General features: G+C 42.0%; 4 protein-coding genes across 8 annotated transcripts; 2 read left to right on the top strand and 2 right to left on the bottom strand.

Annotated features, from left to right (window-relative positions):
• Positions 1–220: 220 nt before the first annotated feature.
• Positions 221–30643, bottom strand: TOR1AIP1 (torsin 1A interacting protein 1). 2 transcript variants are annotated; one of them, XM_069480281.1, is made up of 12 exons: positions 29925–30643; positions 27859–27936; positions 22775–22834; positions 21479–21523; positions 16045–16086; positions 15111–15197; positions 12616–12672; positions 10923–10964; positions 9980–10048; positions 6568–6612; positions 6140–6196; positions 221–2391 (listed from the first exon to the last, which is right to left on the bottom strand). In XM_069480281.1, exons 1-12 carry the CDS (start codon positions 30394–30396, stop codon positions 1601–1603), a joined length of 1845 nt encoding a protein of 614 aa, XP_069336382.1. In that variant the 5' UTR covers positions 30397–30643; the 3' UTR covers positions 221–1600. The 2 variants fall into 2 exon arrangements, with proteins under 2 accessions (XP_069336382.1, XP_069336383.1); XM_069480282.1 differs by lacking the exons at positions 6568–6612; positions 21479–21523.
• Positions 30644–35479: 4836 nt separating this feature from the next.
• Positions 35480–64369, top strand: TOR1AIP2 (torsin 1A interacting protein 2). 4 transcript variants are annotated; one of them, XM_069480279.1, is made up of 6 exons: positions 35480–35542; positions 51949–52031; positions 55015–55192; positions 57994–58512; positions 61372–61473; positions 62119–64369. In XM_069480279.1, the coding sequence occupies exons 3-6, from the start codon at positions 55159–55161 to the stop codon at positions 62880–62882; spliced, it is 1419 nt and encodes a 472-aa protein (XP_069336380.1). In that variant the 5' UTR covers positions 35480–35542; positions 51949–52031; positions 55015–55158; the 3' UTR covers positions 62883–64369. The 4 variants fall into 4 exon arrangements, with proteins under 4 accessions (XP_069336380.1, XP_069336379.1, XP_069336377.1 ...); XM_069480275.1 differs by lacking the exon at positions 35480–35542 and adding an exon at positions 46980–47043; XM_069480278.1 differs by lacking the exon at positions 51949–52031 and having other exon boundaries at positions 35482–35542.
• On the top strand, positions 47037–49217 carry LOC138390735 (torsin-1A-interacting protein 2). The gene has a single exon (XM_069480280.1). The coding sequence runs from the start codon at positions 47321–47323 to the stop codon at positions 47714–47716; it is 396 nt and encodes a 131-aa protein (XP_069336381.1). The 5' UTR covers positions 47037–47320; the 3' UTR covers positions 47717–49217.
• An 18043-nt stretch (positions 64370–82412) lies between the features above and the next one.
• On the bottom strand, positions 82413–83538 carry LOC138389801 (protein FAM163A). Its single transcript, XM_069478405.1, has 2 exons — positions 83446–83538; positions 82413–82826 (listed from the first exon to the last, which is right to left on the bottom strand). Exons 1-2 carry the CDS (start codon positions 83536–83538, stop codon positions 82413–82415), a joined length of 507 nt encoding a protein of 168 aa, XP_069334506.1.
• Between the last annotated feature and the right edge of the window lie 38358 nt (positions 83539–121896).

Here is a 121896-nt window from a genome sequence, read left to right as displayed (position 1 = left end):
AAAAAGGTTTATAAATCATTAAATTTATAACACAGAGTACAAACCAAGAAAGTAAATTTATTTATACTACTAAAATAGTTTTTAAAGTCATTTATAGATCAGCTGCTACAATTATTTTTCCTGAAAGATATAAGTAACATATTACTTTTAAATTACTTCGGTCAGTGAAATATTTAATAAAAATATTTGTTTCTCCATATAACAGGTATGTATAAAATAAGCCTTTTAAAAACTGCTGTTTTATAATCCTCTATAAATCAGATGATCTGACTTTTCAGAGTCAGGAACAAATTACAATAAGGGGTATAAATTTATGAGTCCTAGTGGAAGGAAATCATACCCCTCTCTATTAGCAGTTGTGGGACCCTCAAAAGGTAAATGATGAAGCCAATGACTGATTCCACAATCAATATTTTCATTTAAAGGTTTATGGAAAATAAAAAAAACAAGGTTGATCTAGAATCATAAGATTTTAAGAAAACCAAAGCAGTTGACAGATGAGAAAGCTCAGTTATAGATGCAAAGTTACAGGTAAAATACTATGGTAGTACAGAAATACATTTAACATTCTTCATATGTGATAAAGTTCACTATCTTGGCTTGAGGCACTCAATAAAATTTATCATGTGCATAGTAAATTTTTATATGGAGTGTTCTAAAAACTGCAACAAGTGGACGTGCAGAAAATTAAATCTTTCTTCAAAAACCCAGGATAGCTGGTTAAAAAAATGGTTTACCAATTCCTGAAACTGTATTTCTTAATTTAAAACAAAAGCTTCAGGATATGTCCAAAATAAACTGCTCTGAATGTTCCTACCCTTAAGAGTCAAGTAAACAAATATATTAAACCTTGTGATACACATGCTTTAAAAAAAATCCTTGGGAGGACCAAGAATTTCTTCAAGGAAAAAAAAAAGGAAATGTAAAAAATCCCAAATACCTATGTTTGACCTACATCTCAGTGCCTTATTGTAACATTTCATCTTGAAGACTTTTTTCCTCCTCTTACCTTCCCTATTACACAATTTCTCTCTTTTCCCTTGCCTGCTTCTCTCCATCCTCCAAAAACAAAAGAAAAAGAATCCAAACACACACCCAGATGACCTTTCATTACTTTTGTTCCTATAAGCAGCAGCTGACTAAGGAACTCACAACTAAATGGTGTAAAAGGGAACATACAGGGAAAATCCGTGGTTACATTTAGGGAAGCTATCTTACTAATAACTCAACAAACTTTGTGAAAATCTAAGTTAAAAAATCGGTAAGATTCACAAGAAAGGAGCTGAATCCCTCTCACTGGTTTTTACAACATAGCAATAACAATTCAGCCCAGGATCAAAACAGATTCTCTGTGGAACCGCATATAATTTACACCCCTAAGATACCCTTAACACCACTCTCAGTGAGAACAGAAATGATTCTCTCATATGATAGATAATTAGGTTGAATAAACGACTTAGATATTCCACATTTACATAAAGAACTTGACTTCCTTTAAAAAGAAACCAGTTCTTTCAAAAAGAGCTCTGAATCCTGTCTCTGGTTAGGAAGTCTGAAAAATTCTTGGAACTTGAGACATGATTTTCCCTTTTCTCACCCCTTATAAGCAGAAACCCCTTTTCAGGGCATTTTCAGGTTGCACAGGTAGGACTAAGTGAGAAATACGGCTCCAGAGCCCATTCAATTTGTCTGGGTCCATATGATTGTAGGAATTGGGTGTGTTAGAGCTGGTGAACTTGACTTTGAGGAAATCTCTCACTTTTTCTTCAATTTCCTTTAGGCCTAGACTGGTTCCAAGTGTCTCCTCCTCCAATAAGACAGTCAGTACTAAAGCTACATCTTTGAAGGCTGCATTTTCATGGTCACAGTATTTATAGAAGATCAGAGCAGAGCCTGCGGGCAGTGACTCAAAGCGGTGCACCACGGCTGCATTCTGGCCATTTTTGAATCCATTGCTCAGTTCCTGATCTACCTCGAGTTTGACAGTATCACTGTCTTGAGCAGCTTTGCTTGCCCCGTCAATCCGGATGGCGCGAACACTATGGAAGGAAGAATAAGCATCAGCAATTTGTTCACTCAGACATTTAAGTGCTTCTTCAGCATCTTGGGCAGCAGTGAGCAGCAAGATAGCAGGCTGAGGCCGAGGGCGGGAGCTATTAAGATGTTTTTCCAGGAACGTTAGGCTCCTTTTCCACAGCTTCTCATCTTGGCCTTGGTACTTATTCCTAAGTTGGTTCATCTGGTTCTGGAACTCTTGAACAGCAGCAGTGGTTTCTACTTCAGGAGTACGAAAGAACCAAAGACTCCCAAAGGCAAGAGGAGCTATTAGGAAAAATGGCCACCACCACTTGATCTTGAGAAAAGATACATTTTTGGGTTGTCTAGTCAATTCTGCTCAGAAAAAAAGAAATGACAGATATAAATACCATTTTCTTAGATTCAAGAATGAATGACTTTTAAAATCAGTATTAATCCTTATAAACATTAATTAAAAGAGGAAGGTCTTTAAAGAAGGGAACTGATAATTTTCTTTCTTAAAGAATTAAAATAATTTATCATGTTCTCAAGAAAATCTCAATACCCATAGGCTTTGAGTTATGTGTATAAATATGCATATATCTCTCCAATGTAAATATAAGTCTTCAAGGAAAAAGTAGCATTTAAACATATGAAATGGCATAAACAGGTCAGAAACAATATTTTATAAAGCAAAACTATTATTAATAATACTGCTAATAGTTGAGAGAAAAATAGAATTAAAAGACATTTTATAAAATACTTTTAAATTTAAAAATTCAGCAGTTCACATTTCACATGGCCAATTATCCCAGGTGGAATATTTCCTTTTTCTTTTTCTTTTTTTAAAGACAGGGTCTTGCTCTGTTGCCCAGGCTGGAATGCAGTGCTGCCATCAGAGCTCATTGTAACCTTGAACTACTGGGCTCGGGAGATCCTCCTGCCTTAGCCTTCTGAGTAGCTGGGACTACAGGTGTGCGCCACCATGCCTGGCTAATTTTTCTTATTTTTGTAGAGATGGAGTATTGGTATGTTGCCAAAGTTGGTCTCCAATTCCTGACCTCACAAAGTGCTGGGATTACAGGCTTGGGCCACCTGCCAAGGTGAAATATTTCTGAAGTATATAAAGGGATAAAGGAAAGGATGCAATATAAGTGAACATCTTCCAGATATTGTAATAGCTAGTTGTCCCTTTAAATTAACTGCATTGATGCCTATCTTTTTCTGGTATAGAAGGTAACACCGGTAAAATTTAGTTTGTATCCCTAATTATTATTAGCAATAACATCAATTTACATTTATTTAGTGCTTTTCAGTTTATAAAGCACTTTCTCATATTCTACTTCATTTAAAGAGTTAATATGATAGTACCTATACTTTTATGCCTTTTATTTATTTATTGACTGCTTTAGGCTAATAATTGTACTAGGGACCTTTTTAGAGCAGCAATTCTTATGGTGTGGTCTGTGGGGGTTACCTTAAGACCCTATTTTGGGGGGGGGGGGTCCATGAGGTTAAAGCTATTCTCATAACATTCAGATGTTATTTGACTTTTTCCATTGTGCTGAATTTGCACTGATGGTGCAAAAGCAATGGTGGGAAAAACTACTGATGACTTAGCATGACTCACAGGGCAGTGGCACCAAACAGTACCAGTGTAGTCATTGCATTTTTCATGGCCACGCATGCAAGGTTAAAAAAAAGGGGCCAGTTTCACTTAAGAATGTCATTCATGAAGCAGTTGAAGTTACTTATCTCATTAAATCTCAAAATTTGAGTATATATCTTTTCAATATTCCATGTGAAGAAATGGGAAGTATACATAAAGCACTTCTGCTGCACAGCACAGAACAATGGTTGTCTCAAGGAAAAGAATTTTGCGCACCTAGGTGTAAGCCGATTAGTACTTTTTTAATGGAATATCATTTTTTATGTGAAAGAACAAGTACCAAACTGTGGTTAATCAGACTTGTGTACCTGGCAGACGTTTTCTTGAAAATGAACAAAGTGAGCCCGTTCTAGGAAAACAACTGACAGTATTCATCAATTATAAAATTTAAGCTTTCAAGTGAAGATTAGGATTTTAGTAAAATTCTATCTGCTACCATAAGCTTGACAGCTCCCAATACTGTACTTAAAGACTTTTTAAAAGTCTTAAGGCCGGGCACGGTGGCTGATGCCTATCATCCTAGCATTCTGGGAGGCCAAGGTGGGAGGATCCCTTAAGCTCGGGAGTTCCAAGACCAGCCTGAGCAAGAGTGAGACCCCCTCTGGACTAAAAATAGAAAAATTAGCAGGCACAGTGGCGTGAGCTGTAGCCCCAGCTACTAGGGAGGCTGAGGCAGGAGGATTGCTTGAGCCCAGGAGTTTGAGGTTGCAGAGAGCTATGATGATTACGACACTGCACCTTAGCTCCAGCCAATGGAGCAAGACTCTGTCTCAAAAAAAAAAAAAGTCTTGAGATTGGTAGTGATGTTAACAAATCTGATCTTTCCTATTACAAATGTGTCAACATTTGGAAGATCTGCATATCTTAGTGAACGAGTATTTTCAAAATGACCAGTCTATGATACTCCATTCAAAGTATAAGAAAGACCAATTAATTTTAGTAGGGTACAAAAAGTTCATTACTATGGTTTCTATTTCGTATTTCAAATAACATGTAAGAAACTACCATTTGTTGAGTTTTGGAGAATACCAAAAAAGAATATCTGACCTCACATAATTATCTGAAAAGGCTACTAAAATTATTCATATCTTCATGAAACTAGATTTTCTACAGATACTTCAACTGAAGCAAACAACATAGGCCAGATGTTGTGGTTCACACCTGTAATTCTAGCACTTTGGGAGGCTGAGGCAGAATGATTGCTTGAAGCCAGGAGTTTGAGACCAGTCTGAGCAACACAGTGAAAAATTAGCTGGGCGTGGTGGCACACACCTATAGTCCCAACAACTTGGAAGGCTGAGGCAGGAGGATCACTTGAGCCCAGGTGTTTGAGGTTACAGTGAGCTATCATGACACCACTGTCCTCTACCCCTGGCAATAGAGCAATAGACTGAGACTGTGTCTCAAACAAACAAACAAATAAACAAGCAATATATTGTAATGACTGAATGCAGAAGCAGACGTGAAAATCCAATTCCATTTTATTAAGCCAGGCATTAAAGAGATTAGAAAAAATGCAAAACTGTCACTCTTCTTAGTAATTATCTAAAAATAAATTAATATTTTAAAAATTTCTCAACTTTAATTTCTAGGTAAGCATGAATAGGTATTAAACTTTCGCCTTTTTTTTTTTTTTTTTTTTTAAGAGACAGGGTCTCACTCTGTCACCCAGGCTGGAGTGCAATCACAGCTGGCTGCAGCCTCAAACTCTTGGCCTCAAGCAATCCTCCCGTCTCAGCCTCCCAAGTAGCTGGGAGCCACCATGCCTGGCTAATTTTTAAAATTTTTTGTAGAGATGGAGTCTTGCTCCATGAGTCATGTTACCCAGGATGGTCTCAAACTCCTGGGCTCAAATGACCCTCCTGTCTTGGCCTCCCAAAGTGCTAGGATTATAAGCATCAGCCACCATGCCTGGCCCCATATTTTTTTTTTTAAAATGCTCTTTGAAGTTCTTAATAACTTTACTAGTGTAAAGGGTTACTGAGACCAAAACGTTTGAGACTCACTGGTAGTTTATTTTTTTAGTACTCATTCAGGACAATAAACAGGCATAGAGAATTTAAGAAACCTGCTCCAAGCTACACAGGAGCTAAGTGGTCCAATCAAGTTCAAATACAGGTCTGTGAACTCCAAAACCCATAATAATTCCATTATGTCATTCTATGTGCTATCTTTCTTCTAATTCAGCAAGGTTCACTCAGTTAACAGTATCAGTAGCTTTACTTATTAACTTTTATCTTGGTTTATGGACAATAAAGTGAAGGAGAAAACCAGATGTTGTCTCATATAGTTTGTCCATAGAGAATTTCACTGCTAGTAAAAAATATTATTTCCTATGAAATGCTTAAACTATGATTCTTCAAATAGCATCAGTCATACTGCTGTCATTTTTAAACAATTATGGACCACCAATTTTAGAGACCCATTTAACAAAAACCAAATAGACAAACTTACGTTGGCTAGAGGTTGATGGAGACTGGTTTCCAAGCTCTGATTTCTGAATGCTGTCATCTAATGATAGGAATAATAAAAGAAGACGGTCATCTTATATTTTATAAATTGAGTTTTTATTTCTAATAGAGAAAGAAGATATAAATTCCACCAAGAAAAAAAGAAGGCAGAGATCAGCCAGAAGCAGAAGAAAAAGCAGATTATCCGAGTGCACATCAGAATGAAAGCTCCTTGAGACACAAGGCCTATGTCTTTCATAGTTATCATAGCATGCAGTGGTCTAGTACAAAGCAAACACTTAATATGTAGTTATCCAAGAAAGCCCTGAAGTATCTGACCCATAATTATGTAATAGGATTGGTGAAACTTCTGTAATAAAGTTAAGAGGACAAAGAAAATAGTACACCATAATAAAAGGAAATATATTATACCATCTGAAAAACTGCCATATATTGAACTCTTGCCTGGTGAAGGTGCTGTAAAGAGGGAGGAAAAGGACAAAATGTGGATTATGGATTACTGTGCTATCAGGATAAGGTGTTTTAATATAAAATTCAATCTTAATCCTAACTATTTTCTACCTCAAACTGATTCAAATATTTCCTCTGGGGCTTCTGACCATTTCAAATATTAGTCATATTTTAAAAATCACATTAAAAAACTGTTCATCATTTCTGTTAATAGACAAGTAATTCTGTTTTAGATCTGTGGTTAAACGGAGCTCAAAAATTATTTTATCACAACATCAAATCTCTACTTCCATCATTATTTTAGAAAATAAATTAAAAAGTATCCTTCTGCTTCCCTTTTCCCCTCCATCTTTTTTTAGCATGCCAGCAGATTTTAACATCTAAGAGAGGGAATAGAGGGGCATGGTTCTGAAGGTAGCCCAGCTGAGGTGTCTCAGTCATATGCCCTATATTTACCAGTATTGTCACCTATCACTTGCCTGGAGTTTTATAACTTTTATATTAATATATACAAATGATCTTCCTGGTATTTTGCCAACAGCTTTCATTTGAGAAACACTGGACTAAACTAGAGGAATAAAATTAGCACTGCTAAGATACAGAAATAGACTTTTAGGTCATATGACAAAAAACCCAAATAAGACAAAATGACATCAACTGTAATTCCGAAGCATATTGTTTTTCAATTACTAGTTTAGCTTAGAAAATTTAGTTATTTAAAACTTTCTAAGTTAGGTCATAAAAGTTACAACTAACAAAACAAAACAAAACAAAAAAACTCAACCAAATAAAAAACCCCAAACCCATCAGATAATGTTTATCCTGAATATCTCCCTCCATGGTTGCAAAGATCAAATGAGATAATATGTATGAAAATGCTGTGAAGCGCTATTCTATGATGTTAATGAAGAATAGCTAAATAATAATTATATACCATATGTAATATTTATATAATTCATAGAACACAAGCACACACTTAGCAGGGTATACACAGCTGAAGCAGGACATTGTCTAAAAGGTCATTTCTATCCCTCTTATTAAAATTATTACAGACGGTAACAAAAACTGAAAAAAATCTTTTTAAAAGATACAGCTCAAGCTTTTTCAGTTTGAAGAGTATGGTAACAATCACTCTATAGAAGTCAAGAGTAGAGGGCATGAATCCCTATTACACAGTATATTAACAATAAATAAACATTAATAATTATATGATATTTAGACTTTAAAAAATTACATTTACATATATAAGCTGATTACAATTACATAGGTATAGGCACTATGATCTCTAAAGGCAAGAAAACTGAGGTTCACAAAGGTTAAATGACTTTACCAAGATTACTCTATTTGTAACTACTAGAGATAGAACTGGAACCTAAGAGCTTTAACTCCAAACTCTGTCTTCTTTTCTCTATACCAACTTCTGAAACAGATTCCAAAGCATGTTTGTTAATGGTGTGACTTCTCCAAAAATATATATACTTCCCTATTCTCACTGTTTTATCACCTGGCAAATGGGAAAAAGTAAAGACAGTGGTTCCATCTTTCCCAAACGCGTAGGATACAGTCACAGAAACCTGAACTGGGGCCTGTCTGCCTAGGGAACTGGTGCTAACACGGGATGACAATAAGAATCTAAACCCCAGTGTCTCAAACACCCAAATCTAAAAATCACTTTTTTTCTCACCAAAGTAGGCAGAAATATTCAGTTAAGAGAATGAGATATGAAATTTAGAATGCTAAGAAAAAAATTGAAATATGATCTTGGATTGAAAAGGAATGTATGATAAGGCTATTTAAAAATCACTGGAGTCTTCTTCCATTTCACTGAAAATATTTTCTTCCTATTCATTGTTCTGTCTTAAAGTCCTCATATGGTTTAAGGTCTAAAAAATTCTGTTACACGCATATTTCTGGTACGTTACTTCTATATAACGCTCAAAGTTCAACATAGTACCTACATATGGTAGGTGGTTATCAACCAATGTACCACTATTTAAGCCTTAGTAAGTATACTAAAGACAAAGTAGAAATGCAAACAGATAAAATACTAAAAATTAGCTGTCAATTTAGCAACTAAAAAAAAAATCTATTTCTGCATTTCAATCAGATGTTCAATATAATTATTTTTCCTTCTGCATTGCAATGTCTTATAAGAGGAAATAAAAATTATACAAATATTTTCTGATAACAGTATGTATTAACTTCACTTATCTGGAAGTCATTTAGCTGATACTAATTAATTACCCAGAATATATAGTTAAGAATTAAGAAATGATATCCGAAGCCTCTGAGCTTTTCCCAATATATATACTAAAATTCATGTGTTTTTACTTCCAAGAGTATCTCTTAGGTCTTCAAATTTAATTTTAATGTTTGATTCTGGTTATAAATATAATTCTAATAAGCTGAATAATTGATATTTGGTTTCCTAACTATAATAGGTCAGGAACAGCGAATTATAAGAGGAAATGGTCTTCTGATAGTAAGCACACACTCACAGGAATAAGAAATGATAGCCAACAAAGCAAGGGCAAAAAGCTATTTCAGTTTAGACAGATAAAGAATTCACTCATATGTGGAGTAGAACTTTACTGCTGAGAAAGAAAGAATTGTGACCATTACTACTTTACTCATGGATTGCCACAGAAGTTAACCTGCCCAACTACAGAATTAATCATTCCATGAACAAGGGATAGATGATGGGGATTTGTATATTATCTAAATAAAAGTAAAGGGATACATGATGACCTTGAGACCTACTGTGGTTAGATAAGTAAAGAAGGGATAGTGTTTAAAGGTCACTTAAGGTAGAAAATATGAAAGGTTTTTTTTTTTATACAGTCAAGGTGTAATGAGGACACATTTCCACAGAAAGTATGATAGGCACCAAGTTCAAAGTATGAACATTTCATCACAAAAATTTATGGCATTTCTTGAATTCTGTGACATTTAATCCATTCTAAACCTACATATGGAAACGTAATTTGTGGATTTCAGCCTTTATTACATAAAATAATAGGTATATAAAGCTGCTCTAAGTGGTGATTTATGTAAAGACTGCTAAAAACAAAACACAGGTATTGTCAAAAGAGCAGAACGTCATTATCATATACAGACTATACTGTTGCTAGAATCGACAGCTTGTCAAGCCTAAACCCATCATTCACCGGTTTTCTCATACCACTATTTACATTCTACACCCAGTTCATCTGCTGCCAGTCCAGGCAAATGGAAATCACTAAACTAGTAACCATAGTTGTCCTTTTTAGTAAAATCACAAACAACCTAAATACTTATCTGAAGAACTAAATATTTTTATCAAGAAAAACACAGCAAATAAAATTATCTCAATAACAGAGATTTATCTACTTACTATGCCTCCTACTCCTTATTCTTGCAGTTTGTTTGGCCCATACTTGAGAGGGTGTTTGATATCCTGAGGCTGAAGCAAATACATATATCAAAATATCATTTCCCATACTTTGAAAGTTTATACCATATTTCAGTATTATACAATAAATCTATCAGAAAGGCAAAATAAACTAAGGGAGGAAAATAATAAAAGCAATAGTTAACAGAAGAAAAACATAATTTCAAAAGATCATATCAGTGAGGATGAACCACTTCCCACAGCGAAGCATGTAGCAAATAAGTATAATATCACCTAACAGACAAAACTAGGCACAAGTCCTTTGCTGTGGTGTATGAGAATGACTGAGTTCAAAAACACTTCATTAGATTTTAATGTCATTCAAGAAGAAAAGTTAGCCATTTACTACCTTTCTCTCTATATATGTATATTTATCTATTTATTTATTTAGAGATGGGGTTTCACTCTGTTACCCAGGCTGGAGTGTGTAGTGGCATGATCATAGCTTATTGTAGCCCTAAACTCTTGGGCTCAAGCAATCCTCCTGCCTCAGCCTTTCGAATAGCTGGGGCTCCAGGCACGTGCCACCACACTCAGCTAACTTTTAAAATGGCTTTACACATAAGATCTCACTGTGTTGCCCATGCTGGTCTAAAACTCCTGGCCTTAAGCGATACTCCCGCCTCAGCCTCCTGAGTATCTGGGATTATAGGCACAAGCCACTGTGCCTGACCTATTTACTCTTGCAAGTAAATTACTTGCGGTAAAATAGCCCTGAACACGTTTCCACATCACAGAGTAGTTATCACATGTAGTACTGATGAGTAGTGTTTTAAAAAGGCAAAGAGTAAAATGACTTTAAAATCCTATCAGAACTTTAAGTTGGGAGAATAAGGTAAGGTTAGATTTGATTGATCGAGTAATGAGCAGACAACCAACCACTCACTCAGCACTGAAGGTTGCTTATTGTGAACAATGAAGTCTTGACCTGAAACAGAAAACGGGGATAAGGTTATAGACTACTTGAAAATAAAAACAAAAAAGATATATAGACATTTTGCTTGTATATTGTGGATACTATTATAAAAAAACCCAGAACAACCAAAAAACACAAACCTCTCATCAGTTCAAAACATTCTCTCCATATTTTTCATTTTAAACTTAAAAATGTTCAGGACTTAGAAAAGGAGTCAGCTTTACGATCATTACTATCAAAATAATGGCTAAAAAAGTATTCAATGTTTACCAGTTATCAAGTATAATTTACTTAATTCTCAGACTTTATGTGGAAAACACTACTATCCTTATTTTAAAAATAAGGGAAAATTAAAATTAATAATTTTCCTGAAATTACATATCTAAAAGTAGTGAGGCCTAAGCAAGAATGAGACCTCATCTCTACAAAAAATAGAAAAAATTAGCTGGGCGTGGTGGCATGAACCTGTAGTTCCAGCTATGCAGGAGGCTGAGGCAGGAGGATCACTTGAGCTCAGGAGTTTGAGGTTGCTGTGAGCTATGATCATGCCACTGCACTCTACCTGGGGCGACAGAAGGAGACTCTATCTTAAAAAAAAAAAAAAAAGGTAGTAAGGCTGAGACACAAATTCAGGCAGTCTACCACTGGGCACGGTGGCTCATGTCTGTAATCCCAGCACTCTGGGAGGCCCAGGCAGGAAGATCGCTCGAGGTCAAGAGTTCGAGACCAGCCTGAGCAAGAATGAGACCCTATCTCCACTAAAAATAGAAAAATTAGCCAGACACAGTGGCATGTGCTTGTAGTCCCAGCTACGCAGGAGGCTGAGGCAGGAGGACCACTTGAGCCCAGGAGTTTGAAGTTGCTGTGAGCTAGGCTGACGCCCCGGCACTCTAGCCCGGCAACAGAGTGAGACTCTGTCTCAAGGAAAAAAAAAAAAAAAAAGCGATGTGGAAGAAAAAAAATTTTCTTGAATATTTTATGTACAAAGACATTTTCAGTTAATTAATAATTAACTAAAATTCTGAGAAATTTGATTTAAAAATGCAAAAAGGAAAAATAGTAATACAGAAAATAAAAGAAAAATGTCACCAATGATTCTAACATCCTGAGCAAATCATTCTTAGCGTTTAGTGTATTTCCAATCTTTTGTTATATTTTCACAACATTCGATCATGAAAATTTTCAACGTTGCAAGCTAAGTTGTAAGACTTTTACAACGAATACTCGTATACCCACCTCCTAGCTCACCACTGACTTTTTACTGCATGTGCTTTATCACTTATTGATTCATCTTTCCAAGCTCTTGCAACAGAGTTGAAACTATACTATATATAAAATGTTATGTCCTTATTAGAATACGTCCATATAAGTAGGTCAAACCACTATATTGGTCAATTAAACTAAAAATAATCAACCCATTTATATTGTAAGCAAGGTCATTCAACAAATCACAGAAAGCAGTAGTGGTTTGTTTTGTGTGTTTTAAATTCAAATTCAGATTTGGGTATAGAGAAGAATAACTCAAGAAGCAAATTCAAGGGTAAAAAGATATTGGTAAGTTTTTTTTCAATATTTATATTAAATTGCAAAAGAAGATCTTCAAAAATAAAGAATAGTATTTGACCAGGCCCACAGGTAGACCCGTAAACATGGCTTTACTTACTTTGTGATGATTGCCAAAATGATTCTCTATATTGACCAGATGATCTGGTAGTTTGATCTAAAAAGTAAACAAACAAACAAGCAAAAAAACTATATTATAAATCACATTTAACTTTTAAATTTACATTATATGAGAGAACAATGAGTATTTAATCGAAAGAGCAAAAATATTCAGATAAACTGCAGAGAATTCAACACTTGGGTGCATAATTTATTTAAAACACATACTTGCTAAAGAGTCCTATCGTATCTAAAAAATTAACTAATTAATTACATCTTTTCCCTAGCCGCTTTTTAAAGAAAAAAATTGTAAGACATGGAACACGGCATGAGGTAAGGAAATAATGAAATCTTTGAGTTTGGGGAAAATTTTAAAAAGCTTACAATGATGGATCTTCTTGAAATCATTAATATCCATTTTGCCTTAAATTTTTCCTGCAAGTGGGCAATTCATTATGTATTTTAGTCTGCTTTTCTTAAAAATTTTTTTCTCCATAAAAAGTAGAATTTATAACTAGATTTGTTTACAAGTGATCAAATTGCTATTTTGGAAACAGAAGCATTTGACGCATAAAGGTATAGTAGCTAAATATTTTTGATAGTATACTTCTATCACTAAAAAAATTTTGATCATCAATCCCTGAAACATTTTTTCTTTCTTACATTATATACATGCACTATCGAAATAATACATTTATTAAGACCAGGCTAGGCAATATAGCAAGACCCTGTCTCTCTAAAAAAAAAAATTAGACAAGTGTGGTCACATGTACTTGTAGTCCTAGTTAGTTGGGAGGCTGAGGTGGGAGGATTGCTTGAGCCCAGGAATTTGAGGCTACAGTGAGCTATGACCATGCCACTGCACTCCAGCCTGGGTGACAGAGTGAGATTCTGTTTCTACAGATAGAAATAAAAAATAAATGTATATAAAATTCTATTATTTTCTTCCTGCATTCCAGTGGATCTTCTTATACCTCTTTGGTGATGACTAGTCCAGAAGATAACCTAGGAAGACCCGTACTCTTAATATGTCTCAACATTTTGTTCTTTAGCTAGAGTTTTCTTCTGTATGTGGGTATGCTTCAATAAGGTCACACAAGAACTTTTAAGAATTCTGAAGGGATCACAGCACCTAGAGTTTATGTAGTTCCAAACTGCTATATGCTGGTAGCAATGGCAGCAAACTATTGGCTATAAGAATGACTTAATTAGCCTCTAATTTTTAGAGTTTTATGTATACATATGTGAACACTAATAACAACACAATTTGTCTACTATGTGCCAGGTACTTTCTAAGTGCTTTGCATATGTGAATTAATTTAATCCTCACAACAACCCAGATGAGACTGAGGAATACAGAAGTGTGAAGGACTAAAATGTGTGGATTCTGGCTCCAGAGCCCAGGTTCTTAACCATTATGCTAGACTGTTATATATCTCCTTTTAGGATTTCTATAGCAAGAAAGAATGGGGGAAAATGAGGAGGGGTGGGAAATATACAGAATACCAAATACCCATAAAGCAAGCTTATGGGCTTATTTTTAAAGTGGAATGATGAAATAAAACATAGGAATTACAAAAATTTTCAGGAGGTGGTTGGGGGAAGTGGAGAATTAGTTTTCTGCAGGACTAAAGTATAAAATTACTCATTATTTACAGAGTTTACAAATTAATTCAGTACTATCTTAAGCTTCAAATTGGTATTTTTCTCTCTTCAGTAAACTCTTTCATTGAATAAATTTAAAGATAAATTCACATAAACAATCAGAAACTGTTAATTATTAACTTGGTATGAATTTGAACAATCCAGAGATAAAAGTAGTTATCTAATTATATTAAAACTTCTCAATAGCTAAGTGACACTTCTTGATCGTATGGTAAATTCCAATGCTAACGTGATCAGTTTCTCTACAAAATTCAAGAATAACAAATAATTCTCCTTTTTAAAAAGTTAAATATTTTTCTTTTAATAGTATTAAAATTACTGATTCCACATATACATCTGATTAGTAGTATAATGTCATGTAATATCTAAACAAATAAATCACTTTTAGCCTGCTTTTTTATTTATGGAAAATAAGATGTTTTCGTGCCCAAGAGTTATTTGTGGCTGGGCACACTCACTCCTATAATCCTAGCGCTCTGGGAGGCCAAGGTGGGAGGATCACTTGAGGCCAGGAGTTTGAGACCAGCCTGAGCAAGAGAAAGACCCCATCTCTACAAAAAAATAGAAAAATGAGCTGGACATGGTAGCATGCACCTATAGTCCCAGCTACTCAGAAGGCTGAGAGAGGAGGATCATTTGAGCCCAGGAGTTTGAGGTGGCAGACCCTGTCTCAAAAATAAATAAATAAATAAATATTAATAAAAGAGTTATTTCTTTTCAATAAAAAAATTTTTAAGTACTTTTTAAAAAGCAAATTCACAGAATACCTTTGTATTTTAACTAAAAAGATAGCTCCTGTGAGAAGAGTCCTACGTATATAAGCAATCTTACCTCCAGACACATCAGAATCCCTGGATCTGACCTTAACAGCAGTGACATCACTGTCAGAGCTGTCTTGATCATCTTCTTCAGTTTCTCCTAAAGAGAAGTAAACAATATACCAGTATAGTCTTTGTTCTAATGCTCAAAAGATCTGAATTTAAAAAAAATAATTTAACATGAAATGAAAGCTTTTAAATTAAAAGATACAGAATTGCTGTTTAATTATTATGCTTACTATTTTGAATCCCAAAGTTCTAAGTGACCTAAAATTGAGCTCATTTATTTTGTGTTCTCTGAGGCACATAATTCTTTCCTAAACAAATATTCAGAGTAATATCTAAAAGACTACATTCTGAGGCTTTAATGTAGAGTCAAAAATGAAGAGATAAGCATTAAATAATGGAAAAATTTTAGTTTATGTGGTGAAAAACCATATAGAGCTAGTGTGCAGTTAAATTCAGACAAGATTAGTGTATATATTAACGTGGTTGTAGCTGTGTATCTGTGGTGGAAAGGTAGTGTACACATTTCCACACATAAACACTTTATTATGCAGACAACTAATCTCAGATTATGCTAGGCTTAAAGATGAACTAAATTTTACTCCTGTACTTTTCAAACATAGACTGGTTTTGAGAATTTGGAGAAGTGATTATTTTAATACCATAATCAGAGGCCAGCAACATGCCAGAAATAGAACATATTAGCTGTGCTTAAAATGAACTCAAATAGACAAAAGATGCTTAAAATATACATAAAGGCTCATTCATCACTCATTTCATCCTATTTTACTTGCCCACTTAACAGTTCAGATAAACATGAATTTTTTTTCCTGAAGAAAAAAAAAACCACAATTTTCTGGTCTTACCTCTTACGTACCTATCAAAATGGCTCCTAATGTAAATAAAAAGATTTAGAATATTTTGCATTACAAAGAGAATACCTCCTTCAGAGAAATTGAGCTTCTCTTGGACACTGTTGGCTTCTAGAAGAAAAAAGCATATATCAAAAATTAAATATATAATATCAAAAGTTAAAGCTTAGGAATAAATAAGAGCATCTAATTTAGGAAAATGAACAGAAAGATACACTAAATAATCTTTTTTCTGTTAAATCACTAAAAATCTATCATTTCCTTCTAGGCTAGCTCAGAAATAAGTCTGATACAAACTAGAATCAGAAATAAAGTGTTTATTTTTCCTTCAGTCATGGTCTATTTTTACTTTAAAATGTAACCTGCATGTACAGAGTACATTAAGTTCTACATTGACAAATATTTCAGTCCCTATAGGTTTACTACTATATATTTTCATTTTCCTATTTGCCAGATTCTCTACACTCCTGTGAAAAACCTACCACACTCACTGAACTGACAGACCATTTCTTTCAGTGCACTGGTGCATCCGAAGAGGAAGTATGAAAGGTAAAGAAACCCTTTTCCTAGTTAAGCAGATCCATGTATTAATACATCACTGTTTCTCAGAGCAACAGAGAATTTGAACAAAGATAAGTAAGCAAAATATATCAAACAAACTTTAAATGTAGTGTTTTTTCACATGCAGTATTTTTACATGAGCTATTCTGAAACTTTTTAAAAAATAAAGTGAGATAGACCCAAATGTGGGCATTGTACAATTGGGCCAAAATATTGTTGAATGATCCATGTACAAAAGTAGCATGATTCAGCCTTCTTCAACAAAGCTGAGAAAATGTTTCTTTTCAGTTTTCATGTGTGTTGATTTGACCTCTATTTGTTTTTTAAAATGGAAAACAGGATTGTGGAAAGCAAACACTATATGGCGAATTTGGAAATTTTTTTTTTCAAATCCATTTAATTAGATTAGTCTAATACTAGTCAAATTTTGAGTTCCACTGAAAATACTCCTTGGCAGTGGCAAGTGAAAATCAATATCTGGAATATTTTTAGAAAAAAATCCTAACCCTGAGAAAACTGCTGATAACACCACGTTACTCTTCAAAAGCTAGAATCTGGTATATTATGTGCTATTTTAATCTAAGCTCCTTAGGGAGACTAGACTGTCCCTTTCATTTTCTCTTTTTTAAAAGAGAAAAATGAAAAGTCAAACTTGTCTTAGTATTGTTCCCTTAAAAATATTTTACTAACATTTCCATTCCTACAAAAAGGTATTGTTCCCTTTTGGAAGTTTTATTTTCTAAGTGCATAACTATTATAGTACTTTGTTACTTGTAAAGCAGTTTTATACTATTCATTTATATAACTATTCACATAGCATGTAACCAAAAGACGCTTTCTTAAGAATCACTGATCATATCTTAGTTATTATCTTAATAATATAGGCCCTTAATATTTGTATGATGCTATTTAGTTTTCCAAAAAACCTTCATGACTGTTATCTGATTCCCATATCATCATAAGGGAACACTTTCATAAGTAAGGTTCATAGATATTAAGTGACTTGTCTAAAGGTGTAGAACTAACATTAATAAAACTGACTTGAACACGGGCTCTTCTGACTTCTAGTCTACTACCCTTCTACCACCATATCAGTTGTATTCATAATAGCACATAGTAAGCACTCAGTAATTTTTTGAATAAATGAATAAATGAAGAAAAGGCTGAGAGCTGAATCTTTCCTAGTATGAGAGGTTCCAACAACTCCTAGATGTAAGTCATGTAATACAGTAGGGTTTACTAAAGTTACATTTATATTAGGACATTATTGTTTTACATAGTTACTCTTTAAAAATTATTTGGTTTAGCAAAACATATTTAAGGCTGAATAGACTTTAGTATCTGTAACAATGAAAAGAAAGGAATATTGAAAATTTACATTCCTTCATTGAGCTATCAGAAAAAATGAACAGTACAATAATCCCTCCTTTTTTCATTCTGATATATTTTATTTCCATATACATTTGAAGCTCCAGGTCAATTTGTCTACAGCCAATTCACTCAATAATCAATCCTCCATTATACCAAGTTGCCTAAAATTCAATTCCATCTCCTTTTTTCTACTTATCTATGTGTTGTCTAACTTGCATGGGGGAAGAGTGTTTAAGAATTATTTTTTAGACAGTTTACATAAGGGAGCTCCCCATTTATTATTTTATTTTATTTTATAGATGGGGTCTTGCTGTATTGCCCAGGCTGGTCTTGAACTACTGTGCTCAAGCAATTCTCTGGCCTCAGTGTCCTGAGTAGCTGGGAATACAGGCACATGCCACCACACCTGGCTCTGTTTATTTATTTATTTATTTATTTATTTTTGAGACAGAGTCTCCCTCTTTTGCCCTGGCTAGAGTGCCATGGCATCACCCTAGCTCACAGCAACCTCAAACTCCTGGGCTTAAGCAATCCTTCTGCCTCAGCCTCCCGAGTATCTGGACTACAGGCATGAGCCACCATGCCTGGCTAATTTTTTCTATATATTTTTAGTTGTCCATATAATTTCTTTCTATTTTTTTAGTAGAGACGGGGTCTCGCTCTTGCTCAGGCTGGTCTCGAACTCCTGACCTCGAGCGATCCTCCCACCTTGGTCTCCCAGTGTAAAAAACAGCATGGCTCTAACATTTGAGTTAGTTGCTGACATACAGAAAGTGGTTAAAAATAAATATTTGTTTTCCTGAAACTCTGTGCTTCAAAAAAAAAAAAGTTTGTTCCACGAATGAATAGATTTTATGATCAAGACTTTTGCTAATATTTCTCATATTATGATAAATAACATTACTTAGCAACTTAAGAAAAATAGTCTGAAATTAGTACTTGATAATTAGATTTCATTCAAGGTTTGAAACATTCCACTTGTTTTCATCTTTTTAACCAAGCTGTAAAGAATGTACAGATAAATATCTAAACACATTCTGATGATGGATTAGTAGCACCTACAACTACACAAGCTTTAATTTCATTTCCCTTTTTTTTCCCCCATTTTTTCTTTTCTTTTTTTTTTTTTTTTTTGAGACAGAGTCTTGTTCTGTTGCCAGGGCTAGAGTGCCTTGGTGTCAGCCTAGCTCACAGCAACCCCAAACTCCTGGGCTCAAGCAATCCTTCTGCCTCAGCCTCCCGAGTAGCTGGGACTACAGGCATGTGCCACCATGCCTGGCTATTTTTTCTATATATTTTTTAGTTGTCCAGCTAATTTTCTTTCTATTTTTAGTAGAGACGGGGTCTTGCTCTTGCTCAGGCTGGTCTTGAACTCCTGAGCTCAAACGATCCACCTGACTTGGCCTCCCAGAGTGCTAGGATTACAGGCATGAGCCACCGCGCCTGGCCTCATTTCCCTTTTTTTTTTTTTTTTTAATATTATTCAGTTTCCTTGGTTTTAAACTTGGCTGCTACATGTAGAAGGTTAAAGCATTAAAAGGAATATATTTAAAATAAAAGTACTACTCTTCCTTATGCTCATGCACAATCTTTGACAATTAAAATCCTATTTTGAGCAAAAATATTCTTATTTTTAAAAAGTTATTTTAAGAAATTATAAAGGCTATGGCTTTAACAAATATATAGACAAATAGTATTTAATTAAATCATGCTGTTAAGAAGGTGTTACTTTTCCAACAATCTCAAATGATTAAGCAGAGCTACTTTCAGAAGTCCGAGGTGTTTATGTTTGAAGAATAGATGACTTACAATGATTTCCTCTAATGGAGACTAACCACTAACTATGCCACTTTTGTTTGCTTTCTTTCGTTTAACTACAATTTTTAAGGAAAATACAAAGTCCCAGGTAAAATTCAGCCTGTGAAGACTCATAAAATTCCCTAGATATTTTGAAAGCCCAGGTGCCAACGCACCTGGATTTATACTATAGACCTTGCTATTCAGAGACTTATGGGATGTGCTTGGTATGATGAATAAAGGCTACCCAAGAAAATATAAACTTGGCTTACTTTGTGTTTTGTCTGCGGACAAAGACATGAACATATCACAAATAGACTGCTGTGCTTTCCCAAAGGAAGACTAGTCAGAATACAGGAGTCATTGTCTCCTTTCTTCTTGGGCTGTCAGTACAACCTAGTATGGAGTGTTGCAATAAGTATATGTTCAGGCAAGTATGTAACTCCTGAATTTACTCTTAGAACAAACAAATGACAATTTGAGTGATTTGCTGTCTTTATTCCTGCCATCAGTATAAATCAGGGGTCAGCAACACTTTTTCCATAAAAGACCAAACAGTAAATATTTTAGGCTTTGTGAGCCATGTAAGGTCTCTGTCAGGTTTTTTCCCCTCAAAATGTAAAAATCCTTTCTTAGTTCATAGGCTGTACAAAAACAGATTGTGAGTCAGATTTTTTACCCAGAGGATGGAGCTTTCTGATCCCTGGTATAGATACCTTTAAGACTATTCAGTGACAATCATGCTTTTGAGAGCAGAGTCAGAGTGGGGCAGCAGGAAGGCAGCAAGGAGAGAGCAAAGAACAGTTTGGAGATAATCACTAGTATTCCAGCTTCATGAATGGCCATTTCATATACTCCAAGGTGTACTAACATTACTACAAAAGGAATCAGAGAGTGCTATTCTCTGTAGTAAACCTACAGAAAGTCACTTTAAAATGGCAAATGGTTTTTAAAAATTTAGTTTTTCTAATACAGTTCTTATAAAAATGATTTCTAAATCCAGCATACAAAGTAATAGTGTTAGATTATTTCAGCTCCAAGTTCTCTTCCAATTAAGAGTCTATGGCTTAAAAAAAATTTTTTTTAAGTTTTTAAACAGAGTACTTGAGAAATTCTGGCACATAAAAGTATTAGACATGATAAGCTGCATACTGCAAAGACCACTTTCAGTACCCAAACTGAAGTCTCCAAAGAATTAGCCTGAACTTAAGTGAAAGATGAATTTAATAGAGAAAGTTGCAACTATTTATAAAGAGAAATGAAGCTTCTCTCTTTTTGGCTCATCTTTAAATTTAGAGAAGAATTAAAACTAAGTCCAACAGCATTCAATATAGGTTCACTTAAAGCCACATACTAGTATCCATGTCCTATAATAAGGCAAACACTTGAATTAAAACCAGTTCAACAAACATGGCAAGGGATACTGAACTTATCAAAAACATCTCACATTCGCTTTCTGAATCAAGGGAAAAACCTTAATTGTTGATATCTCCTTTTTCCTTAACAGTAAGAATTAAACTAAGACTTATAAAAATGAAATAGATTTGTTAGTACATGTTCTTATATTAATTTAAACAATAATATAAGACATAATTTCAGGCAGAATAAAAATCAAGGCCATTCAAGGTAGGCCATGGTCATAAGGACAGCATCCCACAAGCTGAGATAATAAACAAAGTAATATTCTCCAGCCAGCAACCAAACGTATACTCTTTTATTCTACTGATAATCAGAACCCTCAAAGGGAACTTGTAAGAATTAGGGATAAACAAACCTAATTCACTCATTTCAGTATTTCCATTTGTTTTGTATGCCGAATCTGCAAGAGAGAGAGCAAGAGCATGATTAGAGCTGAAAAGGAAATGCATCATATGGTTCTTTACCACAGGTTCATCATCAAAACCTTAACAGATCTTTATCATTATAATACTTACAAGGACTATCAACTATATATCAAAATAAATTAACGTAATTCTTCCTTAAAGAGAATGACTGCAGAGCAATAGAAACATAATACAAAGAAAAATAAGTTTCATTTTTAGTTTCAATGATAAAGCATCCTTAAGGGCCAATAAACACTGAAAATGAAGTAGAAGTAAACTGTTTGGAATGACCTTACTAGTTTTCTTTCATAGTTATGAAATCAATTAAAGGGCAATACTTTTTTTTTTTTCCCCCCACCAACCCACCTCCCATAAAGGGCAATACTTTTTAAGGTTTTAGTCAAAAAGAAAAGCAGCGATATTTTATAGCCGTGTGCCACAAAGCCTCAGTCTAGAATTTTTTACTAGCAGTATACTGGAAGGAATAAAAAGTCTCTGACCTTGGTTTAAAATCACCATGCTAACAAAAAGAACCAGAGCAATATATAAGAAATAATCTCTTAAAAAAATTAGGAAGTCCTTTATGTACTGACATGAAAAGATCTCTCAATATATGTTAAGTAAAAATAAACAAGAAAGTGCAGAAAAGAGTATTTAGCAGGCCAAAATTTGTGTTAAAAAAGGGAGGAAAAGGGCCAGGCCCGATGGCTGATGCCTGTAATCCTTGCACTCTGGGAGGTCAAGGCAGGAGGATTGCTTGAGCTCAGGAGTTTGAGACCAGCCTGAGCAAGAGGGAGACCCCGTCTCTACTCAAAATGGAAAAATTAACCAGTGTCATGGCGTTCACCTATAGTCCCAGCTACTCGGGAGGCTGAGGCAGGAGGATCACTTGAGTCCAGGAGTTTGAGGTTGCAGAGACCTATGATGACACCACTGCACTCTACCTGGGGCAACAGAATGAGACTCTGTCTCAAAAAAAAAAGGGGAGGAAAAGATAATTTATACATGACTTTCCTTAAATTTCCAAAAAATATCTCTGGAAAAATACTTCAGAACTGACAACACTAGTTGCTTCTGATGAGGAGAATGAGTGGTTAAAGCGGGTAGGAAGACTTTTCAGTGTCTATCTATACTAAATTTTGAGTTTTGAACCATATGAATAATGTACTTCACTTTTAAAATAATAATTTTAAAAGTAAAATTGTATTTATAAAAAAGTTAAGCTAACAGACAAAACAATCTCTTACCAGATCCTGGGCTTCTCAGAGGGGGTCTACATAGGCTGTTTACAAGATCGTCTCTCACCACTAATATAGGAAGAGAAAACGTTTAAAAAAATATAAAATGTGAAACATACTAGCTTTATTATGCAATCATCCCCGTATTTATTCAACATAGGTTTACAGAGCTTTTCATTATGCTGGAGAGCTAGAGACAAGTTTCTCTAAGTGAGGTCACCTGTGAACTAGTGACAATCGTGAACTAGAGGCATGTTTCTTGTAATATAAAATTTATGGTCTTGAGGGAGAAATTCTCAATTTTTCTCAGCAGACCATATTTGTACACAAGGAAAGAAACACTAAATAAACCTCTTCGAAATAGCTCAATTAAGAACCAAAATCTGTACTATAGAACCAACTCAATTGTCTGTTCCATTTGTGATTTACCCTCACTGTGGATTATTTATGGCATATTTTACGGTTAACTTCCTGAGAGTTAATACACTCATTCCAACTATTTAACCTTGTGTGTGTTGAGGAAACACAAACTCTTAATTTTAACTAAAATGTTAATATTAGTCAGGGTTCATTTCAGACAGTCTATGGTTCAGTGGCATAGGGTTAGAGGAGAAGACCATTCTATTAACTAAAATGTTAATTTTAGCTTAGAAAACCAATTACAGAGGTATGTTTTTTCAAAGAGTCTCACACAATATATTCTAAAACCCAATACATATCTAAATTTGGGTATTATGTTTTGTTTCATGCATCTCTATAAAAAACCTTTATGTTTTGGCTCTGTATGAGTTGCAAAAACCACATTCTGAAACTTAATGATTTCCCTAACTCTTCCATATCTAAGATTCTATGTAATATCTATTTCAGTTGTTAGTATTTCACATATCAGGTATTTAGAACTTATATAAATAGCTTTAAAAATAAATTTTGTACACGTGATAATAAAGGCAAATTTTAGTTTCTGTTACTCCCAATATTACAACTACTTTCCTTTATTTCTCCTCTGTACTTCCACTCTTTTCAGATTTAATTAAAACCTAAAACACAAAATCTGGTTTTGTTTGTTTGCTTTTATTGAGCTATATTTTAAAAAACTTAATCTACAGACATGAATTACTAGTTCCCCATCTTTTCATTTAAGAAGCATTTCCTGGTCAGGCATGGTGGCTCATGCCTGTAATCCTAGCATTCTGGGAGGCTGAGGCAGGAGGATTGCTTGAGCTCAGGAGTTCAAGACCAGCCTGAGCAAGAGTGAGACCCCATGTCTACTAAAAATAGAAAAAAATTAGCCGGGTGTGGTGGCACATGCCTGTAGTCCCAGCTTCTCAGGAGGCTGAGGCAGGAGGATCGCTTGAGCCCTGGAGTTTTGGAGTCTGAGGTTGCTGTGAGCTAGGTGATGCCATGGCACTCCAGCCCCGGCAATGGAGTGAGACTCTGTACTCTGTCTCCAAAAAAAAAAAAAGGAAGCATTTCCTGTAAGCTCTACTGTATACACAGACCTACATAAGGTACTTAAAAGACACAGGCTCTCGCTTTGCTGACCAGGCTGATGTGCAGTGTCATGATAGCCCACTGCAACCTTGAACTCCTGGGCTCAAGCAATCCTTCCATCTCAGCCTCCTGAGTACCTAGGACTACAGGCGTGCACCACCATCCCAGCTAATTTTTTTTTGTAGAGACTAGGGGGCTGGGTAGAGGGTTGAACTTCACTGTGTTGCCCAGGCTGGCCTCAAACAAACTCCTGGCTTCAAGCAATCCTCCTGCCTTGGCCTCCCAAAGTGTTGCGATTACAGGCATGAGCCACTGTAGCCTTTTTCAGTTGAAATTTCCCTCACTTGTCTGCTTTTGCTCACCACTGCACCCTCAGCATCAAGCACAGAGACTGGTACAAGGTGCTCAATAAATATCTGGAGAATGAATGAATGCTCTAACTACAGCAGCTAAAGAATCAAATATTCGTGACAAAATAGTAGGCATTTAAAAATATTTATCTATGATTACTTAGCTAGAAACCACAACTGGTAGAACAAAAATACCTATTTAACCTTAGGAAATTAAATGAAATGGGTAATAATATATTTTTTAGATTATAAAATTAGTTTCATGATTTCCAGAAAGGAATGAATCTGGCCATAGAGGAATAACATTTATGTAGGTATATATTAACTGAATTGACTAAACAACCTAATGGCTATTTAAATGTGAAGACAATTCAATTCTAGAATTTCAAATGATGAGATGATTTCAGACCCTATCCCTATTCTAAAACTAATACAATTAACATTTTTCAAGTCTTCCAAAAACAGGATGACAAATCATGTAGATGTTTTTACTAGGTTGTTTTAGAAGACAGTTGCTTGGTTTAGGTCTTTATTCCTAAGTACATCTTTGCATAAATTTCTCTCAAACCACACCACTGGCCCTATATATAATAGCACAGCACCAGCCAGGTATGGTGGCTCACACCTGTAACCCTAGCACTTTGGGAGGCTGAGGCAGGAGGACTGACAGCTCGAGGCCAGGAGTTCAAGACCAGCCTTAAGCAACATAATGAGACTCTGTCTCTACAAAAAAAAAAATAGAAAAATTAGCTGGGCATGGTGGCATAGCTACTCAGGAGGCTGAGGCAGGAGGATGTGCTTGAAGCCTGGTAGTTTGAGGTTGCAGTGACACCACTGCACTCTAGCCTGGGCAACAGAATGAGACCCCGTCTCAAAAAAAAAAAAAAAAAAAAAATTACAGCACTGCTTTGAATACCAAAGTTAAACTAAAAGCCTGTCTATGAGGAGGAAGGGCCTACCCTTAAACTTATACTGAAAGCAGTACTCCAACACAGAGGGACTTCTATTTAAATAATTCTTCTTAGACAGACTTCACGAGCACTTATTTAATAATTCCAAACTCTTTCTCCTTTCATTAAGAGGCATGGGATGGGAATATGCCAACCATCAGATGTGATATGAGTTTTTAAAAGCACCTTTTAGGCCGGGCGCGGTGGCTCACGCCTGTAATCCTAGCACTCTGGGAGGCCGAGGCGGGTGGATCGCTCGAGGTCAAGAGTTCGAGACCAGCCTGAGCAAGAGCGAGACCCTGTCTCTACTAAAAATAGAAAGAAATTATCTGGCCAACTAAAAATATATAGAGAAAAAAATTAGCCGGGCATGGTGGTGCATGTCTGTAGTCCCAGCCACTCGGGAGGCTGAGGCAGTAGGATCGCTTAAGCCCAGGAGTGTGAGGTTGCTGTGAGCTAGGCTGACGCCACGGCACTCACTCTAGCCAGGGCAACAAAGTGAGACTCTGTCTCAAAAAAAAAAAAAAAAAAAAAAGCACCTTTTAGAGGAAGAGGACCCTGAGTATTTCAAATCTCCCAAAGGTAGACATACTCTTATTTCTCGTTATACTGAATGTACAGTGTGCTATCAATACATTCCAAGTAATCTATGTATGGTTTCCATTCAATATGTCATCTATATTGGGAAATGTTTTCTTTTAAATTTCCAGTTATAGTATAACCTTCTTGAGAAAAGGATATGCTTAAGCAACATTTTATGTACTTCATATCTCTTGTAAAATTCCCTGGGCAGGGGGGAACATTACCTGTATGTTCTACAGGGTATAATGTGATTTCATACATACTATCTCATTTCTCCAGTGGCCCTGTGAGTTATACAGGGCAAATAATATAGATAAAGGCCTAAGGATCAAGGTAGGTGGGAAACTTCACCAAAGCTCAGTGTTCTTTCCACAACATTATGCAGCCATGTACCTATTAGCAGTTCTTAAATATGAGCCTAATATAAATTCCAAAAAGACTGCTCAAACATTCTATAATAGTTTTATAATAAGTCTATAATCTGGTACTCAATAGCCTTTATTATACCAATTTACTTAACTCCCTAGGTAAATCTTTTATAAGTTTAGATTTTAAAATTGACATAGTTTTGGTTTTTCAGGTATAAGAGACATACAATTAAATCTATTGTAAATAAATTCAAAATTATGGTTTTTCCAAAAGGCCTGAAAAATCTGATTATAGCATCATTAGTCAAAGTATTTTTCTCAGTTAGTTTATAATCTTAACATAGTAACATAGGCTATTCAAGGAATTAAGCATTAAGGTGTGTTTATTTAAAACTGAGCTTGAACCAGATATGCTTAATTTTAAATTGTGAATAGCATAGTTCAAATTATAAAGCATAATCTTATTAAAAGCAATAGATAAATAAGTCAGGGTCTAGGTAATAAAAACCAGGGATGATCAGTTTCAATAGCTATGATCATTTATTATTGTGTGACTTTCCTAATATCAAAAAAGAAAGTTGAAAGTAAATGGAACTAAAAGCCAAAGCATTAATAACTTAACTGAATTTAATAATTTCCTCGGCTTTTCAAAATATTTTAAACAGTTTTTAAAACTTAAGTAAACTATTAAATGTAGTCTACTTCCATGTTACATTGATTCTAAGACCACTGTTGATTTTACACTTTAACATCTCTGAAATTGGGAATGCAGCATATAATCTGTGGCATATTATCATGAATCACCAAAAAACTAGCAGCTTTCCCTCTAGATGGTACATAAAACAATGATGTGTATCTTATAACTGATGGCATCTTAGATTTGATAAGACATAGTAGTAAACTCACAAGATTGATCATATTGTGTCAAGAGTTTGCTATGCAGAAAACTTAATCCATTTTAAGTAGAGGGCAGTAAGATATTCATTCATTTGACATTTAACAAACTTCACTGCATAGCTGGTTATTATATGGGAGAGTGATAGTGAGGCACTTGGAGGAAAATAAAAGGGCTTTAGAGAAGACAAATCTGGGTCTGAATTTTGGCTCAGTCACATATTTGATCTTAGAGAGGAGTCTCAGCTTCTCTGAGCTCTAGTTTTCTCATCTATGAAATGGGTATAGTATCTACTCTTGCAAGGCTACATGGATTAACAAATACAAAGTGACTGGTACTTTAAGCAGGTACTCAAATATTCACCCTGTCTTTTCTTGACACCTACCTGTACTGCCTAATTCAATGAACATAAAAAAAGTTGGCAGGTAGAGACAAAAACAAAATTAACTATTCTTACCTGGAGCCTCTTGTGTTCTCCTGACAGTTTTCTTTGAGACTGTTTGGCTTAAAACAGTTTGGGAAGATGGTTCATCCTCTAAAGAACCAATATGAAAAGAGTTAAAATTCAGAATATATAACCTGGGAGATAATGGTACAGATTATTCATATTTACAACAATATATAAGCAAAAATGCAAGGCATTCATTTCTTCAGAAACATGTAGTTATGTTTACCAAAATTTAAAAATTAAACTAGTCAGAAATCCTCTTAAGAGACAACATAACTAATTTGTCAAGATGTAAAAATAAACTATTCACCATTGTTGCTTTGCAATAAAAATACACTACTTTAGAAAATTAAAAAGATGGGGTAGAGTTTCTTTTTTTTTTTTTTTTTTTTTTTGAGACAGAGTCTCACTCTGTTGCCCGGGCTATAGTGCCGTGGCGTCAGCCTAGCTCACAGCAACCTCACACTCCTGGGCTCAAGCAATCCTCCTGCCTCAGCCTCCCGAGTAGCTGGGGCTACAGGCATGCGCCACCATGCCCGGCTAATTTTTTCTGTATATATTTTTAGCTGTCCAGATAATTTCTTTTCTATTTTTAGTAGAGACGGGGTCTCGCTCTTGCTCAGGCTGGTCTTGAATTCCTGAGCTCAAACAATCCGCTCACCTTGGCCTCCCAGAGTGCTATGATTACAGGCGTGAGCCACTGTGCCCGGCCTGAAAAATGTTTATATCCTTAAAGATTTACTAAAATAGAAGCAAATTCCTTACTCTTTAAAAAAATGCCTATATAACTGCACAGGAGCTGTGAAAATCAATACAATGTAACATGCTTATTGCCTACCCTGTGCAAAGAAAGCATTCTCCCAGGTACTCAAAGAGATACAGAATTAACACAAGTACATAAGTTATTATCAAATATACATGATAGGATCCTTGTCTTCAAAAAGTTTATAATCTTAAAAGAAACAAAACTAACATACACATGGGCTAAACTATCTTGAGTTATGACACCCAAAAGTAGCTTACATTAACATCAAGTTTCCAAAATCAAGTCTTCAAATGTGTCAGAACTTCAAGAGTCAGCAGGAAAACTTGCAGCCTATTACTGTGCTCTAAGATGAAAATCCACTCCTCTTCATATCCATCAATGGTCTACCACTATGTCATCCTATTGTGACCCAAATCCCCTTTTACCTCTTAAGTGCCTCACATAGAGCTAACATGAAACTTCATCTGTGACTTAGTGTTAGGTCCCAGGGTGGAGTCAGGGTAGGAGAGCACAGGTTAAGAAAATTGATTCACCTATGACTCACCTAAAACTATATACTCATTTTGTCAGCATCCTTTTGGCCCATTTAGATGAAAACTTACAAACTAATTGAGAGTCTTTTTTTGTCAGGTTACAGTGAGGGCCACCAGGGTGGCAAATTTTTGGTAGGGACCAACACACTGGAGAAAGAGCGATCAGCTCAAGTTTATCAGACATTGAGGCGCTTCATTCAGCTCAGGATACCTGAGTTACCCCATTTCGATGTAAGTATCTGGGTGGGGTCTCAAGTCAATTCACTAACTCCGCTATCCTTTGACACGCCCACTCACAAAAAATTTCCCCTTCCTTTCTCCCCACCTGGGTGGGGATGGAAAAAGACTGGAAGGTTAGATTAGAACCATGATCTCCAGCTAAGGACTTCTGGCCTCTGAGCTTTAGAGGAAATGGAAGTGGCTTCCGTAGAAAGAAACATCCGCAAGACGGAGGGATCCGAAATGAAACTGAACCCGGAGTAACTCGCCGTCCCCTTGTGAAAGCCTGCAGAAAGTGGCAACCCTGACCCCCCTAAATTGATGCCCAAGGTTGGGCCAAGCTCTCCGGCTCTCCCCGGGAGGCTTCGCATGACCACCTTTCTACTCTGCCACTCGGCGCCTCCTGCCCGCGTGCGGGTCTGGGTGGACCCCGCGCGAGGGCGCACGTCCAGCGGGGACTGAGGAGGACTCAATACCCAGGCGGGCATGAACTCCACGGAGGCACACGCCAGCAGCACGCGTACCCTGTCTTGCGGCTGAGACTTATCTCTGCCTACCTTCAGAGGAAGGAGAGTCCCGCAACCCTCTCCTGGTCGTAACCGGAGACGTCTGTAGCGCAGGCTGCTGTGAGTACTGCTGCTGTAGTCGGGTAGCCCTTCGAGTCTTCATCTCCTCGGCTTCCTGTGGTCGCGGCTGTCTCCGCTGCCTAGACCGAAGGTAGTAGGCGCTTTCTCTCACTTCCTCTTTCGCAGAATCGGGCCGGAACACTTCTAGCGAGGTTCGTTTTTCTCCCGGGGACCTTTCTTTGGTCACCCGGGGCTCGAAGTCGCCGTACACTTCTGGCGGCTCCTCTGAGAACCTCACTTCCCGCCGGCCCTGGCGCGACAGAGTTCCGTACGCAGGCGCGCCACTGCCGCCGCCATTTTGAGGGGCGAGCCGGGGCCTTCCCTTTCGGAGCGGGGCCCTGGGCGTGACGTACACACCCCATCCTTCCCACACCGGCTCCGCCCGCCGCCCCTCGCTCGCCATTGTTGTTGACGTAGCTTGAGTCGATCGTAAAGATGGTTTTGTGGCCCCTATACTCTCCAGATGGTGGTGACGATGGCTTCTCGGGGGTGTTGGGCGGTGGTCACCGTGGTCAGGGAGGCAGTTGAGAGTCGCCGGGGCCGCCGCCTGCGTCGTCTCTGCTGTGCACCAAACCCGCCTCTGGGCCCATGGTGTGTCTTGAGGGCTGTGGGAGAGGCCGTGCTTGCGCTGGGTCAGCTGCTGTGGGTCACTCCCGCCTCCTGGCTGGAGGCTACAAAGAGGAGGAGAAGGGGGAGGAGGACGTCTCTGCCCTCGGCCTTGAGGGAGGGAGGGAGAGGTGGGGGCGACAGAAGGGTGGCAGGGCAAATTGCCTGTCCTAAGTCCAGCCGCTTGTGACAAGTACTGCCCGCATGCTGGAGACGCCCGTCCTGGCCCCCAGTATCGAGTCTCCGGGAAAGAACGAGTGAGACCAGGGTGGAGAAGACTTGAGTTTCAATTCTCAGTCCCAGGCTCTTGCGCAGTTTTCCTGGAACCTAGCAGGAGTGATGATCAGAGAGATAATTTTTGCACATGTCATGTTTTCGTGGCAAAAATTCTAGTTTCAAGCGCCTTAGGAAGGCGATTACCCAGTTTTAAATTTTAAATCACTTGGTGAGGGTGAACAAAATTGTATCTACTGTCGCGCTCATTGGATAAATTTCCATTTGCAAAACGTACCCAGAACAAACTGAACCATATTCCTGGTCTTTCATATTTCCTGGTCCAGAACACCGTATTAATGCTGCGTTATGCACAGTGATAAAGGAAGAAATGTTTTGATTAAAGGCAGCATTGTAATTTTAAGTTGTGACCCATTATTTTTACTTGATTCTGGGCATGACTGGATATACTGCATTTAATTTAAGGTTCCTGCTCTTAGTTTACGGAATCAGAAACCATGATAAAAGCTTTTTTTTTCAACTTGGTATACTTGCGGATAATCTCCAAATGTCTAACCAAATTGAGACAAACTCAGAGAAGGCCCATTAAGTTAGTGTAAAGTCTAAATAATTACTGAAAGAAAGCTTAATGTTACCTTCAGATATACAACTTGTCTTCTTGGAGGACTTTCTTTGATTGATTTCAGTGAATAGATTTAAAGAATTGTAATTTGGATACCAAGTACAATGAATGATTCTGAAAAATTTGAAAATGTTTGTTTATTCGTCCAAATAATCACTTTAGAATGTTTTTGAGCAACTCATTTGTTGCTCAAACCTGGGATAAATTTCTTAAGTCTTAAAAGTTTTAATGTGTACTATGTTTTCACTAATAGTTCATAAATTTGGCCACAAATACAAGGAATTACAGGCTTTAGAGTCAGATTTTGGCCTATTAAGAGTTAGTTTAGTTTAGGTTTATTTACTATATACAATATAGCAAAACAAACAAAATCCAAAACCTGGAGGAGCAGTAACAAGAGATACTGCTACTGGAAGGTTTTTTTTTTTTTTTTTTCAGTCTTTTAAAAGAGAAGATGAAAAAGGATATTCTCTCTTGTCAGCCTTGGCTAGATGGTATATTTGGAAAATTTGTGGTGGGTGGGGGGACAAAAAAAAGAAAATTTGTGAAACTGACTCTTTTTTGACAAAATGCTGGAAAGTACTTGGTAAGACCTGGTTTTTCTTTATTTATGTTTTAAGTAATGCTTTCTCTGTAAGGTGGCTATTACATTACTCATTAGTAACACATAATAGTAAAAGTTTCTTAATAGGTATAATTGTTAAATATACATTTTATGGCATTTATTAATAGACTAAGTTATGTTATGAACATTAATGCATATATTAAGAACCTCTTCAACACATTTACCAGGACAGGTGATTATGTAGAAACTTGGATACTGGCTTGTAAAACTTGGATACAGGCTTGATAAAACAGGTTTGAGGGACATATTAAAAAAGAAAAAGGTGAAAGGTTCTATATATTGAATAATCAGTATATGTGTTATTTTGTTATTAAAGTGTTTATAAAGCCGTAGTTATGGCTTTTCATAGAAATAAATAATGAGACTCAAAATCAGAGGCATGGTATCTTTAATGCTAACACATATATTTGCTCAGGATTTTCCTTTTCTTGTCTAGGGCATACTACCATGACTGCCTTCCATACCTAGCAACCTTGCAAATACCAAACGTTCATCACTGACTGTGAGGCAAAGGTAAACTCTTGTCAAACCAGATATTCTGCTGTAGGTGTTTTTCAAACTATAAGGGTGGCCCAAAAGAGGTGTCATTACAGTGACAGGAGACTCATAACAGATATGAGGGATTTGCTGGATCACTTATTCCAAGAGGAAGGAATGCCTGAATTCTGGATGTTAAACAGTTACTTTGGAAATTTGAGAAATATGAAGGAATTCAGTGAATCAAAAGAGAAGACAGGTAAGAGAATAAATGATAATAATAAAGAAAACACTAATTAATTCATATATTTATTAATCATCTTTTACCAAACCATACTGGAGTCCCTCGCTCGCTGGGCACAGTAAAGCCAGGCACTGAAGACAAGAGTTGCAGGGCACCATGCCAGGAGATTGAATAGCTAATGTTTAAGACCAGGACTCCCCCGTGGTTTATAAGCCAGGGTTTTTAGAGGCAAGGGTCCATTTCAGGCAGGCAAAATTGTAAATCAATACATGGAAATTATACATTGGCCTGGCCCCAAAAGGTGGGATATTCCAAAGCAGGCGCGGGGCTTGGAAGGGGGTGGGGACTAGGTGGATTCAGAGATTCTTGGATTAGTGAGAAATTAAGATGGGTGTGACAGTGCCTCCAGGAAATTTAGAACAAAGAATGGGTGTCAGAGTTCAATCCCTCAGTTCCCTCTTATCTGCATTTTCCACCTGATAGGGGTTTCTGAAAAACAATTTGGGAACATACGGGCCTGTGGTGGCGGCTCACCCCTGTAATCCTAGCACTACGGGAGGATTGCTTGAGCTCAGGAGTTTGAGACTAGCCAGAGCTAAAGGGAGACCTGTCTTTACTAAAGATAGAAAAAATTAGCTGGACATGGTGTGTGGACCTGTAGTTCCAGCTACTTGGGAGGCTGAGGTAGGAGAGTCACTTGAGCCCAGGAGTTTGAGGTTGCTGTGAGCTAGACTGATACCACGGCACTCTAGCCAGGGCAACAGAGTGAGACTCTGACTCAAAAAAAAAAAAGTTAAGATGTCATATTTTGGTTTCCATAGGGAAACACAACACCTCATGATTTTGATGATTTTGGCTCTTTTGATGGGCCATTGTTCTTATCAGTTTGCCTGTTCACTTTTTTCCTTAAGGCTAGTCAGGTGAAAGCAGTGGGAGTAAAGAAGAAACAAAGGAATTTGTAACTGGTTGTGATTAGTTGTAAACACCACTGCACTCAGACCAGCTGCGCATTCACTTTTCAAGACTGGCCAGGTGCCAGGAACTTCCCTGCAAGATTTTCTTTTATTTCCATGTTGGGGGTGCCCAGCAAGTCCCAAGGAGGGGTCCTTCCCTTGCATCACATGTATTATATGCCAACAAAGATGAAGGATAGCTTTACTTGAGGGAACTTTCCATTTATTACGAAAGATGGATACACAAAAAGTTAGCATTCAAATTAAATGATATTTAATTTGCATACTTAGCTATTAGGGCTTGGTCTAGAAGCCTGTGCTCTTGAGACTGGGTTTCTAAATCAGCTATTTTAAATAAAACTTATTTTAAAATAATACATTTTTGTACAGGAGTTTTTTTGTTTAGGGTAAGCAGAAATCCAATTATTTAAAGAGAAAGGCTCTATCAGTTCATTGTGCATAATCACATTTCTGGTTGGATAGGGAAATAAATATCTTTGGGGTTGTGGTTTAGTAGTAGTAATAGAAAGGGGCAACATTGTTAATTTTGATAAGGAAAGGATTAAAATATTATGTAAGAGAAGTTAAAGACATAGTAGTTGGCTCCATTCTCTATTCTCACAAGATATAGAAAAAATATGTTAAAGAATTAATACAAATGAAAATGTCTTGCTGGAAATCTTATACTGAAATTAAGAAAACTTAATGAAGTGAACAGAATATAGGATTCTTCCCTTCTTTGTTGAATTAGAAATTGCAGTCAATTATTGAACAGCATCTAAGTGTTCCCAAATCCTGTGACTTCTGCCAAAAGAAGATGATTGAGAGGTAAAAGCACCAAAAATCATGTTGCATGGTTAGTTCAGTAAATATTTGAGCTACTACTATGTTGTAGGCAGTCCCTGTTCTTTATAGTCTGTGACAGGAGTCAGACAAAAATGAAAGTAGTGTGTTGGTCAGAAGTGTTACGGAAAAAAATGAGGAAAGGTGAAGGGAGATTTACATGAGTAGATTTCTTCTGTTATCTTGAATTGGTGGAGGTCAGGAACAGGAATTTTAGACTTACTTGACTTTGCCCCTAACCAGTTACATGTTTTTGGGTAAATTGCTTACCATCTCTCGATTTTCACATTTATAAAATTAATAGATCAAAACAATAGCTATTTTTATTCATTTACTGTTACTAGCAGATACGCGCTACATAGGTTATCTCATTTACTTACGTACAGCCTTATGAGGCAAGTAACCTTGTCCCCATTTGACACATGAGCAAACTGAGGTTTAGATGAAGCAACTCGTTTGAGAACCATGTTCCTAGTAATGGGAGAGGCTGGGTTCCAAGTCATGGTGTTTGCCGTTATCACTCAGTACTGCCTCTCACTGTGTTGGTCCTATAGATTCTTTCCAGTCTATGAATTTCAGGTCATTATAAGGGTTAGGGTGATTAGACGTCTTCCGGAGATGCCTGCAGTCCTGTCAGATGTCTCAATGAGAACTCCGAGACTTCCGCGTTTCGGTTGCGCTCGCCTGGGCGCGGACAGACGTCCTGGCAGCGGGGGATGAATGGTGTAGAGTTGGGGGAGAAGGGAGGAGGTGGGGCACGGGGACTACTAGTCCCAGCATTCCGCGGGCGCCTTCCGGCGGAGGTCATCGTCACGTGGGCGAGGACGGGGACGACGTTCGGCCGCGCGGCAGCAGGGGTGCAGCTTGGCGTTGTGGAGCAGAGGGAAGACCCGAAAGGTTACCCTGGTATTGACAAGCCTACAACTTAAAACTCCGCTAGAGTTTGTAAGTAAACAAAATATACAACTTTTTCCTGTTACAGTATTTGAACTGATATCTTTTTCTTTCAAAAGGTTCAGAACCGATCCCTCCCCACCCCCACCACCCTACCGCGAAAACAGTAAACGAGGTGGGTTGGGGTTATATTTTTGTTTGGAGTTAAAAACAGAGAAAGTCTTATAAATATTAAACAGATTAAGGTGTGAGTAAATTTTTGGTTTAGACTTTAATATGCAAAGCAGAATTTAAGTTTCGAAATGTGAACTGTAGATCTGCCTACACTAGGTGGCGATTACTCCGTGCCTAACATTCGTCATCTTAATCCTTTAAAAGATAGTACTTTTTTTAAAGGTGCTAAAAAGAGCAAAGTTTGAAGTTTTAGTAAGACTCCCCTACCATTTTGCTTACATATTATGTGTGTATCCTAAGTATTTTATTCTCGATGAAAAAGTTTACCTTTCTTCCGAAGTTTACAGCATTCTCCATCTGTAGTGCTTAATTGTTAAGATTTATGCTGTTACACAGATCCAGAAATGAGTTATCTTATACAGATTAAACATACTGATTTTGTTTCTTTTACCTGTCTTTAGATTTTTAAAACATTCTATTTTGGATGTATGTAAGAGATCGTTTCCTTGTGTGCTGTGGCAGCCATCCATATTTATCAGCTTTATTTTTTAATCACATGATTAGTATATAAATGGCCGGTGAAAACTCATTTAATGAGAAAAGGAGCTTCATGGTAGAGTAACTACAAATGTTCTTGGAAGTGCTTGTTTGGATTAGAACAGTTTGAAAAAATAAAATTTGCTATGAAAACTTTAAGTGAGAGCTTTTCTCCCGTAATGTTTATTATGATCAGTGCAGAGTCCACAACTTGATACCAGTTTTGCTGCAGGTTTATTGTGTAATCTTCAGTGACTCATTTAAGCGGTATTTTACCTAGTTTCCTTCCTAATGTAGGAATAGTACTAGCCTGAGACCTTTGATAATTCAGAAATTAACTTCAGGATTTAGCTAGTTATTTGAGGGTTATTGGTTATTTTTAATAATGCATTATGTCTTGTATATAACTTACTTTTGCTTAAGAAGTCATGGAAGTCCACATTTCTTTGAAGTGCCACTTGAATTTCCTGAAGAAAGTTTCCTCAGAGGAGGCTTGTCTGCTTTTTCACTTTCAGGTTGTACACTAAGCCAAATGCAAAAGCACATAAACTTGAAGGTTCAACAATCTCCAAAAAAATTTAAGGAATAAAGAAATGGTTGTTTTTGTTTTGCATTTAGAATTTTAATTGTTTCATTAATATTTCTACATCCTGTGAACTGCTTATTAAATTGTGTCCCACAAGAGATAATTAAATGTGACAATTGTACTTTAAATCATAAATTTTGCACAGAAATCGAGCAGTTGGTAATAATAAAGGGTGTTATGGAAAGTGGACATTCATAGGGTTGTTTGGAGTATTAAATGGGATAGTTTTAAGGACTCGGTAAATGGGAACTGTTATTACTTTGGGGGCTACTTTCCTCTTTACTAATATTAGAGGAGTTGACAAATTATTTTTTTGTGACTCAGATACAAACTGTACACATGATTTTGGTAGTCATAATAGAAAGGAAGAAAATTCACCTATAATTACACTACCTCAACAAACCAAATTGTTTTGATTTTTAATATTTTCCCTCAGGCCTTGACCATAGTTATACATAATGTAAATGTAATAACTTTTTTTTTTTTTGAGACAGAGTCTCACTTTGTTGCTCGGGCTAGAGTGCCGTGGCGTCAGCCTAGCTCACAGCAACCTCAGACTCCTGGGCTCAAGTGATCCTCCTGCCTCAGCCTCCCGAGTAGCTGGGACTACAGGCATGTGCCACCATGGCCAGCTAATTTTTCTATATATATTTTTAAATGTCCATGTAATTTCTTTCTATTTTTAGTAGAGATGGGGTCTCGCTCTTGCTCAGGCTGGTGTCCAACTCCTGAGCTCAAATGATCCACCTGCTTTGGCCTCCCAAAGTGCTAGGATTACAGGTGTGAGCCACCACGCCTGGCCCTGTAATAACATTTTTGCAAGAAGTCAAATTTAAAACATGGGTTTATTAACTTCTGAGGGTTTTATTTTAATTATATAAATAGAGCTGTCTGGTTCTGCATTTTTTAAAGATCTACTTGTGAAGTAGCAGCAGAACTTTCCTTTAGTGCAGTTTCCACTTGCTTTCCTCATTCCAAAAAATAAAACCTGCAGTTGTACTTTTATTTAATGTTCATATGATAATAATTAACAGTTTTTGAGGACTTCTTTTGTGCCCCCATAGTTGTAAATGTTGCACATTATCTCATTTAACCCCCCCACTACCTCTTCTATCTAGGTAGTATTATTCCATTTTGTGACTAAGAAAACCAAAGGCACATAGAGAGAGTTCACCACGTCAGAAGCTGGAGCAGTCATTCAGGCCTAGGCAGGCTGACTTTAAAGGATAGTGCTGTATTGGGTTCTGTATTTGTAGATTCACCATATGGGTGTTAGGTCATATATGTAGGCAGGAGTTGATCCTAGAGGCTGACTTACAACTCTTGGTATAAAAATAATATTATTTATAGTATTTTTTAAAGTACTGTATAAAGATACTTTATAATTACTTTTTTTTGTTTATAACTACTTAGACCGCCAGACTTTTAACAGCTTTTATAGGAAAATAAAGAATAGGAAAGTATTTACTTCTTTAATGGATGAAGCCTTTCACCTATAGTTTTATTAGTTGCAGTAGTCAAAATATGATTTATACACAAGGCAAATTATTAGGTCTAAACTTGCCCTTTTTGTTTATTAGAGATGTGCGGGGAGTTAGCTACGCTCCCCGCAAAGAGATCCTTTTCTCTTTGTTCCGATCGTGGTCTCTAAGTTGACTACGCCAGTTTGCAGGGAGTTAGCTACGCTCCCTGCAAAGAGATTTTTTCTTCCGATCAGGTCTCTCAGGCAGGGGTCATCGCAAAGGATGAAAAATATAGTAGGAAACAGAAATAAAAGATAAAGTAATGGCAATAATAATTCACAGAGCCAAAGATATAGTTTATAAAGTAAAAGTTTATGAAAATAGATAAAGGAGGTTATCCGGATGGAAATTATTTTACCCACATAAAATATCTCCCCGACTGAAACTCCACACAGGTATTATATAGGGTACATACAGGCTTCCCCATTGCCAAGGGCAACGGGATTTGCATACTAACAGGCAGTTTGCTTTAGGGTCAAAGTCTCCTAAAAGGCTACTACAGATCCTTTAACTAACTCTAACTAGGGGAACAATGGGTTATAAAATCGTCTTGGGGCAAACTTCTAAGTTTTATGATAAGGCTATTACTTTAGCAACAAACAGAAACATCTTGGCTCCGGTGATTGTGTTCTTGGAGACAGAGATGATCCCAAAAGTCAACATGGGCTGTGCTTTGTGTTAATTACTTTAACCGCATGGTTCCATCTGGGCCCGGCTTGGGCATTAGCATATCTATCTGATTAGCTCTCATCTCCGGGGGTCCACCTGTCAGCAGCACCGGCAACCTTTGGTCCTAAGGGAGGCCTGCCTTGTCTTTCAAAACAGGTGAAAAAAGGCATTAGTGGGAAAACTGAAATTTGGACCCTGGAACTGAAAAAAGGCATTAGTGGGAAAACTGAAATTTGAACATGGCTTGCAGTTAATTGACTTTTACCAATGTTAATTTCTTGGTTTTGATAATTGTATTTTAATTATATAAGATGCTAGATGAAGGATATAAAGGAACTCTGCACTATTTTGCAGCTTTTCTGTAAGTCTTAAATTAGTTCAAAGTAAAAAGTTTAAAATAAAACACATAAAAATGTGTTCACTTGAAGTAGCTACTAAAAGTGGTCGGGGGAGTTGAAAAACTGGGAGTTGGTTATGCCACCCAGCATTGGAAATCTTAGCAAACTCTTAGATCCTTTGTGCATTGCTTAATGGCCCTGCGTGGTCAGCCTAAACCAGAGATAGAAGTCAAAGGGATTTGAAGGTAATAGGAAGAAGGGTACTATACGTGTCTACTAAGAAGGTATGTATAGTATCTGAACTGCGCTGGGCATTCAGTCCTTAGGTAAAAAAACAGTTCTCTGAGGAAGTAATTGGAGTGCTTTTTGTTCCTAGTGTGGTACTTTTCCAAACTTCCTTTTAAAAATCTGGAGTAAGTTACCAGTTAGTGAAAATACTGGGTAAATTGTGAAAATAGTAATGCTGGGTGGGATATTATGACAGTGGATGTGGTGCAGAGGAGTGGGCAAGACTTAGAAATTTAGTTTTAAACACACACACAAATAGCTAATACATGTAATAGAAATACTTAAGCTTGGCACAGGGTCGGACTGTTGAAAACTGCGTATTAGCCTTAAAGGTTTGGCTACTGGTATTTTAAAGTTAAACTGTAGAATTTGAACCATGGACTTTGGGTCCATTAGGACAACACAGATAGAAATGTAGGAGTAAATTTCTAAATCATTTGTTCTCCTTTATGGACAATCTCCATTCCCCCCCACCAAAGTATGTTAGCAATGCATCTACATAACTGTTTTGTTTGTTAGTTCTTGGGGTGAAAGGGAACATTCTGCAGCTGTTTTCTAACCTGAAATCACAGTTTTCATTCGACTTACCTGTTCTTAAGAGAACTGTGTATGTGATAAATAGTACTGAATATTGTCATCCGTATGCCTTCTCTCAAGACTTGATCTCAAGACTTTGCCAAATTAAACGTAGTTCTTTACAAAACGAAGACTTTTCAGGAGGATTTTTTATAATGTATTTTCAACAAATTATTTTAGATTAGTGAATTCAAAAAGAGTGATTCTTCTTGTTTTCATACTCCCTAATCTCCCATCATCTAAATTCAGAACTAGTTATGAAATAGGAAGCTCTTAAGATTTCACTTTGTGTATGAAACTGATTAGAGAAACTATCTCGTACAAAAAAGACAGCTATGATTATTGATTAGCCTTAGAATATAATATAATACCACATAGAGGAAAATATTTAAAATGGGAATGCAAGAGGATTTAAAGTACTTATGTTTTTTTTCTATGTGCTTCTCTTTTATTTTTTTAATTTCTATGATATTATTTTATATTTTTTTATTAAGAGTTGGTTCAGGCTGAAGTCTAAAGGATGTATTGCTTGGAAAAGTCACCCAAATGCTTACATAGTCTGAAACTAATTGTTGTGCTACCACTAAAAAGAATAAGAGAATTTTTGTTTATCAAAGGCAAATTTGAGTTTACTTACTAACATCCATTCAGGAAAGAAAGAAATAGAATCAGAATGTTTAGAGAAGGTAATTATTTAACATGTATAAAGCTGCCATGGTTCGTGGATGTAAATTTCAGTGGATTAAATAGAACTGCATTTTCTGTTTTGGTGTGAAAGTGCTGTTTTCTTTTCTAAATTTTCTTCTAATAAAATTTTATTTTATTTTATTTATTTTTTTTTCTTTTTTGAGACAGAATCTCTGTTGCCCTGGCTAGAGTGCCGTGGCGTCAATCTAGCTCACAGCAACCTCAAACTCCTGGGCTCAAGCAATCCTTCTGCCTCAGCCTACAGAGTAGCTGGGACTACAGGCATGCGCCACCATGCCCGGCTAATTTTTTCTATATATTTTTAGTTGTCCAGCTAGTTTCTATTTTTAGTAGAGACAGGGTCTGGCTCTTGCTCAGGCTGGTCTCAAACTCCTGAGCTCAAGCAATCCACCCGTCTCAGCCTCCCAGAGTGCTAGGATTACAGGCGTGAGCCACTGCACCCGGCCTCTTCTAATAAAATTTCTGGAAGAATCTTAAATTTACTTTAGTTCTTAGAAACAAAAAGTTCCGATTGTATAGCATTTGTATCTTCTTTTGTATAGCATTTGTGTGATAGGGAAACTCTTAAAACTTTGGTTTTTGCCCACTGTTTTTGGCAGAATGTTTGTTTGAAAATATAGGTGGCATGCGCCTATAATCCCAGCTACTCAGGAGGCTGAGGCAGGAGTTCAAGTCTAGTCTGGGACCCTGTCTCTAAAAAAAAAAAAAAAAACTTAATTAAAAAAAAATACAGGCATTCCAGCTTCTTCTGTGGGCCTTCTTAAATTTCCTGTGATCTCTCTCTACAGATGATCTTTTTTTCTGTTTTTTTTTTGTTTCCCTTTAAGACAGAATGTCATTCTTTTGCCTGGGCTGGAGTGCAGTGGTGCAATCATAGCTCACTGTAGTCTCGAAGTCCTGGACCCAAACAGTCCTACCTCAGCCTCCTGAGTAGTTAGGACTACAGGTGCACCACCACACCTGGCTAATTTTTAAATTTTTTGTAGAGATGGGATCTCACTATTGCCCAGGCTGTCTATAGGTGATCTTCTTTATATCCATCTAAAAGCCCTTAGCTTTCACCTAAATCACTGGTTCAATCTGGATTCCCTAGACATCTAGAAGTCCTGAAAGATTGTTCTCTCTGTATCCATAGTACTTGACATTGGGTGGTTTTCTCAGATAACTTAAACAGTTATGTTTAATAATCAGAGTAATGGTAGTTCTCAGGGTATTTTGCATTTCTGAAAGCCTAATGATAGACATATATTTACCTTAAATCAGCTGCTTTTGACTTAAGCTAATGAAGTTGAGGATGGAAGCAAATTTCAGGATACCTAAGTCTTTCCAACTTTGTGTTGTAGGCATGCAGAATAGTATCTCTAATTTAAAATATTGAAAGTTTGTAAACCAAGGCTAGTAACACTAGTTTTTTGGTTTATTAGAAGTTCTCACTGGTAGATCTACATGTCTGATTAATAAAATGAAAAAATGAAATTATTACAAGAGTGCAAATTGTTAGTCATCTTTCAAAATGAGATGCAAGGAAGTGCTAGGAATAAAAGTTGTCTTTGATTGTAAAATGATTAGGAACCATTGATGCCTAATGGTCTTCTATCACTTCAGATTCCTTTGAGAGTCTAAGAGTATGTACTGTCTTTCTGGGAAAAATGCACGTATATAAAAGATTTTTATGTGTTTCAGGGGATTCAGGACTTCTTTGAAACTTATCCTGCATTTTTTGTGTATGTGGAAGTGGAAAATTGAGGGGTGATTTCCTCCACCCCCACCCCCAGTATATACACACAGTTTAAGAGTATCCTTTGGCTTTGCAAACAGCTTATGAAAGGGCTTTCTAAAGCTTAACTGTCACTGCTTCAGAAAGGCAATATCTTCATAATGGTTAAGAGTACAGGCTCTGGAACCAGTCTGCCTGAATTTAAATCTGACTTAACTGCCTATATGATATTGGGCAAATTGCTTAACTCTGTTTTGTTAACTGTAAAGTAGAGATAATGATCCCTTGTTGGATTCTTGTAAAGAATAAATGAGTTAATACACATAAGGTATTTAGAATAGAAAATGGCATTCCTTAAATGTTAGCTATTGTTAAGTATTATTGTCTAACAGACAGAAGGTTTTTGTGTGTTGTTGAATACCTGGCCAAGTGAGGTTCTCTGGGCTGCATCTTGCCTGTAGGAAAGGTGCCTTTTTCCAGTCTGCACAAAGGTGCCATGTGAAGTAGCAACTTCCCTACACAAAGATTCATGCCTTCAAAGAGAATGCCAAGATAAACTGTTTTTTTCATACTAGCATTAGGTAGGCCCCTTTTGCCTTATTTCTATGAAGAGATGGTTGCTTACCATTTTATGAGAAAAATAAAGAGCCATATTTTCTGTAGGGCTTCTCTTTATCCGAATATATCGGTCACCTGCTTTGCCTCTGAGCAAATTAATTGCCGCAACTCTTGTCCACAATGAGAAACTTTGGTTTTGCTTATTAATCTCTTCTATCTTGTTGCTGTTTCCACACTACTTTTTTTTTTTTTTTAATTATAAAGTACTGAATAGAGATGCTGTAAGCTGTTAGGATGTATGATACAGTGAGCATTCTTGTACCTCCACCCAGTTAAAGAAAAAAAAAATTACAAGTATCTTTGAAATTCTTTGGATGCCCTCTCCATCCCATCCACTTTCCTCTCTCATCATAGGTAATAATTATCTTGAGTTTTGGGCTTATCCTTCTTTTCTTTCTAGCTTTATTGCATATTTATCCTAAACAATATATTAATTTTACATGCTTTTGAAACTTTATGTAAGTGGAAAGTTTAAGAATGTGTGCATTGGCCAGGCACAATGGCTCATGCCTGTAATGCCAGCACTTTGGGAGGACCTCTTGAGGCCAAAAGTTTAAGACCAGCCTGGGCAACATAGTGAGACCGCCATCTGTACAAAAAATTTAAAAATTATCCAGGTATGGTGGTGTGCTCCTGTTGTCCTAGCTACTCAGGAAGCTGAGGCAGGAGGATTGCTTGAGCCTAGGATTTTGAGGCTAAAGTGATCTATGATTGTGCCACTGTATTCCAGCCTGGGTGACAGAGCAAGACCCTGTCTCAAAAAAAAAAAAAAAAAAAGGTGCATGTGTGTATTTTTTTTCCTTTTGCTACTTTTTTTTTTTTTTTTTAAGCTCAACTTTCTTGAGTTTCATCTATGTCTATATATACAGTGTCCCATTGTATGGCAATCCCTCAGTTTATCCATTCTATTGTTTATGGACATTCTGGCTGTTATTTTGCTATTACACAGTGCTACCATGAATATTTTTATTCATGTTTTCAAATGCACATATGTAAGTTTCTGTAGGGTGTATGCCTAAGCGTGGAATTGCTGAGTTACAGGAAATGCACCTCTTGAGCTATACTAGATAATGCCAAATTAATTCCAAAAGTGGTTGTACTAATTCACACTTCTGTCGTGAGAATATAAGGATTTAAGTTGTGCTTTCTTTTTGCCTTTTGTTCATTCAAGAAATACTTATTGGACATTTGTAGCAGTAAATAAAAAGACAATCCTGCTCTCAGGGAGTTTATATTTTAGTGGAGAAAAATAGCTAAAATATGTAATATAGCAAAGTGGTGTTTATGGAAAAAAAAATAAAGCAGGGGGATTGGATGTTATCTCACTGCTCTTAGAACCATGTGGGTGATTAGAGGCTAAGGGGATGAAATATAACTAGAAAGTTCTGGGTTTCCTGTTGTGATGACATGAATAGATGCAGGTACGAGATTGGTTCTGATGCTTTCAAGTAGATAATGGTATTGAAGCTGTGAATGTTGGGGTGGGGGTGGCATTTGGGAATTTTGCCAGGAGCATTTCCAGGTGTCCCTCTCTTCACTGCTCATTCAGGAGCGATAAGGCTAAAGAATTTGTGAGGAGGAGGCCGTTAAAGGGTGTTGGTACTCTGAGCACTTGGAGCTCTGGGGTCGCCTTTTGGCTCTTGGCTATAGTGGTTTGAAGGACTCAGGAGAGGGGTTGTCTTGTCTGGAACATACGGAATAGTGGAGTTTTCTTGATTCAGGAATACTTTGAGCTCTGTTGCTTACTTGACTCTTGAAGTTGGAGAAATGAAAGTTGGGGGAAGGATGGAGTTATTCTGAGCACTTGGAACTTGAGGGCTTTCTCTTGACTCCTGCCAATGAAGTCCTGGGGGAGGGGTGGTTTCTATAGTATGTCAAATCCCCGTAGTCAAACTTGTTAATGTTTGCTAGTCTGGTGGATATGAAATGATATCTTGCTGTGGTTTTATTTGCATTTCCCTGATATCACTCTAAAAATCCAAAATTTGATCTTTTAAATGTGAGACTTACTCATATAACTTTACTTTCGTCGTCTGTGTTTAATGAGTTCAACAGTTGTGGGGGTTTTATTCGTCATCTATCTATACCATGACTAGGCAACCAAGATTTAATTCAGCCGCTGAAACTTTTACTCTGGTGACTCTTGTCAACAGACCCTCAGGAAATCTATTATGTCCTATGCTATCACCACCAAGTATAAGGTCATTGAGTCAGGAACCCTACTTTTTCTCCACTGTGCCTGAGGAGCTGAATTGGTAGCCCTCACCCACACACTGTTAACCTAACCTCAAAAAACACGTCAGTATATGCACTATTTTACCTCCTCTGGGGCACCCATCAAAACGTGAGCCCCACGTTGTAGCACTGTCAGAGGCTCTTCAGTTGACTTTTAAACTTGCCATCTTAAAGTCTGGGAGTCACAGCCATTATTAATAATTTGTAAGGAACATGCTTTGGCTGACCACAACTAAGACTGTAACTATTGTTTTTTCAGGCCAGATCTTTATACAGTTTTAACACCTACACCCTTCCTGTGTCCCTTATTACTCTCACAGGATTGATCCTCAGAATTTATAAAAAGAACACTGTAAAAAGTCAGGGTATGTATTTTAATCTGATAATCTGTGATACACCCTAGGTGACCATCCAGTTGTTCCATACATCCTGCTGCCCCACCCTGTTTGCATACTACATTCAGTGTCATGAAGGGGAGTACAAAGACGATGATGGCATCTGTACATTCTAACTGATTTACTATTTATTTTCCAAGAATAGCTCAGAACTGCTCAGGACTATGCCTTACTTGCCTTCTCAGACTGACAATGTACATAAACCAATAAAGATAAATGTGAGCAGTGAGACCTGCCCCTCTTCTTTTCTTTTTTAGTGTTCAAAAGGATTTCATCCAGCTTCCTATGGTTAGCTTTTAAGAATATTACCTAATAATTTTGTAAGCTTTTTCCCGGGTGGACTGAAACCTATTAGGGAAAAGTTGTCATTGTTAATGTTATCCCATACATTGTGGGAATACCATTTATGGCACCCATTTCACAGAAAATATATACAGGAGATCTCAAAGTTTTACGAAGTTAAACATGATTACACAGGCTTACTATTCCCAATGTGCAAAAGGAGTGAAGAAATACAGTCCTTAAAAAAAAAAAAAAAAAGCTAGTCCTAGTACAAATTTTAAATGATCCAGAACCCTTCCTAGTGCTCATATGAGCATAAGAATAACTGTCAGTAGATAAATTGGTTTTTACCCATGTTAAATTGTCATGGGGTAACCCATGACACATTTCTCATCCACCTTGACTGACCCAAATAATTTCTACACGCATGTTTCTAATAATATTGTGAGCAACTGCAAAACCCATATGAGTCGTCTGAAGTTTTATCATTTACAGGTATGTGACGCGTTCCCAGATCCTCCAGCCAACTCAACATCGGCTCCTTCTCTGTGACTGGGTCCTGATTAAGGTCCTCCCAAGACAGACTTCATTGGATCTACTCTCAAGAGGACTCTGCCAGGTTTTCCTGACCCCCCTACATCGCTGTAAAGTGCCAAGGCCTTAAGACTTGGGTCCATTTATCACAACGGCAAGAGTGCCAGCGCCAACAAAAGATCCATTGGACCTGTCAGCTCCTCTGTTTCACCGAGCAGACATAATAATCTTACCAAGAAAGAGTAAAGCCAAGTGCCTCTGTGTGACACCACCACCAGCTGATAACAAAAAAAAATAACTCATTTAGCCTAAAGCCTATCTCTTCTTGAAAAGCTGGGATTTGAAGGAGCTATTCTGAGATCTGTGCTGCTAGTAAGTGACTAATAACATTATAAGTGACTGATAACCTTATAGACTGGATTGGTCCCTGAGTTCAGAGACTGAGTTGCAATTGAGTGAAAAATAGACAACGAAATCTTGAAGAATTGCACAGAGGTGCAAGCCAAATTTAAAGCTCTCCAAGTAATGTTGGTTGAACTGAGAAATTGCTAAACCAAACCTGTATTAGGACTGGTTATTTTGGTGTCTCTCTTTGTCATTGTTGCCTCTTGCTGTTACATTGCTCCCTGTGTTGTCTTTATAGATCCAGATGTTCTCAGATAATTCACATTGCCCTGATTGTGGACAACAGTGGTTCCCTAGTTTAGAACTAGGCCATTGGTTGTACCAAACTGAACTTGTCGAAAATGAATGTTACCAAGTATTCTTAGACCGTATTAACAGAGCTGATTATTGCCCTGAGTGTTATCCTGATAATCCTGCTAATAGAAGCCTTGTTCTTCCATGGTCTTTCCCACTTGAGTGGGCTCCCCAAAATCTCACCAGGTGGACCTTTGAAAAAGCTTGCCATCCATTTCTTCTGGGTCCTCCACTGGTTAGAAAAAGAATACATGACTCAAGACTAGCTGGTTTTAACCCTGCATTACAGTTAATCTTGACCAGAACAGACAAAACCTTAAATAAAAAACTTGGCCAAAGCAAATAACTTCTCCAACAGTCAAAATCATCAAGTTCTAGAGGGTTTTGTGCTAGTAGTCCAAGGAAGATGGAAAAAATAACTCATTTCTAACTCGGACCCACACTGTCACTACTTTGGGGAACTGCTTAAATCATTGGATCTGCTTCTTTGGCCTACACGTATTTTGTTCAGCATGACTTTAGTAAATATTCAAGCCAGACTGTTCATCTAGAGCTAGACTAATCCATATTCCCTGTAAGCAGTGTTTTGAACTATCTTGCTACTCCTAAAAAGTTCCACAGCCTAATTATTGACGAATGATAAGGTAATCCTAGAAGGGAGACCCCACACTGTGTGCTGCATAGTGGCATTTCTAAGGGTAACTTTTGTGGGAAAGCATTCTCATTGAAGCTGGATCCTAGATTATTCCAGTAAATTTTAATAAGAACTGTGTTCTAAATTCCACATCTTATACATTGATCAGTGATGGTATATGTATGTGTGTGTGTATATATATAAATCTATTCATATATAACCATTTATTCATCATTGACTCTGGCCCATCCTCAGCGTGGCTGTGACGTTGATAACTGGTCACTGTCAAAGAAGTCACATTGTATTAGGCAACACATGCATAGGTTATGTAGAAATATGCCATCTGTCTACACTTTGCTCTAAAATAAACAAAGACTGACCTTCATGATGAGTGAATTTACAATGTCCTCCCCTGGAAATGGAAAAGCACCTGTATGAGATACGTGAAGAAAGGAATTATTGAGCCTGACTCCATATGTATTATGAACAGTTTAGGGGAAGCGTCTTTCTTAGAACTAAGAAGGTCTTGCTGAACATTGGCCACATTCTGGATTTTTCTTGTTCATAAAAATCATGGAACCAGAGTTTGGGGTTAAGCAACTTAGAAAAAGCTATTGAAAACAACTCAGAGGCCACTGAACAATTTTTAAATTACACTTAAGATGCTAGGTATCTAGTGCTAGCATATTACCTCAACATTGTTATCAAGGACCCAAGTTCTTGTCTTTCCCTGGGATCCTTGTCATGTTTGCTTTTTATCCTTATGGTGGTTTCTTCAATGAGTAAATATGCCTTGTTGCACCAGGTATTTTAATCCCAGGAAAAGGCTAGAAGTAGGAAGCAAAAGGCTTTTTCCTTTCAAGTCTATCTTTTATTTGGGAATAAAGTCTTTCTCAAAAGTTCATAGTAGGTTTCTTCTTAACATCTCATTAGAAGGTACTGGTTCACAAGGGAGCCTGGGAAAGTTTGGCAGAGGGGACCAGGATTAGTATTGCCTGGGTAGGGTGCATTGCCTCCATTGATAAAATCAGGGCTCTTTTAGGTAGAGAGAAGTGGGAAATGAACGACTATTGGAATGCAACAAATTATACTTGCCACATGTTGTGAGACCTTAAGTTATTTCTTGGCCTGTATAAAGAATGTACCCCAGAGATCCACCCTGTACCTGCCTTATGTCTATCATGATGGAGGTTCTCTCTTGTTATATTGGTAAATAAACTGTGTGGGCTGCTAAATTGAGTGAAGACTAGTTAGTTTGTCATTAACTATTAATTAAGAACTCCTTCACTATGCTAAAGCTCTTCCTATAAAGTAAAAATTTACTTTGAGATAGTGCTTTTGAGGACTGTATTGTGATCAATATTATTGTCTCCTAAATTTTTTCATTTGTTAGACAGTGCTGATGCTACAAGGACACACACTAAGAAACACATTATATATGTGTGATATTTTAAACAGCAAAATAGAGAAAAGGTCTTCATTTTAACCAATCTCTCCTTTAAATAGTAAGGTCGATTTAAAAGGACTTATACCATTGATTTCTCAAATCAATACCTAAGCAGTACCTTGGAGAGCTTATTAAAAAAATGCAGATTTCTTGGTTTACTATAGATATTTTGATTCCTTAGGTGGTTTGTAGGGCCCGGGAATCTGCATATTATAAATAGCACCACAGGAGATTCTTATGCAGGTGCTCTGTGGACCATACTTTGAGAAACACTGTAGTAGCACATCCATAGTGTTTACTTACCTGGCTTTAAAGAATGGGAGCTGAGACTCAATACTGCAAGGTAGTAATATTTATCATACTTTCCTATGCTGGTGACAGGTAAAGAGGTTTCATGTCAGACTGAAGATCACTGTCGATATTTTAGGTCATAGCACAGTCATATTTTTCTCATTAATTAAACTAATCAGACCTGTTCTAGCCCTCCTCACAGACAGTTCTGTTTGGTGTCATAAGCTACGTGAGTATATAGGCAAGAGAAAGGGATCAAAAATATTAATTTTAATATTAAGGGTACTTTGCCTTCAAGCATGATTATATTATCATGCATGTTATAAGGTTCTCAAAAACTAGCATCATGCAGAGCTCATAAAACTGAGCAAAGGTGAAAATTTAGGATGGCTTTGCAGCTTTTCAGCTCAGATCTTTTTAGTATGACTTCACGTGGCTTAAAATATTGCAGATTCTAGAATACTCCATAGTTGATATGAATAATGAATTTTTGTAAAATATAAGTATTGTATTGTTAAAAGTAATTCTAAGAACAAATGATCTGGGGGTTATCTGGTGTTTTAAATTGTATAAGTCATATTAGTCTCTATTTTTATAGGGTGGAAGAATTGATAATATACATAATGGTATCATTTCTAAAATGACCATTATAACTACTTCATGTTATTTTATGGCAGACCTGGGAGTGGAAGCGTTAATGGAAACATACTGGGGCAGACTGGGAAGAAAATACATCTGCCAAAAAGGTGGGGGTTCTCATGGGGTATGGGTGGCTGAGGTAAGATTCATCAGTAAGTTATAGGAGGAGAAATGTAAGTCCATGGCATCCAAACACTGTGTGGCAATCCACATGCCATAGCTGTCTGTAAAAGTGAGATGAGCTATAGTCCTTTCATCTCTTTAATCTCCCATGGCAACCCTTGATTCTCCATGGAAGTTTGGGAACATAGCTTGAAAACTGCTTTTTGTAGAGGAAAAATAATGACCTTGCCACTAGCTAGGTTTGTATTCTAATTGTGACACTACTAAATGACTCTGGGCATTTTAACCTCTCTGTATCTGTTTTCTTCATCTGTAAAACAGGTCGTGTCATAATACCTACCTTACACTGCTGTGGGGTTTAAATGTGTTAGCATATACCAATCATGGCACATAGTAAATCTGTAGGACTAGGAAAGGTACAGGGCATGAAGGCAAATGTTAGAACTAGGAAATAATGTAGAGTCTTAGAACAGGGATTAAAGCTGATTGTTAGAATGTGGTGCTGGATTATTTAAAAATGTGTTAAATCTCTCCCAATGAAGGACAAGATTGTTTTTGGGACTGAGGTTGAGCCTGTATTGTGTCAGATGGGCTTAGGTATAAGGATCAACGGGCCTGGAGGGATAGATGGACCCAAGGTAGGTCCTTGTCATATTTTTTAGGTCCATTGAAAATCTTAATTATAGTTGATGTAATTGCTGTATGATTTATTATATCACTTGAGACTTTCCACAGCACTGAAATAAGCAGGTTAAGAAAAGTTGAAGGATATGTGCAAATTTACTCAGGTCATATGTGCTAGCGTCACAAGTAAAAGCTAGATTTAAGTATTCCGTAGTCAGACTGCTTTGTAGTGTGTTTAATATAAGCTTTTTTAAGGTGTCATGGTTAAAAGCTTAGGTCCCACAGCCAGACTACCTAAGTTCAAATCCTGACTCTGCCATTAGCAGTTGTGTGTTCTTTGGTAAGGTTCTTAACCTTTCTAGATCTCAATTTCCTTATCTGTAAAATAGTAAGAATATTAGTAGTCCATACTCATAAGATTTTTATGAAGATTAAATAAGTTAATACATAGTGCTTTGAAATGCTGCCTGGCATGAAGAAGGCATTCAGTAAATATTAGATTTTATAGTTATGTATGCTTTATATGTTATTTCTTTCCACAGCAGGATTGTAAATTGTTTGAGGGTCAAGATATGTTTCTTTTTATCCCTGGAGCCAAAAATGGCATCATTCACTAAAATAAAAGTGTTTAAAAATAAAAAAAGATAAATACTTTTACCCTTACTACCTACATTAGTCATGATGGCATTTACATCTAAATTATCCTGGAATTAATGATTCTTTTTTGATTTTCTTAGTTGCTACAATTATAATTACCTTCTCTATTAAAAAAAAAATTAAATCTTTTTGCTTCCTGATAACTACTGCTTTCTCCCCCCAGGTTTTCCCTAGGTTTTCTTCTCTCCTTCTTTTTGCTCGGTCCCATGGCAACGCTAGCAGTTTACAGGATGGAGTGGAGAATGGGTAAGGTCCCACTGCTCTCTCAGCCCTGATCTTGTCTCACAGACAGCTTTTCCTTGTCCTATATTCTCCCAGCTGGTTGTGACAAAATGTATAGGAGGCTGTGGTGGAAGTGTACCTCTGTAGTGTGAGGTCATAGCATGTGGGCTCAAAGAGTTACCATTCAGGGCCTTTCCTTTTCATACTCATTTTTAAAAATCATTATCTACGTCAAAGATACAGAAAAATGCAGAGAATAACAAGCATCTGTGTACCTAGATCTAAACTACATTAACATTTTCCCATAGTTAACCTCAGTTCTTTTTATTTTTTAAGAAACTTTACATATACTATTGAAATCTGCTTGTTGCTTGGAGAAGCAAGCACTAAATGGAAGTTAATGTGTACCCTTTCCATTTATATGTTTATTTTTTATTATAAATTTATATATAAACAATGCACACAGTGAAAGAATGGAATACTTTCAAAACTTTCTTAGTATCAAATTCATATTTAAGCATGTAATATGTATTAATTTGCAGGTACCGTTAGAACACTTAATTTTATATGTTGGAGACTCCTGAACTTGGTTATGTGACTGCTGTGCAAAGGGCGTTTAGTATACCACACAGTGGCACCTACTAGATTGTTAAAGCATTTACTGTTGTCCAGTGAAATGAAGCAGAAAGGGTAAATCTTAAAGGAGCACGGGGCATCCACGTTTGCAGAGGAAACAGTGAGGCAAATTTGTGTCCCCTTTAGAGAAGTTCCAGGAAATCGAATTAAGCAAAGCATATCCCTGAGCCTACAATTTAGTGCATTCTCCATAAATGGAGAATAAAACCCTATGGCTTTAACCTGTTACAAGCCCTGATGGAGACAATTAAAACAAAAGGATGCAAGTTTTGTTGCAGATTTCAGGGTCACAGGGAAGTGGAGGTGACACTGATGAGGTTAAATTTTTTTAAGTAGAAAAATCAATCTTTATTACCTCCACGTATGGGGTACTGAAAACCAACATTTCACAATTGAACTTGTAAGGGATTCACTAAAATAAGTGTCTTTTGTGTAGCCCACAGGTCTTCATCAGATCCTTATTGCAAAAGATACCATCAAAGATACCTTTTTTCAGACATTGTTATGGAATGATTTTTTCCTACAGCTACAAAAAGTCCCAACAACTCCATTTTCCATCAGGGTTGAGGCTCTGCCTCACTTCCATTATACAGTCTAGCACTCAGGTTCCTAATAAACACATTTCCTGATAGGGATTAGATACTGTTCAGAAGATTGACCTGCCTCTGGAACAGTGGCTTCCAGATCTCCCTGATATCCCACCATTTGACTTTTTGTGAGGATATGTCAAGTACCTTCTTGTTTGTCCCGCTTCTTTGCAGCCGTGAACAGTGATGGTATGTTTCAAAGAGTCTAAATGAAGTGGGCTACAGGATTGATGTGTGCTTTGTGACAGGAAAGGTGTATGTTAAGCATTTGTAAGATTATAGAAATACCTGTTCTGGCTCCTTTGTTGATTCTTTTTTATTTTAACCTCGTAACCAAGTAATCACATTCTTGAAAGCATTCAGTCCTGTTTGTTTTCAATAAAGTTTATTGAGGATAATCTACATACAATAAACGAACAGATTTTAAGTTTTATGACAAATGGAACCACCACCTCAGTAAAGATGAAACACTTTATAACCTCATAAAGGTTTCCTTGCTGTTTTCCAATCCATACTCCTTCCTCCAGTAATCACTAATCTGTTTTCTATTACTTTTGATCATAAGCATTTGCCTATTCTAGAACTTCATGTAAATGGAATCATTTGATATACACTTGTATGTATGGCTTCTTTCACTCATTTTTTATTTAGATTCATCCAAATCTAAAAGAGATGACAAGGAACTCTCCAAATTTGAGGCATTTCTAAATGTTCACACCACCAGAAAGAAGGGTCTGTCCTTAACTCCTCCCTTCTCTTCCAGTTTACATACACCATCACTATTCATACATTCATTCATTTTTTATAGTCCTTTAAATTAAAATATGGAGTTTCTACTATACGCTAGGTTCTGTGCTGGGCATTTGGGATCAGAATTTTTAATTGCTAAAATTTAATTTTACCCAAGAATACTGTGAGAAAAACACAAAGAAGGCTAGTTAGCTAACCCCTCAGCTAGGCTATCAAAAAAATGTAACACTTCACAAAGCTCTTAAATATGTGTTTTTGTGTTTCAGTCCTCATAGCAATCCTTAATCTTATTATAGGCAGTGAAAGTTAAGTAATTTACCAATTTGTTTTTGACAAAAAATAAGATTTAACTATAAAATGATACTCAGTTTTTATTGCTTATAAATTACTTCTGATTTTGATTTCTTTTGTATAAACCTCATAATAATTTTTCTTTATCTGTCTTCTTGGAAAATTGCATAAAAAGGCATTGTATAAAGGGATCTCTGTCTCCACATTTTACCAGAAGATACTTCCAGAAAACCATGAAGGTGGCAGTCCAAATGTGTATTTCCTAGTACCTCAAGGCAGCCCTGTGTGTTGTTATTTGTTAATAAGTGATTGCCTCTGATAGGCAGACTATGAGAAAATTATATGGGAAAGAAATCAAAGATATAAAGGAAATATGCAGTGATTGTCACAGCAGTGACTTCAATTTCTAATCTTAGAATTTTTTTTTTTTTTTAACTTCCATTTCAGTCTATTCTCTTTATGATTCTGGATACTTGATCTTATTTTTTATACTCTTTCAACTATACCGGAATGTATTAGGAGATTATGATGTCCATGACAAGGATAATAATAGTCTGTATCTTTCTTTTTTTTTGTCTACTACTTGGAGTATGAACTTCATGACACTGGAAAGCAGTTTTTCTTTACTAAAAAAGTTTCAGGAAGGAAATATTCCCAAAACTAAACAGATTTAATAAAGCTGAAATTGGCATTTCCCCCTTGTATGGATAAAAAGTGATTTAATTTTTTTCATTTTATTTTAGTCACTGTGTGTATGCCTTGTTTCCTGGGTCCACTGGAAGCATGAGTCTGTTGGGACTTGGGACAAGAAGAAAACAAGATATCTTCACAAGGAAAATCAGACACTGAAAAAACTACCCCAAATTCTGAAGAGATAGAACACAAACATGACTGACAGTGGATTTAGGGAGCCTCAAGAGGGTAAGACTAGTTTGTGCAGCACTGACGTTTGTGCTGCAGGAAAATAGGCTGTGCTAAGAGAGAGAATCTCTGATGACTGAACCTGAAGTTTTGAAGTAAAAAAGCTAATTCAGTAGATTAATTTGTATTATTTAATATTTACTGAATTTTACTATGATAGCAGGCCCTAATTATAAGGAAGATAATTGTTTTAGAGACTCCAATAGTAGGGACCTATAATATTGGAAAAATACAATGCATCTTTTAAAAAGCTAGTAGATCTTTAGATCTATAAAATTAAAAAAAACTGTGCTATATTTAGAGGGGATGTTTCAGTTACAGGTAAGAGTGAAATTTAATTTCTTTATCCTGCTTATATGTATATATAAGAGATATAGGTAAAATACAAAATAGATTTTTCAGAGGAGAAAGGACATGTATTTAAAAATCTTTTTGGCTGGGTGCGGTGGCTCACGCCTATAATCCTAGCACTCTGGAAGGCCGAGGTGGGCAGATCGTTTGAGCTTAGGAGTTTGAGACCAGCCTGAGCAAGAGCAAGACCCTGTCTCTACTAAAAAATAGAAGGAAATTAGCTGGACAACTAAAAACATACAGAAAAAATTAGCCGGGCATGGTGGTGCATGCCTGTAGTCCCAGCTACTTGGGAGGCTGAGGCAGGAGGATTGCTTGAGCCCAGGAATTTGAGGTTGCTGTGAGCTAGGCTGATGCCACGGCACTCTAGCCTGGTAGCAGAGTGAGACTCTGTCTCAAAAAAAATAAAAATAAAAATAAAAATCTTTTTATTGACTGGGTGCAGTGGCTCATGCCTGTAGTCCCCAGCTGCTGGGGACGCCGAGGCAGGAGAAATGCTTGAACCCAGGAGTTCACAACCTACCTGGGCAATATAGTGAAACAAGCCCATCCCCACAGCTTGCACCCTACTCAAAAAACCCACAAAAACAAAAAATCTTTTTACTATGGAAGTTTTTAAGTATTATAAAAGAATAGTATAATGAACCCTCCTTGTACTCAATATCCAACTTCAGCTATTACCAATAACAATGCTGATCTTGTTGCCTGCCCTGGATTATTTTAATGTAAATCGAAGACATAATATCATTTTATTTTATTTGTAAGTACTTTATCTTACATCTCCAAAAGATAGATTGTTTTTTTTAAAAACATAACCAAAATATCTTATAGAAAATTTCTGGCTGTCTCAGTGGCTCTCTCCTGTAATCCATCCTTGCACTTTGGGAGGTCGGGGAGGGAGGATAGCTTGAGGCCAGGAGTTTGAGACCAGCCCAAGCAAAATAGCTAGACACCTTGCCTCTACAAAAATATTTTTTAAAAATTAGTTGGGGCCGGGCGCGGTGGCTCACGCCTGTAATCCTAGCACTCTGGGAGGCCGAGGTGGGTGGATCGCTCAAGGTCAGGAGTTTGAGACCAGCCTGAGCAAGAGCGAGACCCCGTCTCTACTAAAAATAGAAAGAAATTATATGGACAACTAAAAATATATATATAGAAAAATTAGCCGGGCATAGTGGTGCATGCCTGTAGTCCCAGCTACTCAGGAGGCTGAGGCAGGAGGATCGCTTGAGCCCAGGAGGTTGAGGTTGCTGTGAGCTAGGCTGACGCCACGGCACTCACTCTAGCCTGGGCAACAAAGTGAGACTCTGTCTAAAAAAAAAAAAAAAATTAGTTGGGTGTGGTGGTGTGTGCCTGTAGTTCCAGTTACCCTAGAGGCTGAGGCAGGAGGATCACTTGAACCCAGGAAATTTGAGGTTGCAATGAGTTATATCGTGCTACTGCACTCAAGCCTGGGCAACAGAACGAGACCCTGTCTCAAAAACAGAAAAAGTAAAAAAAAATTTGAACATTATATAAAAGTAGAGAGATTAAGTGAACCTCCATGTACCTGTTAAAGAGCTTCATCTGCTTTCAGGTCATGGCTATTATAATTCATCTTCACTGCCACACTTCTCTGTTCCCCATATCATCTAACTGAGGCAAATTCTAGACATTCTATAATTTTAGCCATAAATAACTTGAATATGTATCTCTAAAAGATGAGGATTCTTTTTAAAAAACATAATCATAATACCTTTATCATACTTAAAAAGATGAAAATAATTCCTTAGTATCATCAAAATATTTAGCATTCAGATATTCTTGATTGTCTCATGTTTATTTCTTGCCATTATTAAAGAAACGCAGTCTTTTGTCTCTTGAAATTTGCTCATTCTGGGTTTTGCTGATTACATTCTTGAGGCATAATTTAGTATATTTCTTTATCCCTATATTTCTTAGAAGCTCGTAGTTCTAGAAGCTTTATCAGATTCCAGTTCAGTTGTTTGGGAAGAATACTTAACAGGTGGTCTAGTGTACTTCTTAGTTCATTGTATTGGGATGTTAATGACATCTGGTTTTTCCCAGTTTTTGTGCTGTTGATTGATCAATGGGTTTAGCAGTTGTCAGTCTGGTTCATCCATTATAAAATTCCCCATCAGCCTTTTGCATAATGGTTTTAGCTGCCATTGATGATCATTGCCTTTCATTTGGGAAGAAGATATATTTAATATATTGAAAAGTTGGTTCTGTCACTCAGAATTGTTTTATATTAGCATTATTTGTTGAATTTATTAACATGATAATAAATTTGTTTTAATCACCTTTAGAGGGAGCCAAGAGACATAATGTTTAGGAAGAGTGCCTTGTACACTATGAAAATCTATATAAATATTATTAATCAGGGACCTTGTTAAAGTACAAAAATATAGGAAATTATTTTTCATTAAAAATTATACATTTTTACCTCATAGACTCTCAAAAGGATTTGGAAAATGATCTATCGGTAAATTCTCAGGCACAGAAGAGCACAGTCACAGCAAGTACCGCTGAAGAAGCTCAGACCTCACACCTTGCCTCTGGTCTTAACAAAGACCACCAAGAGATAGAGACAGTATATCCAGAAAGTGCAGATACAGTTGATGAATCAGAAAGTCCAGATGAAACAAATTTGGGGGACTATCCAAAGGATAAAACAGAGCATGAGAACAACCAGAGTTTTCAGGATGGAGAACAAGGGTATCATGTCCCTTCAGAAAGTCTGGGTGAAGAACCCTTGGATCCAGATCCTGACCATTCTGCAAGTGATAAGGAAAGAAGAGCAGATGCACACTTAGAGAGCAGCTCTGCAGCCCTCCCTGAGGAAGTGAGTGACAGAACTGGAGCTTCTCAGGAGCCATCTGCTGCAATAATCCAGGAGGCCCAGAGTCCTGGTCATTCCAGGGTGGATCTAGAGAGTCAGGATTCACTGAGGAGGCGACTACTGCTACCAGGTGAGAGAACCCACTGAAATACTATCCTGTTGTGTATTGCTCTGTTATTGAGAACACAGCAAAAGCCAAGGGTCTTTTTAGAGAACTTTTATCTGTCTTTCATAGGGATTAAGGCCTTTTGGCCTTACTCAAGGTAACACAAAGCATTATGGCCGAGTTGAGATTAGAATGAGATTCTCATCTCCTAGAGTTCATTCCACTACATGAAGTTGCTTCCTACCCATAAACTGCATTCTTAACAATGTTTTTACTTTATATTAATATTAAGGCAATATGACAAAAAGGGGCATGACTTCTAAAAAATTAGTCCCTGGCCTTTTCATTATTTCTTATGAGAATATTTTGACTTAGAATTTTAAAAATCTTTTACTATTGGGGAAACTAAATGTTACATAAATCAAGAGATGGGCATATTTTATGACAAACATTAATGGTACAATATCCTTAGCTCAGTCATATTTCAGTTTTTTAGGACTTTGAGCAAATCAGTTGCTTTATACCTGATTTTTCCTGCTTGTATATTTAGGGGAATAAGCATATCTTCCCTTATGAAGGTAAGAGTTGAAGTTGCTAAATCCTTACTTAGGACTCAAGAGATGTGGATTCTAGTTGGGACCCTACGACTTGACTTGCTCACTTGAACGACCTTGGGCATGTCTCTTAACTGCCTGGTACTTTGTTGTCCTATTTGTAAAATGAAGAAGTTGGATAAGATGATATCCAAGGCATTCTGTTTATCAGAGACTTGACCAAGTGCTAGTAATTCATGTTTCACTGCAAATCAGTGACTGATCTCAAATGTGTGTCTCGTTCATTAGTCATTAGAATAGTCTGTAACTTCAGTGTAGGCAAGGACTGTGTCCCTTTCATTCATAGTGTATCTCTGGTGCCTGGCACAAAGAAACAACTTTATGAATGTTTATCAAATGAATGAATAAATGTGATTTGTATATACCATTATCTGCCATCAGAATTTCACCATTATGCAGGTTCATTGTGAGTAGAGAAAGAAAATACTGTTTAAACATGCAATTTATGTGTGGGAAGCAATTTAGCTTAGTGGAATGAGCTAATCTATAATCTAGGACTATGGTTCCTAACCCCCAGGCCAGCACTGGTCCATGGCCGTTAGGAACCAAGCCACAGAGCAGGAGGTGAGCAGCAGGCCATCCAATGAACAGCCTCACATCACGGCATAAGCTCTGCCTCCTGTCAGATCAGCGGTGACATTAGATTCTCATAGGAGCAAAAACTGCTCTGTAAACTGTGCATGCAAGGGATCTAAGTTATGTGTTCCTTATGAGAATCTAAGTTATGTGTTCCTTATATGTTCCTGATGATGTGAGGTGGAGCTGAGGGGGTGATGCTAGCACTGGGGCGTGGCTGCAAATACAAATTATCATTAACAGAGAGGTTTGATTGCACAATAAATGTAATGCGCTTCAATCATCCCAAAACCACACTCCGCCCCCAATACTCCCCTATCATTCCATGGAAAAATTGTCTTCCATGAAACCTGTCCCTGGTGCCAAAAAGGTTGGAGACCACTGAAGGAGATAAGAAACCTCACTCTGATCTCAACTCAGTCACATCTCTTTTTTTTTTTTTGAGACAGAGTCTCACTCTGTTGCCCAGGCTAGAGTGAGTGCCGTGGCGTCAGCCTAGCTCACAGCAACCTCAGATTCCTGGGCTCAAGCGATCCTCCTGCCTCAGCCTCCCGAGTAGCTGGGACTACAGGCATGTGCCACCATGCCCGGCTAATTTTTCTATATATATTTTTAGATGTCCATATAATTTCTTTCTATTTTTTTAGTAGAGACGGGGTCTGGCTCTTGCTCAGGCTGGTCTTGAACTCCTGAGCTCGAACCATCCACCTGCCTCGGCCTCCCAGAGTGCTGGGATTACAGGCGTGAGCCACCGCGCCCGGCCCAGTCACATCTCTTTATGTGACCTTGGATAAGACTCTTAACATCCTCAGACCTTTTTTCATGTTAGGTTAAGTAGGAGGCTGGAGTTGGTGTTCATTAAAGATCCTTTCAGTCCTTAAATTCCATGATACGATATTTTAAGAACCTATTTTTTTGGTGTGATATGAACTCTCCTTTATAGGTTAAGATGAATCTACCTGTCTATGCTAATAGAGGTACCCAGCTGGAGTCAAGCACATATCTAGATTCTGGAGTGATTTAGCTTAGAGTGCTATAGAATGTTGCCCTTTATTTCAGCCACATATTTTAAGATTGATATGCTTACCCTGCACCTATGTTTTTCCATATTTTATAAATTTTCTTCACCATATATTCCTTGCTTTATCTCCTTCACTAAGAGTTTCAAACTTTCTTTTGTAAGCTGTTTTACAAATGTACAGTAATTTCTCCTATCCCTGAACTTAGTGCCTCTGTTATTTTTTTCTGCTTGGGGTCTTAAGGAGCCATGTGCGACTGGAATTCGAGCACCATTGCCGTGTGTTGTTGAGTCTTGTGTGTAGCTAACATTCCTTAAATCCCTTCTTAACTGTGTACATTTTGCTGAGTCACGTTTTAGATAGGTTTGGCTACAATATTAGAATACCTGTTTCCTGGTCTTTGATGTAAGGGGCAGTGAGGAATTGTGAATGTAACAACAGCATCCTTGAATGAATTTCAAAGCACTTCATTTTATTTTTCTAAGTAGAGTAAAAGTAATAGTGAGCCTTTAAGGAAATGTCAAGAAAAAAGTTAGCTTTGTATAAAAGAAAATTTTACGAAGTATAAAAATTCTCTTAGTCAAATAATTCTTTGGGTTGGTGAGAGATATAAAGGTATGCATACTGTCAGTAGTGTACTGTCTGACAATGATATTGATTCTTTTTTCCCCCAGAGGCTGAAAGTCGTCAACAAGAAACACAAAAATTGGAAGAAAACAAAGAGAATGCACAAGACGTCATAATAAAGATTAGTAAAAAGGCTTTTTGGAGCTATGGTGAGAACAAATGTGGTTTTACTGCAGTGTTGATTCACATTCAGAAATCCTCAGTGAGAATGCCTAGAAAACTAGCAAATTAAAATAGTTTTAACATTGTATTAATGTATTTTTTAAAAATGTTTGATAATAAGTCATAGTAAAATAGAGCAATAGAATTTTAGGAATTTTTTCCCTTTAAAATGCTGGCTGATGTTTTGCTGTGTTTGACAGAATGAAAAATTCCCAGAGTAGAAAGGACTTGTCCTAAAGAAGAATCTAAAACTGCCTTTCAATTAAAATATTAACTTCTAAGGTGGCATTTTTAAGGTTTGACCCCTAAAAAAAAGTTCTGCTATATAGGTACTTTGAGAAGGTAGAAGAAAATCCTGATAGCTCATTTCTAAATCACTTCATTAATTATAACAACAAATACATAAACTTAGATTTTACTTTTTAACAAAGATATTGCATCTGCAAATAATTAAATCTGAGAAGAGATTAGAAAGGATATTTCTGGTAGACTTGAATAGCAGAAAGTTTAAATGAGTTAGGCAGAAGAAACTTATCACTTCCAGAGTAAAACCTGACAGTATCTCTGCCTCATTTCAGTTTGCCACAAGCTTTGTTTCTGACTCATGTTCTAATATTCTATTCTTTTCACAGGCCTCATCTTTCTTGGCTTCCTGGTTGTGACTTTTGTGCTAAGTTATGTTAATAGCTACTATTCATTTCCAGCCCAGCAAGTACCCCAAAATCCAGCTTTGGAGGCCTTCTTGGCTCAGTTCAGCCAGTTGAAGGATAAATTTCCAGGCCAGAGTTCCTTCTTGTGGCAGAGAGGACTTAAGTTTCTCCAGAAGCACCTCAATGCTTCAAATCCTACTGAGCCAGCCACAGTCATATTTACGGCAGCTCGAGAGGGGAGAGAGACCCTGAAGTGCCTGAGCCACCACGTTGCAGATGCCTATGCCTCTTCCCAGAAAGTCTCTGCCATTCAGATTGATGGGGCTGGAAGAACCTTGCAGGACAGTGACACAGTCAAGCTGTTGGTTGACATGGAACTGAGCTATGGATTTGGGAATGGCCAGAAGGCTGCCGTGGTACACAACTTTGAGTCCCTTCCTGCAGGCTCCACCTTGATCTTCTACAAGTATTGTGATCATGAGAACGCTGCCTTTAAAGATGTGGCCCTGTTTCTAACCGTTTTATTAGAGGAGGAAACATTAGAAGCAAGTGTAGGCCCCAGGGAAACTGAAGAAAAAGTGAGGGATTTACTCTGGGCCAAGTTTACCAACACAGACACTCCCAGCTCCTTCAACCACATGGACTCAGACAAACTGAGTGGGCTCTGGAGCCGCATTTCCCACCTGGTCCTGCCTGTCCAGCCAGTGAGGAACATAGAGGAACGGGGGTGCCTTTTTAAAAGCTAAGCTCAGAGTTGATTATAGAGGGCACAGGCTTATGAAAAAGATTAAAGGCCTTCCATTCCTGAGGAAGGAGGTTGATAAATGTGAAGAAATAGCCTGAAGAGCACAAATGAACTTTTACGTTAGAAAAAAAGTTTTCATTTTTTACTTTCTGTAAAATCTTTCTAATCATCTAAGTCTTGACAAAGCTAAAAATTGATGACTTTTTTCTTTGCCTTTACGAGCAAATCAGATTTGAAATATAGCATGGTATCTATAACTGAGGAATATTTTAAATTCCAAAATACAGCAACAAAATCATTGCACAGGAAGATACTCTTACTTCTCAGAGTGACTATAAAGTGATTTTTGTTTTCTTGAGTGAGACTCTAAAGAAACTTTTAGGTAGTGTTTGAAATCGGACAAAAGTAATTACAATTATGAAGCAATGATAAATTTTAGAAAACTTTTCAATCACACGTTAAGTATTTTTAAAACTCACTTTAATAATGTAATTGTGGGATTATATCCTATTTGCAGTTTTGAGTAGTATGAAAAAAGAAAATATAAATTTAAACCATCGAATACTTAACCTAAATACTTACTATATGTAAGGCACTGTGCTTTTTTCCCGTTAATGAGCTGAAGTAAGAGCAGCTGTACTCCAAAAATGTTCTGGGCCAGGTGTGGAGGCTCATGCCTGTAATCCTAGCACCTAGGGAGGCCAAGGCAGGAGGATTGCTTGGACTTTGATCATGATCCTGGAATGTTTCAATTAAGTTTTGGCTTCTCTGTTTCTATGATAAATATGTGTATATATATATTTTTTCTTAAGTCATGTGATTAAAGTATGGAAGGATTTTAGGAAACACTAAGAAGATATCAGGATCTTTATTGATATCTAAAAAGATTACAAAAACATGGGGAAGAATCTATTTGAAAATATCTGCCACAGGAAAAACACATGAATCTGTTCTAACCAAAGCCTTAAGTTGTGCTCAATTGAGTGTAGGGGCTTACCTGAAGGAACAATTTGCATTTGGGACGTTAACAAGATCTTACAGTCTATTTCAGAAAAGATCCAAACACAAAGCATAGTGAATGTACTAAATATCAATGTCAATCCAATATAAAATCTGAGGAAATTGAAGAAAAATCTACATACCGCATTTGTTTTTTTTCTGTATTTCTGGATCTTAGATGCTAGCATTAGATCACACAAAACCAATGGTGCCTTGTGGAACTGTTATGTTGGCCTGCTGACCTGTGCTACCTCAGATCTATAAAGGAACCAGTATGAAGTGCATGTATCTAATCTCTGTGAGTGACTCAGACCACAGTTGAAACAAAGATTTTTATTTTTCCTTCAGTTGAATATGATTTTTCATCATTTACTTTCAATATAATTTAGAAAAATAAAGTTCTAAAAGTCACAATTCCTTTTTTTAAACTGTTTAACCTTTTTAAAAACACTTTTCCTTCCATGTATAAGTGCAATCAACTAAGACTGTTTTCAGTTTTCTGTCCACTATTTCAAAAATAATTTTAAAAAGCAGTGTATTCTGTGTCTTTTTATGAAAAAAATTATTTTTAAAGCATAAACTATATATTTTATAAATGTACAAAGAATTCAAATCTAATATATTCTCTTAGGTTAATTTCTATTCGATTGTTTCTATTTTTTACATTTTTCCAGTTTTCAAATTTTCTTTTGTGTAGCTAGTAGTTTTTCATTATTGGAACAGGTAATTTGCTTACTTGACTTAGAAAATAATTTGTGGGCATACAATATTATAAATGATAACTAAACATCACCACTTAATTACTGTCACAGAACAACTTTCATTACATTATACATAAATATAAATGACTTCTTGAGTAACACCAGAATTGTAGAAGCAAATGGCAGAATCAGAAACTGTCTTTAGACTTGCTTTTTTCCCTTAGAGTAAATTTTAGGTTTTCTGTTTGGTTTCCAGGGATTGACAGAGAAGTTCCAGGGGGTTCATATTACTAAAGATAGTGATGCTAATTTGTTTCTGTTTCTATTTTTTAAATCAATCAATAAAGTAATACATTTCATTTGGAAGCGTCCAAGCTTATGGTAGTTAAGTAAGGCCTAGCATGCCTGTGACTCACCAACCTCTCAGCTAATGCATCGGCTAAATAGTGCTGGCCACTGAGATGATTTTGACTCTTTAAATAGCATTTAATTGTTTGATTTATGCTTTTATCTGTTGAAGACAGGAAACATAAAGAGCATTGATGTTAAAATGCAATAGATATGGCACATGAAAGTGAATCATTTAATGGGAATAAGGCTTGTCCATGCACAGTTTATTTGTAGAGAAATACTTTCAAATAGCAGCATGAAACTTTTAAACATGAAACCTTTTATTATTTGTTGTTAAACCAGTACATCTTTATAAAGACCTTAATATTTTATAAAAGCGGTTTTTATCTGTTTTTCAGGTTGAATATATGGTTAAAGGCTAATCTTCATTTTTATGTCTTCTTCACCAATCTGAGTATATTTCATTTTAAACTTTATTTGTTGAGAACTCATGGTGGTTTTGGTTTTTGTCCAAAATCAAGTACCTTGAACACTATCACTTGTTCAACGGTAAAATTGATGCTTATCTTTATGGGAAATGCTTGTTGTGAATAATATATTTGCAAAGATGATGTTACCAGTTACAGAAGACTAAAGTTAGATATTCATGTAAAATTTCTCCACGTGACTTTAAAATAAGCCTTATTTTTATTGATGTCAAGTTTTAAATACTAGGTTGCAAAATACCTAATGATGTGGGCCTAAATTTGCCTTATTCTGACTGCGGCTGGGCTGTTAAAACTCTTTTCCAACTAATATACTGCCCTGTAACTTCTGAATCTATACAGCAAAGTGCACTAGCCCAATTCAAATGGCCTGAGAACACAATCAGTATCCTCTAATCTGCAAAGACATAAATAATTTAGGCTTCAGTGCCTTTCCTTCTAGTATTACCTGCATTGTCTGTGTCAGCTTGCTTTGAAGTTTTCAAAAATCCATAAATTGGTTCTTGTATTAGGAAATGGTCTCCCACTTTTCCTCAATGAGGCTCATAAATTAAATTTGGAGTCCAGACTTAGGAAGCTGAGTGACATTGCAGTAGGCAGGTGTTCTGCTTGTCTCCCCTGCCCCACAGCACTCACAGCCTGCCTTCTCCCCCAGCCCAAACAAGGCCTCGACTTCCTGCCAACAGAAAGCTCCAGGCAGTTTCTCCTGATTCATCAGAGATCACATGAAATTTAAACCTGTTTGCCATCCCTCTCACAAAAGAAAGAAGTAGTACACTGCCTTTCAACCCCAACTGCATTTTGCTTGTTTGTACTTAAAAAAAATAAATGGGCTTTGCCAGTGTTAATGTCGGACTTCTTGGCATTCCATTTCTATGTAACTGTGATTGCTTTTGCATTTGTTTCTTAGGGATATTGAAGAATGTTCCTTATTCAGATTAGCTGTCTGGTTATTACCAAAATAAATCTTAATCTTTCTCAGCTGACTGATTCTTGATTAATGTTCCAAAAACAGCAAGTTTGTAGAAATGGGCATGTGGTCATTAATAGTGGGAAAGGAAACTGCTTTCATCTGGCAATTAGCTGAAGAGCTAAAGAATCCTGTGAGGGTTGGGTAGCATTCATGGCCATCCGTGAAGTAGTATAGTACTAGAATCTGCTGCAGTTCTCAGGTTGCATTCCTCGTGTGCTGTTCCAACTTAACAAGGCTTTCTTGGGTGGGGGAGCAAACACTGGGTAGTAGGTTGATCCCTGGGAATTGCTCACAACCTGGAATATGCTATTGTGAAGGCGTTTCTTAAAGGTGAGCATCCCTCATCTTGTGTGTTGGGAGCGGGGAGGCAGGGGTGTGTTAAGAATGTCTGTCTGAAAAGGTTGCCAAACCAGAAGCTCCTGAAAAGCAATAGTCCCTCACCCACCTTCTCCCAGCTTTCTGCCCCACTGTCTATACCCAACTAAAACCAAAGGACTTACTGACACATATTACTAAATATTTTCTACCAAATCTGAATTGAATTTTGAAAATCTTTAAGATTTATTTTTGCAGTTTAGAAAAATAGGAACTCACAGGAATTAGCATATCATAAAATACGAGCTTTCAGTGAAACGGGCTAAAGTCAAGTGTAAGATGAGCCTGAAGGTGAAGAACATAGGATTTCCTAATACTCATTCCAAATATCCACATTAGGTTAGCAGCAACCTGATTTTCTTAATGCATATAACTCACCACTAGAGGATGTTACATACTTCTCTGAATACCCGGGAACAGGCCTCAGTACTGATTCATAAGGAAGGGAATGACTGAATTACTTACTGTAGGAATTGTCATATTAAACAGGCTACAATAAAAATGGTATCAAATCTGAAGTTGCAATTTGGATCATGGAATGTTTGGTGCAGAAGCAGCTCCATCAAACTAAGCTAAGAAAAGATCTTAGCTACTTTAAGAAAAGGAAATGAATGGACAAATCCTGTTTTGTGTATGTGCAGGGCACTTATTACCAAGGAGCCCACCCACGTGGTATATGACTTTAGGGTCCACAGAAGGTCCCCATACACATATTAAAAGTGAGACATTTTAACTCATTTTGATCTATAACCTGATGCTTTTGAGGATCCGTAATTTTTTAATATACAAATCAATATTTCAGATGAACTATTAATTTAGTAATGCCATTTATCATATTACCTGAGATGCCATTTGAAGTTCTCACCAGGGGCTGGCACTCCTCTATAACTCCAAACACAACAATAAAATACTTCAAGGGAAAATTTAAAAGAACCAGGCTCAAAAAGAAGAGATGCATCTTTGAGGATCAGAAACAGAATAAAGACTCAAGGGCTGAAGCCATGGGCCTACTGGAACCTGCATTCAGAGGCTGCTGGGAGCTTGGAACTAGGAGTACTCAATGTCGGGTGCACAGGTTACATAAGCAATGCTGCTTGTTGGCAAGCCCTGCGATACTGGTGTTGCTATCCACAAATATTTAGTAATCACTTTGTCTCAAGCAGCCTTTTAAAAAACATCTTGTTTGCCTCGTAAAGAATGCTATGAGTCAGTTTCATAGTTTCTTATTTGTCACGTAGTTTGTCTTTGACAACTACTAAAGTCTGCTTAGTTTAGGTAGCCTTGCAATTATGTTATGGCTAGAAGAAGCTGGAAAATGTGTCTCAAATCTAAGAATTCATATCTGAGTTCTAACTTTTGTGATATAAAAATGCCAATTTCTTTTTAAAAAATTATTTATTTTATCCTCTATTTTGATCATAAACAGCAGCGTATTGACTAGTACTTACTAGTATTGAACTCTTTCCATATGCTATCTCCTTTAAACCTCACAATAATCTCTTGAGAAATGAGTTGTAGACAGCACAGGTGTGTCACGCAGACAGGAAGTGGGAGAGGCCAGCTGCGTGTTCAATGGCTGTTAGACTCCAAAGACTGTGGTGTTTTTGTTTTGTTTTGTTTTGTTTTTTGAGACAGGGGTCTTGCTATGTTGCCCAGGCTAGGCTTGAATTCCCGTCCTCAAGTGATCCTCCCATCTTGGCCTCCCATAGTGCTGGGATTATAGGTGTGAGCCACCGCACCTGGCCCAATTTTTTTCACACTCAAATATGAAAGATGAAAATAGAGTCTCTCTCTCCCACTCTCCCCTTCTCCCTCTCTCAATGGATTCTCTCTCTTTTCTTTTCCTCTTCCCCTCTGCCACCTCCCATCCCCCATCCCCCATCCCCCAGACTGGGAGATTTCCTTCTATTACGAGGAAGCAAGGAATGTTTATTTATCTTTGAAATCAATCAGTGAGGATCCTCACAGAGATAAATAACTGCCTGAGTTATGCCTTAACTGCTATAGTTTTCTGTGAAAGGAAGCCCATCTCTGCTGGATTGGATTATTTTGCAAATAATGTTGAGTAATAGAAGCTCCATGAAAATATTCATAGACTAAGAATATAAACACCCTCATACCAAAGCCACTGGTGGTCTTTAGTTCTTCTCCAAGCATTTTTAATTATCTAATTCTTTTGTTTCCTTTTTTGTTTTCTGTAGTCTGGGGTACGAGGCTACACATTCAATTCAGTACCTATTTGCCAAATGCCCACCGTGCGCCAAGAACTGAGTTGAACGTTGGATATCTCAATGACATAGGGGAGAACATGCTTCATATCGTTCAGGAGAATTATTTCCTTCCACCCCAAGGTTTGTAACCTTGAATAAGATCCTTCCTCTTCTATCTGTGGGGACTATGACAAGAATGTATGTTTGGCAGAATGTCCTTTTTGCTGACAATAGGGTACCCATAAACAATATGCTGTCCAAAGCCTCACATCAGATCAACGTTCTGAGGCTTAACAGTAGTGTGCTTTGAGGGGGACACAGGAGAAGTAACAATAGAAGTGCATTAGAAACCATTGACCTTACCAGCCCCTCCAGGTCACTCATCACAGCAGATGACAATGCCCCCAGCTGTGATCTGGGGCTGGTTGTCCCCTGACAGGTTTTCATGCGCAGCACCGACGTACAAAATGCAGAAGGAAAATGCCAGCACGCCTCTGATACACCTACGGTTTAAAGCAGACGCCTCCGGTAGGAGAAGTGCCCTACGAAAGAAGCACAGCTGTGCGTTGTAATCTGAAATTCGCTCTAGTTTCATATTCTTAACATATTAAAAAATAGAGTGAGAACTGGCTTCTTTGCTGTGAGGTGATGCTGAAAAATGACAGTGGCCAGTGAGCTGTGGCTGTCTGGGAGGTGAAGGTGGTCCCGTTAAGCGGCCCCCGCTGGGTGATCCTCCGCGCCACGGCTGCCCGTCCTTAGCTGCCCTGCGAGGATGTCAGATCCCACCTTCTCCTCCTCCTCAACGCTGCCTCGGGCTGGCGGTGACCCGGCCTCACGGCTGAAACTGAGAGAATGCCGTGGCAGGGCTTTGGCTCTGCCTGCCACGTGGGGTGCAGCCGCGGTGCGCGTGACCACAGTGGGCTGCAGTGGATAGGGCCCCTGTAAACATGCTTTCTTGTGGACTCACAGAGATGTAGGAAGTCCTGCATCTTCCATCTGCTTCTTATCCACCCTGTAGCCACTCCTAGGTCTCCTCTTTGCATCCTTGCCTGACTCCAATGTCTAAGAAACTAACACAGAATTATAACCCCTTTTTAAGTGCCTTCTGCCTAAGTATTTTCTGTAGCTCAGTCCTTATCGTCCCTTTTACAGAGATGTGGCAGGGGTCTGAGTTTTCTGAGGGAATGAGGACAAACGCAAAGCCCTTTCTCTTGAAACTTCACAGCGATTGACTCCACAGTAGTTGCCAAGCACCAGCCGGCCGGGCTCTGCCAGGGCTGGCTTTGCACTGCAATGAACACCTTGCATTCCAGGGATGCCTGATTATCCTCAAAACTGGACACATTTTTTCCTGTCAGATGGTTTCTGTGGTCCTACTTTTGAGGTGGGGTGGACGTGATGACCTCTGATGGTCCTAGCTCTAGGACTCTGTGACCCTAACAGCTGGGATCAAGTTTTAGCATCATCTTCTTTCTTCTCTTGTCTCTTGGATTCACATTATCTCTTTCCACCTTCTCAAGACTGTAGCCTTTCCCCTAGCACGTCCTCTGCATACCTGCACACATCTCTGGTTGAATTTCCGTCTGTCTTCACCAACTACAACTGCTTTGATCATGGTTCTCTGCCCCTCCCCTAGTGAACTAGGACCCATCCGTAGTAATTTCACTCTTTTCTCTCTAACTTGAGCAAAAAGTGTGGTGGGAGAGAAATGCTGTTGCTTATATCAGCTTCCCAAAGTAATGATGCCATCTCTGGCAGGCAGATGAACCCACCTGGTATCTGACCCCTGGCCAGTCTCAGAACATGTGACTCCACCTCCTGCCTTCAGCCTCCACTGTGTTTATTTTAGTCCAGGGCAAGTAAATACTTGGGAGGGTTTAGTATCTTACCTGTGAAAATGTGATAATTTTCTACACTGGAGTTCAATAAATTCTAACATTCATTAACCTTGAGGGCAGGGGTGGTATTTTCATTTTCATTTCTCTAACACCTATCACAATGTCTGATACCTAGTGTAGGTCCCCGGCAAATGTTAGCTAAATGCGCAGTTTTGCCTCTAATGGCAATTTTTCAGAATCCATGCATGGACTGGCCTTGCTGCACATTTCGGCTGAGGAGCACTTTGGTTCACTGTTAGAATAATGGTTGGATCTGATGGGTCAAAGCAGTGTACTGGAGGAAACCACTGGGCTCATGCAGGGAATGATGGTTTTGGGCCACTTTATAAATAACTTTATGCAACACACAGATTTCTGACAGTTACATGTGAGTTGAATTTCTGGAAACCAAGTTGGTTTAACTTTACTCAAATGTTCTAACTTCATTTGATTGGACTTGGATAACCAATAGATTCCTGACATTTGGCTTTAAGTTTCTTTGCTTAGAGGTCTCTAAGTCAAGAAGATATATAATAAAAAGGGGCATGAAATAGTAAAATGAAATAATTGAAAAGATCATATAACCTAAAATCATTTTATGACTACATTTTCTTACAGATGGAGAAACTAAGGGGCTAAGGGACTATCTAAGGCCACAGATTGTGGTGCAGGCCTGAGACCACAGCCTGGATCCTGAGCCCTAGGCCAGGCTCTTGCCGCTGTGGAGAAACAGAACGAGTCAAATGGAGAAGCTCAGTATGTATAAGAATCCACTGGGAACTGTCCTGTGATGTGGAAAATTGCTATTTGCCTTCATGTGTGGCTTCACCAGCATTCTAGACTTGTTTCACAGAGCACACTCCCTTCCCTCTGCTTTCGGGTGCCTGGTGTAGTTTGGGTGTTTGGCCCCTCCAAGTCTCAAGTTGAAATTCGATGGCGGTGTTGGAGGTGGGCCCTGCTAGGCCGTGTCTGGGGCATGGGGGTGGGTAATGAGTGAGTTCTCACCTATTAGTTCTCCTGAAATCTGGTTGTTAAAAAGAGCCTGGCACCTTTACCCGAGCTCCACCCCCATTCCCTCTCTCACCATGTGACACTCCTGCTTCCCCTTTGCTTTCCACAATGATTGGAAGCTTCCCGAGGTCCTCACCAGAAGCAGATGCTGGTGCCACGGCTCTTGTACAGCCTGCAGAACCGTGAGCCAAATAAACCTCTTTCTTCGCGGGCCGTGAAGGGGCAGAGGGAGGCCCTCACTCTGGTGTTCGCCTGGACCTTCCGCCCACTTGATGCTCAAGTCCGTTGGGCTCCTTTCCTCCGGCTCAATCCTCCTCTGCCTGCAGCCTCCCAAGGTTCCAGCAGCTAAACAGCACCCGAGCGCCAGCCGGTTCCAGCACTGCCATGTCCGCAGCGGCCGGGAAGCGCCGCAGGCCCAGGGCGCCAGTGGGGCGAGAAGCGGGCCAGGCAGGCGGGGCGGAGCCAGAGCGGGCGGGACCCGCAGCTGGGAGGGGAGGGCTTGGTCTTGGGGGTCTCCTCCGCTGGTTGGGCTGGGAACATTCTAGATCCTGGCCGCAGGCTGCACACCTGCTTGCATGTTCCCCATGCTCCTGCTCAAGGGCAGAGCTACAGGTGCTCCTGCTCGACCAGGAGGCTGAGCGTCCTTGGCGTGCTTACTCCGGAAAGCCACGGCCTTGCGGCCCTGCCGGCCACTCGGCGCCACGGTCAGCGGATAGTGGCCTCTCCGCCCAGGTCGGTCTATGACTCCTGAGAAACCTGCACCTGAAAAAATGCCAGCCTTGACCTCCAGAGGAGGCCAGTGGCTCTAGAATCTTCCCTTTTCACGGCTAGACATGGAAGCAGGGTGGTGGGCCCATTTTGGATGAGCTGATTTGGGGAGCTTCATTCTGGAAGAGTTCCTTAAGTCAGTAGTCCCCAACGTTTTTGGCACCAGGGACCAGTTTCATGGAAGACAATTTTCCCATGGACTAGGGTAAAGGGGCTGGAGCTCTGTGGCCTGGTTCCTAACAGGCCACAGGCTGATACTGGTCCTCAGCCCGGAAGGTTGGGGACCGCAGCTTTAAATGACCAGCTAGTTTTGTTAGGGTTTGTCCCGAATGCTGAATAAATCCCCAAAGGGAGGGAGCCCAGAGAAGCAGTGAGAGAGAAACTGAACACTCAGTGGAGCTTTGGCTGTTCGGCTCTCTGTCTCCAGCCCACAGCTCCGCAGCTCTCTGAGCGGCCTAGGTGCGGCTCCCCAGCTGGCAGCCTGGGGCCCAGGAAAGCCCTCGGAATTACCCACTTTGTTGCAAATGGACTGTGGAATCACTTTCTCCAGGAATTCAGACTACAATATTATTAAATCTCTACCATCATCAAGTGCTTGGGTGTAAATGCATCGGCAGTATTTCATCTTCTTAAATGTAACCTAATGCCACTTAAAAGACACACTTCAAGGGATATTCTTTAAGGGACATTCTGTTCTCCCTGAACTTAACTCTTTCCTTGTCCTCCCTTGTATTTATTGTATTGTTGTGATTCTTCCTTCTCCTCAACACGCCTGCTTATTTTAGAGTATTAAAAATGGCCCAATCTACCTCATACCCATTAGGATGGCTTCTATCAGAAAAACAGAAACTAACGGGTTTGGGGAAGATGTGGAGTAACGAAAACCCTTGTGCACTGTTGGCGGGGATGTAAAATGGTGCAGATGCTGTGGGAAATAGGATGGCAGTTCCTTAAAAAGTTAAAAATAGAGGCCGGGTGCGGTGGCTCATGCCTGTAATCCTAGCACTCTGGGAGGCCAAGGCGGGCGGATCGTTTGAGCTCAGGAGTTCAAGACCAGCCTGAGCAAGAGCGAGACCCCGTCTCTACTAAAAATAGAAAGAAATTAGCTGGACAACTAAAAATATACATAAAAAAAAATTAGCCGGGCATGGTGGCACATGCCTGTAGTCCCAGCTACTCGGGATGCTAAGGCAGGAGGATCGCTTGAGCCCAGGAGTTTGAGGTTGCTGTGAGCTAGGCTGATGCCATGGCACTCTAGCCAGGGCAACAGAGGGAGACTCTGTCTCAAACGAAAAAAAAAAAGTTAAAAATAAAATTACCATATGGTCCAGCAAGTCCACTGCTGGGTACATACCCAAAAGAATGGAAATCAGAGTCTCCAAGAGATATTTGTGTACCTATGTGCATAGCAGCATCATTCACAGTAGCTGAAACGTGGAAGCAGCCCAAGTGTCCATCAGCAGGTGAATGGATAAGCAGAACGTGGTATAAACATACAGTGGAATATTATGCCACCTTGAACGGCAGGAAATTCTGACATGTGATGAAACAAGATGAACCTTGAGGACATTATGTTAAGTCAAATAAGCAGTCACACAAGACAAATACTTATATGAGGCACCTACAGTATTCAAATTCATAGAGACAAAGTAAAACGGTGGTTGCCAGGAGCTGGGGGGAAGCGGGAATCGGGAGTTGGTGTTTAAGGGGTACAGTTTCAGTTTGGGAAGATGAAAAGTGTTCTGGAGATGGATGGTGGTGATGGTTGAACAGCAATATGAAAATACTTAATGCCCTGAATTGTCCACTTAAAAATGGTTAAGATGATAAATATGTTAGGTGTATTTTATCACAATAAAAAAATTGACAAAAAAGCCCTGCAGCCTAATGAAAGACAGAAGTGAATCTTCCTTTAGCAGACGTGGGGCTGAGCTGCTGCAGTGGTAAATGCAGCCTCAGGAGCACTTTGTCTACAAAGGAAGATAAAGGACATACCAAATGCCAGCAGCCCAACTAGAGTGCCTCAGGGAGGGAGACAGAGGATGTTTTGCTAATCCAGAAAAGGGAACAATTACTTCCAGGGGTGGGAGTTTGAGACCACCTAGCTTATTTATTTATTTTCGTAGAGACAGGATCTTGCTATGTTACCAACACTGGTCTTGAATTCCTGGCCTCAAGCGATCCTCCTGCCTCAGCCTCCCAAAATGCTGGGGTTACAGACATGTGCCTCCAACAGAAAACAATTTTCATTAGGCTTTTCATGTGTATCTTTCTGGGTTTTTTTTTTTTTTTTTATGTCAGGAGGTTTTTATCTTATAACTTTCATCTTATTTAAAATTCTCAATTCTTAATTTTTCTCCTTTAGGCTCCTCCTCATTCACTGTCACCAGCTCATGACTCCTCCTCAGATGGGGACATTAGAGGACTGGGTGGGGTGGGAGGGAGACAGAGTCAAGAGAAGTGGTGGTGGGGGGCTGGCCAGACCCTCAGTATCCAGGGGCCTGGGGTTTGGAGTCTTCTGATCCTTCTGGAGCCCTTCAGGGAAGGAGTTCAGAGGACGCTGTGAGGGAGTCCGGCCTCTACCTTAATTTCAAAATGTCTCGTCAGACTCAGAGCATAACCCCTCTCAGGGGATAGAGTGGTCCTTTGTTAGTTTTAGGAATAAAACTCATTTTCTAGGGGTTCCTGTGTATACACATCAAATTTTATGACTTTTCCCTTATTTTTTTTTTTTTTGAGACAGAGTCTCGCTTTGTTGCCCAGGCTAGAGTGCCATGGCATCAGCCTAGCTCACAGCAACCTCAAACTCCTGGGCTCAAACGATCCTCCTGCCTCAGCCTTCTGAGTATCTGGGACTACAGGCATGCGCCACCATGCCCCACTAGTTTTTTCTATATATTTTCAGTTGGCCAGCTAATTTCTTTCTATTTTTAATAGAGGCGGGGTCTTGCTCTTGCTCAGGCTGGTCTCAAACTCCTGACCTCGAGCAATCCTCCTGCCTTGGCCTCCCAGAGTGCAGGGATTACAGGCGTGAGCCACTGTGCCTGGCCGATTTTTCTCTTATTAATCTGCTTTATTGTGAGTTGATTTTTTTCCAGCGAAACTTCTGAGGACAGGGTTCCTCTATCCCTCTGTCCCGGATTCTGTCCCTGGGAAGAGGTAGACCCCCTCCCTGGGGCTTGAGCTATGTCCTCCTTAACTACACTATCATTGTGGGTAACAGCAGCAACCGTTCATCTGAGAAGGCCTCTGCCTGTGCTTGGGCCCATATGTTTGGGTGAAGAGCTCAGAGGACTTTGTGAGAGGGTCAGGCCTCTGTTAAACTCCAGTTGTTTAATTAGATCCAGAGCAAAAACTCTCATGGGCAAAGTGTCAAGGCACATACTTACAGGTTTTATTTCTTCCCATCTAAAAAGCACCTTTTACTCTGCTTAAGAAAAGGGAGAAGAGGAAAAAGCAAAGGTATTATGAGCTGCTGTACTGGAAGCCCCGTTCCCCTGGTACCCACAGCAGGGCACAGGAGAGATGAAGGCAGATGTGTGCAGGTGGTTGGTGGCGGTGGGTGGGCTGTCCAAATCTTGCTGGCCACCCCGCTCCAAGGGTGCAAGAGAGGTGGTTTGAGGCTCTTTTATAGAACTGGCAGAATTAGGCCTACAGGGTCTCATGTCCCATATTTCAGTTGCCTCGCTCGTACCAGTCAAGCTGCCTTAACTCGCCTCGAAGTGGAAATAAGTCTGTGGACATGACATTCCCCAGATGCCTGGACTTACGTAGGAAACTTCCCTAAATCACACAGTAAGTAATGTGACAAAACGAGTACAGATGGTCCCCAACTTATAGTAGTTCAACTTACAATATTTTGACTTTACAGTGATGCAAAAGTGATACGTATTTAGAAATCACACTTCAGGTACCCGTACAAGCATTCTGTTTCTCACTCTCAGGACAATACTCAATAAGTTACATGAGATAGCCAATACTTTATTATAAAATACGCTTTGTGTTAGATGATTTTGCCCAACTGTAGGCTAAGTGTTCTGAGCACGTTTAAGGTAGGTGAGGCATATTAAATGCCTTTTCGACTTACGATAATTTCAACTCATTACAGGTTTATTGGGACTTAACCTCACGGTAAATTGAGAAGCATCTATATTTGTGACATGAACAAGGACACAGCAGGGTTGCAGAGTTGGCTTACCCATTTTGTAAGCTGAGCAGAGAAAGAACCTTGATTTTGCTTCTCAGGGAGTTTATATCTGTTGGATCTAAGTGATCATATGGCTATTGGTCAGGGAATAGAGCCCCCTGTGACCCACAGGTTAGGCTTTATAGCTGTGCCATCGTTTGTCTTCCTTTTCCCTGGAGCCTGGGAGGAGGATTCAGGGTAGAGGGAAGGCGGGTCCCATAGAGCCAGTACTGGCAGGAGTGACAGGCGTGTGGCAGGTCCAGTCCCTGGGGTGGTTCTCCTTTGGTTTCCTAACCCTGGGAGATGCATATGGTGTTCTGCATGAGTGCTTTTCCTTCCCTCCTTGCTGCACGTCTGGGCACCCTCCCTCCTGCCCTTCCTCCCCCTCTCACCTCCCCAGTGCCTCCTGGAGTACCTGCCCACTCCTGGTAGCAGGAAAGTCAGAGTGTGCAGCAGGTTCTGTGTGAAGCCCAGGGGAGCCAGGGATGAACAAGCAGAGGAATCAGGCTCAGGGGAAGGGCTGGAGGTTTTCTGGTCCCTTCTGAACTACCTTTGAAACCCAAGCCTTGAACTTGGAAGTCCAGGAAACAAGAAGCAGAGCCAAGCTGAGCTGAGCTCTTGAGTTGGATTATGAATATTCTCCTTCATTCATTCACTTAACTGGGCAAATGTGGGGCAAAAATGCAGTCCTAGGCTGGGGGGAGCATTGGTTCCTCAGAGTCACAGGCAGAGTTATTGGGAAGGAGGAGTTCCAAATGAAGTGAGAGGCGCTAGTGAGCAGGAGGTGGCCCTGGCAATGCCTGGCTTGGGCAGGGACAGGTGACAAGGGGGCGGGGCTCGGCAAGAGTGGAGGTGTGTGGGGGGTGGAGGTGGGGACAGGGGATGGATCCGGCAGGACCTTCCACCCTGACTCCCATGGGGCCCTGCTGCCTCCATAACTCAGATTCAGTCGTCTATAAACCCTACCAATGACGGTGGCCACCATGTGTGCCAGGCCTCAGCTTGCTTAATTTTCACAATGGAATAAGGTGGGCATTAGGATTATAATTTTACAGATGAGGAAACTGAGACACTGAGAGGTCCCCAAAGCTGCCCAAAGTCACACAGTAAGTGCTGGAGCCAGGATTCGAACTGAAGTCTGCTTTGAAATCCCACGCTCTAACCCCCACAGCCAGATTGCTGTGTCTGCTGGGGCTGGCCCACAGGGAGAAAAGAGGTGCCAGCTTTGTGACCCAGAGGCTTCTCCTTCTGTCCTCATGCTGTCCCCAGCACAATGCCAGCTGTGTGCAGGGTGCTATGTGCTGGGCTGAAGGATGGGGTAGCCCACAAGTGCCCTGAGGCATGCTGTATGGGCGCCCAGAAACCTGAGGTGCACGCAGGTACCACTTGCCTCTCCACTGAGGGAGATGATGGGCATGGAGGAATGGTGGCCATTGGGATCAGAGACAAAGGTGGACGGAGGGAGCAGACAGGGAGAGGAAGGGAGGAGCAGCTTGAACCAAACTGAGGAGGGCAGGTGAGGTGCTGGCCGTCCTTGTCACTGTTGCCTGGGCAATGCCTGGGTCAGTGCCTGAGGTACAGGAGTGTGGGCCGTGTCCTTTCAGAGCAGAGCTGGAGGGGACTCCTGGTTGTACTCTTTCTTTCTGCTGTGCTGTCCTGGAAGTCTCAGATGTTTATGGTCTGGTGACCATCCCCTAGAAGTAATCAGTGGCCTCTGAGCAGCTCTTGCAAACTTGAGTGTAGAAAACTGGATGAGAAGTTTTTATGGTGTAAGAAGCTTCTCCTTGAAGTCCCTACAGAAACCCCAGGGACAGGGTTTGGGGACCTGGGTTGGATGATATGCTCACAGCGTTGGTGGTGTCCAGGGGCAGAGCCCTGTTGGTCAGAGAGCCCCATGGGTATCGGGACGATGGCCTCCCCCTTGACTGCTGCTTCTGGGGCTGGGGGAGGGCAAGGGCTGCCAGGGAGAGGAGCTGGCGGAGGCTGTGGGCCTGCACTGCGCCCAGGCCAAGCAGGTGCGCTGGGTGCTGGGCGAAGGGCTGGAGGTGGGGGCGGGGAGGCAGTGTAGCAATGAGAGTTGCCTCGGGGGCCCAGTTTCTGTTCCCAGAAGACACCTGTGGTGCCGGAGCTGTGGCCGCTGCTCCCGGGGCTGAGGCTGAAGCTGCGCTCCCACTGGCACTAAGGGAGACCACTGCGGGCTCAGGCCAGGCTGCCTGCTGCCTTCCCAGGCAGGGCCCGCTGTGGCCCTGAGGTGGGGAGAGAGCACGAGAGTGTGTGCGTCTCCTCTCATGCGCACGCACGCACGCACGCACCACGCACGCAGGCACTCACTTCCTGACTCTCCCCACCACACACAAAGCTACTTCCTGGTTCTCCAGCCCCCGCTCCACACTCCTGCTGTCCCAGCTCCCTCCTCTTCCCCGCCTTTCCCCAGGACAAAGGGCTGGCTGTGTGACACTCTGAGTGTCCAGAGAGTTAGCCTGACCTAGGGCTATGCAGGTGGGGAAAAGTGCAGGCCCAGAAGGTAAGGGAGCCTGTCCCGGCAGGGCCACTTCCCCTCAGCGGGCAGCAGCAGATACACTTCAAACCTCCTTTCCCAACAAACAACACATCTTCCCAGGGAGTGAACTCCGTCTGAGGCAATGGGGGTGCCGGCAACAAGGTGGAGGGATTCGTTAACACGCAGGCAGGAGAGGAGACGAAGCTGGCAGATTTTGGTGTTGGGAACGAATGTTCTGGGTGTTGAAAAGGAGTATTTTCTCTCAAACCCATGCCCAACTGCCTCCTCCCCAGGTGAAGAATGAAGGCTCCTGTGGGATTTGTATTTCAAATTCTTCATTTATTTTGACATTGACTTGGTTGCCACTCCAAGTTAGCAAAGATGCAAGACAAGAAATCTGTAGCGGGAGTAGTGTGTGTGGGGTGGGGGGGTGCGGGGAGATGGAGGAAGATGGCGCAGAGAACAGAGTGACCCCTGCCCTCTTTCTCTTCCTAGATAGGGTGCAGTTGGAAACACGTACAAATGGTTTCCCATAGTACAGACACCACAGCTGGAATGGACAGTGCGGCTGAACGGGCAGCTTCCTTTTCCACAGCGCAGGCGCTGCAGCTGCAGCCAGGCGGGCAGTGGTCCTGAGGCTGGCCGGGAGCCCATGCCCTGAGTAAGGCGGGCTGCACAGGGAACAGCTCCGGCCCACAGTCTCTCCAACGCCCTCTGATTTTGATTTGTGGGCTGGCAGCATTCAGAGGAAACAGGATTGCATAGGATGCTTTGTACTCCGGGACTCTTGATAGATCAGGGGCAAGAAGCAGGTGATTGATAGTTAACTGGGTTGTCTCGATTAAATCAGGACAGGTACGATGACATTGACACAGCTGCTGTGGGATTCTAGGGGAGCAAGGCACTGGGGCTGGTTTGTCAGGAAGTGGGAGCACTGCCAGGCCCAGCAGCCCATTGGGGGTCGGGGGTCACACTTGGCCCAGTGAGGGCCGGTGGTGGGCTGGGGTATGTTAAAGCTGCACTGGGAGGCAGATCTCGTGACCCGCCGCCCCCCCACCCTTAGAGCTGCTTCCTGGTGCAAGAGAAGTGGTGCCATTTGAGGTCACTCAGTGGGAAGATCAGATGAACATGTTTGCTTTTTCACTGACAGTTAAAATTGTTTTGTTGCTACTCTTGTGTTTTATTGTGGTCTTTCATCCCTCAACAAGCATCCTCGCACACAGAGTCAGACAGCTGGCAGGTACATCCAGCCCCTGCCAGGACTAGGGCAGGAGGGAGCAACCAGGCTGGCGTATCTCTTAGGAAGTCCTCGCTTTGTGGAGCACTAAAGGCCCTTAGAGTCCATCTGGGCAAACCTCGCTTCCTTGGAGAAAATGAAGTGTCAGAGAAGATAAGTGACTGGTCCTAGAGCTAGTGAGTGACTAAAATGTGACTAGAGCCCAGGTTGTCTGCTTCTCAACCCAGGGTACTTTAATTCCAGATCGAGATGCAAAATGACAAGTTGAACAGAGTTATGCAAAAGGTGTCCAATCCCTTTCCCATCCCCTCTCCCTCACTGCACTCTGCCCTTTGTCAAATGCAAAAATCAAGATTTCAGCAGAGGGGCCAGCCCTTTCCCTGCTTCTCCCCCTGTAGCATTCAGTGACTCAGGAGTGGGTGGGGTTAGCTATGCCCTGGGAGGAGAGGGGCAGCTCCTGTAGAGGCAACTGGAAAACTCATCAGGCAAACTTACTCAACAAGCATAAGGCCACTGCCGAGTTCTAATTGGGGAGTGGGAGTTGGACATGGGGTCAGAGTGAGACAGCAATACGTGGCCATCACCAGGAGGCTGGAGAGCAGGGTGGCCAAGGAAAGGCAGCGAGCATGGAATCCAGTGGCTGAGTCACATCCCTCCAATCCTCAGGATTGGGGGCTGTTGCTCCTGGTGGGACAATGAGGTCCTGCTCTATGGTGTCATGGGTGGAGGCCCAAGTAGAACACCAGCCTCTAGAGGAGCTTAAGTGGCTTTAGCTGCTGTAGCATCACCCCATGAAGAGCCCACGCTCCTGTTTACCAGCCAGCTGGTTACCATGGCCTTTGCCATGCTGATCACCTTTTGTTCATGCTGTCTGCAGGTCAGACTTTTCTTTCTAGATGGTACATCTGAGACCCTTCCACTCTGCAGCTCCTGAAGGTGTCTGCTGCATGAACACACCCTCCCAGGCCTGCATCCATGCACACTGCTCAGCGTGGTGGACCAGGGCCCAGCGACCATCACTGAGATCTCCTCTAAGCTACTAGGACTCTAGCAACAAAACTTGAAAAAGTTTCTCCAGCAGGGGGCAGCTGGTTCCTAAGGCAGAGAAAGGATTTTTAGGAAGATAAGGTTAGACAGTCACTTTTTGGAGCAGTCTCCACAAATAACCTCAGGCCATGGCCTTTAAAGTCAACTCAAGGCATTCCATGAGGAAAAGGGCAGATGGAGATGTGGTACATTCAGGAATCAATGTCCTTATGAGACCAGCTATGGTGCAGCAGTGTCTATGGGAACCCAAGTACAAAACTAGATTGTGAATTAGCTCTGGGATTCGTTTTAGCAAGTGAATCCTGAAGAAGTCCCTTTACCATGCCTTCCCTTCTCTTCTCAAATTCTGGAATGTCTTAGTTCTCACTTCTCCTCTTCCCCTTTGTCCCTCTTTCTTCTGGGCATGGACACTTCAGCTCCCAAGGACTCTGGAAGCCTCCAGAGCCTGTGCTTAGCTTTCCCTGGTGCTCCTTGTCCCAGCCCAGCACAGGCAGGGGCTTGGGGGCGCTGCAACAGGCTGTGGTCGTGCCAGGTCGTGCTGGGCTGCCAAGGCATATCCCAGCCGAGAAACTGGCAAGGCTGCAGACTCACTGTATCAGGCCCCCCTGACCCGGCCACGGGCTTGGAGCCAGGCCTGTCCTGATTGTCAATGCACTGAAAATCTTGAGTCCTGGTGAGCCCTCCACTGTGGAGCAAGAAAAGCCAAAGAAGCAGAGGCGACCCCTGTGGGGCTGTTGGAGGGGCCACCCACTGCCCCCTTCCCCCTGCAGGGGCAGCAGCGTGGTGTGTGTGTGGTCGGAGGTGGAAGGGGTTACACGTCTGTACTAATAGCCCTTGGATTGGTGAAGGCCTCACGTCTGGAGCCTGGCCAGGTCACCGGGTAACTCTGGGGTGTTGCCAATTTGAGGGATGGGGGACCCCCATCTTTGTAGTATGTAGGGGCAAAGGAGAGCCTCTCGCCTCCACCCCCGTTGGGCACCATGTCAGCCGTCCGTATGTAAAAGGGGGAGCTGTATGGGGAGCAGCTGGTGCAGTGGCTCCCTGCCACCCCACACGGCTGGCTGCAGGGCTCGCCAGTGAGAGGCGCCAGGCTGCCTCTGCTGTCCAGTGCTTGGGAGCTGCAGGCATTGCAGCTGGGGCCTCTGGGATGTGCGGGGAGGTCGTGCTCCTGCTGCTCCTCCTCCTCATCTGCATCCTCAGATCCGCTCTTCTTACAGCAGTAGTACTGGGGGAAGGGGAGAGGGATGCTTGAGAGAGGCCCGGTGCTTCTGTGTACACACAGGCACCCACACCCCTGCTCCACCGAGTCCCTGGGGTGGAGCCCTTTGTTGGTGCTGGGGATAAAGCTGAACAGCCGAGGCCCACGTTCTACAAGTACACGTTCCTAGCCTTGCAAGGCCCACATTTCCTTCCCTTGCCCTTCCCTCTACTCCTCCGTGTGTTAACCAGGCTGCAGCTGAGAGGCGAGAGGCGGGAGGTGGAGAGGGAGGGATGTGCACATCATGTTGAGGACAGGGCTGGGGCTGCTGGCAGTGGCTCTCAGGGTCTCCTAGGATGGTGTTTGTCCCACCACTCCTGGAGTCCCAGATGCACAGGAGACACAACACGATGACCCAGTATGTTGCCAGCATGTTCCCTCTAGGTGCCCTGAAGGGTGCAGGGTGCGGGGGTGCACAGCCCCCTCTGACTGGCCCCAACTCCCAGCCTCCCTGACTCAGGCCTCCCACGTTCTGTGGCTTTGAGCCCTGTCTGCCCCAAAGTGGGTCTCCGGTTTTTGCCTCCTTAAACAAGAGCATGGTTTGCTGCTGGCCCCGCAGCTGTGGCTGCAGGCCCAGGGCACTGACCTGGAGCCTACAGTAGCACAGGACGGCGATGATGCAGAGGAGGATCACCGTAGCCAGGATTCCGCCGGTGATCACGACCGTTCCCGCTGTCATCCGCCCGACGCCCCATCAAACTCTGCAAAGATGTGTGTGGAGGGGTGAGGACCAGCTGTGGCTTCCCCCTGGGCTGGGTTGGGGGAGCCTTCCTGGAACTCCCCGCTAGGCTGGAGGCAGGGGACCTGAGAGCAGCAGGGGCAGGGAACTCCCGGGTGGCACTGAGCACTCCCTGGCACATCTCACTGAATCTTCACAACCACCTTTCAGGACAGTTATTAATTGTCCCTGCTGTGCATCTGATGAACTGGGGCTGAGATTAACTGGCTGGGATTCCACCCAGCCTGGTTCATCCCAAAGGCTGCACTCTTTGTCGCTGCCCTAAGGGGCACACACACCAATGGTCCCTGAGCCCTTGGCTGGAGGGGGCAGGGCCCCAATCTCAAAAGTTCCACTTGGTTCTGCCCTGGCTCAAACCCTCACTTCTTTTGGGGATGTCTCTCCTCTCCTTCAAACTCTCCTGGAAGACAAGGGCAAGGTGAGCCCCAAGGCAGCTCCTGACAGCTGTGGCCAGGCTGGGGTCTGGTCCTGGCTAACAGGGCTGAGTGAACGGGACAGGGCCAAGCCCTGGGTGTGCGGCTATCCTGGCCTTGGGCAGACTCTCCATTCAGGTCAGTGAAGGAGGATTTCTGAGCCTCCCAGGGACCACGGGAACAAGAGGGTGGGGACTTGGCTTCTTGAGGATGGAAGAATAGCTGCGAGCACTTACGTTCAGTAAAGGGAACGGTGACCTGCAAGACAACAAAAGGGACAGAGATGTTGGAAGAAGAGTGGTACCTACCAAATAAGGGCCCAAGGGTTAGAGGATTCCACCCCCACCCTCATCTTGCTTTCCTCTCTGTGTGGTGTATCATTAATAAACCTACAGACCCAGAGTCCGGGCCTCTAGCAATGTCTCCAGCTGCTAGTAGACAGACATTTCACTTAGATGTCCCACTGTCATCTCAAACTCCCCATGACAGGCTAAAATCATCACTCTGCTCACCAAATGAGCTCCCCACCTCTGACCTCTGTCTCTGTTAGTGGTTCTACCAGGGTGCCCCAAAGGGTTTTGCAGGTTGTTCATGACTCAAAGTGCAATGGGGGCTAGGACCCAGCCGCGCTCTGCCCACAAAGCTGTGTGCCCTCACACGTTCACCAGGTGGAAGGGGAAGGCTTTTCTTCACCCAAAGATACCACACGCCCACACGATGCTCCCAGAAGGAGCACCCACCCAGTGGCACTGTTCCTAACCCACTCAAAGGGGCCATGCAGCTGTACTGCTCAGTGTGGTCTGTGGGCCAGCAGTGTGGGCATCGCCCAGGAGTATGTTAAAAGTGCCTCTCAGGCTCACCACAGGCCTAATCAGTCAGAGTCTGCATTTTCACAAGGTCTTGGGTGATTAATTGGCACATTAGAGTTGCACAAGACCATGGGATGTTCCCCTCATTGCCCGGACTTTAAAATCCTCAAATTCTTCTTTGTTCTTCTGCTCCCCACACCAGTGAAGACTCTTCCATCTCAAGCCTGCACTTGAGACAAACCTGCCTGGTTTTGTCTCTGAACACCCTTCCTAGCGCTGGCAGTTAAGTCTCTCATCATATCCCTGTGCCCCTCTGTGACTCCAGTGCACCATGCTGCCTGCAGGATGCATTTATCTGGGCACAAAACTTTAGATGGAGCTGCAAAGGCTTTGCCCTCCCCCCTTCCCTGCAGCTCACCACCCATTTATCTTCCCCCTCACCTTCCACTGTTCCCCTACACGGACCCTCTGCCCCACTGCCCCACTGGGAAGTCCCAGTTCTTAAGAAGCCTGTAGCCTAGTGATGAAGAGACACAGGCATGCTACATGACACTGTATGACACATACAGCCACAGAGACACAGGCCAGGGCTGCAGGGACAGAGGCGGCACAGCTCATTACTGGGGAGAGACGTTCCACAGAAGACACTATGTTCCAGCTGAATCCTAAAAGCTGAGTGACAGCTTGTCCACTAGACGAGGTAGAGAGGGCAGAATGAACAGTCTAGGGTGTGAAGAACACGGGGACAAGGGTGGCTGTAAGGAATCTGGACAGGCTGGGGCAGGCCCAGGTAGGCATGAAGCTGGAGAGGCTGTAAGCCCAGCAAGGAACTAGGATTTAACTGGGGGCTTTCAGTAGGGAAGGTCATGATCCTTCTTTCTCTAGTTAAGTCCTACCCATCCCTGATGCTCTCTCATTTCTGGACTTGTACCACAATGCCTTTCCCCGCTCCATTCTCCAAATCCTATCTTGGTGGAGTAAGAGTTAGCTTTTCATGTGGAAAAATCTTGACTCTTCCACTAAATTATAAGTCTTTTGGGATCGAGGGTTGTGTGTCGTACTGCGCCCTATCCCCCTGCAGCACTGCACACCATGCCTGGCACATGGTGCTCAGTGCTGGTGTGGCTGTCATCCGGCTCCGCGGCAGTTAGGCACAGGCCTGGCAGGCACGACTCCGACGCACCACCAGGGGGCAAAAGTCGCGGCTCTCAGCTCAGTCCCATCCGCCGACTGGGGCGCCACTGCCCAGACCAGCCCCACTCTGCCCCGGGGCACGGCGGGCCGTGCTTTAGGGGTTCCGGGGGCATCTGGGAGGGCAGAAGACTCTCAGCCCGGGAGGGCTGATGCGCTCTCCCCACAGCACCTTCCCGCTTCTTGGCGCTCGTGCCGAGGGCTGCGTGGGGGACAGAGCCCGGGGCGTGGCCTGAGGCGGAGGCAGCGGGGACCCCCCCCCCTCCCGAAAGGCGCGGCCTCATCCCCCAGGACGTGGCCAGGAAGGCGGAGACGGGATTCTGGAGAAGCCGCGGAGGAACCCCACCCTCCCTCCTGGCCGGCTCCCCTCTGCTGCGCGGCCGCGGACATGCGCGGGGGCGCCGCGGGGGGCGCCTCGGGGCCGGGGGCTGCAGGCCCGGGGTGGAGGCCCAGAAAACTCAGCTCGCCCGTACACCTCTCTTTTCCCTTCCAGGTGTGACTGTGAGGCACCATCATCAAGTATCAACTCTTTTCGTCAGAGTTACCAAGTATGATTGTGAGGAAAAAGTGAGACGTATGTATGAATTCTTTGCAAACTCTAAAAAACCCTACGAACATGGTTATTTGTGGGGAAAAGGAAGGCCCCGACGTTTGTGTCTGTTTAAGTCTGGCCTTAAAATCATAAGCCAGAAAGGCGTGTGTAAAGGGCGTGAACTGAACTGACCAGCTCTCAACCAGTTTCCCCAAGGGCCCAGTACTGATGGCACAATTTGGTATTTGAATTCCTACATTCAGGGATTCTATTATTTCAGGTGGGCTCATTTTCCCTTTGTGTCTGGATACAAATGCTGACAACAACTCCCTGCACCTGAACAGCACCCCACAGTTTACAAAGGGCTCCATCTGTATTCCCTCCTATGGCGGGTAGGCTCCCTGCCTCCTGGCATTGTGCCTTCTGTACTCCCTCCCCTGAGCATGGGTGCAACATGTGACTTGCTTCTAACCAATGGAATACAGGAAAGGAAATGGGATGTCACTTCCATGAATAGCTTATGTAAGATTCTGGCCTCTCTCTTGCTAGCCAGTGCTCTCCCTTGCTGGTTTTGATGCATCAAGTTGCCGTGTCTGGGAGGTGCATGTGACAGAACTGAGGGAGCATCTGGCTAACTGCCATCTAGGGACTGAGGTCCTCAATCCAGCTGCTCAATGGGTACTGAACAAACACATAAAGGAGAGTGGAAGATCCTTTTCCAGTTGGGCTTTCAGATGAAATTGCAACCCCAGCTGAGACTCTGCAGCAGTGGACCCAACCAGCCATGCCTGTTGACTCCTGACCCACAGAAACTCCAAGACAATCAATGTGTGTTGTTTTAAGCTGCTAAGTTTATAGTAGTTTGTTATGCAGCAAAAGATAACTAATACGCTTCCCTGAATCTTAAAAAAAACCCATAAAATGGGGCTCCACAATGTAGGAGGGGAAGCCAGACCATTAAGTAATTTGCCTAAAGTCATAGGATAGCAACTGTCTGAGTCAGGATGCAAGGGCCAGTACTGTGGAGTTGCCACCATACCAGCTGCCTCTTGAGTGGCTTCCTGAGAACAGAAGAAAGCAGTCTCCATGCTCCCATCACGGTCCTAGCAGATCTGGGACAGAAAGATTTAGTGGTGGCCAACTCAGGGGCTGGTCAGCCAAAGAGGACAAAGCTGATGTTCACCAAAGAATCCCGAGGGCCTGCCCTCTGTGACCAGGACTTTCTGAAGCTCCTTACCCACCCAGGGCCCAGACACCCTTTCCTGGGTGGGGGTGGGGAGGGACGGGTCCGCCTGGCCCTTACACTTACGGGAAACAGCCGGAGCGGTGGCTCAGTCACGCAGGTTGCGCCTGAGCATACAGCAGTGGGGGGTGCGTCATGGCCAAGGTGTCAGTCCCTGCCAGAGAAAAGAGGGGAGGATCAGTGAGGCCTGGACAAGGAGTCTGAGAGGGCAGACAGGCTCGGGCCTGCACCTGCTGTGACCCTGTGGACTCTAGAGTGGAAGTTTCCAAAGGGGTTTGCTTCCTGACCTCTGCAGCTGCCTTGATCTGCGCCGCCTAAGAACCTGAGGACAGATCCCTAAGGTCACATGTTCTCGTGTCCTGGTCTCCTTCCTTCAGTGCTGCTGTCTGGGAAGTAAGGCTGCACCGGAGAACTCAGATCAGTCCCCCAGTTGAGGTGTCCTTGGGGCCTGTGTAACTGATCCCTCTCTCTGGCCCCACATATCTCTTTCCCATTCCATTCCCCACTCTTCCCTGGGCTCGTCCATTATTCCCAGTGTCTGGCACTGCATACTCCCTTCCCGCACTCTGAGATCCTGACTTCCATTAGGCCAAACACATCAACAGTGGGACGCCCGAGTTCAGGCTGCTGTGCTGAGGGAGAGGGAGGTGGGACCCTCCCGAGACATCTAGGAACTCGGTGTAGGCTAATTATTGGGGATCTCTTTAAATTCTTTAAATACCCACTCCACATTATTTAGAAGAGTTTGGGCCTTATGCTGGGAAAGGGAGGGAGAGGAAAGTTGGCCCAGTGGTCCTGAGGAGCGGAGGCTTTTAGGGTGTGTGTCTGCACTGGGGAGGGAACCCAGCCATTAACCACATCCAAAGAGCCACTTGCCAAGGGGACAGGGCTGACCATTTCTGGGTTCTTGGCCTCGGCCAGAAGGTGGAGGTCAAAGGACAGACATTGGCGTGTCTCAAGGAGTGGTGCTTGTCTGAGTCTAGCAGGTCTTGGGAGCAGACCTCTGGGGGAAATTGAGAAGGCGGCAGAGTGCACGACGGAGCAGCCCTGTGTCCACGGTCACCTCCCTTCTAGATCTGGCCATAATGCTGTCTCCTGGCTCTTGCTTTGGCGTTCAGGGCACTCAGGCTTTCTTTTCCCAAAGATGTTCTCACTCTCATTAAACTGTAAGTCACCCGGGACTGGTGTTAGGGCATGCATGGTTCTTCCTACACAAGCTTTGACTAATTTGCCAAAAGAGAAACCGAAAGGCCAAAGTAAGCTTGGGACAGATCCCGCCCGCCTGGCAGTGTGCAGTCTGTATAGTGGAAACCTAAGAACGTCCGTGTCAGGACCTGTGGATGCTTCTACCTATTCTGTAAAATACAGATGGGACAATAATTTGGTGAAGTTCTGGTAAGGAAGATTTCTGAGGTGAGAGCTGTTGGCTGAGCTACAAATCTCAAGGGAGGAGGGCCATGGGGCTGCCCTTCTTGAGTCCTGTCTCAGTGCCAGTGGTGGGAAGACCTCAACTGAAGAGGCTGGGGGTGGTCTTCAGATGCTCAGGGGCTGAACAAGGGGTTGCAGGAGACCCCTGGAATAGAGATGTGGTGCTTAACACTGTTAAACTGAGAGTGTTGATTATTACTCATTATTACGCCTGCTAATTTCTGAGCCGAGACTGTATAACAAAGTAACCGTGAGACTATCACCTAAGAGTGGATGAAAATGCAACGGATTGGCCCAAGTTTTTTTCTAGGGGCAGGGGAAGATTTTTCCCACTAAATATATTTTAAAAGTAAAGGGACAATGAAAAAAAATTAAAGTTGCTTTTTAAGCACAAGTAATGCAACATGCTTCTTTGACATATCAGTTATTTATAGAAAAATGACCCATAGGAATGTAAGGACTCCCAATATCTTTTTTTCTAGATGAAGAAACCAAGTTCAGAGGGGATAAGTGACTTGCTTAACATACATAGCAAGATACAGATGGAGTCACAGAGGCACTGAGTGGAGCCCCCTGGCCTCAGGCTAGGGCCCTGCCGTTAGATGCTGTCCCTCCTTCCAGAAGATCTGTACTTAATTTATCAGGAGCTAAGGTGTCCCTGAAGTAGGGCTTCTCAAACTGGCTGGATGGTAACAGTCACCTGAGCCACGGGTTAAGCACTGGAGCCTCCAGATGTACTGGAGCAGCACCTGCAGGGGTGGGGCCCGGGAAGCCACACTGTTAACTGGTGTGAGTCCCACCATCTGGCCCCTTTGGGAAATGATGAGAGAATGAAGATCTTTGGGAGGATTTCAGTCTGGAGGCAGCAGGGGAGGGGGTGACCTTGAAGAGCCTGTGGCATCATCTGTTGCCCACCACAAGACTGGCTCTGGGTTCTGTGTCCTTGGGGCAAGGGGGCCAGAAGTCAGGAGGAGGAGGGAAGCCTGAGAAGAACCAAAGGTGTGTGGTGTTAGCCTGGGTGGGATGGAGCCAACAAAGTGGTCAGAAGGGGGGACGTTAAAGGCCATTTCTCCAGCAGCAGCAGAGGCTGGGCACTAAAAGCCACTCGGATAGAATGTATTGGGAAATGGGCCCCTCACTCCCCACAGGGCCAGGGGTCTCTGCTGTCTCTGAAGGCCCCCCTGTCTCTAGTGGCTTCAGCCTCACTGCAGCAGGGTCACCGGATGAATACCAGCAGGAGACGCCAGCCACAGCTGGCACCAGCATGTGTAATTAACCATCGACTGCCCCCTGCTCCTTGATCGGCCCCCTTAGGAACACAAGTTAATCAAGTGGAGCCTAAGCACTGGCTGATCTCAATTTCTTCCAATGCAATTAAGCCTTCTCCAATCACTTATTAACTTGTGAAATTGACACAGCAGGTTAGCAGCCCCAGAGAAGAGGAGCTGTTCTCCCCGCTGTTACCCGTCTTCCTGGATTGCAATCCTCAGCCAAGGCTGGCAGAGGGGCACCGAGAAGGGGCTCCTTTTACTTTGTATGTATGCCCATTACCAAGGCCTGACCCCCAGGATGAGGGTTTGAAGAGTTGGTGACATGGGTCACTTTGCCCCAGGTGGGTAACAGCAGCAAACAGATTTGTGCTGTTTGAGAAGATACAGGGAACTCTTGCAAATCAAGGAAAAACCCCAAGAACCTCAATGTAATAATGGGTAATGGACAGGTAGTTTATGAAAGGTGCAGCCCCTAAAGGCTGACAAGGAAATGAAGAGATGCACAAACTCATTAGTAATCTGAGAAACACAAACTGAAACCGCGGTGAGTGCTCACTTTTTACCTGCTGGACTGGCAAAAACTAGAAGCAGGATAATGCTAAGTATGGGTGCAGATGTGGGGACACAGGAGCACTGGTGGTGGGGTGTAGCTAGGGCAGCGCTGAGGGAGCGACCTGGCCCCACTTAGCCGCAGGAAGTACACATATGCCCCATGAAACAGCAATTCTGCGCCTGAGTCTGTGGCCCCCCAATTTCTCAACACAGCCATGAGGGTCATGTGCAAAGATGTTCATTACTGTACTGGGTTGTTTATGGTGGCAAGGAATTGGAGGCAACCTCAGGGATCATCACTGGGGAGTGGAGAGGTAAAATCAGGCAGTTGCGCATCGTGGGGGGCAACACAGCTGTTGAAAACAACGGAGCAGATGTACCACAGCAATACGTGGCAACAAGGAGAAATCTCCGCACAGTGCCAAGTGAAGAAAACAAAAAAAAACCCAAACATGAGCTGTATAACAATATAGCTTACATAAATTTAAAATATAAGTATACAGATCAACAATTCACATTTTTCAAGAACATAGACCAAAAAATGGATACACGTGGCTGCCTGTGGAAGAAGGGGAATGAGAGTGGGAGAAAGAAGGAAAAGAAATAAGAGATGGACCTTGCACAGAGCAATGATGAAAGACACTGTGCTGTGATCTGAGGAGGATAATTAACTTAGTCTTCTGCCTCTGAGGCCAACTCAAACAAAAGGAGAAAAGAAGGAAGGAGGCTTTCACCTCCCCTTGGGAGCCTTCCACCTCCCCCTGGGAGCCTTCCATGATCAACTTAATGCTGACGGTTTTTGTTTGGCCTTCCTAAGTCCTGTCTGTCCTCATGTATCTATTTATTGAAACGCTGGAGTCCTGTGGGTACGTCTGCTTCCTTCACCAGAGCATAGGCCGTCTGAGGGCACGGACTTGGAATCGCATGTCTTGCCAGGCTCCACGCCAGCTGCCTGGTGTGCTGCGCATTCCAGACACAGGAGCTGCCAGGTCTCTTGGGGAAGTGGCTTTGCACGCAGAGTGCCGTCTCCACACGGGGCCTTCCCTTCTGGTCTGCTCTGCTATGTATAGTGGAAAGAGCACTAAGGTAGGAGTCCCAAGATTTGGGTTCTAATTCTATTTTCAGTACTCATTACCTGGATGACTGGACAATTAATGATCTCCTTGAGGTTCATCTGCAAAACGGAGATAAATCATACACCTTTCTTTACAGGGTGAGGGTTATATGGGAAAACGGGGGCGGGGGGGGGGCTGTTATTTAAAATTATGCCCCTTCTAAGGAGGGTAGAAGTTGTCCCAAGAGCCTCAGGGTTCCTGAGGTCCTCTGTGCTGCTGACAGAGGAGACGGCCCTTCGTGCCCACTCTTCCCTGGATGAGTTTGGCCATGCTAAGGTTTGGGAGTAGGCCTGGTGTGAGCTGGACCACTCAGCAAACAGAGTAAGAAAAGGGTGTTGGGTGTGGGGTGGCTGGCAGAGCAAAGAGGGTGGGGTGGGGAAGTAGATGAGCCAGAGAACATAGCCGAGGCTGGGATTCTGTCGGGTCTCTTGGCCAGTTAAAATCCTGGCAGTTAGTCAGTGCAAAAGGCTTTTAGGAATTGGGAGGTCTCATTTAATTCTAAGTTCTTGTAGTGTTGTTTCCTCAAATGTGAGTGATGGTTTTCCTATCTGCGGCAATCAAATGAAGGGGCTGAGCGCACATCTGGGTGCATATCCACGGTGTTAGGTTTGTTCCAGGTGGGACCCCGAAAAGTATGTATAGGACAGAATGTGGTCAGTGCAAAACTCAGGCTTGTAAAACAATAGCCGCAGGAGTCTGGAGAATGCCTGGACTTTGTAGATCTGACAGAGGGCTGCAGCCAGCATTCCTTCCCCCTCCCGCCCTGATGGAGACAAAGGCTACCCCTCCCTAGCTCTCCGGATAAGGAGACGCCACAGCAGAAGGATGGATGCAACTGGGGCAGAGGGGTCGTAGGAGTTGATTGTTCGAAGAAGAATTTACTACAAACAGCTGTTCTGCCCACCGTCCTCTGCTGCACGTAGCAGGAAGCAATTCTTCACCTGCCAGTTTGGCCCAGGAACAAAGAACTGAACAGGGCAGGTGGGAGGGAGTCAGCTATCCCCGTTTATAAAAACCCTCACTAAACCCCCTGCTGTGCTGACTCTCTTTTCGGACTCAGCCCACCCGCACCCGGGTGAATAAACCAGCGTGTTGCTCCCACATGGCCTGCGTGTGAAATGTGTCCTTTGGGTCATTCGCCCTTTCCCACGGTGTGTGACAACAAAGCAAGAACTCAGGGGGCACTAGTTTAGAGCAGAGGTGACCGTGAGAACGGTGGTGCTTGAGACAGATTTCAGGCTTTCTATCAGCCCCGGGGTAGGGGTTTGAGCAAGTCCTTTCTAGATCCCATAGAACACGTGACCTCAGCTCATATCTGAGTTGTGCCTGAGGTGATGCCTGTGAAACTGCTTTGTCATTCCTCTTCCAATCTGCCCTTGACCTGCCGCTGAGATCAGAACATGTCCCTAAGGCTCCTGGTCATGACCTTGACTAGCACTCTGGCTGGGACCTTTTGTCTCGGCATACTCATGGAAACTCTTATTCCCCCTTCGCTGATTTCTCATCTGCTAGTTATTGAGCACAAAGGAAAGTGCTGGGCATGGAGCCGGCCCAGGGACACGAGATGAGAGGCAGACTGCCCTCGAGGAGCTCATGGGCTAGTGGGTATGGCCTGTCCTCAGGCTACAAGACCCCCAGATGGGCAGGCCACCAGCAGAAGGCCTGGGGTGACACTGCAGTCTCTAACAGACCACCAAGGTGCTTGGAGCCTGCACACTCCCTGGAGCAGGCATATCCATCAGGCTCGTTCAGTGTTACCAATAAATGTTTGCTGCAGATAAATGGCAAAAAGCAAGAGGCGCCCTGCTCCTCTCAGCCGAGGAGCTGCCTGTATCCTTGATGCCTCTGTCAGGGGCAAGGTGGAGCTCGCTGCTTCCCTAATGGGGGTGACACAGAAACAGGCCGCTCTGCGTGTTCCTTCAGCAAAGGCTACGCTGCTCATGGAAGAAAAGTGGGCACGGCCATGTGGGAGCCCCTGTACTACCACAGCCCGAGAACCTGGCTACGGGCCCCTCGGGCTGCTGAGGAGATGTGACTTTGGTCTGAAGCCCCATGAGCATGCTGCTTTGTGTCTGCCTCACTCACCGGTGAACTTCTAGCTCCAGAACCCAGTAGAAGCTTAATACACATTTGTCAAACGAAGAAACTAGTGAATAGGTGTGTGCCAAGTTTGTGGGAAGTCTTCCTCATCACCACCTGCCCCCAACACTGCCCCACCTGCCCCTGCTGTGGAGCATCACAGGCACCTCAAGCCCCACCTGCCCACCTCACAGCCTTCCCTGACCCCTCTCGGCCTCTCAGTTTTGCCTATAGTCCATATGACACAATTGGGATCTAATTATGTGCCATTTTAGATGAATATGGACAATTGCACACAGGTAATGCTCATCTCTGTAGCTCTTGAGGTTCTATAATCACGGGTCTGTCTTCTCTGCTTCATAGAGGCCAGAGCTAAGACCAGTACACTTGTTAAAGGCTTGGTTCACCTTGGACGTGGCTTCGTTTCCCTTTCTGCCTTTCATAACAATGTTCATTACCATTCACAGAGTTTCCTATGCTTCATCTTGTTTGACCCCCAGGCATGGCAGTTTTTGATTTCTCTTATTTTTCAGAAAACACTAAGTTCAGGAAGGCCAAAGTGATTTGGCCAAGGTCACACAGCTATTTCCAGGACAGCTGGGACACCCTGCCCCCACTGTCCTTCCATGACCAGCATAGCTTTTACTATGCAGGGAACACGCCCAGTGGCACATCTTTGTGTTGCCCAGCTCTCCTGACTCCACATTCAGTGCTCTTTCCTGGCCTAACCATGCAGCCTTAATAGCGGACCATTCCCAGGAGGGATGTGGTGGTGTGGCCTGGTGCTGTGGGATAGCGGCTCACATTTCACAAGGAAGTTGTGCTACGCCTTATGCCCGGATTTCTCTCATCTGTCCTTGGTATCTGCCATTGCTTGGAAGGTGTTCTGAGACCCCCAGCCAGCAGCCTCCAGCCCAGCGACTGCTAAACAAACTTGTTAGGACAGGCAGAAGCATCTACGGGGCTTGTTTCTCCTCGCTGACAAGATGTCAGCAGACTGGAAGAAATCCAATAAGAACACAGGTCACTGAAGGGGCGGAGCGTTTGCTGTCTGAGGCCGGATGGAGAGAAGGAGCAGCACAGCACTGGGCTAACAAGATGGCCAGAGGGAGCCAGCCGCAAGGACCAGCCTCGGAACCAGGAGTCGCCAAGCCCAGGGGAGCAGGAAGTGGGAGGCTTGCTCAAGGCTTTCCAAGAGGAACAGGATTTTTGAACTAAGGAGTTAAAATTATACCAAAGAAATTTCAGACCAAGTCCAAGGTAAATCTCACAGAAGGACATAAACAAGTGCAACAGGGAGATTTGGAAACTGTCCACCCACGTGATGTGGGGAGTCTTGGGGGGCTCTGCTGAGCCACTGTCCGATCCTTTCTTCCAGCGCAGAGGACCTGGCCTGTTTATCCCACCATCAGATCTGACGGGGCCAGGCTGAGGGCTTGTCCTGAGTGGGACAAGGCAGCTTCTGGGTTTGGAGGCCTTAAGAAAAAGCATCAGGATTTATTCAGAATCCTCAATCACTTCAAAGAAAATATTCTGAAATGGGCGACAGTGCCCTGAGGAGGACTGCCCCAAACCCCGTGCCAGGTGATCTGGTAAGGCGGGCAGCAGGCCTTCTGCTGAGTGCAGGTGGAGGCTGCATTCCCTAGAAAACCCAGGAAGTGCCTTCAAGAGGTGGCCCCTGAGATGAGGCTGAGGCCGCCCCCCACAGAGCAGGACCACATGGCGTGCACCCAGCGTGGGAGAGAGCAGAATCTGCAAGGAGAGGATCCCACTGGATCAGAACAGAACTACGTCCTCAGCCGTGGCAGACTGGAGCTTCCACCCTCATTTAGCAAGCTGGAATGGGACACTCACATCCAAACATCACTTATATTCTTAATAATTATACACACATATGCTCACATCAACGAACATCACAATATATATGGCTCTTAGTCCCCATTATGGACTTGGTAATTCTCAACCAATTCTTTGGGTGTCTTTGTGAAGTTCCAAGTTAAACTCTTAAAAATTGACCTGTTTGACTAACAGAATCAATATGATGTGTAGAGGGAGCAAAACTAGGGAAACAGCATCTGTATCTCAATGAATCTTTTAAGATTTTATTTTTTAATTAATAAAACTTATACATATTTATGGTATGCAACATGATGTTTTGATATATGTATACATTGTGGAATGGCTAAATCAAGCTAATTAACATACTTCACATAATTTTTTGTGTGTGTGCTGAGAACACTTAAAATGTACTCTCTTAGCAATTTTCAAGCCCACAATATATCGTCATGAACTATAGTCACCATGCTGTGCAATAGATCTCTTGAACTTATTCCTCCTGTCTCAAAAGATCTTATTTCTGAGTTACATACAGTCCTGTGATAGCTCTTAGAGCTGAATCTTTATCACTTTGTACCCTATAGCTGGGGTGAGGGAGGCTTTGGCTGACTCTAAACTATAGCTTCTAACTCTTCCCCCAGAAGGGAAGATGAAAGTGGACAAGGAGCCTCACGTCCTCCACCGGCACCTGCAGGCTGAAGGGGTGAAAACTTACCTGTGGGGGAAGCCTCCAGAACAGGATGGGCCAGGTAAGCCTGTTCTAGAGAGCAGGTCAGGTAGGTTAGCAAGAGGGCAACCTCATACCTCGTTTATGTAATAGGAAAACACAGCAGGTTAAGATGCAATGTTTATAGCCTTTCCCCTCTTCTACTTTCTGCTAAACTATGTCTACCAGCTCATCTTCTGGGCCAGGCAGATTGGAGTAAAAGGTAAGTTTGGAGGCACCATGCTGTTTGGATTTATCTAAGTTAGCAAGGTCAGAGTAACTGGCCTGGATATACTTAGACTAAGAGACGAGAGGAGGATACATCAAAGAGCCAGCATGAGAGGTATTTGAGGAACACTCTGGAGAGACTGTAGAGAGGGGGAGACTTTGGGGGTAGCTGCCATCTGTGCGAGATATTGGGAGAGATGGAGATGGGAAAAGAGGATATTTTTTTTTTTTTTAGTCCACTGTAGTAGTAGCAGGGGAAAGAGGATTTTTAAAAGTTTTAAAAATATGTTATGAATGAAATTCCTCCCTTTGGGATTTTCCCAAAATCTTCAATAAAAATTTTAATTGCTTTCCAAATATTTTTTGCATATTAGATGTGAGTTTCTTTGAATGAGACACCTTGAAGGGACTGAACCCACAAGGCAACTTTTTTTTTCCTTTTTGGGGTTACCATTATGAAGAAGGATGACTTGTCCAAAGAAGAATAATCAGTAGGAATTATTAGTAACTCTCACAGAAAGAGGATGCCAATTTAGGCAGAGTTGGGAAAAAACAGATCAGCATTCATGAACTTCCTCAATTTTAAGTTTCTGTGTGTGCACTAATGTTTTTCTAGAGAGGGGTTTGTAGTTTTCATCAGATATCAGAGCGTTCTGTGACTGCAGAAAGGTCAAGGACCAGTGAATAAGATGATGAGTAGAAAGGAAGTAGCAGAGCAAGGAGATGGCTGAGAAGACAAAAGCAGTAAAATAATAATAATAGGAATGGTAATAATAAAGGAGAAAGAACCCTCTTGCGGGACTTACAGGTAGAGGAAGGAAAAATAATTAAATTGAAATCAGTTATGAGTGGCCAAGGCAGGAAGTCACTTCCATAAGAAAAACCAAGCCCAATTAGGGAGTGGAGTATAAAAAGACAAAAGGAGACAGGGAACATGAAGCGTAAACATTTCTCAAAATGTTCCTATTGGGTCACCCCTCTGGGACCAGCTACCATTGAGCACTCAGCCTGTGGACAGGCCACAGCACTAGCACTGTTGGTGAGAGTACGTTTTAGTCTGTTTTCTGCCACAGACTGGGTGATTTATAAAGAACTGAAGTTTATCTGGCTCACAGTTCTGTAGGCTAGGAAGTCCAAGAGCATGGCGCCAGCATCTAGCAAGGCCACCCCATGGCAGAAGGTGAGTGAGCAAGCAAGTGCACAAGACAGAGAGAAAATGGGGGCTGACTTTATCCTTTCACCAGGAGCCTCTCCTGCAGTGACGGCATTGATTCCTTCATGAAAGCAGAGCCCTCATGGCCTAATCACTTCTTTTTTTTTTTTTTTTTTTTGTCTTTTATTTTTATTTATTTATTTATTTATTTTCAGCTCATTATGGGGGTACAAACATTCAGGTTATATATATTGCCCCTGCCTCCCCATCCCCCCGAGTCTGAGCTTCAATTGTGTCCATTCCCTAGACAGTGCACATCACACTCATCATATAGGTATGCACCCATCCCCTCCCCCCTCCCCCATCCCCCCAGTCAGAACTTCAAGCATGTCCATTCCCCAGGCAGTGCGCATCGCACTCATCAAGTAGGTATACACCCATCCCTTCCCCCCAGCCCCCACCTCTGTCCGATACCCAATTGGTGTTATTCCCAAATGTGCACTCAGGAAAACCAGTTTGCTGGTGAGTACATGTGGTGCTTATTTTTCCATTCTTGGGATACTTCACTTAATAGAATGGGTTCCAACTCTCTCCAGGAGAACCAAAGGGATGCCATATCGCCATTATTTCTAATAGCTGAGTAATATTCCATGGTATACATATACCACATTTTGCTAATCCATTCATGAATTGATGGGCATTTGGGTTGTTTCCACATCTTTGCAATTGTGAATTGTGCTGCTATAAACATGCGGGTGCAGGTGTCTTTTTTATAGAATGACTTATGTTCTGGGTAGATGCCCAATAATGGGATTGCTGGATCGAATGGTAGGTCTACTTGAATCTGTTTAAGGTATCTCCACATTGCTTTCCACAGGGGCTGTACTAGTTTACAGTCCCACCAGCAGTGTATGAGTGTTCCTGTCTCTCCGCATCCACGCCAACATGTATTGTTTTGGGACTTTTGATAAAGGCCATTCTCACTAGAGTTAAGTGGTATCTCATTGTGGTTTTGATTTGCATTTCCCTGATGATTAGAGATGTTGAACATTTTTTCATATATTTGTTAGCCATTTTTATATCTTCTTTTGAGAAATTTCTATTCATGTCCTTTGCCCACTTTTTGATAGGGTTGTTCGATTTTTTCTTACTGATTTTCCTGAGTTCTAAATAGATTCTTGTTATCACCTTTTCACTCTTTACATGGCCAGACTGAGAATTTGAAATTCTTTCTGTTCTGCTTCTCTTTTAATTATAAATGCTGGCTTTAATTTATGTCTTTCCTTTTGCATCTCACTGGATGCAGTTAAGAGTAGCCATGCAGCAGCCTGAAAGCTGTACTGCTTTGATATTTCTTTCACCAGGTACCCTAGTTCATTGCTCTTAAGTTCTACATTCCATAAAGTACTAGGACATAGACCCAATTCTGCCAAGGCCTCTGCTACTTTATAGTAAGGATGGCCTTTACTCCAGTTTCCAATACCTAGTTCCTCAATTCCATCTGAGATCTCATCAGAATCGTCTTTACTCTCCATATTTCTACCAATGTTCTGATCAAACCACTTAAGCAATTTCGAAGAAGATTTAGACTCTACAGCTCTCCCTTTCTTCTGAGCCCTCACCACAAATGCTCTCTGTTCATGGTCATACAGGTTTTTTCTAGCCTGCTTCTCCAACTCTCCCAGCCTTTACCCATTACCAAGTTCCAGAGCAGCTTCCAATTTTTCAGGAATTTTCTATAGTAGCAACCCCACTTCTTAGTACCAACTCTTCATCTTAGTCCATTTTCTACTGCTATAACAGAATAATACAGGTTGGGTAATTTATAAAGAGCAGAAGTTTATTTGGCCCACAGTTCTGCAGACTGGGAAGTCCAAGAGCATGCTGCTGGCATCTGGCAAGGTTCATCCCATGGTGGAGGGTGAGAGGGCAAGCGAGCATGAGAGGCAGAGAGTGGATGGGGGCCAAACTTATCCTTCCATCAGAAGCTCACTCCCACAATAACTAACCCACTCCTTTGATAACAGTATTAATCCACCCCTTCATAAGGGTGGATCCCTCATGGTGGCCTAATCACCTCCTTAAGGTCCCATCTCTTAATACTATTACAATGGCAGTTAAGTTTCCAACATACATATTTTGGGGGGATACATTCAAACCATAGCAGAATGTAAACTGGCAGGGCTGACTTGATGGCACTTTGATATACGTGTCAAAATTTGAGAGACACATCCACTTTGCGCCAGCCAATTCTACTTCTAAGGCAGTGGTCCCCAACCTTTTTGGCACCAGGGACCAGTTTCATGGAAGACAATTTTTCCAGGGATGGGGGAAGGGCAGGGGAGGCGGAGCTCAGGCAGTGATGTGAGTGACAGGGAGCAGCTGCAAATGGAGATGAAGCTTTGCTCTTGCTCCTTTGCTCGCTGCTCACCTCCTGCTGTGTGCGGCCCCTCCCCCTCCCACCCTCCCACCCTGTTCCTAGGTGTCATGAAAGACAATTTTTCCACCAGTGAGGCGGCTTACAGAGCTCTGTGGCCCAGTCCCTAACAGGCCATGGATGGGTACCGGTCTGCAGCCCTGGGGTTGGGGACCACAATTCTAAGGAACCCATCTTACAGAAATATATATGTACATAGATACACGTACAAGTACATTCTTGGTAGTATTGTTTTTAATAAAAAAATTGATAAATATTCATCAGCAGAGGAGTGGATAAATTAAAGTTCTTTTTTTTTTTGTAGAGACGGGTTCTCACTCTTGCTCAGGCTGGTCTCGAACTCTTGAGCTCAAACGATCCTCCTGCCTTGGCCTCCCAGAGTGCTAGGATTACAGGCGTGAGCCACCATGCCTGACCCATGTAAATTAAAGTTCTTACATGGAATACTAGGCAATTGTTAGAGAGAATGAGATAGATTCCATTTATAATAAAAATTATGTGTATGAGATTAGCACTTAACCTAAAAACTCTCATACTGTTTGACCTAATATTTCTATTTCTAGAAACATACCCAGAAGGAAATGATCCAAAATAAGGAAAAGGCTAAAATCAGAAAAAAGTTTCACCGTAGCATTATTTATAGTGGAGAAAAAATTGGAAGCAAACTAAATATCTAATGATAGGGAAATTATGTGTTTGCTCATTCTATAGGTACTCAATGGCACAATGAATAGTTATTAAGCACTTTATCATGACATGAAAAACTGTTTAAGTTGACAAACTTGGACATAAATTCATATAAAATATGATCACAAGCAGGCAAAACATTGAAGGTAAATGGTGGAACAAAGGCAGGGCCAACATAATACTTGGCTAGGGTGGGGGTGGTATGTGAGAATTATGGATGATTCTTCCCCTCTATTTTTATCATTTTCTGTAATGTTTTATAATAAAGTTTTATAAACTCCTTTTTGTCCTCTTTAGATTAATTCTTTCTTGTTTTTCACTAATTCTAGTCACTCTGATAACCCTCTCCCATGCCCTTTTCTTACCACTCCACTAAGTGTTTACTTATCAGGTGCACATTTATCTCTGGGGCTGAAGCACGCAGCTGTCTGTGGCTACATGTTTCTGTGGTGAGCACATCATCTGGGGAAGGAGCCCAGGCCTTGGAGGTGGGAGGCCCACGTTAGATTCATGGTTCAGTGGGACTCTGGATAAGTCACTCAGCCTCTTTGAATTCCCATCTCCCTGTAATAATGTCCTTCCTACCTGACACTGTTACACTAGTGTGTATGTGCCTCTGATTCAGCATTTCCTCGTTACCCAGCATTCACTGCCACTGAGCATCTGTATGAGTTCCTCACCAGATGTAAACTCCTCTAACGCAAAGGCCCACCTTATTTATCTCTGTGTCTCCCAGGGCATCTAGCAAAGAGCTCTGTACATAGTAGGTACTTGTACTTGTTAATTCAAAGTCATACATTTAAAAGTACCATATAAGCCCTTTACAAAAGCAAAGGATTACTGTTTTTTAACATTAATGTTATTATATGATTTTTGGTTTACCTATTTTTACCTCACCATTAGAATTTCTCAAACTGTGCCTATCCACCTGCAACAGAAATGCCAGTATGCCAGCTTAAAATCCAGATTCCTTGGAGCCCCTAGACCTCTGTGGGTGTGGCCTGGTAATATGCATTTTAAGTAGGGTGATTATTCAATTGCCTAAACTGGGACACTTTTGAGTAAAAGGGGTTACTATTAATAATTATGCTGGGACAACTGGCATAAACCCGGACAATCACTCTCATTTCCAGTATTTCTTTGGACAATCAAGTGTGAGAACTGCTGCCCAAAGCTCTAATTCTTTGAGTGGGAACCAGGTGCCTTCTCCCCTTTAATTCCCTAGACTTCATAGCAAAGACAGGGCCCTGAACTGAGGGCTGAGCAGGGAGTCACAGTGCTGCTGTTGAGCTGAACAGGAGGAGACGGTGGCCCAGAGTGCGAGAGCAAGGCCAGCCGGTGCCCCAGGAAGGTACTGGCCTGCTACCTTGGGAGATGCGGCTGTGGTCATGGTGAATGAAGCCTCAAGGGACTGGTGCTGGCTGCCCTCTTCTAGCCATCCTTCAAGTACTAGGTTCTTTTCACTCATAAATGGGGCTTTAAGGGGACTGCATTCGCACAAATAGTGCCTTATAATGAGAAGTAACACCTGTGTCAAGTCAGACAGGTAACAATAGCCACCTAGCGTGTGGTGGCACTCTGCAATCTGACCAGATGCCCACTGGGTCATTTGAGACAGCAGCAGGGCCTCTAGCTCCTGTGGCAGCGCGGTTGCTTCTTTCCTGGGGAAAGGTCCTGCTGTTCACTCTGCTTTCTCTTTTAATATACAATCAAGGAAAAGCACCCAGTTCCATCAGAGCCAATTCTAAGGCCTTTGAACCAAAGTGAATCATGACATTACACCTGAAATATTAGTTCTAGACCTATCTTGCCAGCATCCTTTGAGCTTTAATGAGACACTGTCTAGAGCTGGGGCATCCTTGTCTCCTAAGAGCATTAAGCCAGCAGTGCACAGAAGCCCTGTGCATGTCCACCTTCTTCTTCTCGTTTCCGGACCCCATGGTCTCACCATAAGCCAGGCCCATCCATCACTACGTATAGGTGGGTGATGGGCCTTCTGATCTGTGGTATAACTCACAGACTTGGAAGTTTGGAAAGTACAACCTGCTTTAAAATAAGGCTTTATAAATAATTATGCTATGGTTAAGGAACTGGCTATGGCAACGTATGTGACATATGCAGACATACATGTATTCCCTGTCACTGGGACATGTAGAGAAGGGACCATATTCAGAGAGCCTGGGGAGACCTGCAGCCACCTAAGTGAGCAGTGGTTGAAGACCCTGGGCATGTGGCACGTGCCTGTGAGGAGCTGTCAGAGAAAGGATGGGGGGACAGGCCGTGATAACTTTGTCAAATATCTAAAGACCTGTCACTCGAAAGAAGGATTAGTTTTAGCCTGTATTTCTTTTCCATAAAACTACACAACTCTATGCTTTTTTAAAATTATATTCTCCTCCCCACCACCCTCACCCCTCTCAAGTGCTATTTCCTCTGTGCAGCCTTCCTGGGGCACAGCCAGTTGTCCCCTAGGGTGCCAGCACCTATCACGCCGTATTCTATATTTTTAAATTATCTCTTTGACTTATCCAGTAGAGTGCAAGTCCTTTGAGGGCAGGAGCTGGGGCACAATTTTGAAATTCAGCACCTAATACAGAGCAGCTCTTTCATGCACGTTTATAGAACAAATAAATGAGTAAGTGACTTTTTGGTAGGGGCTTTTTAACAAGAGTTCTGTGAGGTGATGGGGATATCATCAACTCCACTTTACTGACAGGTAACTGAGGCACAGAGAGGAGGGGTGACTCCTCTAAGGTCACAGCTGGTAAGTGGTGGTGCAGAGACTGGTTCTCAGGTCTTCCTATGCCAAACGCCAACCTCTTTCCGCAAGGAAAGTACCTGGGCAACAATAATCAAGCCACTGCTTACTGGCACTAATTACATCCCTCATCTCTGAGACTGGGCCTTCTGTTTAAGATATCAAGAATGAAAAATGTCTATCATAGGGATTTATTACTCACAACAACCCTTTCAAGTGGGAATTATTATTTCCATTTTACAGATGAGGAAACTGAAGTTCAGAGAGATTAAGACGTTTGTCCAAGGCCACACATCTAGTCAGTGGCAGAGTCAGGATTAGGACCCTGGTCTACATGAGGTCACAGCTCATCAACCTCTACACTCTGTTGCTTGGCAGAGGAAGCCATCGCGTATCACTGCTAAATGCTGTTCTGGAACAGGAAGGCATTTTGACTCAGAACAGAGGAGCACTATTAGCAGTGAGAAGAGTGCAGACACAGAATGATCTAGTACCGCAGGAGGCAGCGAGACCAGCACTCAATCATAACTGGAGGTGTCTAAGCATTTGGTGGGGACTCAAGCTTGGCTGGGTGGTTGGAATAAATGGCTTTTAACGGTTCCTTCATTTGTGGGGCCCAGGGCAAGAGGATAAATGGAGGCCACAGACTATATGTCTAAATATTTAAGAGTTAAATATTAAGCTAGCAACTGTTAAATAACAAAAAGTTCTTAAAAAAATAGGAGTCTAAAGAAAAACATGTTCTATTCTCCTACCTTTTTAAGTATACTTTTATAATATCTGGAAGACTGAGCTCAATTTTAGAACTCCAAAAGCAGTTCTGTGCTGGAATGTGGCATCGTGGGAACACCTGGCCCCGTTGCCAGCCTGCAGGCCTTCCCCTTTCTCTTTCTACCCCAGACTGGGTCCTGTGCCCCTGAGGGCCTCATGCACGTGCAGTGTGGACACTCCAGCCCTAGTGTCTAGGCTCCATCCACTGTCCCCAAAGAGCTGCCTCCTAGCTGCCCTACAAGCACAGGGATTTGCAAACCCTTGGAAGGATAGATGGGGCAGAGGCCTGCACGGACCCTGGAAGCAGCTTAGGGCCGTTTGGCCAGGGCAAGGGTGTGGTCTAGAAGGGAGGGCACAGACACATCCTCCTGACCCCACAGACTTGTCCTCCATGTGTGGAGCAGTGTGGCTTGAGGAAGGCCAGGGTAGGGGCCTCTTTTGCCTGTGTGTAAGGGGCAGTGCTACTTCTAACACTAATGTCTCATGATGTCAGGGGTCCTTGGGTCTTTTCTTTCTTTTGGATGTTTATATTATATAGAGATAATATATTATCTGAGTTTATGACGAAAATCCTCTATCTGAGACAAAGACATCTAGGCTGGGTGATTCTGAGCCGGGCTTTAGGGGAAGTTTGCTGGGCTATGAGACGTGGGTGCAGTGGCCTGAAAAGGAACATCGCTGGAGAGACCCAGACACGACAGCCGGCGGGGGCTCCAGTTCACATCCTTCTGTGTGCTGTTCCTTTCTCCCTGTTGGCTGGTCACGCGGCATCCCTTAAGAATGTTCTGGGTTTTGGAGGAATTCCCCTCCTTTATCCTGCAACTTTCTTCCACTAATTTCTTCTGTCTCCTGATTCTCTAATGAGAATCATTATCTTCCCAGGTCTGCCCAGAGTCTGAACTGGAGTCACCCCCTCCCACCCTATAGCGGACCTTTTCTAGAGCAAATATCTTCACAGAAATCCCAACCTCAGTGAGTGCTGACTGCCATCCACCCAAGCCAGGAGAATGGTGAATCTGGTCTCTAAGCGGATATGGCAGCTACAGAGGCCAGGTCTGCCTTCTCACCAAGTCGCCCCGTTTTGTCCTAGTTCGTGTCTGCAGGTGGGATGGAGGACCTCAGTGCTGGGGTAAGAGTGTGCATTCTGCAGACTGCCAGCCAGACTTGGGCTGAAATATTGGCTCCACTGCTTATTAGCCATGTAAACTGGACAAAGCACTTCACCACTTTGGGCCTCAGTTTTCCATCTCTAAAACAGGGATAATAATAGTAACTACATCAGGGGGCCATTAGGAGACTTAATGAGAAAGTCCACAAAAAGCTCTTGATTTTGCAGTGGCAAACACATAACAGCTGCTCAGAAAATATGTGAGCTGTTATTACTAATGCTTCCTACTCCTGTTGATGGTATTCCTTCTGCCTCCAGGCTTGGAGCCTTGACGTTATCTTTGACATCCCTTTCTGGTCCTACCACTACCATCTGAGTTAAGGGTCATATTTCGAAAAGTTCCTTTTCTACCAATCTCTTCTCCTTTCTTTCTTTTCTGTATGCTGCTGAATTCACTTTCCCAAATCATTCTTGGATTATATTTCTTCCTTTTTCTAAAATATTCTGAGATTTGCCATCACCCACTACATAAAACACAACCTCACCTGTTCAGCCCTCCAAAACATAGGCCCAGTCCTACTCTTCTGCCATTATTCCTCAAGATCCGAAGTGTGGTTGGTTGATCTGTGGATTTTGGTAGTCAGCTGTCCTGGCTTCAAATAAATGCCGTTTATTTGTTGTGTGGCATTGGACAGGGCTCTTAACTACTCTCTCTGTTTTCATCCTGCAAATAGGGGTAGCAACATTACTTTATTATTTAATGACTTTACCTTCCTTGTGGGCTGGTTGTGTGGATCAGCTAAGGCAATGGGACAGTGCCCTGCAAATACTAAGACTTCAGTCACTGCTGCTCTGGCCCAGACACTCTTTGTCCTTCCCTTTTAAGGGATGCCTCAAGGTGTACTTCCTCCTGGTTGGATGATAAGATCTAGGATTTAACAATGATCTGAAATGAGGAAAAGGAGGAAAAACAAGAAGAGAAGGAAGAATCTGATCTCTTCTTTGCTCTCCTGGGAATGAATTTGAGGATTTTGAAATTAAGTAACCGGAAATTTCACTTATTTCAAGTTGTGGTTTTGATGGCTGACCAGAGCCATCTTCGGGCTCATAGAAGGGGGCCAGTGGCAGACATGTCCACAAGGAGACCTGCTTTCTGTGTCAGCATGGGGCTGGGGTTGGAGGATGACATGTGCTGAGGAGGCTGTTGCAGGGAACATGGTAGGGGCAGCAAGGACAGAGGTCTGGACACAGTGCCAGTGGACACAGAGGGAGAAGTTTTCTGTGCCAGGTGAACATAGCACCTGGAGAGTGGGGCAGGCTAGAGGGTTGGGCCTTGCACTGGAAAGCAGTCACCAACCAAGCCAGAGTGCCTTGTCTGCAGACTTCTTGAGCCCTCTTTTTGTGACATCTCTCCTCCACAAAGCTGCAACACTGCATTTCTGTATTCCTGCACAATGCCATACCAAATACATAATGTGCATTATTTTATTTCAACCTTGGAAGATCCCTGGGACATAGGTATTATTTCCCCCATTCTAGAGATAGTGCAACCGAGGTTAGGGTTGGGTTAGGGTCAGAAATTTAAATTACTTACCTAAACCCTTGTCACTGGTAAGAGGCAGGACTCAGATCTGCATACAAGTCTGTAAGCCCAAAGCCCCACACCACACTGAGTTTATCTGGACTCAGCCTATTAGAGATCTACACTGGCTCTCGCAGGCTTTGGCAGGCACAAGAAAGCAGCAGGGCCAGCGGAAGAGCAGGTCATGGCCAGAGCAGGTTTTCCCTGTGAGGTTTAGGGCTGGGAAGCTTGCCTGGGAAGAGGTGAATGGGCTCTGGATGGTTAACAAATGCAGTCTGGGAGGAACAGTTTCATTGCAAACCAGAGGACTATCATTTGGATTTACCAAAACTATGAGCAGGTGAGTGCGTGGTGAGAAAGAGGGAGGATTATTCACTTACAAAATGGTTCCCCTTGGCTGGAGAAGAATTCTCTTTTTGCCTTGACTGCTTGAAGGCTAGAGGACCAGGGAGACAGCAGAAGTGTTGGAAACTTGTCACCGATTATATACATTGTGAGAAGTGATTGGATGGGCATTGACAAAATTACTTTGATGGAGAAAATCCTGAGAAACACATTGCTCATATTTGCATAGCTGTTTACAGCTTATAAAGCCCATATATTAACTTGTCTCCTAGAATCTCTGAGCTGGAGGACACCTGAGCCAGCAGTTCCCAAGCCTGGCTGGCATCCGTGTTGCCAGGGGAGCTTTGTAACCATACAGGTCCCAGATTCCACCCACACCTAGGGAGTCAGAATCTCTACAGGTGGGAAGCTGTATGGTTAAGTGTTCCCTCGGGCTTCCCAGGGTGAGTTGGATGTGGGCAACCCTGATCTTCGCCAGGACAGCTGCCACCGCCTCCCACCTGGGCCCTACAGTGGGCTCCAGTTCTTCCATATCCAGTCCTTTCTCCACTCTGCCACCAGACTAAGTTCCCTAAAACACATCCAATCAGATCCTTCCCCGCTCCCCCCACCCCAGGAAAAAGCCCGGCACTTTGGGGGAGCTGGGGAGTGGTGTGCCTAGACCTTGCTCTCAGGCCCAGGGCTACTCCTCATGCAAAACTCCTCTGTGAAGTGTTTCCTGGTTTCGCTCTCGCCGGTGTAACAGGTGCTGTGTATCTTCTATTTGCACTGCTCTCAGGGGTGCGTAGTTATTTGATTACAGATCCATTTAACTACATAAGATGGGTGACAGAAGCTTCAGGGCAGGGGCTGTGTCTTACTCATTTCTGTGTCCCTGGTGCCTGGTCCAGGGACCAGCACATGGTAGGAGCTCTAGAAATGCTAGCTGAATAAACACATGCATGCTGGTACCTGGAGCTATCATTTATGTCCATTTTAGATCAACAAGTTTCAAGAATAGAAGTGTTTAGGGTGAGCTCTCCTTGCTCAAAGGCCTAATAGCCTAGCTAAATAGCTGACTCTATTTACTACAAATTAAGAGGAGCCTTGGGCTAAAGAGATTGCTTAGGAACTGGAAGACTCTGCTTTGGATTTGATACCACTTGTTCTATGACCATTTAATGTTTTTGAAATGATCTCATTTCAAACGTTGTTATTAATACTGCTTTGTATGTCAAAGGATGTCAAGGTTTGCCTAATGAAAGTTTTATCTAATTCATCCTTCCACATCCTTGGTGGTTAGAAACGTCTCTCTCCCTTTTCTTGGCAGCAGGCCTGAAGTGGCCGGGCTGCAGGCAGAGCTGGTGGCAGGCCACCAGCGTAGAGCTCTAGCACCCTACTCTCCCTGCCAGCCCATTCCACTGCCAGGCCCTTAGGAAAAGGCTTTGGCTACTGGCTCCTGGCTCCTGAAACTCACGGGAATACATAAGGACAAGGACAAACCTTGGGCTGAGAAATGCTAGGGGCCAGATAGGTTATAGGTCACATTAGAAGTGCTCAGGATTTGGGGCCTGAAGTTTCAATTTAAATCCTGGTTCTCCCTGTGACTTTGGGAGAGTTACTCAATCTCTCTGAACCTTGATTCTTTGGTGGTGGTTTTTTTTTTTTTTTTGAGACAGAGTCTCACTCTGTTGCCGGGGCTAGAGTGCCGTGGCGTCAGCCTAGCTCACAGCAACCTCAAACTCCTGGGCTCAAGCGATCCTCCTGCCTCAGCCTCCCAAGTAGCTGGGACTACAGGCATGCACCACCATGCCCGGCTAATTTTTTCTATATATATTTTTAGCTACCCATATAATTTCTTTCTATTTTTAGTAGAGATGGGGTCTCGCTCTTGCTCAGGCTGGTGTCCAACTCCTGAGCTCAAATGATCCACCCGCCTCGGCCTCCCAGATTGCTAGGATTACAGGCATGAGCCACCGCACCTGGCCTTGATTCTTTGTTAATGGGGATAATATTTGTATCTTCCTTATTGGGTTGTCTTGAGGATCAAATGACACAGTTACGTCAAAGGGCTTACCAGGTAGCTAATTGCTGCCATGTGTGGCTTGTGTTAGTCTTATCCCTTGAGACTGAGCCCTGGAGCTCTCATTTGCTGCTGAGCAGAGGGCACTGGTGGGGAAGTAGAAGAGCCTGGCTCTGCTCTTGGGTCCACATCCTGAGTTAGTTTTACTTTGTGTATGATACTCAGGCCTGCAGCCCAGATTGGTGGCTGGCCCTGCAGTGCCCTTCTTTTGGGTTGAATAGGACCCTTCAGACAACCTATGTCTGGCTCTGGATCTACCCTGGGGAGACTTGAGACCTTGGTGCTGTCATTGCCACAGTCCTGAAGGTGAGGGAGCTCAGAAGAGGCTAGCTGATGTTGGTGGGAAGGAACCACCACTCCAGGTTAGGCTCCTGCGTGGTTCTGGGAGCCTTTTGTGATGTGTCAGTAGGTACCAAGGGACTACTTAGGTTGAAACAACATGACATGTTTTTTAATACAACAAATTTGTCAAGATTAAAAAGTATATATTAATAGTCAGTTTTTGGTAAGGGTGTGGGGAAATGGTCACAAGAATACACTAACGGAAGTGTAAATAGGTATTATACAACCTCTCTAGAGGGCAATTTGGCAACATATACCAGTCTTAAATAAAGATTGAGCGCTCAGCAAATCCACTTCAAGTATTTCCCTGAAAGAAAGAATTATGGCTATATGAAGACATTAACTCAATAATGTTCACTGCAGTATTATATATGAATGAAAATCTATAAGTAATCTAAATGCTTAACAAGGGAAAGTTAAATACATTATGGTATACATAGACTATTATGTACATAGCATATAAATACTGCTGAGTGAGCAGGCTACAAAACAGTATTACTAAATGACACTCTTTAAACATGTCTTTGTAAAGAAAAACAGACATGCACACATACAGACTAGAAAAGAAAGCCTGGAATATATCTTAAAGTGTTAACAGTTTTAAGGGGTGGAATTATGGGTTACTATTTCTCCATTGTGCTTTTCAGTGTTTTCCAACTTTTTGCCTTGAACTCATACACGTTTTATACATTGTGAAGATACAATTATTATGAACTACCCCCACCCCCAAACCAAACGAAACCAAACGAAACCAAAACCAAACCTGGAGTCTGTTCTGGGCTGGGCTGCCAAAGGCATGCAGTCATACCCTAGAGGCTCAGAATTCCCAGATATACCCAAGAGGGCAGGCTGCAGAATGAACACCCCAGGAATGCCTTTTTGATCTTGGGCTGGATGTTCTCCCATTTTAGCAAAGGAAACCTCAGCTGGAAGATGTGGGTGTACAGGAGAGAACATGCTTCAGAGATTTCCACTCATAGTTTAGAAATGCCTGTATTTATAGCCTGTGCAGTGACCTTTCTAGACAACCGCAATTTATGGTTTCTTAATTGGTTTTCTGGAAACAAGCAGTGGTAACTTATGTACCAGGCAAGGGCGGATCAAATCTCATCAGCTGCTGGGGTGAGTGTTGGGTGGGGATGCAGTGAGGGGATGTGGACCAGGGGGAGCAGGGGAGGCTGGACGTGTTCTCTCCACACAGCCTCCCTGACACACTGAATTACTGTGCCTTTAATTGACCTGGTGAATCACAGCGAGGAGATGCTGCAGAAGCCAGGCTCTGAATGAATAACCCCTTGATGTTCTATATTTACTTGTCCTCCCACAGTGATGTCCATGACCAATTTCTAAGGTTGGGCAGCTTTTCTTTGATATTTGGGACCATCTGCCTGGTAGCCAGGCAACAGAGGGTCCACTTTGCCTGAAGGAATTGAAGGGACAGAGCTAGGGAGGACTAAAGTCACTTGTTAAGTAAGTCACAAGGACAGGACTGAAAGGACTACCCCAAACTCTCAGTGTCTAGATTTTGTACACTGCAAAGTGTCATGATACTAGGCTATCTTCTACATGAAAGAAAAGAAAGGCAGTATCCTTTTTCTTTTTGTGGCATATAATGGGAATTCAGCAAATGTTAGTCTACGTTTCCTTCTAATTTTGTGTTTCATGTGTGCAGGTTTTGTGCCTTGAAGATGATAAGCCCCTCAAGGGAAGACACCATGTCATGTTTTCTCTGGGTCTGAGTACGTAGGTACATACTCATACAGGGCCATGCTGGACAGAGTGGCAAGGGAACTGCTGAAGGTTGCACTGGAGGGACACCTGCCATGCGCCAGGCACTGTGTTCACTGTGAATTTAGTTCATCCTCACAACAAATTCTATAATGCATAATAGTCTTCATTTTCAGAGGAGACAACAATTTCAGAGAGATTAAAGTAACTTGTCTAGTAAGTGTCCCTAGTAAGTGACAAAGTTGGGATATGAACTTTGGTAGAGTGGCTTTGGATCCCACACTCTAAACTCCTCCACAATGCTCTCAAAGAGGAGGCAAGTCTGGCTCAAGGTAGGGGCATGGGCAAGTTGAGCTGTGGCCAGGTTATTCTTGGGGAAGACAGGAGGTTCTGCAAGGCACCAGATTCTGGTGGATGTAAGGCGGGCTTGTCTTCAAATATAACCAATTGTGTCCATCCCTGAACTGCCCCCTTCCAGGAATCCTCCAGATGCAGACCTTTGGCTCCTATGCAGAAAAATCAGGTTTTTGAAGGTCTTAGGGGCGGCAGGAATCTCACCTGTATCTCTTTCCTTCAGGACTTCTATTCCAAATGTGCCCCTGGGAGTTAAGGCCAGTGTTTGAGCACATTCCTGAGCCAACTAGGTATAATTGGGGAAATGTTCCTTGCCATTGGCTGGCCTATCCTATCAGGAAGTGGAATATGGTGTTTTTTTTTTTTTAAATATGCTCAACTGTAGAAAATTTGGAAAGTATAAAAAAGTGCAAAGGCCAGGCATGGTGGCTCATGTCTATAATCCTAGCATTCTGGGAGGCCGAGGAGGGAGGATTGCTTGAGCTCAGGAATTCGAGACCAGCCTGAGCAAGAGCAAGAGTGAGACGCTGTCTCTACTAAAAATAGAAAAATTAGCCGGGCATGGTGGTATACCCCATAGTCCCAGCTACTCAGGTGGCTGAGGCAGGAGGATCGCATGAGCCTAAGAATTTGAGGTTGCAGTGAGCTATGACACGCATTGTAGCCTGGGGGACAGAGAGAGACCGTGTCTCAAAAAAAAAAAACCAAGTGCGGAGTGTGTGGCAATCTCATATAGTGGTTGACAGTGCATCCAGACTCTGGATTTGCTACTTAATATTTCTGTGACATTGGTCAAACTTTTCTGTGCCTCAGTTTTATCATATACTATATAGGATTACCTTTTCCTATTCTATTATTTCAGTGGGATGTTGGAAGGTAGGGAAAATAAGCACAGGTGTTTGATTAGCTATTTTGAATTAGAATACTTTTTAATGCACATTTAAAAAATAAATATTGCCAAACTATTTCCCCAAAGGTTTTCACAAAATTTCATTGCCACCTAGCAACACAGGAGTTGAACCAGTCTTATCAACACAAGGCCACTGTTAGGATGGATCATAAAACCCAATAAACAGTTACAATGTTAACAGTAATCACCTCACTGCCAAGACCAAGAGCAGTCTTTTCCCATATTTCCACTTAATTGTTTCCATGTATTTTGTTCTTTAGATAGCTGAGACTATGCTGTCTGTAGTTTGGTACCCAGCTTTTTGGATGAATGGTTTTCAAGCCATCCAGGTGGCTGTGGATGTAAGTTACCAGGAATGCACACGCAGGCTGAGGACAGAAGGGCTGTGAGCATGGTGTGGCGAGACAGCGCCCACTGGAGGTGGGAGGCCTGAATTGCAACCCTGTCACTGGCTAACGGTTGGGTGGTCTCAGACAAGTTCCTAAACTTCTCTAGGAAACTGTCTTCTCCTTTGCAAAATGAAGGTATGGACCCTGGACCTTTCAATATTGATCTGGCTCTAATGTTCTTTATTATCAAACCAAGAGGCTGCCTGACAGGGTGGGCCTAGAACTGTGGGTTCTGGAAAGGGGAGGAGATGGCAGCAGCTTCAGGGTCCCTGGCAAATAAGATGAGCACAAGAAACCATCCAGAGCCCTGGACAACGGCCTCTGAGAATCCAGATCCCCATGAGCAAAGCCCACCAGGCCAACTTTACCAGTACCAAAGCAGTGTCTGCCCCATCCTGCTTGCTCAAGCTTCCTTGCCAAATGACAAGACGTTCACATGCAGCCCCCTAACCCCATCATAAGGCCTCACTGTGTCCTTGCTGACCAAGCCCTTCTGGGCCCCCCTGCCCTTTCCCCATCTCAGCCCCAGCATCCCTACATTAGTGCCCTTCTCATCCCCTCTACATTTGCTAATTCAATGAGTTCCAGCTCTGTTAAATTAAGCCCACTGCTACCCCTGCCAGAATCCTCTAACAGCTCTAATTGGAAAAACAGCCTCAGTCTCTGCCCATCAAAGCTGATTATATCTGTGAGCAGAGGGGCCTGGTGCTTGTCCGGGATGCTCACTCCACCCCCCGTGACATCATCCTGCCCACTCCCTGGGGCTGTCTGCTGGCTGCAAAGGAGTCAGCCTGGGAGAGGCACCTTCTCCACATCAAGGAGTAGCAGCTGGCCTCCCAAGCTTTTCCTCTGATGGCATAAACAAATTTGTGCTCCTCATAGGGAGCTGGAAACAACTCGTGCTCAAAGCAATAAGTCATTTTTAACTAATCTGCATTCACTCCCTTCCTCCATTCCAGTGGAATCTCTTAAACTGGAGGTGAGAACTGATTCCAAGAAAAGGTACACTTGCCTCAGGGAGCCTCCCCCCCGAAGGGAGCACAGTTCAACCATGTACTAATTCCCAGGTGCCTGCTCATGTGAACCCCTTTCTCGGGGCTCAGAGCAGTCAACCAAGCAACCGAGAGCTCTCTGAACGTCTATTATGTGCTCCATGCTATACTGCAGCTAGATGTGGGACAAGGAGAAATCAAAGAGAGGTATGAGCATGCCTCCCCATTAATTCAAAAATTTTTTTTGAGATAAAATTCACATAAGATTCAAATCATAACCATTTTAAAGTGTACAATTCAGTGGTTTTTAGAATACTCACAATGTTGTTCAACCATCACCACTATCTAATTCCAGAATATTTTCATCACCCTAAAAAGAAAACCTGTACCATTAAGCAGTCACTCTCCATTCTCCCCTCTCACCTAAGCCCTGGAAACCACTAATCTACTTTTCAGTCTCTATTAAATAATCACTGGTTTTAGAGCCATCCTGTATACCTGCATTTCTCCCCTTGTCTCTATGATTTTCATAACAAAGGTACCAAGAGACCTTTGCATGAAGCACATCAGATGCTTTTACTTCTGAGATCTCAAAGCACCTATAATGCTGCACTTCCTTGATTCTTGCCACACATTGTGATTGACAAGTACCCTCTGTCCCCTCACCACTAACATGCTCAGAAGAACACTGGTTATTTGGTGTAAGTCTGGGCCTATATCTCTAGTCTAGCTGATATAACTAGATAGCATTAGAAGTTCAGCTAATGCCAAGAATCTCAGTTATTTTTTCATGCAGAATGAGGCATTTCAGGCAAACACAAGAAACCCCAAAGACAGTTAATGCAAACCATCTTGGGGCAGGTACCTGTATAGGAATCATACAACCTTCAGCAAGCATCAGAATCACCTGGGAGACTTGTCAAAACGTGGACTGCTGGCCCCAGCCCCAGAGTTTGATTCAGCAGGTCTGGGGGGTGGGGCTTGAGAATGTGCATTTTTAACAGGTTCCCAGGTGATGCTGATTCTGCTGATTCTGCTGATCTGGGAACCACACTTGGAGAACCACTGACACAGTACACGCATGGTTACCACTCCTATATTGACTAATGGCCACAGCAAGGAAGAATGATCACCCAACTTATGCATTTGGCTTTGTTTATACGTCACTTCTTAAAGCTAACTGATTAAGTTGAAGTCTTGTCTTGATTATAATCATTGGTAAATAACATTGCTTGTATTTCCACAAGTACATTTTATGTTTAAAATTTTCCATTTCACACTTGGGAGCCAAGATCATCAATCCCTTAATGTGCTTGCAACAGGGCATAATCAAATAATAAATAATTTCCTTTCTGAATAGAAGTGTGATTGTGGATTTATAGATTTTTTTTTCTCCTATCAGTTATGGTTAACCTTTGAGATCTTTACCCATAACATATACATACATTCACATAGTCCTGAGCCTTTCTGGCCCGTTACCTAGAGGCCTCTTCTTTGAACATGTGTCATGGCTTGTATCACAATATCCATGTGAACCCGTCTGACCCCAACCCTCCATGTCTTGTGCTCCAGGGATAGAGCCCAAGAGTCAAGACTTGGGGTCATGGCCAGGGCATTCTTCAGAGCATGCATTCTTTGTGAAAACAACCATTTATAGTTTATATGGTATTTTCATGTTACCTAATATAAAGCTCAAAGCAACCCTATCACATAAACTGGGCTGGTGTTACAAATCTCTTTCACACATAAAAAAACTGAGACTCAGTTTACTGAAATGATTTGCCCAAGATGCCCCAGCTAATGGTGAAGCCAGGCCCCTAACCAAGGCCATGGCCACAAATCCACCACTTTGTCATTCACAAGAATTCCCAGACTTAAAACTCCATTTGTCATTATGGATGCCTTGAGACTTCCACTTGAAAACAACACAAATCTTTTTGCCTGCAATAAGACAGCAAAAGCCAATAGGAGTTGATAAGCAGGAAATAGGAATGCATATTAGTATTCAGTGTTTAGTCTCAAATGTCCAGAACGCCAAGGCTATGTTCCCTGGAATATTTTTTAGTCTATTCATTTATCTAAAACATTATCTTGTCACTGCCTGAGCTTCTTCTCTGAGACCTACAAACCAGGTCCCACGGGGGCTTTTAAGGCCCTTGGGAGGAAGTAGCTCTCTGTGCCAGCTAAGAGCCTCCGAGTCTCCAACCCCCACCAGTTCTCAGTGAAGTACCAGGGGAGCAGAAACACTGATGGGCCAGGGAGGCTCTTGGGCACTCCAGGGGCAGCTTTAATCACAAAGTGAAGGCATGATCCTGACTGCTCCAGCCCATTTCATTCACACCCCAGACCCCACCCCCCGCTTAGGTTAATTTGTTCTTCAAAAAGGCTGAAACCCAACCTAATCTTTCTACTCCTGCTACCAATACCCTGCGGTTCAGTGTCTTATTACCCCTCATAGACTAATGCCAGCATAATTTTTTTTTTTTTTTTTTTGAGACAGGGTATTACTCTGTTGCCCTGGCTAGAGTGCAGTGATGTCATCATAGCTCACTGCAACCTCAAACTCCTGGGCTCAAATGATCCTCCTCCCTCAGCCTCACCAGCAGTTGGGACTATAGGCAGGTGCCACCATGCTTGGCTAATTTTTCTTTTTTTTCTTTTTTGTAGAGACTGAGTCTCACTCACTGTTGCCCAGACTGGTCTTGAACTCCTGGCCTCAAGTAATCTTCCTGCCTAGGCCTCCCAGAGTGCTAGGATCACAGGTGTGAGGCACCATGCCTGGCCCAGCATAAAATATTCTGACTGGGCCAGGTGCAGTGGCTCACGCCTGTAATCCTAGCACTCTGGGAGGCTGAGGCGGGTGGATCGCTCAAGGTCAGGAGTTCGAGACCAGCCTGAGCAAGAGCTAGACCCCGTCTCTACTAAAAATAGAAAGAAATTATATGGACAACTAAAAATATATACAGAAAAAATTAGCCGGGCATGGTGGCGCATGCCTGTAGTCCCAGCTACTCGGGAGGCTGAGGCAGGAAGATCGCTTGAGCCCAGGAGTTTGAGGTTGCTGTGAGCAAGGCTGATGCCACGGCACTCTAGCCTGGGCAACAGAGTGAGACGCTGTCTCAAAAAAAAAAAAAAAATATTCTGACTGTTTATTTTGATATAACTTTTATTGACTCCTTTTCTAATAATATAAATACCAGTAAAGATAAAAGTGTAAGGAAAATAAAAACCACCCAGATTCTTAATACCAATATAATTTTTATATTTTAACAAAATAATATTTTGTATCATTTTTCAATACATGAATGTATATTGAGAGCATTCAGGTTTGTGAGTAATTTTCTAGAACATAACTGTTGAAGGCTCATCCAGACTCTAAGATAAAACTTAAACATTCCCTGTCTCCCTGAGTCAGACTTCTCTCTCCTTATAAACCTCCCTCCCAAACCCTGTAACTCTAGCACAGGGCCTGCATCAAGCTCATGTCTGTCCAGCTGGCTGGTGACGCCCACAGTGTTGGAAAGGACACTGCTACTAAGTGGGTTGGGTTATCTCTGGTCCCACCACGAGCTCCTTGGCACCAACTTCCTTACACTTCCCTACACCTTATACATGCACGTTCACTGCACACCCCTGCAGGCCTTTGCATCTGTGGCCTGTGTGTCTAGCTACACTGATCCATGTACCCTTCCTCACCCTGTCTATAAGCCTTTGCTCAAGTGATTTCCCTTGCCTGGAATGCTACTAGCCTTCCTACCACCACTTGTCAGAACATCCAGATCAAACCTTCATTTTTTTCAGATCCCATGGTCAGAGAAACCTCTTCCTCCCGTCTGCTCCTGGGGCATGTGATGCTTTACTCCATTCCTACGCACCAACTGCACAGTCATTTATGCACACGCTGCCTTGTCCTCTACAGTTCCTAGTGGCCTACGATCATCCTTATTTTGCTTTTTATTCCATAAAGTGCTGTTCACAAGTAGGTGCTTGGGGTCGGTTGAACTGAAGCTGATAATGGCCGTAGGAGGCTTTCACCTGGTCCATCCTGGGGTGGTGTCTCTTCCTTGGAGCTGGGGCTAGTGGTGTGCAAAGCGGGCTGCCCTGGCTCTCCTTAGGATTTATCTGGACCATCCCTGGGTTCTATGCTCAGAGTTAATGGCAGGAAGACATCTACATTCACAGCTACCAAGATGAGAAAGATATAATTCTTTATATCTTACCTCAACCTAAAAAGGATTATAGGTACTTCAGAAAGACAGACACTCCCTGACTTATGATGGTTCAACTTCTGATTTTTCAACTTTACAATGGGTTTATCAGGGCATTAAATGCATTACATCCCAATAAACCCAACATAAGTTGAGGAGCATCTGTATATACCATTCAGGAGGATAAAAATTAAATGGACAGCAGGAAGGGTAGTATAGCAACACGCAGCCAGTCATAAAGTTGGTATACAGAACTGCTGGACATGAGCTGCAAATGTAACTCTGAGCTTCCTAGCAATGAAAGCAAAAAGAGAAATATAGTCCATTAAAACAAATCACCATTTAGGAGGAGCTCAGTTTTTCTTTCCACTAAACCTTGAGATGAGTTTCTCCTGAGGATTCTCTTAAAGGGGAGGCTGAGGGGGGAAAGTCATTGCTATTAATACATCATTACATATTTAAAAAGCAGCTTCATGTTGTACCTCCCAGGGCAGTCTGAGGACTTACCACCCAAGTATAATTCTCTGAAAGGAATTTACCAGGAAGTGGCAGTGTCCTAACCTGCAGCCTTCTGACAGATGAGCCTGACCTAAAGCAGCGGTTCTGATGCGCAGGAGGTCTGCGAGGCTCTCAGGTCTGCGGGCGATGTACGGAGGCTGGTCTCACTGAGCTCCTGGCCAACTTGTCCACCCTATCACGGCATCTCTGTCTTTTTATATTTTATATATTAGAGTTTGGGGTCAGCTGTTTGACAAAGGGCTTTCCATCAAAAACTGAAGTTCAAAACCTGTCATGGATAATATTTCTCTTCATTGAGCTTTTGGTAAGCATTTGCTGGTAGAATTTAAACGCATATTTAAATTCTTTGGGCAAAAACTTAGAAGGTTTTCTTTCTTAGTTATATACCTAGAAGACAGGTACCCAAACAAATACATACACATGCGTGTTCAGAGAAGCACTATTCACAATAGCCAAAAGGTGGAAACAGTCCAAATATTCATCAATAGATGAATGGATAAAAAATTGGGGTAGATACATACAATGCAATACCAATCAGTCATAAAAAGGATGATGTTCTGATACATGCTACAACCTGGATGAACCTCCAAAACATTATGTTAAGTGAAAGAATCCAGACATAAAACTTCACATAGTTATGATTCCATTTATATGGAATTTCCAGAATAGGCAAATCCATAGAGACGGCGTATAGATTGGAGAGAACTGCTTAATGGGTACAGGGTTTTATTTTGGAGTGATGGGAACTTGGTGCTCGACAGAGATGGTAGTTGTGCAACATTGTAAATGTACTGCCACTGAACTGTGTGTTTTGAAATGATTATTTTATTATGTGAATTTCACTTCAGCAAATTAAACAGAGTTAAATTAAACAAGGAAGATCATCAATCTTGCCAACTAAAGACGATTTCACAATTGGACAATCAACCAGGCAGAGGGGAGGGCTGACATCCTCACAGAGATGAAGGGGCTTCCCCAGGGCCAGCACAAACACATACCCTTGGGACAGGGCTGAGGGATGAGCCACGAGAGAATGTTACCCTAGTAAAGTTGCAGGTAGTTTCTCTTTCATGGGATTATTCCTGCCCATGACTTACACTGCTCTTACGTCTCTAGCACCTGGCACAGAGTAAGTACCATACTTCATACAATGCCAACTGGTTGACCAGACCACACGTTAGTAGGTCTGTTATGTGGAATCCATGATTCATCTATTTCACTCACCCCAATACGTAGCTAATTCCTTAATTCCCTCACCCCCACCCATCTGATCAATTCATTCAGCCTTCTCTGCTTTCTTTTCAATTTATAGCAAAGAATTAATGAGAACAAATCTTTCCTGCCAAGGACTCTAGGGGGTGTGTTGTAGAATTTGGCCTCCTCTCAGTGGAATTACTTCACAAGCTCAGACTCATCTTTGTCCTGTTCTTTCCTGATAGATTAAAGATCAGTCCCAGCCCTTTTTATGATGGTCCTCAAAGTAGTCCCTGGGTATCTGGTCCTCACCCATAAGACAACATATTTTAGGTTTTCACCCATCCATCCCATGAATATTTACTGAATACTGAGTATCTGTCACATGCCAGGCACTGCGCCAGGCTACAGCTGTGGACGCAACAGGCAGGGCTTCCCTGAAGAGGGAACAGAGACGCTGGCCACAATTACAAGCGTGCTGGGCTTCGACAGGGGATCTGTGGGGTGCTTTTGGAGTACTTTCTGGTGGAACAAACAGGTCTAGAGGCTCAGGAAGGGTCCCCTAGCTTGAGGGATTCACTAAGCAAAGATAAAAGATTAGATCAGTAGGAGCCAGCATGGAGACGGGCTCCTCCAGGGCTGCCCTGGCCATGACTCCTACCTGGGCTGAGAGCAGGTCAGGACATCTAACCCCATGGGGAACCAGGGGGACCAGTGTTGCTCGGACCCGTGCAGCCCACAAGCCAGAGCTAGTACTTTCTCAGAAGCCTTTCCACTGTCGCTATTCTCTGCTCTACTCAGCCCTTTACTTAGCCCTCCCTCACCACTCCTCCCCCAAGCTCCCTTTCTCGGTATCCCTGTGTGTCATTTTCAGCTTTTGGGGGCTTAAGGATGCCTTTTGAGAATGTGATGAAATCCATGGATGCTCTTCCTGAAGAAAAAAGCACACACTCACAGAATTCTGCCTATGAGATCAGGGATTCATGGAACCCCTGAAGCCCATCCCTGGATGCCTCCTGCCCTCTGGGAGTCCATGGGCTCAGCACTGGGAGGGCCTGACCTGTAGTCCAGGACCCTCTCTCACTCCATCAGGCCTGGCCACCAGCAGTGTCCCTCAGCTGCCCTCCTCAGGGCACAGGCTGCACTTGGCAACACTCTGGGCAGAGTGCTCTGCCTCCTGGGCGCCGATGTTCTGTCCAGGCCCCTTAATGCTTGCTCCACCTAATTGTGTGTCTTCCTCACTCTCCCAGGGCTGTACCTGCATCTTCATTCTTCCTCCAGATGCCTGTCCCTCTGGCCCCTGTGTCTCTTTCTCTCCAGAGTCCTTCTGCCACTGAGGTGTCCCCTTCCATGGTA

The sequence above is a fragment of the Eulemur rufifrons genome, chromosome 8, assembly GCF_041146395.1.
Source record: "Eulemur rufifrons isolate Redbay chromosome 8, OSU_ERuf_1, whole genome shotgun sequence".
Classification (NCBI taxonomy): Eukaryota; Metazoa; Chordata; class Mammalia; order Primates; family Lemuridae; genus Eulemur; species Eulemur rufifrons.
This window is presented reverse-complemented; position numbering and strand designations above follow the sequence as displayed.

Bases quoted from the DNA above. Each gene is read 5' to 3' on its own strand.
- TOR1AIP1 (XM_069480281.1), bottom strand. From the start codon at position 30,396: ATGGCGAGCGAGGGGCGGCGGGCGGAGCCGGTGTGGGAAGGATGGGGT. The intron at 16,087-21,478 runs GTTTGTTTATCC...TTTTTCTTCTAG, and splicing joins TACTGAAATGAGTGAATTAG to AAGCCAACAGTGTCCAAGAG. The intron at 15,198-16,044 runs GTATTCTCTTTG...ACTTCTCTTTAG, and splicing joins GCTCAATTTCTCTGAAGGAG to GAGAAACTGAAGAAGATGAT.
- LOC138390735 (XM_069480280.1), top strand. From the start codon at position 47,321: ATGTTCTCAGATAATTCACATTGCCCTGATTGTGGACAACAGTGGTTC.
- TOR1AIP2 (XM_069480279.1), top strand. From the start codon at position 55,159: ATGACTGACAGTGGATTTAGGGAGCCTCAAGAGG. The intron at 55,193-57,993 runs GTAAGACTAGTT...TTTACCTCATAG, and splicing joins ATTTAGGGAGCCTCAAGAGG to ACTCTCAAAAGGATTTGGAA. The intron at 58,513-61,371 runs GTGAGAGAACCC...TTTTTCCCCCAG, and splicing joins GAGGCGACTACTGCTACCAG to AGGCTGAAAGTCGTCAACAA.
- LOC138389801 (XM_069478405.1), bottom strand. From the start codon at position 83,538: ATGACAGCGGGAACGGTCGTGATCACCGGCGGAATCCTGGCTACGGTG. The intron at 82,827-83,445 runs GTCAGTGCCCTG...CCCTTCCCCCAG, and splicing joins TGTGCTACTGTAGGCTCCAG to TACTACTGCTGTAAGAAGAG.